Source organism: Eptesicus fuscus, chromosome 14 (genome assembly GCF_027574615.1).
Source record: "Eptesicus fuscus isolate TK198812 chromosome 14, DD_ASM_mEF_20220401, whole genome shotgun sequence".
Lineage (NCBI taxonomy): Eukaryota > Metazoa > Chordata > Mammalia > Chiroptera > Vespertilionidae > Eptesicus > Eptesicus fuscus.
Genome location: NC_072486.1, coordinates 66518975 through 66663153, shown reverse-complemented (window position 1 = coordinate 66663153; position 144179 = coordinate 66518975).

Sequence of the window (144179 nt, the reverse complement as noted above, 5' to 3'; positions counted from 1 at the left end):
CATGTGTTCATTTATTTAACCATGTTCATTTGTGTTGGTGAATCTCCAAAACCTGTGTACATATTATATTTGAACATTTTCAACATAGAAAAGGATATGTCACTAAACATGATTGTTTGCTAAAATGGAGACTTTGGGAAGAAACTATCCAAGTATTCAAAGCTTCATTTGGCAGTGATCATGATGGGAGGCAGATAAAAATGCAGCTGAACAGACACGTCAAAGAATACCAGTCAGGAAATGGAAATCAGTCTCCTGGGTCCTTGAGCCTTGTCCTGCTTCTTACATTTATTGAGCACTTACTGCATTCTAGGTATTCTGCTGTGAATTGAGGATGCAAAACAGCACCTCAGAGATCTTATCCTTGAGATCACAGTTTAGGGTCCTGCATTAATTTTTGATTATTGCCAGCAAGATGGCAAGTTCTAGACAGAAAGAGATGTATACAGCACAGTAGGCGTGGAGCTTTGCAGGGATCCCACATGTTGCAGCCTGCCTCTTCCTCACTAATAAGAACTGAGGGAAGGACTTCTTCGATAAGCAGAAAAGGACTGAGCACTTGTAGGCTGGCTGTTCACCTTTGCCCAAGTTTCTTATCTTCTAATCAGAGATGGGCAAGTAGGAAAGAGGTAGGTAAGGAGGTGGGAGTTTTGTTGTCAGCTTCAGTTTAAGCTCTTTAAACTAGAACAAAAGGTTTTTCTTCTATGCCACAGAGTGTTGTGAAATTACTTAGATTCTATCTGCTCTGAAGGCTGGCTTTATTGTAAAACATTTAATCACCAGGAGTAAAGGTAATACATTTATTTTATAGTTTACACATTCTATAATTTATTGCACTTTTTAATTTTTTTTTTTTTGTGTGTGTGTGTCATGATCTCACTTTGTTCTCAATCTTGTGATGACTGGGCTATTTTTATAATTCATACTGATCAGGTAAAGCCAAAAAACACGACTTACCAAAACACACATTCTGCTAGTGGCATTTCTCATTTAGAATTTGAAAGCTCCCTCTTCCAGACCACTGCCATTCTTTGAAAAATGTCTCTTGCCCACTGAAAGGTCCAAAGTGCCCACTTGAGCTGTGTGATTAGCTCACTGACCAGGGCTCAGAAGAGAAGGGTTGTTTTCACTTAAACTCAAGAGGACAGGTAGAAAAGGCTGAGTCACATACATGGAATCTAAGTAACAAAATAAACTGATGCACGGAGTGGATCCAGAGACATAGAAGCATGGAACAGAGTGGGGAATCTCAGAGGGAAGGTGGGGGAGGGTGGGTGGGTGGGAGGTAACCAATCAAAGACCTTGGATATTCTAAGCATATACACTGAGTGGCCAGATTATCGTGATCTCTGAATGCATAATAATCTGGCCACTCAGTATGTGTATATATATATTTGAGGCCCGATGCATGAATTCATGCATGGGTGGGGTCCAGCCAGCCTGGCCACGGGGAGGGGACATGGGTGGTTGGCCAGCCTGCCTGCTGGTCGAACTCCTGGTCAAGAGAACAATTTGCATATTAGCCTTTTATTATATAGAATGTACACTGAGTAGCCAGATTATTATGCACTCAGAGATCATAATAATCTGGCCACTCAGTATATGTACAAATGAATAGAAGCCCCTCTACCATTTTTATGCCCATGCTAATACAATGTACACTTTACTTTGCACCTTATTTTTTTTTTTTGCACCTTACTTTTTTTACTTATTAACTTTGTGTAGAAACCATTCCAGTTCTTTACATAAAGAACTCATCTTCAACTTTTATTTTAAACAGGTAATATAGTATTGCATTGTTTGAGTGAATCATTTATCTAACTAGGCACCTACTGTTGGGCATTTAAATGGTTTCAAATAGTTTGTCATGGTAAAAAAAAAAGCTGCAATATAAAAGCTTTGAATATAAGTCATTTTACTTATGTGAGAGTATATGTGTGGAGGATAATTAGGATAAATTCCAAGAAGTGAAACTGTTAGGAGAAAGGATACATACATTCGTAATTTTGACACACAGGGTGGGACAGTAGTAGGTTTCCAGTTGTGAGTATGTGAAACACAGTTTATTCTTGTATTATTTTTTTATTAATTACTGTATTATTTTCCATATAAGCAATTGTAAACCTATTTTTACCCCACCCGGTATATTGCCAAATTGTTCTAAGAAATCATTTCAATTTGCACTCCCACCAGCAGTTATGAAAAGGGTCTATTTCCACACAATCTTGCGAATGAAGATTTATTATACCTTTTGATATATGCCAATTTGATAGGTGAAAAATAGTATCTCATTGCAGGTTAATTCTCACTTATCATATTATGAGTGCACTAGGGCATTATGTAAAACATAGAAGAACTACTTATTTTTACTCTTCTGTGAACTGTCTGTTAATATCCCTTTCTATGTTTTTTTTTTGTGTGTTTTTTTAGTTATTGGCAACAGTTTTTATTTATTAAGAAAATTAAGGACATTCATTTTTTGTGTGATGCGCAAGACTTTTTGGTTTATGTTTCATGTTCCCTCCACTATATTCAACACGTAAACAAAACCTCATTTCTGATAAGTCTCCAGAACTTGCAAATCTTTTGCCCCATTTATCTATTTCCATGTAATAATACTCTTTTGTTTCTTTCCCAATACAGTTATTTCTTTCCTGTAATTGTTACAATGTTGATAAATTTCAACTTCCCTCTAATGTTCCTTATTTCTGAGACATCTTTAGGGCACCTTCCAAAATTCTACTGATGATAATAATCTTACTGCTAAGAGTATTCCTTCCTACCAAGAGTTATTTTCACTTTCTAAAATACTTTTTTACCCATACAGAAATGATCTCTCTTTTGAATTAAGCATTTTGTGCACCCAGATTTTTCTAGGTGTATGTGATAAGCTGTACTCCCTGAGCTCACTCCTTGTATGTGAGCCATGGCGATTGTTGTGCTCTGAACCTGCTCCTCCAGGTTGGTATGCCCCTTCCCTGTCTGCTGGTCCATGGGGTCTGTCCCAGGAGGAAATAACTGTGCCACTCTTTCCTGTGCCCTTCTTGTCCACAGATGAATTTTAGTGGATTATGGTCAGCCAAATACAAATTCTGAAAACATAAAGAACAGATTGTAATCAACAAACCCTTTGTTTTCAAGTTATTCATGTGGCTTTTCAGCAATAACACAGAGCCCTCTTTGTCTTTGACAAACAGAAAGAACCTCTTAACGCACCAAGTATTTAAATCTACTCAATGTGATGGGTGGGCTGATGCGTGAATCCTGGCCGGGTACAAAGGAATTGCTGTGAAAAACTCATTCTCAAGCCATATATGCTGCTAAATTTGCAAACAGAAATAGCACTTTGGTAAAAGACTGTGAGGAATTAGAAAATGTTCAAAGATTTACAGTGGGAATAATTCAAGGGGTTGGGAGCCAATAAAGAATGGCATAAGGACTCATGGTTATTTAGCCTGTAAAAGAGAAGTCTCCAGAGATCTTTAATAATGAGTTTCTGGCTCATAAAAGAAACATGGGAAGGATGCTGCCTAGCAGGTCTTTATCTAAGAATAAGGGAAAATGAGCATGTAAGACATGAGGGAAAATACAGGTTAGAAACAAGATAACACGTTGAATATGTTCACTTAAAAATAAGACTGTGCTCTTTTCTCTACAGATATTATAGTTTAACTAGAGGCCCGGTGCATGAAATTCGTGCATAGAGGGGGGTTGTCCCTCAGCCCAACCTGTACCCTCTCCAATATGGGACCCCTTGAGAGATGTCCGACTGCCCGTTTAGGCCCGATCCCCCGGGATCGGGCCTAAACGGGCAGTCGGACATCCCTCTCACAATCCAGGACTGCTGGCTCCCAACTGCTTGCCTGCTTGCCTTCCTGATTGCCCCTAACCGCTTCTGCCTGCCAGCCTATGACCCCCTAACCACTCTGCTGCCAGCCTGTTTGCCCCCAACTTCCCTCCTCTGCCGGCCTGGTCACCCCTAACTACCCTCTCCTGCAGGGTTGATCACCTCCAACTGCCCTCCCTTGCAGGCTTGGTCCCTCTCAACTGCCCTCCCTTGCAGGCCGGCTGCCTCCCAACTGCCCTCTCCTGCTGGCCATCTTGTGGTGGTCATCTTGTGTCCACATGGGGGCAGGATCTTTGACCACATGGGGGCAGCAATATTGTGTGTTGCAGTGATGATCAATCTGCATATTACTCTTTTATTAGATAGGATAGAGGCCTGGTACAGGGGTGGGGGCCAGCTGGTTTGCCCTGAAGGGCATCCCGGATCAGGTGGGGGTTCCCTTGGGGTGTGGGGCAGCCTGAGCGAGGGGCCTGTGGTGGTTTGCAGGCCGGCCACACCCCCTGGCAACCCAAGCGAAGGCCCTGGTATCTGGGATTTATTTTCCTTCTACAATTAAAACTTTGTAGCCTGGAGCGGAGCCAAGCCTGGGGCTCCCTCCGAGGCAGGCAGCCATTTATGTTGGGGTTATAATTGAAACTTTGTTGCCTTAAGCAGGTGGGCCCGGCCAGGGTGTGCGGAAAGCTTTGCTTCCCCTGTTGCCGGAGGCAACCCTGGCCTGCTCTCTCAAGCTCCATTCTGCTGCCATTTGTTTGAATTTGTTTACCTTCTATAATTGAAACTTTGTAGCTTGAGTGGAGGCTTAGGCCTGGCAAGGGCAGGCGGAAAGCTTGGCTTCCTCTGTTACCTAGGAAACCTTGCTCTCTGTGGCTGTAGCCATCTTGGTTTGGATTAATTTGCATGCTCGCTCTGATTGGATGGTGGGCGTGGCTTGTGGGTGTGTCGGAGGTATGGTCAATTTGCATATTTGTCTATTATTAGATAGGATTTTAAAAAAACATACAGATTGATTCTCATCTGTGTGTGATGGCTTTGGAATGGGCAGAGAGTGAGAAGTGGTGTGGCTTCTGCCATCAGAGTGCTTGGACTACATCCTAGCTCCATGGCTTCCTGTTTGAGTGACCCGAGCAAACCTCTCAGATCCTTGGTTTTCCTAGCTTCATTTCTCACTTCTAAACTAGGGATAATAATAGTATCCACCAACTAGTGTTGTTATGAGAATTAGATAACACATGTGCCCTACTTATGATTTGGTTTTGGTTTGAAAGGCTGAACATCCAGACACCAATGGTCTAAACAGGAGGCACATAGTTTTCCTCTCATGAATAATTCCCAGTAGATGTCTGGGACCCGAGTAGTACTGGTCTCCAGGCCCGAGCTCACCTGATTGCTCCACTCTGTATGCCTTCCATTCCTAAAAATATGCCTATGCTAGCCATCTAGTCTGTGCTCTAGCCAAACAACAAAGATAAGGAAAAGGCTCTTTCTTGAGAACACTTTCTGGAAGTTGCACGTCTATTCCCAGCCCATTGGTTACTAGACCTTAGTTGCATGGTAATATATAGCCTCACGGGAGGTTGGGAAACATAATTCCAGTAACTGCATCTTCAGAGACAAAAGAAAAAAAAAAAAGTCAGCTGGTGTTGAAGTTGGTATTTTTTTAATTCATGCATATTTTAACTTATTCAGGTTCTTCCCCCTCATTACCCCCCAAGCAGGTATAGCCAAAGCTACTAATTCTACTTAAGTGGCCACTAAATTATTTCCTTTCTGAATGATGACCAACCCTTTCTTTGAGAATAAAGTCTTTCATTCTTTGATTTCTCATTCTTTGTTTTTATACAGTACATTGTGGTTATTATTATTATTGAGAAGCCAGGTCTATCAATAATCAAACAACCTTATTGTACATACTGTGTCCAAATGTGCTAGATTACAGATATATCATTTCATTTGATCCACTCAACAGTGGTTCTCAATAGGGACAATTTTGCCCCACAAGGGATGTTTGACAATGTCTGGAAAGAATTTTTATTTTTCAACCAGGGGTGTACCAGTTTCTAGTGAGTAGAGGACAGGGATGCTGATAAATATCCTACAGCGCACAGGACAACTTCCTACAATAAAGAATTATCTGATATAACATGTCAGCAATCCTGAGGTTGAGAAACCCTGCTACAAAGTTCTATGACATCTGTATTACAGATGAAGAAAGCTCAGAGTGGTTCAGTAACTTGACCAAGTTTACAGCCTATCCATGACAGAACCAGGCCTGGAACCTTGCTAGATCTAGCTCAAAGTTCAAGTTTCCCCCCTAGAGAGGCAAGGAGAATTCCAGTTTAGAGAAGGTGAAAATCCTACCTAATAATAGAGTAATATGCAAATTGACAGTACTTTCGCTACACCCACCAGCCACACCCACCAGGAAACCGTCGCAGGGACGCTGGGTGCAGCCGAGCCCAAGGCCACCGCCCGGGGCCAAGCCCCGACCCTGAAAGAAGGCAGAAGGCGGTGGCCACAGCCAAGGCCTGGGTCCCCGGTGCTGGCAGAAAACTGGTGCAGGCAGCCAGGTGAATGAAGGTCTATTGCACGAATCTTCATGCAAACGGGCTGCTAGTTAGTATATATAGACCAAACCCTAAAATCATTTTAAGGGATAAGTGAAGAAAATATATCAGTGTCAAAGAGAGAATCTAGCAAATTTTCTGATCTTGCTGTGATACCTGAAATTAATGTCTAGAGTACTTGATAAAGAGAAACAAAACTGTAATCATGTCAGAAAAAGGGGAATTGTTTTTTGTTCTTTCATTTAATCACTTTATTTTTTGTTTCTGAAAATGTTGTCAATGCATGCTAAAGCTTGAAAAAAGATATAGGCAATCAGGAAAAATATTTCAGGTTTCCAGGAAAAGCGATAATTGAAAAATGATCTATTATGGATAGACACATTATAATGGAACCAAAATTGATACCAAGAAGGACTTGATATTATAGTGGTAAACCGCTTGAAATGCTAAGCAATCTTTCAAATGAGTTCATTGCAGTTTAGGAATTAGAAATGGAGCATTTGGCTTATTAAGAAGCAGGACCACCTGCTCACTAGACTTATTTGAAAGGAACCACTTTGCACTTTATTTGCTTTTTAGCTAATATAATGTACTGGGGGATATATTTATAATCTTATATATATTCTCATGCAAGCATTTTACAGGAACTGAACCTAAGTATTTTAGACTTTTGTTCATGAAAAGGAAGTAATACTTCCTCTGAACGATGTCCATAGTATTTGCATAATAGAAAGTGGCAGAATATGGCAGTGAGCAGGGTACATTAGATGTTACCCCTATGTTTTGGAACTTGGAAATAAGATTGAATGCTGATTATTTCTAACTTTGGGTTGGGGTATAGCTTTTTGTTGCTGTTAATCCTCACCTGAGGATATTTTTCCACTGATTTTTAGGGGGAGTAGAAGACAGAGAGGAACATCGATGTGAGAGAAACATAGATTGGTTGCCTCCAGCACGTGCCCCGACCAGGGCCTGGACTGGAGAGAAGCCTGCAGCCACGGTATGTGCCCTTGACCAGAATGAATCTGGGACCATTTGGTCCGCAGGCCGATGCTCTATCCACTGAGCCAAACCGGTGAGGGCTGGGGTACAGCTTTGAAGATGATGTATTTAAACCAAGATGACTTCAAGTGGAATTTCTTGATCCACCTAAATCAGTTTATGGTGCCTCTACCAAACATTTCTAGATTGCTTGATAGCTCATTTTTCAGGGCATTCACCAATTTCATTATTTTTGTTTATTATCTCTTTCCTCTAGAATATAAGCTTTGTGAAGACAGGATTTGTGTCTAACTTTTGTGGTATTAGATATTGCCTTTATGGATTCCTGAATGTCTATTTTTCTTTTCAGATATAGGTAATTTAATTCAAGAAGGACTGCACATAACACAGAAATACACCTAGATGGGAGAGGAAGTGGATGGTAAGTAATTTGTGTACGCAGAGAAACAGAAATTGGAAAAAAACAGAAGATTATACAAAAATTTTAATTGGAATTCTGGTAGTATATTAAAAAATTACTTCAAAATAGGATAGGAGCATAGTTACAAAATAAAGTGGTACAGAAGAGTTTCCTACCACCTGATATCATCTTCTAGAAGTTAACACGCTTATAACTTCAGTTTTTAATCATTCTGGCGGTTAGCTTCATGTGTCCAAATAAATCACAGATAGTGCTATTTCTTGATTGATCAAATCTCAATACTTTCTAGTGAGGGCTTGCTGTGAGTGACGAGGGTTCCCCTCACACTGCTCTCACACCTGTCATCACTCATGTAACTTCCTAAGAAAGAGAGTATGGAGGTAAATTTGTCAGAATGAAAAATTCTTTGTTTTTCCCTTCTACTTGATTAATGGTTTGTCTGGGTAGAGAATTCTAAGTTGAAAAAAGCTTCCCTCAGAACCTCAAAGGCATTGCTCTACTATTTGGTGTTGATAATAAAACAAACAAAAAACCCCACAATCAATGCTTCTGATTCTACTTTCTGTGTATGCAATCTTCTTTTGTCAGCCCTCTCTGGAACCTTTGAATCTCTATTAGTCTTTGGAGTTCTGGAAGTTCACAGTTACTGTGCCCAGGGGTGGTTCCTTTTAAATTCACCCCGTGGGAAGCAGGTAAACCCTTCCATGTTGGAGACATCTGTCTCCTTTAATCTCTGGAGAATTTTCTTGTTTTAATTCTTTCACAATCCCCTCTCTTTTCCTAGAATTCCTAATAATTGAACTTCCTATGCTGATTCTCAGTTTTGATGATCTTTTCTTTCATATTTTCCTGTTTGTGTTCTTTTTTTTTTTTTTTTTTAACCTCTTAGAGCATGCCTGTGCTTTATCTTTAAGCTTTCAAAAATTTTTTACTTGGGAAATTATTTAAATACTTTTCAAAAACACACTTTCTCTCCTTTTTTGTTTGTTTTTTTAATCCTCACCCAAAGGATATATTTTTTTCTTTTTAAATTAATAAATCTTTATTGTTCAGATTATTACAATTGTTCCTCGTTTTTCCCCCATAGGTCCCCTCTACCCGGTTCCCACCCCACCCTCTGCCCTTAACCCTCCCCCCACACTGTCCTCATCCATAGGTGTACGATTTTTGTCCAGTCTCTTCCCGCACTCCCCACACCCCTTTACCTCAGAGAATTGTCAGTCCACTCCCTTTCTATGCCCCTGATTCTATTATATTCTCCAGTTTATTCTGTTCATCAGAATTTTTTATTCACTTGATTTTTAGATTCACTTGTTGATAGATATATATTTGTTGTTCATAATTTTTATTTTTACCTTTTTCTTCTTCTTCCTCTTCATAAAGAATACCTTTCAGCATTTCATATAATACTGGTTTGGCGGTGATGAACTCCTTTAGCTTTTTCTTATCTGTGAAGCTCTTTATCTGACCTTTAATTCTGAATGATAACTTTGCTGGGTAGAGTAATCTTGGTTGTAGGTTCTTGCTATTCATCACTTTGAATATTTCTTGCCACTCCCTTCTGGCCTGAATAGTTTCTGTTGAGAAATCAGCTGACAGTTGTATGGGTGCTCCCTTGTAGGTAACTAACTGTTTTTCTTTTGCTGCTTTTAATATTCTCTCTTTGTCTTTTGCTCTTGGCATTTTAATTATGATGTGTCTTGGTGTGGTCCTCTTTGGATTCCTCTTGTTTGGGGTTCTCTGTGCTTCCTGGACTTGTAAGTCTATTTCTTTCACCAGGTGGGGGAAGTTTTTGGTCATTATTTCTTCAAATAGGTTTTCAGTTTCTTGCTCTCTCTCTTCTTCTGGCACCACCATAATTCTGATGTTGGTATGCTTGAAGTTGTCCCAGAGGCTCCTTATACTATCTTCATATTTTTGGATTCTTTTTTTCTTTTCCGGTTGGGTGTTTTTTGCTTCTTTGTATTTCAAATCTTTGACTTGATTCTTGCGATCCTCTAGTCTGCTGTTAGATCTCTGTATAATATTTTTTATTTCAGTCAGTGTATGCTGAATTTCTAGTTGGTCCTTTTTCATATCCTCGAGGGTCTCACTAAATTTATTGGCCTTTTCTAGAAAATTCTTGAAAAACCTTACAACAGTGGTTTTGAACTCTATATCTAGTCATTTGCTTTCCTCCATTTCTTTCATTTGTGATCTGTTTCTTTGTCTCCACATTTTGGCTGTTTCCCTGAGTTGATAGAGTGGCTTTGTGTGCTAGGTGTCCTATAAGGCCCAGTGGCTCAGCCTCCCCAGTTACTGAGATGGACACTCTTGATGCACCCCTTTGTGGGCTGTGTGCACAGTCTTGTTGTTGTTAAGCCTTGATTGTTGTTGGTATCACTGGGAGGAATTGACCTCCAGACCAATTGGCTGTGAGGATCAGCTGTGTCTACAATGGGGGAACTTCTGTGCTGGAGACACCCTTATGAGACAAGACTTGCAAAAGCCTCTGTGCTCAGCTTGGATGGGGCAGAGTCTCAGGGCAGAGCAGACAGCATTGGTTTCCTGTCAGCCCTGCCCTAATAGGCCCCTGTGTCTTAGTGTCCCATGGTAATCACTGTAAGCACTTCTGAGAGAAAGCTGCCCTCGAGTTCTGCCCGCTGCCAGACAGTCCAGTTTCTCCCCGAATGAGTCTGAGTCCCCAGAGTCTCACCCAGAACTGGAGTTCAGTGTAGTTGGGAGCTTTTGTCTCCCTCCCACTTGAGAAAGCCAGCCGCGTACTCAGTTGCCTGCCCTGTCCGCGCATGCACCTCGGTACCTCTGCCTTCTGCAGTTCCTCTGAGTTTCAGTGTGCTTTTCTCTTTCCTGACAGTCCAGTTTCACACCGTATGAGTCTGGGTCCCCAGAGTCTCACCCAGAACTGGAGTTCAGTGCAGTCGGGAGCTTTTGTCTTCCTCCTGCTTGAGAAAGCCAGCCACTCACTCAGTTGCCCGTCCTTTCCATGCACACATCTCAGTACCTCTGCCTCCTGCAGCTCCTCTGAGTCTCAGTGTGCTTTTCTCTTTCCTTCTAGTTGTAGAATTTCCACTCAGCCAGCTTTCCTATGGTTCTGGATGATGTCCGTTTTGTCTTTTAGTTGTAGTTTTGAAATTGTTGTGCGAGGCAGCAGTTTAGGTGTTTACCTATGCCGCCATCTTGGTTTCTCAAGGATATTTTTTTATATAGATTTTCAGAGAGATCAATTGGTTGCCACCCGCATGCACCCCAACCGAGGTAGGGATCGAACCTGCAACCCAGGTACATGCCCTTGGCCTCGAATTGAACCCTGAACCCTTCGGTGTGCAGACTGTTAACCACTGAGTAACACCAGTCAGGGGAAGCACACTCTTATTTTCTGATGGTTATTTTTTTCAAAACATTATGTTCTTGGTCTTTGGATACAATATTTTCTACTTAAGGACACAAAAAGCTCTCTTCTGCTTCCTGAATAGCCTCTCTTTGTGTGGGGGACAATTTTCTATTTATCTTGGTCTCTATGTTATACTGCTGGCTGCACTAAGTTCCCCAGTGATCATGTATTTCCCATTTATCCTTAAGACAGAGGGAATTATACAGCTGATGGTGTGCCATGCACGTGAAAGAGATCTGCTGCTCAAAATTTTACCCGAGAGTGAGAAGGAGGTGAACCAGCTGTCTTTTCTTCTGACAATATTAGAAGAAGGAGGGCTTTCCTTTCAGACACCGGTGTGAATGCCTGCCTGCAGGTTATCCTGCATGACAAGATGGTGTTTGTTTCCTACACTGGTCTTCAACCCCCTTTTCCAGCTCTCTCTTCTGCTCTTTCTTCTACCTGCAGCCTCCAATCTGAAGCATCTCTAGACTTCTGCTGGGCAAGCTGCTTCCCATACCCCTCTTGTTTGGGCTACAGCTCTAGCAGATGGCATTCTTTCTCACTGTCCATATTCCAGAGAGGTGTTGAAATACTTGTTTCTGGGTTGTCTTTACTCGTGTCCTTTTCATTATTGTGCTTTTATCATTTTAGATATACTTTTATTATAATCTTACTAGTGGCCTGGTGCACAGATTTGTGCACCTTGAAAGGAAATTAATTAGAAGAAATATTTTACACTATTCGCCCTTTCTTTAGAATAGAAGTGTCACCAAATTCATGATCAACAATGACAGATCGAACCACATACGTGCAATTGGTGCCAGCGAGAGCTTTATATGTATCTTGCATGCGTGAGTCAACGTTTATCTTTAAATTGCCAGTGCAGGTCACATGTACTGGCCAGTTGGTTGGTCGGACTGTTGGATGTACGTACCGTCGGTCACTTAGCCTTTTATATATATTGATTGGGGTCCACAGAGGAAGAGGAGATAAATAAATAGGCCGAATTTGTCATTTTGTACTGAAATCTAACAAACGATGTTTGGTTGCAGTTGGTGAAGAAAAGTTAGTCAAAAATTGTTTATGATTCTATTTATTTCCCACCTATTTCAATGGTCTTAGATCACTGTCTCTTGGGTTTTATTGGGAAAAGAGTAGCCCGGATATGGAGCCATTAAAATAGATAGGTGATCCTTATTTTTTAGTCTTGCTATTTCCCTCACTTCCAACCGAATCAGAACTTTTTGAAAACATCTGGGAATAAAAAATTTCCTTGAATCTGATTCTTTTGCTTTTTATAAAGTATATTATTATTGATTTCATAGAGGAAAAGAGAGGGAGATAGAAACATCAATGATGAGAGAATCATTGATCAAGTGCCTCCTCACACCTCCCACTGGAAATTGAGTCTGGGTTGTGGGAAACAAACTGTGACTTCTTGGTTCATAGGTTGATGCTCAACCACTGAGATATACTGGCTGCTTTGTAAAAATAGCATATTACTATACTATTTTCCACACTCTCCCACTAATGAAATTGAGTTTTAAAAATATTTATCTTTGGGATCAGGACGAGAATAAGACCATCCTGAAATAACTCCAGTCTGAGGATAACACAGCCAGGATCCCCTTCTCCATGCCGAACACATTCCGGTTGACAGACTTCTTTTCTCACTTAAGTCAGAATGAATCATTGAGTTGTTGGTATCACCTTTGGGCCATTTTGCTAGTGTGGAACCATGCAAGTCAGAGCTGTTTACATTCTCTTCCCCCATTTCTTTTGGAGATATGAGCAAGCTGGCTTGGGCTGGGGAATCTGTAGTCAGAGATTCTCTGGTGAAATGAAGTACCTTGTTCTAGGATCACTTCTTGTCTTTACTGCTATTGAGATTTTAATAGTGGATCCACTTGGCCAGGTACTTGTGGTTAATAAATACCATTGAAACTGTTGTAATTAGCTAGTTACCAGATGTACAGGTTAATAATGTGGATTTTTTTCAATAGATGGAGTTACACATATGTTGTTATATATGTGATTTGAAATGTATGATATTTTGTTGTATTGACAACAAGCTTCGAAACTTCATATGTCAAATTTTCTGAAGGTGTTAACATCATAGATATTTTCACACTTAAAAATGTCGGATTTATTGCCAAAAAAGATCATTTGTGGGAAGTTTTAATTCATTACGTTATTTTGAAGAAAAGTGCTGCTGAAAAGTTATCGTATACTTCGGAAAACTTATGGTGAACATGCTCCATCTCAAGATACTTGTGAACGCTGGTTTAAATGCTTTAAAAGTGATGATTTTGATATGAAAGACAAAGAACGTCCAGGTCAACCAAAAAAGTTTGAAGACCAACAATTATAAGCATTATTGGATGAAGATGCATGTCAAACTCAAAAACAACTTGCAGAAAGATTAAATGTTGCTCAGCAAACAATTTCTGATTGTTTACAAGCAATGAGAAAGATTTTAAAGGAACGAAAATAGGTACCACATCAACTGAATGAAAGACAAATGGAAAACCGAAACGTCATCAGTAAAATGTTGCTTCAACAGCACGAAACAAAGTCTTTTTTGCATTGAATTGTGACTGGTGATGAAAAGTGGATTCATTTTGAGAATCCCAAATGCACAAAATCATGGGTTGATCCAGGTCAACCATCAACATCAACTGCAAGGCCAAATCGCTTCAGAAAGAAGACAATGCTCTGCATTTGTGGGATCAGGAAGGTGTGGTGTATTATGAGGTTCTAAAACCAGGTGAAACCATTAATACTGATCGCCACCAACAACAAATAATCAATTTGAACCATGCTTTGATCATGAAATGACCAGAATCTTCCAGAAGACACGGCAAAGTAATTTTGCTTCATGATGATGCACCATCACAAACTTCAAAACCAGTTAAAGACACCTTAAAAGATCTTGCCTGGGAAGTATTAACCCACCCGCTGTATTTACCAGACCTTGCTCCTTCAGGTTACCACTTGTTCAGATCGATGATGGCACACGCACTTTCTGAGCAGCACTTCCAAACATACAAAGAAGTGGAAAATTGGGTCTCTGAATGATTTGCCTCAAAACAAGAAAAGTTCTATTGGGACGGTATCCACAAATTACCTGAAAGACAGGGGAAATGTGTAGCTAGCAATGGACATTATTTTGAATAAAGCACTTTTGATGTTTCTCTTGAAATTATCATGTTTTCTTTGATTACAAAATCCACATTATTAGTCGGTACACTTGGTATTAATAATAGGAAAGGAACAAGGGGAAGGTCAGATGTTAAAGGCTTGTCATTTGGGCACCTTCACCAGGAAGCTGCAATTTCACATTCCCCAGGGAACACCAGCCTATTCCCTGCAAAACACTGGGGGAAGGGATCCAACAAAGAGAAGATAGATGCATGCCCAGTAAAGTTGGGGTGACTAGCGAAGGTGCCTGTCAATCACACCTGGGTACAGAGATGGTTGGCCTGAATGGATGTGGCCACTGCAAGCCCTTGAGACATTGGAAATACATAATCCCCTAAACAAAGGAATTCTCTCTTGTTGCTCCTGTGGCTCTTGTTCTCGGCATGCTTGGCCTTGACTCTTGTGGCTCTTGGCTCTCTCGATTTCACCCTTATAGCCCATGGCCATGTGGCCCCCACACACAATGGACATGGACTGCAGTGGGAAAACACAAACAAAGCTAGCTTGATGCGAGACTGGACCTGGCTCCAATATGGAAAGGAAACTCTGGACACTGGCTCTGGTCTTAGCTCTACTGAAGCCCCAGCTAAACACATGTCTTCTATGCCTGCACTAAGGGAAATGGGACTTTGGAAACGCTGGGGTTTAATTTCATGAAAATAAAACTTATTGCCATATCTCATCCTCCTGTTGGGGTCTCCAGAAATTCTTATCCCAGCAGTACCCTGGGAACCCTACTTCCACTAGTAATCGGGGGAGATGAGCCCCTCTCCTATCCCTATAATAGATGATAATTCCTTCTGTCAGGTGATGCAGGCCCTGGAGAGCTATGTGTAAGACAATTCAGTTTCCGATGTGGAAAGAATGGTAGTTTATTGACATATCAAAGCTCTCAGTGTTCTTCAGTTCTTTTCCTGTTTTGCCTGGTGAGGTTCTTGCCATCATTTGTGTTGCATCTTCAGGACACATAAAAGTGGGGATGAGGGAGTGGGGATGGGAAAGATGTTGTAATGATACAAGGCAACACTTTCTTCTCTATCTGAATCTTAATGTGGTAGGATTGGAGGATCTTACAGATTGGTTGGTGGAAGAGTTTTCAAATACCAAATACCAAGGTCACAACTCAGGTCTTTCAAATGATAAAGCACTGTTTTCTAGATGATTTACTTATTTTTTGGGTAGAGGAGAGGACATTATTGCTAATAATAACCTCCTTCTCACTTGCTTTCATTTTATTATAATTTCTTTTTTAAAGAAAGTATATTTTTATTGATTTCAGAGAGGAAGGGAGAGGGAGGGAGAGAGAGAAACATCAATGATGAGAGAGAGCCATTGCTTGGCTGCCTCCTGCACGTCCCCTACAGGGGATCGAGTCCACAACTGGGCATGTGCCCTTGACTGGCATAGAACCCGGAACCTTTCAGTCCTCAGGCGACCTTCTATCCACTGAGCCAAACCAGGTAGGGTTTGAGTGGAGAAGAAAGGAATGTAGTTACAGTCGGTATGCTGGAATTTCCCATGGTCTTGTCTTAGCCACACCTAAACCCTAATTCACTTATTGTTACATCACTGCCTCAGATGTCCTTCACTCCTCCGGTGGATGAACAGGGGCCACATACTAAACCTGACAAGCTCAGGGGAGGCCTTATTAAACAAAACAAAACAAAATGAAAACAACAAAAAGGCATACTCTTCCTCTTTCTGGAGCTCCGCCTTCTTTCCCCCAGGCACATTCTCTCTGCCTTTTTTTTTCCTAAGCTCCAAAGGCCCTTCATTTTTTTTTTTTAATTAAAAATTTTTAATGTTGACATAATTGCAGGTATCCCTCTTTTCCCCACCCTTTCCCCACCTCCACACCCCCTGCCTCCCCTCCCTTGGCCTTCACTAAACTATTGTCCTCCACGTCCCTGTGATATGCATATCTGTTCTTTAGCTAATCCCTTCATCTTCTTTATCCAGTCACCCCCACGCCCTCCCCTGGGGCACCAGCCAGTCTGTCTCATGTAGCCATGCTTCGGGTTCCATTTGACTCTTCAGTTTATTTTGTTCATTAGATTCCACATATTAGTGAGCTCATATGGTATTTGTCTCTCTCTGACGGGCTCCTTTCACTTCTGCCGCTGTAACTTGTTTCCTGGACCCATGCTGCCCAGCTGGCCCACTTCTTCCACAGCTCACTTCCTGTACCTCTGTGACTTTCTGAATAAACTTGCACTTGCATTAAAAATAAATAAATAAAACAATTTGTTTTACGAAGACGAATAGACAGTAAAGAGCCAAGCAAGGTTTGACAGGAGTAAAATCCTTCTTATATTACCGGCGACTTTCTTAAGCAGGAAATGTTGATCTTACTTACAGAGGAAAAATATAACAGATGCTTCTTGTTGCAGCAGTGATCCATCAGCCAGCCAGATAGGTTTCTGCCAGAAGAGGAAGAAGCTGTCTCTTCTGCTTCCTTCCCCCCTCCTCAAGAAGAGAGATGCTGTGTTTAACCTTTAACTCTGACCAGCCTGGATGAATCTCTCTCTGTTCAAACTCAAGTGCTTTTAACTTTCACACTCATCTGGTGTTTCTCAGCTTTAGGAATTAGGTCAGCATTTAACTATAGAGCAACTCATTATTTAAAAAGTTGAGAGGCTTTGGAGCCATGTCAAGCCTCATTCCCATGAAGCATTCTGACTAGCTCTTACTAGAACCATTGTTGTGGCAGAATGCACGGGAGAACGATCAGCCAGCACTCTGAGGGAGGAAAGTTTAACCTTTATTTCGCAGATCTGCTAGTCCAGGGGAATTCCGGATCCAAAGCCTGGACTGAACCTGGTGGGGAGGCTCTGACCTATCTATCTCCTCCTGTGGCGGGCCTCAGGGTCCCCGCAGCTCCGCACAAGTCAGTCTTGGCGAGGCCCTGGGGTTAGGCTCTGCAGCTCCGCCCAGGTCAGTCAGAGTGGGGAAGTAAGACTACAGTTTTAACCAGACACTGAACTAGGTTGCAACCCGCCCCCCCCACCCCATTTTCCTTTTCACTATTAGACTAATATTATTTGAAATGTCCTCTGCACTTCTATATTCTGTTTGCACCATTTCAAATGTCTGCTCAGATGTTATCTTGGAGCTATATTTTAGTGTTTGTTGTTGTTTTTTTCCAGGTATGTTTCTTTGCCCACTCAGCTCATCATTTCCATGAAGAATTTGGAGTCTTTCCAAATAGATGAATGAATAAGGGCAACTTACTCACCTTTCCTAAACCTTTATCTCCTCATCTCTCCAATGGGAATACTATTACCTTCTTCACAGAATTGTTATGAAGATTGTATGTTCCCAGCACGCTTGGCACATGGCAAGCAGCTAACACATATTGATTTCTTTTCTTATCTCCCTCATTTCCTCTCTATTTCCCTTAATACATCCATTGCCAAGTCACCCCTGGTAGTTGATTCTTGTTACATTATCATTGAGTGAATAGGCATTACCACAGGCAGATTAAATGGGGACTTATTTTGCTTGGTAACATTGAAAACTGTGTGTGCAACCTAGGATGAGTTATTCTTTATGGTTCAGCTGACTAGGTATAGTATGCAGTGCTCTCAAACAATACAATGAATTATTAATCCAAATGAGAGAGTGGTAGACTGGAGCCCTGGATTCATGCCCAGAGAATGGCTGTGCCACGACGTTACAGGCATATGGCCACCTGTCTGGAACAGTGACTTTTTGTACGTGTGCCAAGTGAAACTTTTCAGTGTCTGTTAACATTCTGGTCCTTCCTTTGTTTCCTGTGAATGACCCACGTCCCGGGTGGTTCAGGGTTTGGGCTCTGGAAGAGTGGCCGCATGCAAATGAAAGAGACGAGACAAGAAATAATAACTTGGAAATATAGGGAGACCAGGGGGGAGCCCAACTCAAGAGGAAGGACTCCACTTGGGTTCAGGCCTTGCCATCCTTTTATTCAATTTGGGATACACCTATAGCCCTTAGGCAGGCAATTTCCAGTAATAGACAGACTGACTATCTTATCAGTAAGGATTTACATGGCTGTCTGGTGGGGAAGTTGCTTCAGCTACCATTGTTTTGACTAAACAGTGGGTGTACAGCCCTGACCTTTGCCAGGGCTCAAGAGTCACCAGCATTCAGGGCTCTTTGTCCACACCTCTCTGCTAGTGAAGACAATAGGTGGTTTTCCCACAGTTTCCCTATGATTGGATGACTTTGCTGTTCTAGGTGTGTGTGTGTGTGTGTGTGTGTGTGTGTGTGTGTGTGTGTGTGTGTTTTATCCTTACACCCAATAAAACACACTGAGAAGATGAGCAAGATGAAAGAGAGGCATATTGTGTTTGATGGTTTTATTAAGTGTTAAAGCTGAAGCCCTCTACGGCCTATCCTGAACAGAAGTTTACAACCGTTTACTGATAGTTTTTATCTCTATTCATGTTTACAGAATAAGAAATATCTAGCAAGGCAGAGCTGTGCATGTATGGAGTATGTATGATCTCAGGTATTCAGGAAGACTGTCCTCCCACACAATAAATATCTTACACACATCTGGTATAACATTTCTGGTGCTGAAATCCTTAGTAGATTGGCAATGATAGGTCATTTGTGTCTCTAGGGCTGCCTGGCTTCAAGACATGGCTAGTAATCTAATTTCTGAATGAAAAATTAGAAAACCCCATTAATCTTTTCAAATATCCTCAGATACTTATATTTTGTTGGTTAGAATCAATACCACTATCTCAAAAATATATTTTTTGCTTCATAAAGTAGATAAACATGATCTAAATGGTAAGAACACACATTTTGACTATTGAAGTTAATTCAGTTATTTTCAGACTAAATGGAAAAATAAAGAGTCTGTAAACGTTTTATTTTTTTCAAATTAACCCTCATGCCAGTTCCTTCTGTTAGAGAGTGGAAATTTTTGAGCATGCTTCCCCCTAAATAACTTGGCCATTAAATCCCAGCTGCAACTAACAAAATGGCCTTGCAGGATAGATAATTGTTAGTTTTCTTGTGAACAGGATATCAGTAAGCCTTACAAGACAGGCCACCTGTTAACTTTCCTGATAACGGGATGCAGTTAATTACTCCACCAGGCACCAGGACCCTGAAAATGACACGTTGACTTTACCTAAGGAATACTACTTTGCTTTAAATTGTTTCAAATTGTTTGCTCTGTAAAAAAAACAAAACAAAACAGGAGGTAGTGAATGGGTATAAATATGGTCGGAAACAAAGGGTCGGAGCTGCTCTTGGGGCTGGGTGAAGAGAGCAGACAGCTGGCCAGTTAATTAAAAAAGGGTTCCCTAAATTTTAATTTGGTCTGGACTCCTGTGGTCATTTACTCGCGTTCGCTCCACAACACTTCCTGTGCGGTTCAGTGTGGACAAGCAGAAGACTACCCTATGCAGGCCACCCGGAAACCACACGCATCTGGGAGAACTCTTCAGGTCTCTGCCTGAGCACATTTGTCTGGTTAGTGGCGTAAACTTGTGAGCTGCCACTTTGGACTTTTTTTGGGATCAGGTAAAAGGATGGTGAGCTTATGTGGTGAAGGAGTGAGTAGGAGCATGGCAGGGAGGGGCCTAGGGGAGAGTCTGGGAGAGACAATTAAAAGGCAGGAGAGAGAGTAGGTGGCTTTGCTCAGGCTCGGTTACACCGTGGCCTGGGCCCGCAGCAGAGGAGCTGCAGCTGCAGGGAACTGGCATAAGGGTGCACACTCGCAGAGTGAGGACACTTACCTGGGAGGCCAGAGTTATGGCTTGATTTGGGCTCTGCATTAATCAGCTGTGTGATTTTTGTATAATCTACTGTTCCGTGTTTAGTGTTTTTTTTTAAATTAATTTCAGAGAGGAAGGGAGAGGGAGAGAGAGATAGAAATATCAATGATAAGAGAGAATCATCGATCTGCTGCCTCCTGCACACCCCCTACTGGGGATAGAGCCCACAACCTGGGCATGTGCTCTTGACCAGAATCGGACCCAGGACCCTTCAGTCCAAAAGCCAAGCTTTATCCACTGAGCCAAACCAGCTAGGGCTATAATATACTATTTTGGATAAAGCCTCTGTTTCCTTAGTTATAAAATAATAAAGTTAGACCACTTAGGCCATCTGTTCTACTGGTAACATTTTATGGTTCTAAGATTAACTAATCCCTATACTGCACTCTCTATTTAATGAGAACACTGCTCAAATACTTCAGGTAGAGCTGAGGAAATATTCATTGTTGCCTTCTGAAGAATGGTCAAATTTACTTTTAACTTCTGATTTTGTATTTCCCAGGTGACTAGTACCTCTATATCAATTTGACTTATAGCTACTTCTTCATTGATGAGACATAATCTGAGGGTATTAATCACGATTTGTAAATATTTTCAGAAACATACTGCATAGTAACTTTAAAGCCTCATTACATGATAATTAGAAAATATATATCAGATACTATTAATTATAAATTCTGAGACCTCAATGTTTTTTTACAAAGAGCTTGCTAAGTCATTGTTACTGTGTATTATATTATGCTTTCTTTTAACTTTATATGTCTTGTTTTCACCAAGAGTATTAATAGAATAATAAGTGGCATGATGTTATACCAGATAATTTCAACACACTCTTTTTTCTATCTAATGGTTATTAAATTGTGTGTTCCCTATATTGCTTTGTTTTATTAAACAAATATTACTCATTACTCATATGAAGAATTTATTTGCAATTCTCTGGCTACTCATATGATATGATTCCATATAAAAATATTCCTGAATTGAACAAGAAAATTCAGAATACAAATAATACCGTAGAGATTAAATATATTGGTTCATTATTGAGTCAAAAGAGATCTGAAATAGATATAGAAATCTACATGAAGTGAACATATGGAAGATGTTAGAGGAAAATACTACAGGTTCTTAGACTAGAAGGAAAATCAGCAACTGGTTATGCTATTGGCATAGATGGAAAGAGATGACATATTTTTCTCATAGATTAAAATATTCAAAGGCATAGAAAATTCCAGTAGGTTAAGGAAATTTATAACCCATTATCTAAATCTGGTTAGGAATTATGACAGAGCTTTGAAAGAGGAAATTCAAAAGGAAGAGGTCATGGAGAGTTACAGAACCATTGAGCCAAATGTCCAGGACACTGACTACAGTACTGAACAGAAATGAGGTATGAGGATTTCAACTGAAATTGAGCTCTACCAAGGGAATGCGAGTGAGAGCAGGGCAGGGTTTTCAGGAGTTCAGTTCTCCTCTCTCTGTGGAATTAAGAAAAGAGAGATGGCAAGTGACCTGAAATTCAATGAGACAATGTGCCTGTTTCAGTGAAAAAGTTCCTGTGGTTCACAAAGGAAAAGAACTGAAATGGGATTTTTGCTGAAACAAGCAGCATTTATAACCACACAGGATATTTAAAAAGAGTAAAAAGAACAGCATTCAAAATAATTATTAAAAAAAAAAACCACCCACACACAAAATATAGCCAGAAAATCATGGCAATTCTTTGTATCCACCTCCCTCCCCCTACGGATCGGGAAGCTGTATTACAGCGATAAAGGAAGTGACCAAGAAGGACTGTTGAAAAGTGGAGGGCAGAACCGCTAAGTCTCTGCTTCCTTTCCCACCCAGGGTTTTGCAGCCTGAAAGGCACATGGAAAAGGAGAGAGAACCAGCTAGGTCAGCTGACATGTGTGTTTAGAAACAGAAATAATAAGAAAACAGGATTCTTTTGAACCACTTCCATTCCAGACTCCACCCAGGTCAGAGATGAGAGTTTTAGGCAGCAGAAAAGATAGTTCCAAAGTGTTTTGGAATCTTTAATTACAACCTGAGAGAGTTAAAAAAAAAGCAACAAGTTCCAACAGTCTATTTAACCTAAGGACATTATATGCAGAACCAGTTTTAAAATAATGTTTTAGTGTAACTCAAGTGTTAGCCATAGGAAGTAGAGGAACTGGGATTTAAACCAGGTAGTTTGGCTCCAAGGGCCATTCTTATTACACTGCCTATAACTGACCATCCCTTAAACATCAGTATTAAACAGGGGTCTGTGTCCTCTTCTCACTCTTTCTGAGCAAACCCATACTGCCCAGCACTCCAGGGACCACCTGCTGATCACCTTCAAATCGATCTCTCTCAGCTCTATTTCATGTTCAAATCTATAGAGATGTAAATATCCAGCTACATACCTCACAGTTCCTCTTGGATGTCTCATAGGCAACTCAAACTTCACATATAATAACTCATCATTTAACCCTTACAACCCCTTCACTAAATGTATAACTCCTTCCATACTGCTGTGTGTGGGAACCCTGATTATGGGTGTTTTATTTCCTTTCTCATCTTATAGCTTCTTTTCCACTGTATGCTTGTCCAATTCTTATGCCTTTACACTTTTTCATTGTTTGTATATTTTGGAAGCTACTTTAAATCTATTATGAAACAATAACAAACAAATTAACGAACAGAATAAAAATAACAGCTAAATGCTGCTTGTGGCAGTGAGGGAGGACATGGCCACAGCTTGGCATGATCTCTCCAGGAGATGGCGCTCACAGTGTATTTTTGCTTTTAGGTTTGTTTTAGGTTGAGAAAAATTTTAGTTTCCTTATATAGATAATTAATTCAAAGCAATATATATCATGTTTTATAATTTTTCAAGTGGTGCTCTGGGCTACTGAAACTTTACCTAATGAGTTTTTGTTCTTATTTTATAGATTAAGGTAAGGTTTGGATGTGAATTTGTTAGAAAAAAGAAAATTTTTAATGGTGGAGAATTTGTTATATAAGGTGAGAGGAAGAGCACACCTCAAAACCCTTAATAGTAAAATTCAAATAAATATAAAGTAATAATATTGTCAGAGTGTGGGAGACCTCCAAGCTAGAAAACAGAAGGGAAGATAGAGATCTGGGAAGAAAAAGTTAACAACCAAACACATTTCTAGGGTTATCTGGAAAAGTAAAGGAATAAAAAACCATATTGTAGAGACAGTAACAGTATAGTCCTGGCACTTGTTAATGTGTGATCAGGGGTGGGTCTTTTCTCTCTCTGGACTTTAGATGACTTCTCTTTATAATCACAACATTGAGCTAGATAATCTCTATGAATACTACAGTTTCTAACATTCTATGTTTCCCAAACAACTACAGAGTAAAGAGGGAAAAGTAATTGCAAGTTCTACTCAGAGAAATATAGGCTGAAAGAGCTTTCATGGCCATAGAAAAGTTAACTTACAGGTGTTGACACAGAACTAGTTTGTTGAAGGATGCAAACTCTGGGTCTCTATTTTCAACCTTGGCTGAATATCAGGTCCACTGGGAGAATTTTAAGTTCTAGCCATGGCTGGGCCCCACTCATACCAACTCAAACAGAATCTCTGGATGTAGGCCCAGGTAGTAATAGTTGGTAAAATTCTAACAAGATTCTAACAAGATTAAGAATCACTGATCTAGGTAATCAGAAAGACTGTTAAAGCTAAAAATCTTTACTGGGGAGAAACAATGTTCTTAGTGAAAGGTGGAGGCATAAGCCTAGAGGGGAAAAAGACACAAATGGAAAAATAAGTAAGTAAAGAAGATAGAGTAGAAGATATAGAGCATACATCCTATAAGAAGGTTACAGAAGAATGGAGGATCACATGGCAGGGATATAGCCAAACCCAAGCTGTCATTGCATTGGGAGACTTTGATCAAATGAAGACAATTGCTCTGTTAATAAAGAAGGTGGAAGGGGAGAAGAAAAGGAGGAGGAGCAAGGGAAGGAGGAGGAGGAGGAGGAGGAGGAAGAAGAAGAAGAAACATCTTCACCCTCCATTCCCTATCTTTGAACCCATTGTCACTGTTGGAAAATGAAAATTCTAATGTGGGCAATTTTGGGAGTAAGATTATAAATAACACAATCATGTTTTTATAACTTATTAGAGGCCCGGTGCATGGATTCGTGCACTGGTGGGGGTCCCTTGGCCTGGCCTGTGGGGAACAGGCTGAAACTGACTCTCTGACATCCCCCTAGGGGTCCTGGATTGAGAGACCCTTCTTGCAGGCCCAGCCCCCAGGACCTGGACACCCACCGGCTTCCTCCTTCCTGTCTGGGTCTGGGATGTGGGTAAAGAAGATTCGGGGCCAACAGTGCCCCAGCAGCAACCTATACCATGGCTGATTCTGGGAGGAGTCAGGCTCCCTCCTCTACTGGTTGGAGCATCTGCCCCCTGGTGGTCATTGCATGTCATAGCTACCAGGTGAATGGTCAAACAGTTGGACGGTCACTTAGGCTTTTATATATAGGCAGTCCTTGGGTTACGTCCGACTCGATGTACATGGTTTTGTGGTTATGTCGCCATCTCCCATTTTTTTGTTGCCAGAAGCCAATTCCAGCATGTCATAATTATGAGTTTCATCAAAAGGTTGATGAAACTTGGAAGCTCAACAAGGGCTGAGTCACATATGTAATTACCTGTTGGAGTGGCTAGAGGGCACTTCCCCCAAACCTGAATAGGATGATTGTTTACTGCCAGACAGCTCAGGGCATCTTAATCTACATGTTATTGCCTCCTGTTGGCCAAACACCTGAACAGCTGTAGGCTATTCCCCAATCTGACAATGCTTCTGTACCCTACCCTTTGAAGTGCATTATCTCCACCTTGCCTTAAGACAAATTGTGTTAATAAAAAGCAGGGGTCCTGAGACAAGGAAAACTAAGAACGAAGAACTTGGAACTTTAGCTCCTTTAGCTGAAGCTCCTCTGACCCCCCAATGCCTTTCAAAATTATCTTTCATCTCTGGACTCTTACTTAATCTACACACAGCCTTTCTCCAGATTGCTGAACCCTTCTTAATGCTGGGACAAGAGCACCGGCAATTTATAAAAAAAAAAAAAGTTCTGTCATTTCAACGTATGTACATATGTGCTTTATGTTTTTTATTATTTATTTACCACAAGTAAAGGTCAGGAATTGTTATCTTTCTTTAAATTTTTTTTTTTACTGTTTCACTTCATTACTGCTGTGTATGTGCTCCATGTGAGTGACGTAGTTGCTTATGTAGGTGACAGCAAAAATCATGTTACATCGTGCAGTAGGAACGGATCTCTGACGTAAACCGAGGACCTACTGTATATAGATATCATATTATCTGAATCTTCTCCTTCTCGATGGAAAAAATCTAAGTTTCAGACATTTCTTTGCAGACAGAGTGCTCTATCTATGATCTTTTCCTCATTGAGCTCTTTGCTGAAGTACATTGCATGTGACTTTTGTAGTTTGCTACTTGATTTTGGTGTTTTGCTTTCAAATAATTCTGCAAATTTTTGAGTAAAAGTACAGTTTTATATAGTCTTCTATCATATTGCTTGGCTCAATTCTGGGTGGAACGAGACAATTTGCTGCTTGGTTCATTGGATTTGGAAGCATTTTTAAAAATCATCATATTGTGTGTTTCTTTTTAAACATGTAAGATTGCTATAGATGAGGAATCACGCACTCTAGAAAATTTATCCTTGAATGAGAATACAGAAGGAAAGTATAATGATCTATCAGAGAAAACAAGATTAAAAAAAATTCAATTTAAGCTACACTTACACACACACACACACACGCACACATACACAGTTTTGTGTATAATTCTAAGGGATTTATTATGGTCTTGGATCCCACTCATGGATTTCTAGTGGGTTCTGGGTCTCAAGATATATCTGAGAAAGATCTAGATTGAACATGTGTACAAGTTTAGTTGCTGTCTTTGAATTGTCAAATGAATATATACTTAAATGGTTTTGTGTGTAAGAGTAAATGTCTCTTAAAAGATACAGAAGTAGATTTAGACTAAAAAACCCACAACACTTTGTTTTTGTGTAGGGTAACTCAATATCGTAAATGATTTGGGTTGTATTATTGAGCAGGGTGATTTCTTTCCCAGGTCCTTGTCCAGATGGATTCGAAGAATGAAGCCATGGACAAAAAGTGGTAGGTGAAAAATACAGAAACTTTACTGATAGCAAATACTACCTCTAAAACTTTAATTCTAAATTCTAAACCTAAAACTCTGCTCCCCTTGGCATAGGGGGGCAGAGAGGCCACTTAAGAAAGGTGTCAGCTGCTTTCTTTGTCTGAAGCATTATATATTCTGGAGACCCTACTTTTCTACCACAGGACCTTAGCCCTGTAATCAGCTCCCACAACCCTCACATCTGAATTTTTCCTCATTTGGTCATCTTATCTGTTTAGGTTGGAGTCACTTTTGATTTTATCTTATAGCTTTCTCCCAATTGTGCTGGCCTGGGGATGTTTTAACTTATAGCTTTCCCAGCAGCTCAGGTCAGGTCTACTTTTAACATAACTTTAATTGCTCAGGCCAGAAATGTTTCCATCTGCCTGAACCCTTCCATCCTAAGGCATTTCTCATCCTCTGTACAAGTAAGATAAGCACCCTGGTGTCTTCAAGTCCCCATCTACGTATTCCTTTCCCATGGACCCTCTTTATTTCCTAATCCTTCCTAATGAAGCTAGCTAGCTACCCTTATCATAACGTTGTCAGTTCTCCCTAAGTTAATGTATAATTTTAATGCAATTCAATTAAAATACCAGAAAACATTTTTAAATGAAGCTAGACAAGTCAATTCTAAAGTTCATATAAAAATGTAAGAATAGCCATGAAAACACTGAAAAGATAAAATTATGAAGAGGGACTAGTCCTTTCAGATTTTAAAACACAACACAAGGCAATGATAGTTAAATTGGTGTGGTACTGGCTCATAAATAGACATGCAGACTAGGGAAATAGAACAGAAAAAAAATATCCAAAGATAGACACAGCACATATGAAAATTTGGTATAAAAATTGTATCTCAAGTTACTAAATGGAAAATGGACTTTATAGTAAATGGTACTGGCAACTGGGTACCAATTTAGAGAAAAAAAATAAAATTAGATATATGCCTTATAGTATACACAAGAATAAACTCCTATAATAACCTAAACATACTATACAGAAGAAGATATGAAACAGGGATATCATCATAAAAAAAAAAAAGGAAGAAATCAAGTATTTTCTTCTTTAACCTCAGTGTATGGAAGGCTTTAAAACTATATTCAAATTCTAGAGGCAATAAATAAATCAATACATTTGATTACATAAAAGTAAAATGCAAAGAATCCATTAACAAATTGAAAGACAATTGAAGGTTGTGCATAAAAGAAACTTGGAAGCTGCTACTTCATCCTAACAAGTAGAAAATTGTGAACAGACCGAAAAATCAACTCTTCTTAAAACCTTAAGAGAAGTGAGAATACAGGGCAAATTGCTACTCCCAAAATTGGAGAGACGGGTGAGTACCTGGAGTCACAGCTTACAGGAACAGAGCCTCATAAGGCTCAGTTTTCTTATCCAGGCCTGCTCTCAGAAGAAGCTAGTTAACTCTGGAGGCTAGCCAGCTGAGGTATTACTAGAGACTAACCAACCTGGGGAGGGGAAATACCCAATTCCAGTCCACTCTAGCCATCCTCTCCTCCCTAAGGTGGAGAAAAGAAACTGGAGAGAGGCTTGTGAAGTTCACAGCCGTAGGCACAGACTCACTAAAAGACTGAGACGTAATCATAGAACTATTAAACGCCTTCTCCTTCCCCCACACTTTACCACCAATAGTAATTGCCTTTATCTGGTACATCATGTCCATCTATCAAGAAAAAATTACAAGGCATTCCAAAAGGCAAAAACTACAATTTGGAGAGACAGAGCAAGCATCAAAACCAGTCATGGCAGGGATATTGGAGTTGTCAGATGGGAATATAAATAACTATGATTAGTATGCTAAGGTCCCTCATGGATAAAGATGGACAATGTAAGGAAAGAGTTGGAAATCCTAAGAAACAACCAAAAGAAATGTTAGAATTAAAAGCACTGTAAGAGAAATAAAGAATGACTTTGATGGGCTTATTAGTAGACTAGACATGGCTGAGGGAAGAATCCCTGAGCTTGATGATATCTCCATAGTCATTTCCAGAAAGTCAAAGCAAAGGAAACAAAGACTAAAAGAAAAAAAATAGAACTGAATATTCAAGAACTGTGGGACAACAACAACAACAAAATGTAACGTTTGTATAATGAGAATACCAGAGGAGATGGAAGAGAAATAGAAGAAATATTTGAAATAATAATGACTGAGAATTTCTCCATATTAATGTCAACATCAAACCAGATCCAGGAAGCTTGAAAAAAAACAAGCCAGATAAATGCAATAAAACTACAGTGAGGCACATCATATTTAAATTACAGAAAATAAAAGATAAATTAAAAATCCTCAAAGAAGCCAGAGGAAAAATACCTTATCTATAGAGGAACCAAGATTAGAATTACATCTGACTTGTCAGAAACAATTCGAGCAAGAAAAGAGAAATATTAAAATATATATAGAAAAAAAACTCACCTAGAATTCTGTACCCTGTAAAATTATCCTTCAACCATGAAGGAAAAATAGAGCCTTTCTTGGAAGAACACAAATTGAGAGAATTTATTGTCAGTAGACTTGTCTTGCAAGAGATTTTAATAGCTCTTTATAGAGAAGTAAAATGGTATAGGTCAAAAATTTGTATCTATAAAAAGAACGAAAGAGCATCAAAGAAGAAATAAGTGAGAGTAAAATAAAAACTTTTTATCCTTATTGACCAAACAAGTAACCACTTTAAAAGAGTAATAATAGCAACAATGCATTCAGTTATGTATGCTTATGTATATATCATATATGTGCTTGTATATGCTTACATATAAGTGATACGAATAACAGCAATGATCCAGGGATGAGAGGGAGAAATTAACATATTTTATTGTTATAAGGTATTCACACTGCCCGTGAAGCAACATAGTGTTATTTGATATAAAATGCTCAATTAAAACCACAAAAGGCAAAAAAAGGAATGGAAGACAAAAATAGGAACAAAGAACAAGAGCAACAAATAAAAAACAGTAATAAATATGGTAGATACTAGAGGCCCGGTGCCCGAAATTCGTGCACGGGCTGGGGGGGGGATGTCTCTCAGCCCAACCCTCACCCTCTCCAATCTGGGACCCCTTGGAGGATGTCCAACTGCCTGTTTAGGCCCAGCCACTGGCTGGGTGATCATGCAGTGGGGGTGCCCGGCCCTGCAGGCATGAGACCCCAGCCCAGGCAGCCGCCATGGCCAGGGGATCATGCAGCTTGGGTGCCAGGCCCTGCAGGTCTGAGACCCCAGCCCAAGCCGCCGCCGCTGGTGCCTCCCAGCCAGATACTCTGGACTGCCGCTGCTGGGCAGACTCCGCTGGAGTTAAGAGGACTGGGCGCCGCCATCTTGTGGCCATGGGCACCTCCATTTTGTTGTGGAGTGATGGTTAATTTGCATATTACTCTTTTATTAGATAGGATTACTTTTACTCTATTAGTAAGCACTTTGAAAGTCAGTGGCATAAATGCACCAATTAAAAGACAGATTATGAAGGTGAATCAAAAACAAAATCCACTTCAAATATAAAGACACATATAGATTAAAAGTAAGTGAATTAAGCTTCAGCCTGTTTTGCTCAGTGGATAGAGCATCAGCCCGTGGACTGAAAGGTCCCAGGTTCAATTCCAGTCAAGGGCACGTACCTCGGTTGTTGGCTTGATCCCGGGTCCCTATCAGGGCATATGCAGGAAGTAACCAATCAATGTGTCTCTCCCCCTCCCTTCACTCTCTCTAAAATTCAATGTAAAAATACCCTTGGGTGAGGATGAACAAAAACAAAGTAAATGGATTAAGTAACATTAAAGAGATTATAAGAAAAATATATTCCAAATTTTGTTAGTTGTACAATGGTTATGTTTAAAATATTAACACCTAAGAAATTGAGTGAAAGGTATATATAATATGCTGTAGAATTTTATAGGTTTTTTTTTACATGTATGAAATTATTTCAAATTGAAAAATTAGAAAATAAAAAATTAATAAAATATTAATTGAAATGTATATGCATTACATAAAAAACTCTTAGTTGCTTCTAGCAAAATTTATTAAATTGTGCTAAAATTTACAAGGGTTTAATTTTAAAATATCTTAATTCTAAATGATATAACAGAAAATATATAATAGTGCAGTTATAAGCACTTATCTGAAAATAAAAATTTAAAGAAGTGAATTTAAAGAAGGGATTAGCCAAAGACAATATATGCACAACCCACAGACACAGACAACAGTATGGTGATGGCCAGAGAGAAGTGGGGGGCAGGGGCTGGGTAGAGGGGGCAAAAGAGGGAAAATGGGGACATCCTATATAATAAGGATAATCCTATCTTATAATAGAGAAACATGCAAATTGACCGCACCTCCGCTACGCCCATGATTGGGCTGGCGGGAGGCTGGGGGCGGGACTCCAGGTGGCCTATCTGGCCGTTGAGAAGATCAAGATGGCGGCGCCCAGTCCTCTTAGTTCCAGGGGTCGCTGGGAAGATCGCTGCCCCGGGGAGGCAAGACCTGGCTGCCCAGCAACTCCAGGGGGTCCCTGGGGAGATCGGCAACAGGGGGGGTTGGCGTGGCTGGGCCGGCCCAGCCTCTCCCGGGGGTCCCTGGGGAGATCAGCAACACAGGGGCCATGGCTGGGCCCATCCAGCCTCTCCCGGGGGTCCCTGGGGAGATCGGAAACCCGGGGTGCGTGGCCGGGCCACCCAGCCGCTCCCGGGGGTCCCTGGGGAGATCGGCAACCAGGGGGGCGTGGCGGGACTCGCCCAGCCGCTCCCAGGGTCCCTGGGAACATTGCAGGCATGTGGTTGCTGAGACCCAGACCAGGCCTCTGGCCACAGATTCATAGCTTTGCGGAGACCTAGGGCAGGAATCTGCCTCATCTGCAGAGATACAGAGGTTCTGCAGTGCCCCCAAGACGTGGGTGGGCCCAGCCAGGGATCAAGGGGCATGGAAGGACTCCTGGCAGAGGGGCAAGGACCCTCACCTCTGAGACGGGGGTTGAAGGGTGGAGCCACCTCAGTGGAGGGGTGCTGCACTGCAGGGTACTAGACTGACTGATGTGATTCAGAGAAGCTCCCAGTGCTAACGGGCCTCGCTCAGGTGGCCTTCACACTTCAGAGGCAGTGACTCCTGCTCCTGCCTTGACCCAAAAGCAAGCTCTCGACACCCTGCCCCATGGCAGAGCATGCCTAGGCAGTGAGTGGGAAGCCTTCCACCTGCTTCGGAGAAGGGGGGGGGGCAGTAAAGAATGGGGGGAGAGGAAAGAATGTGGAGGATCCGCAATGAAGAGGTGCTTGAGAAAGAGGCTCAGAAGCCTGACTGGAAGGTTTGTTCTGTTTGCTGGGCCGCTGCCCCTTAGGAAGCTCAAAGAGCATGGCTCTGAGGGCTTCCTGTGTGCTGAGTCAAGTTCCACAGCCAACTGGAATTGGCCTCAGTTTCCTGGTCTGTAAAATGGATGAAGCGTGTCCCAGTGCCTTCACTGAGCTTTGATGGCCAATTGAGATATTATATAAAGAAAATGAGGGAAGAAGTGAGAAAGAAAAGGAAGGACTAGCAACACAAAAGAAAGACTGAAAGAAACCTGTAAACCTATTGTCACTTAAATAGGGAATATAGTCAATAGTGTTGTAATGATGGTATGATGCCAGGTGGGTACTAGAAATATCGGGGAACACTTTGTAAAGTATATGATTGTCTAACCACTATTCTGTAACTAATATAAAACCTGAAACCAATACAAAATAATGTTGAATGTAAAGAAATGAAAATTGGAGTGAAATTTTTATAAATTTCAAACTTTAAATAAAAGCTGTAAAGGAAGGAAGGGGAGAATAAAAAGTGTTTTTCATTTTACCACTTCATTAAAAAGACAGTTGTCTTTATATGGTGCTTTTATACTTTTCTAAGTCATTATCTCATTTTAATTTCCGGGCAACTTAAAGACAAGATAAGAGTTCCCTCCACTATTCAAAGAAAGGAAATCTTGGTGTCTGGTCCTAATGATTCAATCGTCAAGCCCTTATTGTAAAGCAGGGTTAGTAAAATTTTCTGTGCAGGGTCATATCTATACTAATAAAAGCCTTGGGGATGATCAGGCCAGCAGGGGAGGGTATTTGGGGGCAATCAGGCCAGCAAGGGAGCAGTTAGGGGGCAATCAGGCAGGTAGGTGAGTGGTTAGGAGCCAGTGGTCCCGGATTGTGAGAGGGATGTCCAACTTCAGGTTTAGGCCTGATTCCACAGGGATCGGGCCTAATCCTGCAGTTGGACATCCCCCGAGGGGTCCCATATTAGAAAGGGTGCAAGCTGGGCTGAGGGACACCCTCCCCAGTGCACGAATTTCGTGCACCGGGCCTCTAGTAATAATAATAACAGGCTAATATGCAAATTGACCGAACAGGAGAAAGACCGGTCGCTATGATGCACACTGGCCACCAGGGAGAAGACGCTAAATGCAGGTGCTGCCCCCTGGTAGTCAGTGAACTTCCACAGGGGGAGTGCCACTCAGTCAGAAGCCAGTTCATGGCTGGCCAGCACAGCAGTGGTGGCGGGAACCTCTCCCACCTCCGCGGCAGTGCTAAGAATGTCCAACTAACGGTTTAGGCCTGCTCCCTTGGGGGCCTAAGCCATTAGTTGGACATCCCCCGAGGGCTCCCGGGCTGTCAGAGGGATGTCTGACTGCCAGCTTAGGCCCAATCCCTGGGGTTCTGGACTGGGAGAGGGTGCAGGCTGGGCTGAGGGAGACCCCGCCCCTGCCTGAGTGCACAAATTTTCATGTGGGCCTCTAGTCTGTAGTGTCAACAAAAATAAAGAGAAAAAAGGAAGAAAAGAAAAAGTAACATATACTTGTTGAACAAATAAAGAACAAAGAATAATATAAATATTCAGAAAAAAACAAACTAAGAAAATAGCTATATTTTGGGAAAATATTTTGTTTTCTAAAAATGTCCAGGTAATACATATGAATTATGTGGTATAAATAATTGTTTAAAAAGCAGGGGTTTTCTTTTGGACACAAAATAACGTTTTATACAACGTTTAAGTGACAGTTTGGACAACTCTATTTAGGCTGTTTCAAAGGCTGTTTTCAAATGAACATAGTTGCTCAAATAGTCCCCATTCAAAGAAATTGCAGCTCTGATGAATATGGTTTTCAACCCTGGACATGTGTTTAAGTTGTTGATGTTAACGGGAGATTGCCAAATTGATGCAATTAGTGGTCATTCTGTAAAGTACTCATAAAAAACAATGTAGGTACATTTGCTGAGAGAACATCTTTGAAAAAGCTACCAAACAAAGGATTTTCATTTTCATCTGGTCTGACATGACATTTGGGTGCCATAGTATGCAGTGTTTGGGGAATCTTTTGGATTATTGGGTATATGGTTGTTCTGAATGGCTTTCCCTATAACTAGAATTTATAAGCTCCGTCTTATAAATAAATCAGCACAGATTTATTTGCAGACACGGTACACTATATTTAGCAGCCAACAGTTGGCTTCCTCTTTCTCTTGCTTCTTTCTTTAACAGCAGAAATGGTTATAATTACAGGTAAACATTGGAAACGTAACAAATAGTGGTTTTATTTATCCTAGGTGCATACTTGGCCCACCATATACATGTAGTAGTCCTAAAGAGAAGTATCCCCTGTTATTTTTCTTTCTATCCTTCTCTGTGCCTCAGTTGCTTATGCCTTAACTATTTCATGTTTGGGTTTTGGACTTTAAAGACTGTCTTTAACTTATGACCTTACTTTCTCCTGACCTTTGTACCAGGCATTTCCACTTGCATTTTGTCTTTGCTCCTCAGTTCCATGTCAAGGACTTTGGCTTGGATTCATTTTATCAGCCATGTTAGAATGTCTTCAGATTGCCTACCTGCAGTACTAAACTGGCTCCTTGCAATCAAAGTTGGTTCCCCTTAGCCAAGATGCAGGAAAGATTCTGACAAGTGGGATGATTATGGAAACACCCCGGTAGGACTTTCTAGAGCATGGATATAAGAAGATTTTATTCAAGACTATTGCAATAGGTGAGAGAGATGGGACGGATACAATACAAACTCACTACCATAGGGACAAGGGTAGGATGAGGGAATGAATGGGAAATCACTAATAGGGGCTTGGTTAGGTGTCATGGGTGAGTGGGAAGAACTTGATTAGATATTAAGGGCAGAGGACAAGGAGCTTGAATGGATACCAAAGGGTGGGGACTCTGGATAAACTGGTTGAGCAGGATTCTTTGCTAAAACTGAACTCTGCCAGGGACAGGTGGAAAGGAAGGAGGAGGAGGAGTCTGACCAGGTTTTGGTTAGAGTCCTTACCAACCACAGTAGTGCATTAGCTAGAGGAAGAGTTCAGAGGTTAGAATGGGAAAGCCATGCATATAAAATTGTGTTTGAGGTTATTTGGACAGAAATTTGGTCAGTTTATACATTCTGATTGCTAATGAGAGTCTTTGGAAAAGTCTTGGGCCTCATTTCCTCAGTGGTCTGGCCCTGATTAAATCACTCATATTCATAAGAAACCCTAACATATTAATATACATTCTGATATGCATGAAAGAGGTAAAAAATGTGGAAAACTTTAAATTTTTTATTGCATAGTTTAGTATTTATTTCTTTTATATAGGTACAACCCCATTATCTAGATTTTGTGAGTCTCTCTCATTTTCTATTCTACCTTAATCCTAGCCAACATTTAAAAAAAATCCTCACCCAAGCACATGTCCAGAAAGAGTGTGAGAGAGAGAGAGAGAGAGAGAGAGAGAGAGAGAGAGAGAGAGAAGAGAGAGAGAGAGAGAGAAAGAGAGAGACATCGATTAGTTGCCTTCTGTATGTGCCCTAACTGGGGATGGAACCCATAACCCAGGTATGTGCCCTGGCTGGGAATCGAACCTTTCATTGCACAGGAGGAGGCTCAACCAACTGAGCCACTCTGGCCTGTCCTGTCCAACTTGATCCTTTCCTTTTTATGCCGTCATTTCCAAACTAGAAAAAACAGGAGACTTACTCTTGGTTTTTTTTTAATACCTAGAATCCTATCTTCAATTTTATTTCACTTTTTATCATAATTTTCTAGGTTTTTAAAATGTTAACTTAGTTGCTTTGTTTCCTTAAAACACACATGCTAGAGCAAGAGATAAACATACTCAGCTCTTGTAGGACATCTGCAACTTTAAATTGTCTGTGAAAGCCAGATGAGTTCTGGAGACATTGGTATGCATGAACATGAACTTCAGACTATTTGGTTTCCAAGGGTCCTTCAGAGCACCCAGTCCTGAAACAACAAACATCCTTTTGCTCCTGAAACTGGTTCAGAACAGAACAGAAAAAGCAGGCCTGCGGGGGGAAGCTTTGGAGGTAAGCCGACCATTCACTTCACAAAGCAAGGCTTCACTCTACCTCTCCCAGGCGCTTTCATCTGGAAACTGGGTTTGGAGCCCAGCAGAAACAAGCTCTCTCCGGTGGGATTCCTTCCTTCCTGGCTTCAGACAGTACAAAGGATGGACTCTTTTGTGTTTTCCTGCTATTTACATTTTTAGTCAGATCCTAAACTAGAGGCCTGCCCAAATAATGATGGTTGGTACACATTTCCTTGTCTCCAACTGGGGATTCAGATCCTTATTTTCCCAGAGCCAGGTGAGACTGCTTTTGAACTTAGCTCGGTGAAAGCCCACGCAAAATAGTCTGAAAGGAACAGTTCTTCATAATGAGAAAAATAATGAGAAACGTACAGTCTTTGCTGCCGCCTCTAAATGCCCTTTAATTTTTTTTTATTTTTGGCTCTTAAAAGCGATGGGTTTCTTTTCTGAGAGTAAGGAGGGAGGCACTTTAGCTGCACAGATACCGTTAAAAGTTGGGTAATTTGGTCTAACGTGTCTTTCAAAAAGCTATTTGTCCCCCACATCCCCGTTTGTGTGTCATTAATGAGGTTATTGAATGAATCGATTCACATCCGTACACACACACTAGGAGTTTGAAGGCACTGCTAACCATCAGGAGTTTCACCTCTGTTGCTATATCGGTGGAAGCAGAGTCCTCAGGGTGCCTGGAGGAAAAGAATTTCCTGAAGCCAACAAGGGAGGATGGGGTTTCGTGGAAAGCTTTATTGATGATGTAAAACAAAGGGGATCCCCCTCCAAAGCCCCATCTCTGTCCATCTCGCCATGGAAGAAGACCAGTCTTGTCTTCAACGGGGCCGGAATGAAGGCCACGGCCAAGAATTTCTGCTCTAAATTCAAGTCCAGTCCAGTCCAGCATCCTGCGTGGGGAGTCCCACACGGCCAGGAGCCAGGATGCTTAAGGCCACCTGGCTATGGAGAGCACAGGTGAGCAAACGGGCAAGAGCAGGTCATGGAGCAAAACAGCAAGAAGCGAACAAGGGAGGAATAAGAGAGAGGGAACTGGGTTTTAACCTGAAGCTTTTTTTGTGTTCTTCTGATGGGACCCACCCCCTAGCCCATCCACTGTTCCCTGGGCTAGATTGACAGGCAAGAACCTTCCCTGAGTTACTCTGACTTCATTGCGCATGTGCCTACCACCCTCTTCTCCCCACAACAATCCATTCCTTGATGGGGGAAGGGAAGGGTGTTAATCCCCCGGCAGGAACAATGCTGTGTGAAGCTGTAGCTTCCTGGTGAAGCTGCCCAGAGGACCATGCTTATAATGTCTGGCCTCCCCTTTGCTCTCTTTTCCTATTATTAATATTAATAAACTAGCTAAATCCGGTCATAACATTAGCTTTTAAGAATTGTCAGTCTCGCCCTGGCCGGTTTGGCTCAGTGGATAGAGCGTCAGCCTGCAGACTGAAGGGTCCCAGGTTTGATTCTGGTCAGGGCACATGCCAGGGTTGTGGGCTCGATCTCCAGTAGGGGGTGTGCAGGAGGCAGCCGATCAATGATTCTCTCTCATTATTGATGTTTCTATCTCTCTCTCCCTTCCTCTCTAAAATAATATATATACACACATACACATATATATATATATATATATATATGTATATATATATATATACACACACACACGTATATATATACACATATATATACATATATGTGTGTGTGTGTATATATATATACATATATATATATATATATATATATATATAGCCAGTCTCTTTTGAAATGGAAATAAAAAATAAAATAAAACCTAAAACCAAAACTAAACCACAGGAAAGTACTGTTTCTGCCTCCAAATATCCATCACTGTAAAAACTCCATGTATTGAGCTGACCCACCATTTCGACAAATCCTGGCTGTCACCACCACAGATGCACATTGTTCTAGTTCAAGGATGAGTCTGGGCAGCTCCCCCTTCCTCAGCTTTCTGGTCCAGGGGGGAGATGTCTGCGGGTAAGAAACTAACACATGGAACCACTAAGGTTTGGGGCCAGCCCATGGCAGAACACTCGGAAGACCATCCCACTTTATTTCCTTTGTAAGGTAAGGGTGCATAGGAGCGGGGTTTCTTCAGGTTTGAAAGGTCATTACTTAGGAGACAATAATTGAAGGAAAGGAGGTACCACCAATATGGCAAGTGGGTATTCACTTCTTTCTTATCACAGCCTACTAGAAATAAAAACCTGAAGATTGGATCTAAAGCAGGAAACAAGCAAAACAAAAGAGTGAAAATGATGAAGTCCTGACTGATAGGTGGGTAGAAGTCCAACGATTTAGTAAATAAGCATTTTATTAAAGGCTGTGATAATAGTAACTCAGTAAAAGACATTTTCTGTCTCTGAGGACCTCTTGCATTCTAGTTGTTAGGCACATTCTTGCACTCCATTATGCCCTGCTGGGGGCTCCTGCCCTTCCCGGCCGTTTTCCTGTTATTCTCATTGTATGTTTCACGATGAACGGCCATCGGTTTCCAGTAAACCGCCTATACCTGGCCCCCACCTGCACCTGGTCCCACCGGTTATTCTGACTGAACTTTACACGAGACATAAATATCCCGCTCCCCCTACTCTGCCCTGCTGATGCCCTTTTGGCCTCAGCCCTTCTGCTAGCAGATGTAATAATCCTACCTAATAATAGACAAATATGCAAATTGACCATACCTCCGACACACCCACAAACCACGCCCACCATCCAATCAGAGCGAGCGTGCAAATTAACCCAAACCAAGATGGCTACAGCCACAGAGAGCAAGGTTTCCTAGGTAACAGAGGAAGCCAAGCTTTCCACCTGCCCTTGCCAGGCCTAAGCCTCCACTCAAGCTACAAAGTTTCAATTACAGAAGGTAAACAAATTCAAACAAATGGCAGCAGAATGGAGCTTGAGAGAGCAGGCCAGGGTTGCCTCCGGCAACAGGGGAAGCAAAGCTTTCCACACACCCTGGCCGGGCCCACCCGCTTAAGGCAACAAAGTGTCAATTATAACCCCAACACAAATGGCTGCCAGCCGCGGAGGGAGCCCCAGGCTTGGCTCCGCTCCAGGCTACAAAGTTTCAATTGTAGAAGGAAAATAAATTCCAGATACCAGGGCCTCCGCTTGGGTTGCCAGGAGGCGTGGCCAGCCTTCAAACCACCACAGGCCCCTCGCTCAGGCCACCCCATGCCCCAAGGGAACCCCCACCTGATCCGGGACGCCCTTCAGGGCAAACCAGCTTGCCCCCACCCCTGTACCAGGCCTCTATCCTATCTAATAAGAGAGTAATGTGCAGATTGATCATCACTGCAACACACAATATAGCTGCCCCCATGTGGTCAAAGATCCTGCCCCCATGTGGACACAAGATGGCCACCACAAGATGGCCAGCAAGGGGAGGGCAGTTGGGAGGCACCCGGCCTGAAAGGGAGGGCAGTTGAGAAGGACCAGGCCTGCAAGGGAGGGAAGTTGGAGGTGATCAACCCTTTAGGAGAGGGCAGTTAGGGGTGACCAGGCCAGCAGAGGAGGGAAGTTGGGGGCAAACAGGCTGGCAGCAGAGTGGTTAGGGATTGATCAGGCTGGCAGGCAGAAGCGGTTAGGGGCAATCAGGAAGGAAGGCAGGCAAGCAGTTGGGAGCCAGCAATCCTGGACTGTGAGAGGGATGTCCGACTGCCGGTTTAGGTCCGATCCCAGATCGGGCGTAAACGGGCAGTTGGACATCCCTTGAGGGGTCCCATATTGGTGAGGGTACAGGCTGGGCTGAGGAACAACCCCCCTCCGTGCACGAATTTCATGCACCGGGCCTCCAGTTTTATTATAAAAGTGGTACATGCACAGAGTTAAAAATTGTTAGACCAAAGATCCTTAAAGTAAAAATTAAAAGTTATCTCCCTTCACCTACCCCCACACTCCCAATTTCCACTCATCAGAAAGGCAAATTTTGTTACCAGTTCCTTACATCTCCTTTAAAATGATTTAGATGTCTTTTATTTATTGCACCATTTCCCTCTTAGCCTTTACTTTTCCATTACAATCACCTCATTCCATTACTCATCTATGCATTCTGAGGTAAGTGGACTAGAAATCACACAGGGAAATTGGCTCCCTTTATCAGAGAAAATATGTTCATTTGGGGAAAGAATTCACAAAACAAGACTCCCTCTGAAGCACTAAACTAAACCATGTGGCCACTAGGGTTTTAATAATGATGCTCAGTGATGGTGTGTGTATGTGCATTTTGTGAGTGCCTCACTGTCTTCTCACCCAAATATTCTTTTTTAAAATATATTTTATTGATTTTTTTTTTTTTTTTACAGAGAGGAGGGGAGAGGGATAGAGAGTTAGAAACATCGACGAGAGAGAAACATGGATCAGCTACCTCCTGCACACTCTCCACTGGGGATGTGCCCACAACCAAGGTACATGCCCTTGACTGGACTCGAACCTGGGACTCTTCAGTCTGCAGGCCAATGCTCTCCACTGAGCCAAACCGGTTCAGGCCCATATATCCTTTGACATTGGTAACTGTGGCAGTGAGAAGATGTGCTGGTCAGTCACAGACTTTGTAACCAGTCTGCCATCTTCAGTGACAAGTAATATTTTACATTTTGTTTTAGGATAAAGAGTTTAAAAGATATCTTTTTACTGAGACATATAGAGCAAGATTTAAAAATATATATGTATTTGTATTGATAGAGATAGAAACATCAACGATGAAATAAAATAATTGATCAGCTGCCTCCTTCATGCCTCCCACTGGGGATCGAGCCCACAATCCAGGCATGTGCCTGACCGGGAATCAAACCGTGATCTCCTAGTTCACAGGTCCAAGCTCAACCACTGAGCCACTGGGCAAGATATCATGAATATATATTCCAGAAGGCTGTGGGAGAAAAAAATGACAAGCTAATGCATTTAAAGCTTGCTATAATATAATCCTTTACAAATACTATATGCTTTAAGGTGTAATTATTTTGGATTTATTCTTATTCTATCATCATTCCAAAAGATGATATTTCCAAAGAATAATAAGGATCTTATTAAATAGAGGTTATCCTGAGCAATGTTATAATGTCTTTTATGTCTCTCTAGCCTAATTTCCCACACAATTCTCCCTTCCCCCCGGAGAATATTTTATCTAGCCTTCCAGGAGCTCTCAGACTGTCTCTCCTTCCCACTACTCCAAAGGTACTAGCATTTATTTACATTTTAAGTCATTCTGTTCGGTGCTATTTCATCGCTAACGCCAAGTAGACAAGTTGTCTTTCACCCCAATTAAAGGTGTATACATCATTCTTGAATGCGTTAGGAGTTTCTGAGCCTCCTAAATATTACTTCATAGGCTGAGAAGAGAAGTGATATCATTTCAAAGACAATCTCACAGGTAGCATTTTAGTGAACTTTCTGATTGATTTACAGGCAGAAGAAATTTTGGATATATTAAGTAACTTGGTAAAGAACACCAAGGAAAAATATTTTAATTTTTTAAAAAACTATTTTTTTATTGATTTCAGAGAGAAAGGGAGAGGGAGAGAGAGAAACATCAATAAGAGAGAATCATTGATTGGCTGCCTCCTGTATGTCCCCTACTGGGGATCAAGCCCACAATCTGGGCATGTGCCCTTGACCAGAATCGAACCTGGGACCCTTCAGTCTGCAGGCCAATGCTCTATCCACTGAGCCAAATCGGCTAGGGCTAATTTTTTCTTAATGGCAGGATAGACTTTGGTTTTGAAGATTGCCTCATACTCAAGTCTCACTGTTGTTGATTGGTTAATTTTCTGTTTTCTACTTTGAAAAGATGATATCTCCTCTGCCATGATTTGAACCCTAGGTTGATAAATGTGCTATGTTGGTGGCCTGGTGGTAAAACCACATAAAAAAATGGCAATGCAGCCCTAGCTGGTTTGGCTCAGTGGATGGAGTGTCAGCCTGCAGACTGAAGAGTCCAGGGTTTGATTCCAGTCAAGGGCACATGCCCGGGGTTTCGGGCTTTATCCCCAGTAGGGAGTGGGCAGGAGGCAGCTAATCAATGATTCTCTCTCATCATCATTGATGTTTCTAACTCTCTCTCCCTCTCCCTTCCCCTGTGAAATCAATAAAAATATATTTTAAAAAAATGGTAATGCATAGCACTGTGATCACTTCCAATACTGATATCCTGATCTGGCCTGGTTGCAATGGTTTTAATTTAAAAATAAGGGGCAGTGGAAAATACTGTTGTTAAATTCAGCTCTTCCAAGGAGAAGTTCGCTGCTATCATATATCTATTCTGGGCTTGAGATAAGGTAGGTATTTCTTTAGGATCTGTGATTTCATTAATGACATTTATGATCCTCTCAAGAAGAAAGAATCATGTTTATCTTTTTTATGTACTTAAACTGTTTGGTAGTCTGACTTGTGGGAACTATTTTCTTGTTATCTATCCCAAGTCTGCCTGATGATCTTTCAATATGTACCTTCTTGACTGTTTTTTTTTTTTTTTGAGAATATAAATTGCTGTTTCATAACTCTTATTATTATATATAATCATTCAATTGAATGTTGGAAAGATTTAAAAGGAGAGCTGGCGATATAAAAAGGAAGTTGGACAGCTGAATGACCGCACTAACTTGTAACATTTGATTGAAGATAATACCCCAGTGTGAAAGTGTGCTTTGCCAGTATTAATAGTTTTCTGTATGAGAGAAGCTCCTTATCTAGCAAAGCATACACTGAGATTCTAGACACAAGCAGTCTGGATTCACTATTCTTTTAAGAGATAAAAATGCCATTGAGAAATCTGTTTATATCCTAGCCCATTCTTATACCCCTTTATTCAGAAGCTTCCTTTACTTTTAGAATAATCACTCAGTTGTGAAACCACATTCATTGCCATTGAAGACAACTTAAGTATGTCTTTCATTATTAAAATCTGTGTGTGTGTGTGTGTGTGTGTGTGTGTGTGTGTGTGTGTGTGAAGGTAATAAAGTGGTTAAAAGAATGATTTATTAAAAAAAGGAAAGAGTGAAAGACTCTTCCAATGTAAACTCTACCCGAGTCTCCCCTTCCCACCCCCTTTATCTTTTAACACTACCTTAAGTCAAGGAGGGTTTGATGGGGATGATTAAAAATCTAAAACTTTTACCAGGCCTAAATGCAAAGAGTGAAGCTGTTCCTTACAGGAAGTGGAAAGGAAAAAGTAATTAAGTTTCTTTCTGGCCCTAGCTGGTTTGGCTCAGCGTAGAGAGTGTCAGCCTGCGGATGAAGGGTCCTGGGTTCAATTCCAGTCAAGGGCATATGCCTGGGTTGCAGGCTTGATCCCAGTAGGGGGCGTGCAGGAGGCAGCCTATCAATGATTCTCTCTCATCATTGATGTTTCTATCTCTCCCTCTCCTTTCTTCTCTGAAATAAAAAAATATATATATTTAAAAAAAATGTATCTTTCTGTTTCTCTCTCTTACACACACTCACACACTCACACACAGTCCCACACGTCCTTCCTCTTGGTTAGCTACTTATGCCTAATTCCCAGGATAAGTAGGGTAAAGGCCTGAGCCAGAGAGACAGGGGGTAGGAGCAGGCAGGGCTCACAAGGAGGGAATTCTCTATCTCTAGTTTGGCTTTGAACTACTTTCAAGCTTCATTTTTAGAGTCACCTTCAGAGACTGTACCAGACACACAAGAGAAATAATTTTCTTTTTTTTCTGTGTTCTCCCTCCCCACCCTCTGCCCTTTCCTATTTCATTCAATTCATTTCCTCTTCCTCTTTCCTTCCTCTGCCCTTTAACAACAAACAGCCTGAGAAGTGCCAAAGATAGTGAGGACAGGCTGGAGGGCTGGAGGAGGGTAGGGGGCCAGCCTGCGCCTGCAAGTCTGACTCACGCGCATGGGGAGGCAGCCTCATTGTTGATTTCTATGTAGCAGGACCTTGGAAATGGGCAAATGCTACTTTTAACCAACTCTGCTTTATTATTGCTGGGGACAACATAACCACCCAATTTCTAAACTTGGCCGATGGAGGTGTCTAAGAGAACTACTTAAAGTTATTAGTCAAAGTACACAATAAAATAAATACCTCCTGCCTATTTGAAATATATGCTAACCCAAATTAATAATATGACTTTTTGACTGAGTACTGTTAGTCAATTATAAGAATTCAAATCATTAGGGGCGAACAAAAGGCTGCCTGTAGTCTGAAGGATCAAACCATCTGTGTGTATACCCACTGTTTGATACTCTTGTTAAAAATTTTTTTCCTCATTTAAAAAAATATATATTTTATTGATTTTTTACAAAGAGGACAGGAGAGGGATAGAGAGTTAGAAACATCGATTCAGCTGCCTCTTGTACACTCCCTACTGGGGATGTGCCCGCAACCAAGGTACATGCCTTTGACTGGAATCGAACCTGGGACCCTTGAATCCGCAGGCCGACACTCTATCCACTGAGCCAAACCGGTTAGGGCTCACTTTTTTTTTAAATAATCACACTCTATGCTTATTGGCCTGGGCCAGAATCAACCTCAAAAGTCCAAGCTTGTAGGTAAGAAGTGCTTCCAAAAGCAGAATTTACCAGAAGGTCAGGAATCGGCAGACATGTTTACATGTATTTGTGTCTTTGCTCCTGAATGGCCAAGTCCGCAGATTTAAGGCCCTACAACTTTCTAGCCCATGCCTCCCTTTTCAGAACTATTTTTCCATTTTTGTTCAACTCCATCCAAATGCGCGTTCTATTGTCTTGCTGTCATTCATGTTTATATGTCCAATTAAGAGCATCAGGGCGGGAAGGGAAACTTAAGGGTAGGGATTACTTAAGGGGGTGTGCACCCTTATAGCACCCCTCTCCAATACAGTCAAGGCTGAAGTTGGAACCCAGTCAAAATCTCTTTGCTTAAGCTCTGAGCCCTAGGCTTGACTTTCTCTCCTCATTCCAGACTCTCTGATCAGTCCTGCACCTGGTTCTGTTTCTCTGCCCGAGTGATTTCAGTGGGACACTCCAAGGCTCCACCCATGTTGTCATTCACTTTCCTATCACCGTGTTGTAGCTAAATCCCCTACCTACTGCTTGGTGACCATGCACCCGACTCACTCACCAAGCGCTGCACTCTTCTGGATCACCTTGCTTGGGTATGATGAGTTTGGGTCTGAAGCTGACAGAATGTTGCCCCCCCCCCCCTTTTTTTTTTGGCAAATACACATTTCCTCTCTCGTTTTATTTTCATTTTTTTAAAAAAATATATATTTTTATTGTTTTCAGAGAAGGGAGGGGGAAAGAAACATCAATGATGAGAGAGAATCATTGATTGGCTGCCTCCTGCAAGCCCCCTACTGGGGACTGAGCCTGCAACCCGGGCATGTGCCCTTGACAGGAATTGAACCTGGGACCCTTCAGTCCACAGGCTGACGCTCTTCCACTGAGCCACATGGCTAGGCCTCATTTTTTGTTTTTGTTTATGCTTTTGCCTTTTACTTACCCATTATCTAGTGTTCAATTTGTATTGGAAAGAAATTATCCTATTTTATCTGATTTAGGTTCACATGCTTGAATGTAGAGGCTAATGGCACATATGCAACAGAAAGAAATGTGTGTTAAATGTATCGACCTTCTGAAAGTATTTCTCCTAGAAAATGTCCTATGGAATCCAATGACATCAAATAAATACTTGATTTGACTTCTCACTGGAATTAAACATCATGGTGCCTCTTTCACCTCATAGCTTGACAATTTATTATTTAATGATATAAAGAAGCTCATATGCCAATTTATTATATATTCTTATCATGGTAACTAATAAGGATCCGATTTACACTGAGTTTCATGCTATGTTGACTTACGTGATAATGAGACTGCCATACTTTATTTATTCTATCAAGTGTTTATAAGATTTATATTTATATATTAGCACTTATGTCACAGGAATCTAGTATGCAAACTCTAGTATGCTAGTATGCAAACTCTAAAGGACAAACTTATTTTTTTGGCAACTTATTTTAAAAGTAAGGGTGTATACTAATTAATAGATGATGCTATATGCTGCTTTGTAAGCAGAAACCAGAGAAAACTTGCATCCTTTTTGCTATTTGCTATTATCCATGTAGAATGCAAAGTCAGCTTCAGTGTCTCAAATTTATTAAGTTACTTAAGAAAAACAGCCTTATGATCTTGCCAAAGAAACTGAAACAAGTTTCTTCCTGGAAGGGGCTGGATTACAGTAAATAAAGTTTATTATGTCTGCCCATGGCCAGATCATTCACAACATGGAGTCTCCAGTGATTTGAACTTTTCTATGGCCAGAATGCAAATTGCTTCTTTAAAACACTAGAGGGTGATATATGTAAAGCCATTTAGGATTCTGGCAGGTGCTGATTTGAATTTATTCTGTGAGATTATTTATTCCAATTATCTTTGAATGAGGACAATGCAAATAAATGTTTTACCTGCTTATGAGATTAAGGCCTATAAATTGTAATATAAGTCTGATTAGTCTGACTTATAAAAAAGTGAACCTACCGGTATGAATTTAGTACTTTACAAGGGGACAGGAATAAATCGCTTTATTCAAATTATTTACAAAAAGAATTAAATTTTAGGCTAAGAGTAAATGATATTCCAAGTTGGTATAGGAAAGTATTCAATGTGATTTCTTAATTGTTTCAACATACCAGAGGAGACTAAAGAAGGACCAGGAAAATAGCGAGGTGTCTGACATTCCTGTTCTTCACATGCTAAATGAATGAGTTGGGCTAGTAGATGACTCTGGAGGCCTTACCAGATGTCATTTTAACTCAGGGCTTTGCAAAGACCCTGAGGGCATCTAAAGTCAGCTTCTATTAGTGGATTCTAAGAAGGACTGCACAGAATCTTAATCAAAGAAGTCTGGCTTTGAAGGCCTTAGTCTAGAAACAAAAATTGCTTTTTTATTCTTGTGATTGACAATTTGATGAAATGAACTTTGGCTTATAGCAAGGCAAGCTTGTTCTTCGCTAGAGAACTTTGGAAACATCTGCTTCCTTAGTGTTTTTACAATATAGCAGCATGAGTATCATCCAAATTATTAAGTAAATGAAAGCAGTTTTAAAGCTGCCGTCTACTTTGTCTACTAATTCCAGAGGCACTGAACATGTAAAATGACATATTGAATAACACCAGGGGAAATGAATCAAGAAATTGCTGATCATAGAGTTCAGACCATTGACTTCATATTCAATACACTGAAATATATTTAAAGTTCTTTGCTTTACATGTTTACAAATGATTTTAAAAGTATTGACTAAATAAAACAAAGGTTTTTGTTTTGCTAGACAAACTATGGATTTCAGATATTTGAGCACATAAAAAATAATGTAAATCCTATTTTTGGCCGTAGTTTTTTCTTCCCTGGCTTCCTGAGCCTTCTTTCAGGTTAGAGAACAGTTACCACTCAATATCTTGGGTAGCTTTAGAGGGCTGCCACGGAAAGAAGTACAAAATGACTCTGAAACACGTAGTTTATAAATATGTATGCTTTCCAAGGCTAAGTGAAAAATCTATAGCAGAAAACAACAATACTAATTGTACTCCAGTGGTTGGCACATTATTTTAATAATTTAATGAAATTGTAACACCTAAGTAAACAGATTATTACTCATCATATAAGTTGATGGTCAGATGATAGCTGTAATAGTAGATTATTTATAAATTCATGAATTATTCTTCTGCTTATATTTTAATTCCTGAAACTTAATGCTTAAGTCATGCTTTAGCCTCTCATTCTTGGTGTTATAAGAACTCTTTCTTCAGGCCTAAAAATGTAAGTGCAATATTTGTGCAATGCAAACACATTTTTCATTATTAATGACTATAACCAGCCAGTGATGAAGGGACAATTTGCTATTTAAATACTCAATTAAATGTGCATAATTTGTCATTTGGGTTGGAGAGTTATATGATAATGTGAGGGAATTATTGGATTGTAGTCCTATCAAGTATGTCTTTCTTGGAAATAGGTTTTTCTACATTTGTCTTATAGGCTTGTTTTACATAGTGATCCCATATGGTATACAGTGATTTAAAGCCATTTATACATATGGCATATATAAGTCATGGACCCTGTGGTATCCATTTAGTAGATGTTTGCTCAGCTGCCCTAATTGTTACTAAATGAAGTCTGAGTTCCTTGTTTGAACTCTGAATGTGCAGAACACATCTTATGGGTGAGAGAAAACTCCTTCGTTTGTTTTTACCTTAGAGGAGAGGAATTATTTTGACATTCTACTTTAACCCCATCTTTTCTAAATCTACTGAAGGTTATTATAACCTGAACTTAAATTTGCTTATTGAATCATTGTGATTTTAGAGAGGAAAGGAGAGGGAGACATATTGAAACATCAGTGATGAGAGAGAATCATTGATCGGCTTGCTTCCTACTGGGGATTGAGCCCACAACCCGGGCATGTGCCCTGACCGGAAATTGAACCATGACCTCCTGGTTCAGAGGTCGACACTCAACCACTGAGCCATGCCAGCAGGGCAGATCATTGTGCTTCTTGATAAAATGGAATCTAATTTTAAGAGGCTACTTCTACACACATGATAGGAAATTGCTGGAATATGGCTGCTAAAAAGTAGGCTAGTAAGCCCAAACTAAGTTAACACTAATCTTTTTGAGTAAGTAAAATTTAATAATAAATAGAAAAATGATGTTTTTGGAAAACAATAAAGAGGTAAATGCCTCTGTTAGAGAAATAAAATCAAATCCTTACTACTTACTTTTTTAGGTGACCTTGGGAAAATTACTTAACATGGTGTCTATATTTCATTGTTCTAACTGGACACATCGGTGTAATAGTGATGCCTCCTTCATGAAGTTGTGAGGAATAACTGAGATTATCCTGTGACGAACTTGGAAGAGTGCCAGAGCTCACAGACATCCCTCAATGTCGGTTAATAACAGTACTCATGTGGCACCTCACACAGTGACTAGCAATGAGTGGGTTTTGATAATTGTGTAGAAGGTACATTTAAGAAGCGTGATGGTTGGGCTGTAATCATTATGAAAAGTTATTTTATCTCTGATTGTCCCTTTACAATTTACCAAAAGTAACTTTTTTCTTGTCACTAGATGAAACTAAGTAGGTCCATAACCTTTATGATCATTCTTAATAAGGAAAAGAAAAAGTAAATACAGAATTATTGTTATTTTAAGGTACTTAACACTCTGTCAAATCATAAATCTAGTATTCTGTTTAAGATTTGCACTAACATTTCACTCTTCCATCTAAGTTACAGTTTCATCTCTTCTCCCCGTTCCTCTAGGGTCTTCAGTGGATTTTGAAAAGGTGTGTGAGACATCCTGCAATCTTTTCACTTCCTTCTCTGCTGTGCCAGACCACACCAGGGAGGGATCAGGGAGGAAGGAGAGAACAGGGTACAGATCAGTCAAGTTCTTGCTCGACTGACGACTGAATGTGGCATAAACTAGCCTCTTCTCTGGCTCCAGCAGATGTTTAAAGCTGGCCCTTCTCTGTGGCCTTCCCTTTGGTGGGTCACTACTCCCTCAGCCAGACTCTCTGGGCCACGTGCTTAACATGCCTTCTCCATGTTGAACTCCTCATCACCCTCCCAGCAGAATTTTAAATGGGTCACACTTTCTCTTTCTTTTAGCCCACGTTTGGTTCACAAAGAACCTCATTCCTTCATTGTCCCCAAGTTCAGTGAAAGTCTAGTTATTTCCCAAATGTTCTTCTCTATCTGCCCCCTCCAGTTCACATGTCAGCTGGATGCCAGGTATCACAGAGTCTCCCAATTCTAGGCAACAAATTCAAGTGGTTCCATAGAGAGGTACTCTCTTTAGGATGAAGGGAAAGAAGAAACAGTGGTCCTTGCTCTCTCTTTTGTCTCTCACAACACAGCATGTTGCCTCCTTGGAGTCCCACACAGGGGAGCTGCTCCCTCCAGGAAATCTCCTCACAAATCCCTCTCAATCCTTTTATATTTTTAAAATGAATAAAAAGGGATTAAAAAGCTATAGGGTTATTTTTATGTTATCTACTTTGGAGTTTCTGCTAACAGTAGAATAGCTGTATATTATTATAGAAGTAATAAAACAACCATAATAATCAATCACATTTATTGAATGATTCCCTTAAAAAGAATATCCTGCTGTAAAGTAGGTCTTAATCTCTATTTTTTAAAATAAGGATATGGGAGCATAGAGAACTTTAGCTACACATTTCAAGGCCATACATGTAGTTAAGGGCCTGGCATTCAAAAAATATTTAATTAATTTTAGGGAGGGAGGGAGAGAGAGAGAGAGAAAGAGAGAGAGAGAGAGAGAGAGAGAGAGAGAGAGAGAGAGAGAAACATTGATGTGAGAGAGAAACATCAATCAATTGCCTCCCACACATACCCAGACCGAGGATGGAACCCGAAACTTGGGTATGTACCCTGACCAGGAATTGAACCAGCCACCTTTTGGTGCACAGGACGATGCCCAACCAACTGAGCCACACCAGCCAGGGCATGGCATTCAAATTTTAAGAGACACACTTAACCACATTGCAAACTGCTTATTGAGTATTATTAAATGAATCAGTGATTATATTAGTCTCATTTTCCATTATCCCTGGGGATTTTACACAGTTCTTGACAGAATAGAGGCTTCCAATCTTTATTGATGAGTGAAAATAACAAGTGACAAAAGTCTAAAGATTCCATAAAATAGATTAGTAGCCCTGCGCACGAATCCGTGCACCAGTAGCTCTCTGCAGGGCCTGGCTGCTCTGGGCCTGCTGCCCAGAGGCTCTCCGTGGCCCAGAGGCTCATCTGCGGCTGGGCGTGGAACACTTGCCTCGTTGCCATGGCGATGAAGCAAGCATTCCGCTAGGCTGCTCACTCTCAGCGGCAGTCCCCCCCCCTCCCCCCCGGGACTGGGGGACTCCGTCAGGGATGAGAGGACTGGGTGCTGCCATCTTATGGCTATGGGCGCCTCCATCTTTGTGACAGAGTGATGGTTAATTTGCATATTACCCTCTTATTAGGTAGGATTATAGTCTTTCTTAAAGGCAAAACTTTTTTTTCCACAACTGAGTCAACATAGGAAATTTGGGGAGGACACAATTTGACCCATAACACATGGTAATAACTGTAACAATTCTACAACACGGGTTGACAATCTCTTTTTATAATATCCTCCCAGCTTTATGTTTTCAACTAATCTGAGTAAATGGTGGTGGTATTTTTCAATGCAAATTTTTTTTTTTTTACTACAATTCAGTTTACCTGGCAGAAACACATGCTTCCAATTGATCCACCTTATTTTATAAACAGATTTTTGTTGTTGAATCTGCACTCCTTCTAATGTTTGGGTGACTAACAACACACATGTAAGGACACAAGATCATAGTCTTTACATATTCTGATCTTCCTGGACAAAAGCTTCCCTAGGAACCAGAATAAGTAGGACATCTCAGCAGGAGCAACAGTGCACAGGGCTCCCCACAGAACTGAGAAAGGAGACTTGGAATCTGGCTCATTAGTTTGTTACTTTGCAGATTCCTTATTCATTTAAAAAGAGGTAAGAGTCTGAACCTCATTTTTTGGTTCCACCAAAGCTTACTCTTTTCTACAGAAATCTTTAATTTCTAAGTTTTTAGCATTTTCTTGGCTAGAGCTGCTCTTAACATTCTGTTTGTTGTTGTTTTTTTTTTTTAAATCTTTTTTGTTGAAAGTATTAAATATGTCCCCCTTCCCCGCAAGTGACCGCTCCCAGCCCAGGCATTCATCCCCGCTATTGTCTATGTCCATTGGTTATGCTTACATGCATGCAAGTTCATTGGTTGATCTCTACCTGCGCCCCCACTCCGTCCTCCTCCCTGCCTTCCCTTAACAGTCTGCTTGATGCTTCTGTGTCTTTGGATCTATTTCTGTATATTGGTTTATTTTATTCATTATATTCCAAAAATGTGTGAGATCATGTGATACTTATCTTTCTCTGATTGGAATCAGTGGACCTGGGTGGGTGGTGATTCCAAACGGGCAGTGATGGCTCCTGGCAGTGGTGGCTTCCCTGGGCAGTCAATACCATCATCTTGTTTGTGTTGTTCCTCACCATATTGTGGGGCTTATTATAGAAACACGATACATTTTTATTGACTGTCTCAAAGAGTTGAAAGGGTGTTCTTGCAAAGGAAAACAGGGAAAGGAGAAAAAGTAACTTCGTTAAGGCAAGATTGGAAGTCAAGTACACATTGAAATACCTAGTGGCCATGGGAGTGTATTATTATCAAACATTCAAAATAAATATACCACACACTCTCCCTTTCTGTCATATAAAAAGAGCACAATGACAGTATAGTGACCTCTGCCTCCCATCTTTTTATCAAAAAGATGTGAAACAGATGATCTTGTGCAAGTGGAATATCATAACAAAGGAGAGGGTCTGGCTATTGCTGCTTTTTCAAAGCCTTCACAGATTCACAGAAATCTTCAACAGTCTTTCCTGTGGTGCCCCACACTATTCTCCAGGGCAAGAGATAAAATTAAGGGCATCAAATGTCAGACACCTTTTTTCTAAAGTGGCATCTAATCTCCTTTGTCTCTCTTTTATTTATCCTGTTTATACTGGCTCTACCCTCTGGCCTCTGAGCAAAAGAAATGCATCTCCTGGAAGAAACCTTTGCTTTTTATCTTTAAACTCACATATAAATGGCCATATTTTATGGTCAAATAATTGTATACATAGTGTTATTTGCTGAGCTATTTATATGAACATCACTACATCAAAAAGTCCATGTGGCCTACAGCAGTTCCCCACTCCACACCACCTCGGCACTCACTATCCCTTATCCTGCTTTGTTTTTCTCCTTAGCATTTTTTTTTTACCAACTGACTTTTATTTCTTTCTTTATTTGTTTACTATCTCTTAGTTTAGTGTTATATCCCCAGGCCGTAGAATAGCACCGAGAAAATAGGCACTCAATAGATATTGATTGAATGAATGAATAAGTGAATGAATAAAACGTTCTAGAAAGATATAAAACTTGAGCCAATCATGACATGGTTGGTGAAGACAATGAACTTTGGAAGCACAGGGACCTGGTTTTAAATCCTGATATAATCACTTACAACTCAGCTTTATTAATTTTTATTTTCTTACTTAAAAATGAGACTAGGGGTCCCTTGGTGGGGTATAGCAGTGGTAGGTTTTGTGTTTGGGATGCTTGAGCTGATGTGGCTTAAATTTAGGCGGGGGCAGCAGAAGCCACTGACGGCAGCCTCTTCTACTTGCAGAGATTCCAAGATGATGGTGGATTAAGTGGAAGCTATACTGCTACTCTCCCCAGACCAAACTGGAATTACAACTAAAATATAGAAAAATCATCACAAAGAATCAATTGAAGACTAGCTGGAGAGAAACCTTATAACCAAGGATGTAAAGTGGACATTGCACAGAGTCTGATAGGAAATGCAGAGGCACAAGAGGGCTGGCTGAGCTCCCACGGGTAGCAACTGCAGTTCAGGAGGGATGTCTCAGCTGTGAGGGGTCCCTACTGAGTAGTCTGGGTCTGAACCACAAGCTGGGTTCCCCAGCCCAGAGCACCAGAACAGAGAACATTAGCCACATAACATCTGGCTGTGAAAAGCAGTGGCGTTTCTGTCTGCCAGATAGAGGTGGCTGGAAATGCAGGCACAGTCTTAAAGAGCCAATGCACAATATTTCATGTGCAGCCACTCACCTTGGGCTCTGGCAGAGGAAGGGCAGAGTGGACTAGAGCTGTGTGAGGAGAATCAGGGGTTGCTGGCTCTGGGGATAGAGCTTGGAGAGCAGCTGCTGAGTCATTCCCCCATACTGCAGAGGACTCAGTCAGACATTTACCACCCAGGGAGATTTTGCCTGGGGGGAAAGCAAAGCAATTGCCCCATCCACTGGAAAACCTGTCATGCCACCCACCCGTGGAGTTTACCTATTGCTGTGGTCTATAGCCTGAGGCTCATTAAGTGATTGAGAGTAATAATCAGCCTGTAGGCAGAGGCAGATCTCTGGGTGTTAGGAGTATTTACCCAATCTGCTAATCTGCTTCTGGACCCAGAGCTAGGAAAAGCAGACTTTGGTGTGCATCTTGGTCCTTTCCAAAGGCACCCAGCCCCAGCACAGGGAGCCACAAGCTGTGGATCACTGATAGCTCCAAATAGTTCAGGGCCATTCACAAACAGCATCTGACATTGGCATGCACCAGAGACCCTCTTAAAAGATTGGGAGTCATAAAAAATATGCCTAATCCATAGAAACAAGCCCAAACAGGCAGTCAAAATTAGGAGACAAAAAAAAAGTACCAAATGAAAGAACAAGAAAATTTTCCCGAAGAAGGGCTAAATGAAATGGAGATAAGCAGTTTATCAGATATAGAGGTCAGAGTAATTATTATAACGATACTCAACAGCATGAAAAAAGATACAGAAACCATGAAAAATTGTCAGTCAGAAATAAAGAATGCTATAGAAGAAATAAATAATACACTGGAAGGACTACACAGGAGATTAGAGGAAGCTGAGGATCGAATCAGCAAAGTAGAAGGCAGGGTAGAAAAAAAATCACTCAATCAGAGACATCCCCCCCCCCCCAAAAAAAAACAACAACCAAAACACAAAAAACACAAACCAATTAAAAGACATGAGGACAATTTAAAGGAGCAGTGGGATAACATGAAATATAACAATATCCATGTCAGAAGGAGAAGAAAGTGAGGAAGGAATAAAGAACATCTGTGAAGAAATAAAGGCAGAAAACTTCCCTACCCTGGTGAAGGAAAAAGTCACACAAGTTTCAGGAAGCACAGAGAGTACCAACCAAGAAGAAACAAAAGATGCCTATACCCAGACACATTATAATCAAAATGCCAAAAATTAAAGGCAAAGAAAGAATCTAAAAGGCAGCAAGAGAAAAGCAATTTGTTAACTACAAAGGAGGTACCATAAGGCTATCAACTGATTTCTCAATAGAAACTCTACAGGCCAGAAAGGAATGGCATGAAATATTCAAGTTATTGAAAAGCAAGGATCTGAAACCAAGACTATGCTATCCAGCAAGGCTATCATTCAAAATAGATGGTGAAATGAGCTTTCCAGAAAAAAAAGGCTCCAATTAAAATACATAGGGTAGCTGAATGGATAAGAAAATATGACCCATATATATGCTGTCTACAAAAGACCCAACTCAGAACAAAAGATTCACATAGGATGAGAGTGAAGAGATGGAAAACATTTTTCTATGCAAATAGAAATGAAAGAAAAGCTGGGGTAGCAATACTCATATCTGACAAAATAGACTTCAAAATGAAAGCCTTAACAAAAGATAATGAGGTCACTACATAATACTAAAGGGATTGATACAACAAGAGGTTATAACCCTGCCGAAACCGGTTTGGCTCAGTGGATAGAGCGTCGGCCTGTGGATTTAAGGGTCCCAGGTTCGATTCCGGTCAAGGGCATGTACCTTGGTTGCGGGGACATCCCCAGTAGGGGGTGTACAAGAGGCAGCTGATTGATGTTTCTCTCTCATCAATGTTTCTAACTCTCTATCCCTCTCTCTTCCTCTCTGTAAAAAATCAATAAAATATATTAAAAAAAAAAAGAGGTTATAACCCTGATAAACATATATGCACCCAATATAGGAACACCCAAGTATATAAAAACTGGAGGAGGAGTTTAAGGGAGAGATAGATAGCAATACAATTATAGTAGGGGAATTTAATTTCCCACTGACATCACAAGATAAATCTTCTAGACAAAAAATCAGCAAGGAAACAGCAATCCTAATGACACACTAGATCAGATGGAATTAATTGACATTTACAGAACATTTCATCCCAAAGCTACAGAATATACATTCTTCTCAAGTGCACATGGTCATTCTCAAACATAGACCACATATTAGGACACAAATTCAGTCTCTACAAGTTCAAGAAGATTGAAATCACATCAAGCATCTTCTCAGATGACAATGGGATGAATCTAGAAATTACTACATTGAAAACACTCGAAAAAATTCAAACACATGGAAGCTAAATAGCATGTTACTAAACAATGAATGGGTTACCAATGATATCATGGAAGGAATCAGAAATTTCTTGGAAACAAATGAAAATGAAGACACAGCAACCTAAAATCTATGGGACACAGCAAAAGCAGTCCTGAGAGAGAAGTTCATAGCATTATAGGCCTACCTCAAAAAAACAAGAACAATTTCTAATAAAAAAATCTAACCATACAACTTAAGGAATTAGAAAGAAAACAACAATGAAAGCACTGAGTAAGTAGAAAAAAGGAAATAATAAAGCTCAGAGTAAAAATCAATGAAATAGAGATGAAAAAAAAATAATACAAAAGATCAATGAAACTAAGAGTTGGTTCTTTGAAAAGATAAACAAGATTGATGAACCTTTAGCCAGACTCATCAAGAAACAGAGAAAGGACCCAAATAAATAAAATCAGAAACAAAAAAGGTGAAGTAACACCTGATACCACAGAAATACAAAGGATTGAAAGAAAATACTATGAACAACTGTATGCCAATAAGCTGGACAACGTGGATGAAATGGACAAATTCTAGAAAAATACAATCTTCCAAAACTGAATCAGGAAGAATCAGAAAACCTGAATAGAATAATAACAACTGAAATTGAAGGAGAAACACACACACACACACAACACACACACACACACACACACACACACACACACAAAACCCCCAAACTCTCAGCAAATAAAAGCCCTGGTCCAGACAGCTTCACAGGGGAGTTTTACCAAACACTCAAAGAAGAACTAATACCTATCCTCCTCAAACTATTCCAAAATATCCAAGAGGAAGGAACACTTAGAAGCTCTTTCTGTGAGCTTACCCTAATTCCAAAACCAGATAAAGACATTACAAAGAAAGAAAAATTATCCCTGATGAACATATGTGCTAAAATCCTTAACACAATATTAGCAAATGGATCCAGCAATATATTAAAAAGATCATACACCATGACCAAGTGGGATTTATTCCATGGATGCAAGGATGGTACAATATTTGCAAATCAATAAATGTAATTTAAATCACATATACAAATTGAAAGACAAAAATCACATGATCATATCAATAGAAACAGAAAAAGCTTTCGACAAAATCCAACACCTTTTTTTGATAAACTCTCAGCAAAGTGGGAATAGAGGAATCAAATCTCAACATAATAAAGGCCATGTATGACAAACCTACAGCCAATATCATACTCAATGGATAAAAACTAAAACCATTTCCCCTAAGAACAGAAACAAGACAGGGATGTCTACTTTTACCACTCTTATTCAACATAGTTCTAGAAGTCTTAGCCACAGTGATCAGACAAGAAGAATAAATAAAAGGCATCCAAATTGGAAAGGAGGAAGTAAAACTCTCATTATTCACAGATGACTTGATATTGTACATAGAAAACCCCAAAGACTCCACCAAAAAACTACTAGTTGTAATAAATGAATTCCATAATGTAGCAGGATACAAAATTAACACTCAGAAATCAATGGCATTTTTATACACCAACTAGAGGCCTGGTGCACCAGTGGGGTCCCTCAGCCTGGCCTGCGGGATCAGGCTGAAACTGTCTCTCTGACATCCCCTGAGGGGTCTCGGATTGCGAGAGGGTGCAGGCCAGGCTGAGGGACCCCACTGGTTCACGATCATGGCTGGGGAGAGATGCGGGAGATTGGCCAGCTGGGGAGGGACCGTGGGAGGGCTCCAGGGCATGTCTGGCCTGTCTTGCTTAGTCCCAATCTGCCGGACCCCAGCAGCAAGCTAACCTACTGGTTGGAGCATCTGCCCCCTGGTGGTCAGTGCACATCATAACGAGCTGTTGAGCAGCCTTAGCATATCATTAGCATATTACACTTTGATTGGTTGAACGGCCGACAGGTTGACCGGACACTTAGCATATTAGGCTTGTATTACATAGGACTACAGGCCTGGTGCACAAAAATTTGTGCACTCGGGGGGGAGGGGGGCCCCTCAGCCCAGCCTGCACCCTCTCACAGTCTGGGACCACTCGGGGGATGTCCGAATGTGGCTTAGGCCAGCTCCTCGGGGGATCCGGCCTAAGCTGGTAGTCAGACATCCCTCTGGCAGCCCAGGAGCCCTCAGGGGATGTCTGCACTCCTGCCACCGCAGCTGTCAATTCAGAGTACTTAAAAGTAGTCGCAACACAGCAATATTGATATGTCCTAAAATATGTCCTAAAATATTATGTCCTAAAATATTGATATGTCCTAAAATATTGATATGTCCTAAAATATTGCTTTAAAATTGTACATTGCATATGTGATAGAGACTTGATAGAAGATTCCTCAAATTTGACAATAATCTTAAAAATGTACTTGATAAGAGTTGTAAAGCTAAACCATTAGTAATAAATGATAAATAAGTTTCCATCAAATATGCTAGAGGAAAATCTGAATTATCTTCCTATTCTCTCTATTAAAAACAATTTTACAAAATTGATATATATGAAGAGGTAATCAAAGAGCATGTATCCCCAAATGCAACCTAGAAGTAAGACAGTCTATTAATAAAAATGTTACATTATTTTTCTAGATTTTGTGACATTTGTGTTGTTTGTCAACTTCAAAAAAATTGTAATTTTTAATATCTTCTTCTAAATACAGTATATTCAAGACTCAATTTTGTATTGTTTTTCTTTAAAAAGCATCCCCAAATTGTATGTGATTAAAGTTACACAAAACCTGGATTTCTCCCCATTAGTAAAATCCTTAGGGATCCAGATAAAGAGAGTTAAAAAAAAAAGGGCATAGAAGAGATACTGGACATTCCACCACCTCATCCCTTGGAGTAGTGTTATTAGATAAGGGTATATACATAGTTAAACATGTATAAGATTATCTATTGGGCGATAGAAAGGAAATATTCCAACTTCTGTATATATATGTTTAAAAAACCTTTTATTTCTCTATATACCCATGATTTTACATAGACAATGGTATAATATTTTTTTTTGCAGTTGTTTTTACCTTCTGCCACTTTCCTATAAATGGGAGTTGTATCAGTTAGAGTTCCATCAGGGAAGCAGAATGGCCCCAAGTGACATGAAAAAAAGGGATTTATTATAGAAGTTAGACCCAATGCGTTTGTAAAAAGCTGGTGAATAAGTCAATGGATGTCTGTTACTCTGTAGATGGTGAGTCTAAATTGAGTGGGTCAGAGGGCCAGCAGTTAGGAAGAAATTCTGGAAATGAAGCAGGGGAGAGTAAGGAAACATTGGAAACTGTGAAGACTTCTCTAATCAGTGAAGTCAAACTGGAACCCACATCTGCTTCTCACTGCTTTTCACCTTGGCTATGCGTTTGACTAGAAGAAAAAAGGCTGGTGACCTTCAGCATGGAGTTGTCCAGTACCCATCTCAGGCACCAGAGAAGCTCAAGAAGACTCCATGGGAGTTGAAATAGATGTGGGTCTGGTGGTTGCCTCAGGCCTAGGAGGTAAGCCTGCAGGTCAGCAACACCATGTGCAAGTGGCAATGGTATCTGGCCACCCGTGGAGACCTCCAGGATGTAGTAAGTACTACTTCATCTTTGACTTTCAAATCTTGGGCAAATTTGTCCCTGATGTGCAACCATTCAGGAAAGGAAATTCTGGAAATGACTTTCTGGCTTATGTAAATTGATATAGTTCTCCATTGACTAGAGAATTTTGAGTGTATTTTCATGACTGCTAACTATTTAGATATGCTCCATAGGCATTAGCATATTTTTCTTTTCCTTTCCTTCCCACTAAGAATAATGGATCATTAAGCATTCTCAACACGTGTCCTTATGGACTGATAAGTTTTATTTCTGTAGGATAGAGTCCCATGAATGGGCTGGCCAAATTGTAAGCACATTTTTAGTTTTGATAGATGTTAAAAGATTGTTTTTTAGAAAAAGCTGTGTAACTTAATATTTCTAACAAGATGTGTTTCTTTTTACTTATTTACTTTATAGTATACCAATTTAGCATGCTAACAGAGAAATAGCTTTTTAAAATTTATACAAAGCCAATGGGTGAATGTGTTATCTCATTTTTATTTGTATTTCACCCTTTACTAGACATTTCGAGTTTATTTTCATAATTTCTGGCTATTCAGATTTGCTCTCCTGTTAATTGCCAATCCATAGTTTTGCTAATTTTTCTCCTTTTTTTTGTCATTCTGCCTATTTGTGCCATATTATTTTCACTTGTGTTGGGACTTATAATTGCAGTATTGTTTGTGGAAGTAATGGAAGGTCTATTACATGATGTTTTCTCTCCCCAGAGCTGCTTTATGTCTGCTTCTTCCTGGTATCTGGTGGCTCTATGCAAATGCAGAATCCCTTCAACTCTATTTCAAGAATTATAATGATTCAAATCTCAGCTACAATCTATGCAAGAGACTAACTACTTCTGACTTACACTCACTCTAAGGGTGACATTTTTTGGTCCCTCCCTTCAATTCTTAAAGCTTTTGACACTAGTTTTTATACCTTTATCTTGGGAAGGCCTCCGGCCTCAGCCTCGCTTACATTTCTTTTGGAATCTGCAAGGGAAAAGGAACTTTAAACCTCTGAGCTCATCTTCTTAAGCCTCCGGGTAATGCTTTGCTGTTTTAACTCTTCAAACCTTTTGAGGAGATTTAAAACACACACACATAACATGATAATGAACTGTTCTACTCAGAGTTAGAGCCAAATTACTCAACCCACCATTCCCAGAGCCTGATGTCTGGACCTGACCCATCCAGGGCACTCATGCTTAGAATGAGAGCACGATTGGTGGCACTGGGGTTTCTGAGGGGGTCTTCAGCAAATGGCATCCCTCTCCCCCATTTGGGATGAACAAGAACTTGAGAAATAAGATAGAGTGAAAACTCCTCTATTAACAGCAGAGTCAAAGTGACAGTCAACTTGGCTTGTTCACTGAAACCCGGAATAGGGCAGCTGTAGCCAGCCCAGAGTGTGTGTGCTATTTTCTGTGCAAAGAAGTCTTTTCCTGTAGCTGCCCGGCCATGCTGAACAGGAGGCGACCTGAGTTTCCACCTGCAGGCCGGCTTTCTAGTCTGGAATCTGTCACCTGCTGCAGAGCCAGCAAGGGAAGGAAGAGGCGCGATGATGCTTAGAGAAAACCCTCCTCATGGTCCCAGAAACAGAGAACAGGCATTCCTTATACAACAGTAATTGCAAGAATTTAATTTCCTTAATTGAAAAAGACCCTGAAGAAGACTAATATTTCATATTGCTATATGGCTTAGTATAGGCTTTTGAAGTATTGAATATTCTTAAATATTGAACATACCAATACTCAGTTCTTTGACTTTTAAAATAAAATTGGGTGACTTTGGACAAATCACTTAACTTATTTGAGCCAATGTTTCTTCATTTGTACAAAGGAGATCATAACCTCTTTTTAGCTAATGTTTTAAAGCTCAAATGAGATATGTTTAAAGTACTATACACACATAAGGAAAAGCTCTTAGCACTTCTCTCTCTCTCTCTCTCTCTCTCTCTCTCTCTCTCTCTCTCTCTCTCTCTCTCTCTCCTTCCATCTGGTGTGTGTGTGTTTGCTATTTTAAGCACTGAGTGCAGTCTTCTGGGTGCTTCTCCTTGTTAGGATGTTTGTCTGCCCTCCACCAGCCTCTGGCCGGGGCTTGAGGGGCCTCCTGCATCTCTTCCTTGCCAGCGGCGCATCCTCATTTCCATGATTTCCATGCAGCTCAGGCTTCATACCTTTATTACCCAACTTTTTATTTTTTCCCTAAGCACAGATGAATGGCAGGTGTTACAGATCATTTGTAACTTAATATTATGTTTCTGGTGAAAAACACTTTTGCTTTTGAAAACTTCTCCCAAACCCTGAAGGTTATTTCCTTCTATCAAAAAATATTCTTTAGTTCTGGGACATGCTAGCTTATTAAATCACAGCTCAGCTCTAGGTGCTCCAGTGGAGAAAACTGCTAGCATTCATTTCCTCCAGTGTATGCCTTATGCTCTCATCGAAATACAAACAGAGAAGTGTCTGCATATAATATAATATAATATAATATAATATAATATAATATAATATAAAAAATTTTGTGCTACTCCCTACTACCCCAACCAAACAAACCCTACATTTTCTTGTCATGCTTCTATGAATGCCACAGCAAATTTTGAAATGTTGAGATTCCTACTGGGTTAAATGAAAGAGAGGTTTTCTATTTATCAGGAAATTATTTTGCCATTACAATCTAATACTTTAATGGAAAGCTTTTGTATGTTAGCCCTCTTTGCTTACAAACTATGGAGAGCAAAAATTGAAAATGCCAGTACACATTTTAAAAAGTTCTATTGCTTTAAGTTAAAATGCTTTCTCCTAGAATCCTAATGCTAGACTCAGTTCCATTATTACCCTTGGCTCATAGATATTTTTGCACAGCTGATTTCTGTAATGGATAGGCAAAGCCTGTAATTTTTCCTTTAAGTCTACTATGTATGCTCTAAAAGTCACCTCATTTTTGGCAAAATTCTGTCACTCAACCCATCCCCAGTTTTATACCCTCTTTCTTCAGTGGCTGCCTGAGGTTTCAGACCCTTTTACTTCAGAAATGCCTCCTGCCTCTTTCTGGGATGGTGGCGATTCTTCCACTGTCTTCCAACACCAGCACCTACATCCACACAGCAGCCGATAATGCTTCCCCATCCTACCCACTGCCTCCTTCTAACTAGGAGAGGTTCGCCTCCCAGAATTCTCTAATTTCCTATTAACAACACAAACTCTGACCTTGGGTTTGGGAAACGTTCCCCATGTATAATTATTCTTCCGAAATGAATAAGTCTGTTGGAAGTCTCTTAGATGTGAGTTGCGCAGGTAATACCCTGCTGGCCAGCAGAAAATTCTCTGCTGAATGTATGAAAGTTTCCCTTAATTTGACTTTCTGAACCATTTGTTTCTCTTAGCCAGAGGCTGCCTGGTGTCAAAGTATCCGGGTTCTCCATTGAGCAAATGTTGCTTGGACAAATGGATATGGCCCTTTAGTTTCAATCAAACAGAAACAAACATCAGCACCTGTGTCCCTGAGAGGCCTGGCATCAGGAAAGAGCATTCCTTTAATGTCTGTATTTCTTTCTGGGCAGCACAGGGACGGATTTTCCCCCTTTAGCCTCTGCTCATTGCCCTGGCTTTTCACACTTGATATGCCATGTGAGACTGTCCATCTGTCAGAAGAGAGTAAAAATGAAGTAATAGGGAAAAACCCCAGTGCCAGTACTCTGCTCTATTATAAGAAAACATATGAGGATTTGGGGCATGCTTTATTTATTTTTTTTAAATATATTTTTATTGATTTCAGAGAGGAAAGGAGAGGGAGAGAGATAGAAACATCAATGATGTGAGAGAATCATTGATCGGTTGCCTTCTACACGCCTCTTACTGGGTGTCAAGTCCTCAACCCAGGCATGTGCCCTTGACTAGAATAGAACCTGGGACCCTTCAGTCCACAAACCAGTGCTCTATCCACTGAGCCAAACCAGCGAGGGCTGGGGCTATGCTTTATACGTTAGGGTTACCCTTCCCTGGACTTAATGAATTCTATTTAGAAAAAAATCTTGATTTTCATACATGTCCTCGCAGGGTCCCTCGGGGCTTTCAGATTTAAAGCTGGCTGTCCTATGATAATGCATTTTATTTTTGTCTGTTTGTTTCACATTTCTCAAGTATTAATCCTTTCTTTGAAAGGCTTAGTGCAGCAACTTTCAACCGGTGTACTACTGCAAGAGGCGCATGGGTGTGTCACAAGAGTTTTGAAACATGAAGTACCTGATTATTTAGTCAGGGACACTGACCTCTTGTCCCTTAGGTTGTAAAACACACACACACACACAACACACAACAACAACAACAACAACAGCCAACGCAACAATTGTTATCGGGTGTGAATGAATCAAAACTAGACCTATTTTTTTTTGTCAGATCAGCAAAAATTATAATACATTCTTTTTTTGGTGTGCCACAGAATTTTAGTAATTATTTATGTGTGCTATGAGATAAAAATGGTTAAAAATTGCCGGTGTAGAGTATATTCACTGTTAAATGCCAGGCCTCATATGAAAACTGTGGAAGCTTAAGGAAAATTATTTCATTAATCCACAAATTTAACATTTTGGTAAGTAGTAAGAAATATGGGTGTCTCCAGAGCTTCAGATAACAAGCTCAAAATGAAAAACAACCACAAGTAAACTCATCTCTTCATTGTAATACAGGGAAGGATATAAATCTACCACATGCAAATTTTAATTTAGCCAATTACCTTTAAAAATATATATATATATATAAATATATATATTTATTGGTTTCAGAGAAGAAGGGAGAGGGAGAGAGATAGAAACATCACTGATGAGTGAGAATTATTGATTGGCTGCCTCCTGCATGCCCCACACTGGGGATGAAGCTCATAACCTGGGCATGTGCACTTACCAGGAATCAAACCGTGACCTTCTGGTTCACACGTCAATACTCAGCCACTGAACCACGCCGGCCAGGCAGCCAATTACCTTTTAAAAAAGTCTGCTCAGTAATAAGATACTAGTTAGCAATAGTCTCTACTCTCAATTGCACAGGTATTGCTAACATGATCAGATATGCTGGAAATTATGGAGTTTTAGTTTTAAAAAAGTACAGACTAAAAGTTATAGTCTATATAAACATAGACAAATGTAGAATTTTATAATGTCTATTTTTTTGTATGTCTGAATCAACATGAACATTTATGTTGGACTTTTAGTCTAGATCAACAATTTCAAACTGTGATTCAGGAGAAAAATTTTAATATATGGACTCTCAAAAAAGTTTCTATTGTCAAACATTAAAAAAAAAAAGAAAAATATTGAGAATTCTGAGTGAAAAAACAAAACAAAATTGTAGGTTTCTTTATGGAACAATTTTTCCAAACTTTGCTTTGATAATAAACATGCATTGTGTATCCCCCCAAAAGGAGTGAGAGTACTTAGTGTTTCTAAAAATCCATATAATCAAGAACTTCCTTTATTCAATTAAATACAGAGTGGGGCAAAAGTAGGCATATAGTTGTGAGTATGCAAAACAGAGTTTATTCTTGTATTACTATTTATTAATTACTAGAGTTCTGGTGCATGGATAGGGTCCCTAGGCCTGGCTGGCAACCAGGGCTGATCGGGCCTTCAGGCTGCTGGCCAGGGCCTTCCTTCGTTCCACGCCCCCCCCTGGTGGTCAGTGCACATCATAGCGTGCGATCGAACTCACGGTCTCACAGTTGAACTCGTGAGGGGACACTTTGCATATTAGCTTTTTATATATATACTAGAGGCCCAATGCACAAAGATTCATGCAAGAATGGGCCTTCCTTACCCTGGCTGCCAGCACTGCCTTCGCTCTGCCCAGAGCTGCCTTTTCGCTCTGTCCCGGAGCCGCCTTTCCACCTTCCCACGCTGCTCAGAGGCCCAGAGCAGCTGGGGCAGTGCAGAATGCCTGCATCATCACCATGGCAACGACACAAGCGTCCTGCCCTGGCCCCTGCCACTTGGCACCTGTGTATGCAAATTAACCCACCCGCCATCTTTGTTGGGTTAATTTGCATACTCACTCCTGATTGGCTAGTGGGTGTCGCGAAGGTATGGCCAATTTGCATCTTACTCTTTTATTAGTGTAGATGTAGATTGTATTCTTTTCCATACAAACAACCGTAAACCTATTTTGCCCCAGCTTATCTGTGATAATACCTGGGGGTATCTAATGTGCTTTCAAGCATTCTGAAAGACTTTCAACCCAGTTCCAGGTCTGTGTGTTGATGATATTTGTATTTTTATCCCAGGCTCTGATTCTCACTTGAGGTCCAGAATCACATAACTAGCTATCTTCACATCCCTATTTGGATATCTAATAGGTACCTTAAACATAATGCAATGAAACAGACTCTATCCATCTCACATATTCACACACGTATCCTATTTTACTCAAAGGAATTATCATCTCAGTAAATTGTACCACCATCCACACCATAGTTCAAGCCACATTTGAACTAGCTATCATCTTATAGTTATCTCCTTCTGTCACAGGTGGGCTTCTCTGGAAGCATATCCTGAGATGAAGTTTGGCATTTAAGATGTTTATTAAAGATCACACCTGTTCAAGGAGATGGGTAGAGACCAGAATGGATGGAGGGGAGGTAAAAATGTTCAGTGGAATTCCCACAGCACTTCAGGTGAGCTGGGGGTTGCTCTGGGGTGAATAATGCCCATCAGAGTGGTACCAGGTTTGGACTCCTGACTCACTCATATCACTCACCATGTAGGCTACCCGTGGAAAGGCATGGCCAGCTTTGGGAGGCTGCCTCACAAGCATGTGCTGACCAGTACTCTGCTGAATTCTTGAAGCGGGCCCTCTGCAGATCTGTGCATCTCTCTCTCCAGGCAGATTTCTGTCTTGTAGCCTCATCTGCCCTGGTCTCTGGGACATTCAGCTGTCTCCCCAACTCAGGTTATCTGTGAGGAGCTGCCTGGGTTCCCTTTTCTTCACCCAGGACTTGGAATCTCTTTCAAGCTATAACCTGAGGCAATTGTAGCATTTACTTAATCTATTCCCTCCCCCCCCCTTTTTTTTTCACCCCAGAGAGCATTGTCCTTTGTTTTCTGATGTTTTTAGTGTTTTGTTTCCTTTGTTTCTAGTGTTTTGAAAATAGTGGTTTCGGATATTTTGCTTTTGTGGGTTGTTTCAAGGAGCAAGGCCAGAAGCCTGGAGTTCATCTTTTAAGCCCTTCTTTGTATAATTTGTTTACTTTGACAAGAAAGTATTTCTCTAGGAGCTCCTATTATGCCTTGCATCACCCCTCCATCCAAAAGGAAGCCAGTGGTAACTGCCCCCATTATCGTTTGAAAGACTCTTTTGCTTGTTCTTTCTCTTCTTCCCTTCCTTTTATCCCTCCTCTCTTCAAGACAGAGAATCCCCCTGCCCAAATACACACACCACTTATTTTCACTTTGGTATTGCTATAGATTTTTAAAAATCGAAAGTAAGAATATATCTTACTTTTTACCCTGTACAAAATAGTTTAGAGCTCTGTCCGGTTGAACTTCTGTGAGAACAGAAATTTCTATATCTGTACAGTTCAAGGCAGTAACCAGTAGTTACATGTGGCCATGGAGCACTTGAAATGCACCTAGAGCAACTGATCAACCAAAGTGTTCATTTTATTTCATTTTAATTGACATTTAAATTGAGGTAGCTACATATGGCTAGTGGCTATAGTATTGGGCAGTTTAGGCATAGAGTGTGTATTTAAAATATATTTTTATTGATTTCAGAGAGGAAGGGAGAGGGAGAGAGATAGAACATCAATGATGAGAGAGAATCACTGATTGGCCGCCTCCTGCATGACCCACCCTGGGGATTGAGCCTGCAACCCAGGTATGTGCCCTTGGCCGGAATCAAACCTGGGACCCTTCAGTCCAAAGGCCGACACTCTACTCACTGAGCCAAACCAGCTAGTGCTAGAGTTTATATATATATGTGTGTGTGTGTGTGTGTGTGTGTGTGTGTGTGTATATATATATATATATATATATATATATATATATATATATATATATATTTTTTTTTTTTTTGCCAGAGGTAAATAGCAGTTTAGGATGTTGTAGTTCCTATTTGCTTTCTCTACCAATTTTTTAAAGCAATCCATCCTAAAGACAGGTTAAGTTGCTGTGGTTCAGGGTTAAAAGCATGGATCGCTCTCTTGACTTCCAACTGCTCATACTTTACTCTATGTGTGATAACATTTAGCCTCTTTTAATTTCAATTTTCCAGACTCATGAGGCTAATGACACCAACAAATAAGATGTTGTAAAGTTTATGTAGGATAAAATGTGGTACATAGTCATTGCTCAGTAAATATTATTACCTTTTTCTCTGATGTATCTCTCTCCTTTTAAAATTATTTCTGAAGGCCAAAGAATATTAAACCACTAACACCTTAGTCTTATTATATAGTTAATAACAAATACCTTCCCTCTGGTTTTATTGTGCACAGGGAAAATACGCTCAAAGACAGAAGGAGGGAAGGAATTAGGCTATTTTAGAGTAAGTAGGATTCACTGAAGACAAGGTGTGTCAACTTGAAATGTCAACAGAGCAGGCCAGCAAGAGAAAACCAAAAATAACTCAGCCTTCACAAGAGAGCCAGTGCCCCTCAGGTTACGTGGGCATCCCCGTGGTTACTGAAAGGCAACAGAGTTCCTTTCAACCTGTGGTTCCTGAGAGGTCTCCATCCACAGCAACGGTTTACCTCCAACACTGCACGTTCAGCTGGATGGGAGCTGGATTAATGAACAGGCATGGCAGCTTGTAGCCAAGAGCCCCCCAGATAACATTCAGATTGGCAACAACCACAAGGACAACACGTATTTAACTTGTCTTTGAAAAATAACATCTCAGGCACACCAGAGACGCAATGTCATTGCTCTCTGCTGTGTTCACCTACAGGCCCACTCAGCTCACCGGGAGTGAATGGCAAGCTTCTCTGTTCACAGGTGACCATTCTGCAGGTATGTGTCTTTGTTAAATGTAGAACCATGGGGAAGCTTTCAGTGGCAGTCATAAATGTCTGTCACATGCCAGCCCAGGACTGTCTGCAAAGTGCTGAGATAATTTGGGTGGCATGATACCCGGTGGTAGAGAAGCAGGAATTTATGCTTTCTCTTGTTGTATTCTCACCTGCTCTGTGAGTGACACAGGGGAAGCTATATCAGGTTCCTTAGCTTTAGATTACCCATTTGCTGAAAAGGAAAGGAGGAAGGGAGGAAGTGAGGAAGAGAGGGAGGGAGAGAGGAATGAATTGCTCAAATGGAAATCACAGTGCTGTTCAGTTTTGTTCTGTGGATAAATGAGATCAAGAAAAGCAAAAGGGAAATCTTAATGGGATATGCAGTTCTCATTGTAGAGCTATGGCATTCATTTAAGCTGAATTCCAAGAATCTTAGATGCTTTTGACTGTCTATACATGCTTGCTTTAATTATTAAAGTATTTTTTTAAAAAAACAATTTTAAAACTTTAATAAAAATGGACACTTTCTAAAATTGGTTACGTACCAATTTCCACACCTCAGAAACCACCAGTGCATCAGCTTGTACTATAGAGCTAACTAGTTTTGGGGCAGATCTAAGGACACAGAAGGCTTTTCCTGCCAGCACTTATTATGAAGGCTGTAACTGAATCGAAGTCTTAGAGTCCAGCCTCCACATAGCTGAGGAGCTACGTTTGCATTAGCAGGTGCCCAGTAGAGCGCATAGGCACGGGACTTACTACAATGCCCAGCAAGGCTCACGGGCGCCCACCAGCCAGTGCCCACCTTCTGCTCTTAGGGCTCCACTGCGGGCGGTAAGCAAAGTGCAGAAACTCCCCCCATGTCACTAGGAGGCATGAACAGATAATGGCATTTATTTGTACTTGAGGTTCAACTTAGATAGCAAAGAACACATAGAAGCGAGGGGCATAGAAGATGGTTCTACAGCCTTCCTTCCATCAGGGGGTGCAGAAGAGGATGAAGGTCACTTATCTCTTCCATCTACCTTGTTGGATTTTAGGAAGCAGTGACATCAAATTCAGTCCAATTGCCAGAATAAGAGGGGATTTGATATACACCAGACACCACGTTTCGTGCTGTGAGCAATCAGAAAGTGGAAGCACGGTCCCTCCCTCTTGGGGGTGTTGCAGGATGGCAAGGGAGATGGCACACTCACAAGAAACACTCATTCACATCCCACCGAAGTCAGATCCAAATAAAGATGCAAGCAGGTAGCAGCCTGGGGACAGAATAATGAATACTTTTTTTTAAGGAAAAGCCTCATGAAGTAGGTGAGAGTGTAAACAGCAACCAGAACACAGCAGACACCGAGGAGGGGGATGGTCTTCAGACTGAGGAAGGAGCTTAAGCAGAAGAGGCAGGGAGCTGGGTAAGGCCGCTTGCGTTTGCCGGAAGAGGTGAGCTCTCTTACTACGCGGGTGAGCCTGCGGGGAAGGTGAGGCCAGGTTGTGCAGATCCCGCCCGTGTCAGGCTAAGAAGGTTGATTTGATGCTGTATTTGGTGGGGAAACATTGACAGCTGTTAGAGAAGAGACTGATGAGAGCACAATGCTGCTTAAGGCAGCTGAATCTAGGTATTGTGTACGATGCATTAGAGAAAGCAGAGGCTGGAGATAGGGAATGTTGCAGGTACTCTCCCAAGCGTCGCTAGCCTTTATGCAAACGTTCCAAGCAGAGGAACTGTCTTTGTCCTGAACTATCTTTTCAAGGCTGTTTTTACAGTGAGTAGCCTTGGAAGGTAGAAATCGCAAAACACAATCAGGCCGACGGCCACAAAAGACTCAGCTTCTCTAAGCTCAGAGGCTCCTCTCCTTCAGTGCAGCCCTGCCTGTGCAGGAATGCACCTGGGTTCACCCTCAGAACACTTGGAAGTCAGGGGAACTGACGGAGATATGTGGCCGGTGCTGCTTGTTGTGCTGTGAGAAATCAGGTGCTTTGGAAGAGATGAGAAACAGTCTCATCTCTGCCATAATCCATGAAACCAGGGCAGGCTAACCTGTCACCTGCAAGTAGTGTCCACATCTCAGGTTCTTCATAGTTTTAGATGGAAGAGATGCTTTGAAGAAGCTATTTTAGTCATCTGAATAGGAAAAGCTTGTTTTAAGGCAGGGATAGAATTTTGTATTGTTTATTTTTGTACCAAGGTACTGGGCATTTACATATCACTGATTTTACAATGTGCAGAAAATACCTTTTTTTTAAATTTTTATAAAGGTAATGTGGGGCAGTCTGACCCAACCCCTTCCATGATCATCAATTTGTCCCTCACCTTTGTTCTCAGTCACACACACTAGCATCTCAGAGGGGAAGTTTGACTCCGGGAGAGGGTTGGTATAGGGGTTCCCATCATGTGTAAAATACTTTTCATACTAGGAGTTCGCTCTTTCAGTGCCTAAACGAAGCCAAAATAGCTGTCTCAAATGTCATCTTTATTGTAACTATTCAGGTAGTTAGCCAGTAGCCTAGTACATAGTAATTAGTAAATATTCAGCCCCTGAAAGAACATGAGAAATAAAATCATTGAGATAAAAAAAATATATAACTCGGTGGGAAATTCTTTTCTTTAATTACCTACTCCAATTCCAGTATAGACTTGTATTGAAATTTGTTTAATTAATTGTCTATTTACAGTATGACCAACGCTGGATATTTTTATTTATTTATTTTTTTAAATATATTTTTATTGATTTCAGAGAGGAAGGGAGAGATAGAGAGAGAGATAGAAACATCAATGATGAGAGAGAATCATTGATTGGCTGCCTCCTGCACACCCTACACTGGGGACCGAGCCAGCAACTGAGGCATGTGCCCTGACCGGGAATCAAACTGTGACCTTCTGGTTTGCAGATCGATGCTCAACCACTGAGCTCAACCACTCTGCCACTTACTATTTTTGTGACCTTGAACCTCAGAATGCTTACCGTAAAGTGAGAGGATTGGACTTAGTTATCTTTAGGGTCCTTTTCAGCACTGGATTCTAAGAAACCCAGTTTATGAAGCTGAGTAATAATGCTATTTCCAACTTCCCTTTCCCTTTGAAAGCATAGCCAGAAAAGTTACTTCAGTGGAAAAAAAAGATGAGCAATTTGAGTATGTGAATATATCAAATAATCTTAGTTTCTTTTGCTGTTAATAGCTTTCTGGCCCCTTGCTTTATTTGTAAGCAAAACATAAATGAAAAGTGTAGCTATTCTTCAACTTTTGAGTATATTTATAGTATTTCTCATCTCTTCCAAAGGTGAGAAAGAATGGGCTTTGATAAGGATTCTTTCACATGGGCATATAAGTGGTGATATTCTCACCGAACTGTAGAAATACAGTTCCAGTACTGAGACTTTAGTTGGCATATTTATCATTTGCAGCTAGTAATTAGCTTTTATTGTTTGCTAGAAGTGTGAAAAACCATATGGCCTATTAATTGTAATTGCACAAGAACAAAGACATCTCTTGGTGCTGTTTCTCCTGCCAAGTGTAAAGACGGATACATGGCTGGGTGAGAGCAGTTGGTTGGATCATTGTGTTAAAAAGGCCGAGGTTATGGGTTGAAGTCCAATACGGTCAAGTCCACTCTGCTGTCTTCTGCCCTGCCAACCATTTGCAAGCAGGAACCTAACTGAAGTCATACTCTATTGATGGCATGTCAATTGTGACCTCAGACATGATGAATAGCAAAAAGAAGGTCACCAAGTCTAATCTCCTCTGAGTTCATGATTTCATTATATGCCAATGCAATTTAATTTGACAAAAATTAATGTTCCAAGCAAGAGGTTTGGCCTGATAATATAATACATATTCTTAAGAAATTTATAGTCTTGAATAGAAAAAGAAACTCAGACAAAACAGTGAATCAAATCAAATAGAATAAAGATAAACTAGAAATAGGATGGAGGCATATATGGCTAAATCCCTGGATCAGTAGTTTATACTCACATTTTCTTGAAATAATCTTATTCAAACTATTCATATGCATGTTCAGCATCAGTGACTCATAATTTGTAGAATATTATTAAAGTCGAGTAATATTTACCTAGGACAAATCATTTTTAATTCCAACTAAGTTGCTTATGATATTAACCTAAAAGTAGAATCTATGTATGATTTGTTCCTAGAAATGTTATTCTGAACATGAGGGTTCCATAATTGAGCATTAGGGCAATATTCTACCCTTTGTCTTTCACCCTATATGTATATATTTTTAAAAATTTATAATGCAATGGCTTACTGTATTATTTATAAAAATGATCTTTAGAAGGCAAGTTTTTTAGTAATATTCAATGCTTGAAACTGGGAAATTTCCCTCAGGAAAAATGATCAAGTCTATCTTTCTCTCTTTTATAAAAACATTTATTCGTTACTCTTTTATATTTACTGGCGCTTGCCTGACTTGCTTAAATTTTCTCCCCACTCCTTTACTTCTCCCCTCACATCTGAATTCTCTATTTTCCTGGCTAAATCCAAAGAATTTTCGAAGATCTAACTTGGACTTGTACACATTCTTTCCTTGACAACTTGATCTTCTTCCTGAAAACCCTGCTACTAAGTGGAAAGCTGTTAAATTGAAAAAGATCTTTACTTTGAGTGAGAAAGATCGTGATATATTCCATCTCAACATAATATATCTAAAACAATTTCCATAATTAAAAACATTTAGCAATAAAACAATAAAAGCAAGCTTATGTAAGCAAAATGTAAGCTTGCAGGTAAAGAAATGTACTGGGTCTATAAAATGAAACGTACTGAGAACTGATTGTATGTACTAAATGAGGAAGAGGAGACTAAAGGTGACTTTTGGGGATGGGAGGGTATGAGACAATCACTTTTTGATTGTAGATTCTTTTTTTCTGCACTGCTTTCCTCATAAGATTTTCAAAGTTAATGAGCCTCATGGTTATCTTGCACTCAAACTACATTTAAAAGCAAAGTGGTAGCACAGAAAATCACTTTTAGGGTAAAATAAAGTCAACTCACAAGAGTGCTTTGAAGCACATGGAAAAAGTGCATATGCACATTTTTCATGAAAAGTCTTAGACAGTCTGAACTTCTTATCCCACTCACTAGACTTGCATACCCAAAGGAAAATGTTTCCAGTTATTCTAAACTTGCACACAAATTAAATTTGTTTCATATGATGGTCTTTGACTACAGAATTTATGTTGAGTAAACATATGTGTCTTTGCCTGAAACTAGTAATTTTAAACTATTACTTCATAGAGCATAATTATTTAGTGTATTTTTGGATGGAAAAAAAAACAAAACACCCATCATGAATCATCTGAAAAGGGGTATAACTTTTTAAGAGTTGTCATTATGAAAACTTACTAACTGGTAAGTAATTGTGTGGCATGGATCTCTGGTTCCAGAGGCTATCTTTGCATGTCCAGCTAGGTGAGGTGTTTCTGCCTTTTGTTCTTTTTGTGTGTAGATCTTTCCATCTCTTCAAACATTGCTCTCATTGATCTCGGTATATTTCCCCTAGGGAAGAACCATAATCTTTGAGAGAAGAAGGACCATGATCTTTTTGTCCCTAACACTTAACCTTGTACCTGGCCCATAGCTCTTGAATGAATCATTGCATGCCTAAGTCTCCACATTCACTTTAACAACCTGCCTCCAGATGAAGGCGGGTTTCTGAGTTACCAATTCAATAGACTACTAGAAATGCTCGACTGCCTTTAGTTACCCCAGATCAACCGAGCATTGCATGTCAGAGGACATGGATCCCAACCAAAATTATGTCTGATAACTTGGTTGGAACATTACTCGCGTGATCCAGGAGTTATTTTTCTTTGAATTTTCCTAGGCTTCTGTTGGAATAAAATACTGGGTTTCTCTCTTAGTGAGCTGAGACTATTTGCTCTGAGTACCAGATGGTTTTCTCTCTCACTTGAAAATGGAAACATCTGACAGACTTTGTCAGGGCATGTGTCAGTAATGTTATTCATGGAGAAAGTCTTCCAAGTGACATGCTTGTCTCTGAGGACATTTATCTGGAGCATGTGCGATGCCTTTAGATGCTTCAAAGTTCACACATTAAGGATGTCAGTTCAGTTGTAAATTGTTGCAGGTCTATAGGCTTCATGCCTGGAAGAAATCAGACCCTGAGAAAATGAACATTTTCCTCTTCGTTTTCTTTTTAGGGTTGTAAATATATTTAGAAGCTGTAATGGAGAACAAAATTATGTTTTCTTTCTTAAAAACTATTTACCTTGTACTTGTTGCTTCACCTACTGACAGTCAATCAGATTTTCTCGGAGACTCTGGCATTTGCTGGGAAACTGTGCCCCGGAGCCCATACGGACTCTCTTCTTCCAGGCCTGCCCTGTGCTCATAACCCAACCCCTCCAACATCAGCTCGTGCTGTGATGATGTGTCAATGTCTAGCATAGAGACGTCACTGCTGACAGTGCCATTCAATATTTTGAATAATGAAGATAGGTTATAGTTAAGTCGCCTCCCGCTCTTCCACACTGTATGACAGCCGGCAGCCAGTGGGAAGATGTTTCTGGATGTAGAAATTGTGATCCTGCAACTGTTTGTCCTTTTTACAATTGTGATAACACAACCTTGGCTTCATTAGCACTGCGTCCATCCTTCAGGGAAATGATCATTTGACAGATAATAATTTTAGTGTCTAACTCCAAAAAAGAAAAAGGAGGGGGAGGAAGAGGTGGGACTTCTCCTGATAGACATAAAGATTTATTACTATAGCACTAGTATGGAACAAAGATAGTATGGAATTAGTGAAGGGGCCAAGAAACTGACCAGCTTTTAAGAAAACAAAACCATATGTATATATGAAACCATATGTATATATGAAATTTTGATATACAATAGAAGTGGAAAGGTAAATCACTGGGGAAAGGAGAGACTGTTCAATAAATAGAACAGAAAACTTGGTTATCCCTGTGGGGAAAAAATAAATTTGGTTCTTGTTTTGATTTATTCTATATCCTAACACAAAATATAGCAAAAACTTAAGTATCAAAAGCAAGACTTGAAAGCTTTTGAAGAAAGTTTGTCAATAAAGATAAATTTAAAGAAATGACTATCTTTATAACCTAGGTATGGTGGAAATACTTTAGAAAATAATACACAAAATCTCTAGTCAAAATATAAAAGATAAGAAATAACAAGTGTTGGGAAGATGTGTAGAAAAGAATCTTTTGTGCCTTGTTGGTAGTAAAGTAAATGGTATAGCTTCTGTGGAAAACAGTATGGCAGTTGCTCAAAAAATAAAAATAGAATTACCATATTATCCAGAAATTTCTCTTCTGAGAGTATACCCAAAAGAATTGAAAGCAGGGTTTTGAGGAGATATTTGTACACTCATGTTTATAAGCAACATTATTCACAATAGCTAAAACATGAAAACAACCCAAGTCTTCATCAATGGATGAATGGATAAGTACAACGTGGTATACACTTAAAATGAAATGTTATTCAGTCTAAAAAGGCAGTTCTCGCTTTTGTTACAACATGGTTGAACAATGAGAAAATTTGCTAGGTGAAATAAACCAGTCACAAAAAGACAAATAGATGATCCACTTATGTGAGCTACTTACAATAGTCAAACTCATAGGGATAGAATGCTGGATGCCAGGGATAGAGGAGAGGGAGGAATGAGGAGTCGTTTATTGTCTGATGGGCTTAGAATTTCAGTTTTATATGACAAAAAAGTACTGGACATAGATGGTGATGTTGTTTGCACAACATTATGAATGTATTTAATACCATTGAACTGTACACTTAAAAATGGTTACGGTAGTACATTTTATGTCTTTTGCTACAATCACACAAATTAGGAAAATATGAAGGAATATATTTGGACCAAGAAGCCTAAAAAGACTAACTATAGAAGAGGGTCTTGGTTTCACTTTGGGAAACTGGATGGCAGCATTTAAAGGCCTCTTTGCACATTTCTAAGCTACATTAGGACAATGAACCAGGGTGTGACTGACAGCTGCCTGTTTTCTATCTCCTCTATCCCACTCCAAATCCCCCAATCCTAATGTCTCTGAGAATGATATATATATTTTTTTTCAGGAGTAACTAAACTGGGCAATAGTTTTAGATCTAAAGATGATTTCCTAAGAAATATACATGCCCTGGTCCCTCCCTGGCTTTCTCTGGAGAGCCCTGCTGTCCTCAAAGGCTCTGGGAAGGCTATGGCTTCTAGGTTTCCCATTAGACATCAGTGCGGTGAATATCGTGAATAAAAACACGCTGGAATATTATTTCCAGCCGATTGAGGTCTAGCATTTACACTGGTCTTACAAACTGTGTTTAATGAAAACTACCCTCATTCCAGGTAAAAATAAAGTCAAGTGAGTAAGAAAAAAATATTGTAATCAAACTACATCTTTAACATTCTAGTCAAATTCACATTCTTGTATAATTTAGTCTAGCTATTCACATTGATGCTTTGACAAAATTGACGTAAAGGCAAAGATCTTGTGTAATATTTGAAGGCTGTTTGTCATCAGTATAGACTATACTCTCAATAACTTTTTAGGATGAAACTTATGCCAAAGAAATTCTGAAATTGTAAGCTGCAACCTCAGCTTTACAAGGCGTATTTTATGTCTCAATTGCTTCTCTGAGAATTCAGTCCTCAAGGCAGAGAGGAGTCTAGCTTTGATTCTGTGACTTCTCCATCAGTGTCAGCACTGTATAAATAATTTATTAATATTAATAACCACCATCACCAGCTTCTCTTAGTCTCTCGCCCCTGAACATAACCACCGCTTCTCGGATAAACTGCAGGGAACTGGTTTATTATTGGTTGCTGTGACGAATAGAAGTGACAAACCTGCCCAGGGCTGCAGAAAAATTTCAATAGTAATTGGGTAGATGGTTTCTATGCCACATGCAAACGAGGTGATTTGCAACTTAAATATTTTTCAGTGGCTTGAAAAATATGATTAGATATTTTGAGTTTTAGGCTCTATAAAGTGACATGAATTTAAACTTTGAGCTTTCCTAAATCAGCAAATATTTATTTGTTAAATTTTCCTCCATGTGAAGTGACTGAGCAACCTGTTCAAAAGGATTGCCTCCCCCCCCCCCCCCGCCCCCGCTCTCTCCCCTCCCAGGAACTCTCCCAAACTCCAGTGAGAGTAATTCTTCATCTTTATATTTGACTAGAGGCCCAGTGCACAAAATTTGTGCACGGGGGAGTGGGGGGTCCCTCAGCCCAGCCTGCACCTTCTCTAATCCGGGATCCCTCTCACAATCCAGGATGTTGGCTCCTAACCACTTCCCTGCCTACCGGCTTCATCACCGCCTAACCGCTCCCCTGCTGGCCTGATGGCCCCCAACTGCCCTCCCCAGTAGGCCTGATGGCCCCCAACTGCCCTCCCCAGCCGGCCTCATGGCCTCCAACTGCCCTCCCTTGCTGGCCTGATTGGCTCTAACCACCTCTGCCTCGGCCCCACCACCGTGGCTTTGTCTGGAAGGAAGGAAGACGGTAGGAAGATGTCTGGTCTCCTGGTGTAATTAGCATATTACCCTTTTATTAGTATAGACTAGAGGCCCAATGAACGAAATTCATGCATGGGTGAGTGTGTGTGTGTGTATGTGTCCCTCAGCCCAGCCTGTACCCTCTCCAATCTGGGACCCCTCAAGGGATGTCCAACTGCCTTTTTAGGCCCGATCCCACCAGTGGGATTGGACCTAAATGGGCAGTCGCACATCCCTCTCACAATCCAGGACTGCTGGCTCCCAACTGCTCACCTGTCAGCCTGCCTGATTGCCCCTAACCACTTCTGCCTGCTAGCCTGATCACCTCCTAACCACTCCCCTGCCAGCTTCATCGACGCCTAACTGTTCCCCTGCCAGCCCGATTGCCCCTAACTGCTCTCCCCTGCTGGCCTGGTCACCCCTAACTGCCCTCCTCTGCAGGCCTGGTTACCCCTAACTGCCCTCCCTTGCCAGCTAGTCACCCCCAACTGCCCTCCCCTGCTGGCCTGGTCTCCCCCAACTGCCCCTTCCCCCCGCAGGTCTTGTTACCCTCAACTGTCCTCCCCTGCAGGCCTGGTTGCCCCTAACTGCCCTCTCCTGCAGGCCTGGTCTCCCCCAACTGCCCCCCCCCTGCAGGTCTTGTTACCCCCAACTGTCCTCCCCTGCAGGCCTGGTTGCCCCTAACTGCCCTCTCCTGCAAGCCTGGTCACCCCCAACTGCCCTCCTCTGCCAGCCCAGTCACCCCTAACTGCCTCCCCTGCAGGCCTGGTCACCCCTATCTGCCCTCCCCCGCAGGCTTGGTCGCCCAACTGCCCTCCCCTGCAGGCCTGGTCCCTCCCAACTGCCCTCCTCTGCAGGACTGGTCACCCCTAACTGCCCTCCCTTGCCAGCCAGTCACCCCCAACTGCCCTCCCCTGCTGGCCTGGTCTCCCCCAACTGCCCCCTCCCCCCGCAGGTCTTGTTACCCCCAACTGTCCTCCCCTGCAGGCCTGGTCACCCCCAACTGCCCTTCTCTGCCAACCCAGTCACCCCTAACTGCCCTCCCCTGCAGCCTGATCACCCCCAACTGCCCTGCCTTTCAGGCCTGGTTCCTCCCATCTGCCCTCCCCTTCTGGCCTGATTGCCCACAACTGCCCTCCCCTGTTTGGCCATCTTGTGTCCACATGGGGGCGGCCATCTTTGACCACATGGGGGTGGCCTACTTGTGTGTTGGAGTGATGGTCAATTTGCATATCACCTCTTTATTATATAGGATAAAAGAGAAAAACCTAGCATTGTTAGATATAGGTGGATGGGAAATAGACAATGGATTTTTTTTTTTTAACTCTCATGGGGATCTTGGCTTTGAATCCTCTTTCTTCAAATGTATATATATTTATAAAACTTCAAATATATATAACTATATGTGCATACAAAAATACAGTAATTTTGATTATTGTGGACCTTATTGGGCTTTGGATTTTACAGACAAAATTTCCAGTCCATATGTCATGTGTGAAAATTAACATAACTGTTAATTTTAAAATGCTTTTAACCATGATTTGCCTATAATTAAATTACCAAGTTATATTTTGGTATTAGTTCACTGCTATTTTTAACAAGTTTATTAAATGGGCCATAAGTTGGGAAAAAACACTGTAGTAATTTCGCTGACAGAAATAACTATTACATATCTACAACCATAGTCTACATATTTAAATCCAAGAGTCACCGCTTGTAAACACTGTTCAGCAAATGATTAGTACATGATCACACTGCATCGCACGTGGTAATTGGTTCTGTTCTTGTGTGGCGTGACTGCTGCGTTGCCAAGGACTACTGGCCCATGTTCCTACGTGCACTAAGCTTTGCCCCAGCTGTGTGCATTTGTTTACTTGCTGTGACTGGTGAATGCATGCATTTACTAGTACTAGATCTATTCAGTATTAATTTAAAATTACAGTAATACATATAGCAAACATTTCTGTGAAATTAAACTTTTCATACATACTTAATTTTAATTGCACAAACGTGTCTACGTAAGTAAAAACAGGTGAACTAACTAATTGGTCAATATTTTAACATATGCATTTGGAAAACCTACTTTAGTATATAAAACCTACTTTAGTATATATGGACTTTCAGATTTAACCGACACCCCCTTGCCTGAATTATTTAATTATATTGAGGTTTCACTGTGTATACATATGTTTACCAATATCTAATGAAATAATAAACACCCAAAAATAGTGAAAATAGAAAATTTACCAGCAATGACAAAACAGGGTTAAGAGTATTATCCACATGCCTTGAACCTTAAGAGATAGTAATGAGGACAGAGTCCAGGGATCCAAAGGATATTTCTAGCCCCAATTCCACTAACACCTGCTAGAAGCACTTTGGGTGAGTTGGCAGCTTCCTGAAAATGTTCACAAGTAGTCTGATATTTGTAGAAAAGTCACTACAGTGATTTTTGTCATTGTTTCCCCATTTCACATGAGGGAGAGCAGAAATACCTGGCAGAGAGACATAAATAAAGCAGTTATGGCTAAAGGCCACTCACAAAAGATTTTATAGTTCTTTAGGGGGAGTATTTGAACTCCAAGTGTACCCTAAACATTTTGTTCACTCCAGAGAGAAGAGAGCCTGGTTTTATCATTGGAAGTATTACATCGCTCTGAAGAGCGTTTTCTTCTTCCCCATTCATCACTCTCACTTCCAAGAACTTTATTTATTTATTTAAAATATATTTGTTATTGATTTTTACAGAGAGTAAGGGAGAGGGATAGAGAGTTAGAAACATCGATGAGAAAGAAACATCCATCAGCTGCCTTCAGCATACCGTCTACGGGGATTGAGCCTGCAACCAAGGTACACGCCCTTGACCAGAATCAAACCTTGGACCCTTTGGTCTGCAGGACAACACTCTTATCCACTGAACCAAACCAGCTAAGGCTCTTCCCAGAACTTTAAGATGCAATATTCCAGTGATATATAACCTAGTGGGCAATGATAGAGAATCTATCTATATCAGAACAAACAAAATTTGACAAAGAATCCCATTTATTATTGAGCAAGTCCAAGGTAAAAATAAGTGGTATGACAAGTTTGGAAAATATATGATAACAAACTAATCTATATACTAAAGAAGGATGTAGAACTTTCTGTATGTAAAATAACCCAAGGAATATGTTTTTATTTTTTCAACATTATTGACGTATAATTGACATATAAAATTGTATAAATATAAGGTATACAACATGACAATTTGCTGCATGTATATATTGCTAAGTAAATGATGCATGTATATATATTACTATAATGAGGCTACCTCCATCACCTTACATTTTTTCTTTTTGTATGTGGTAAGAACGTTTAAGATCTACTCTCTTAAAAAACAACAACTATTCTCTTGACAACTTTCAAGTATATAATACAGAACTGTTAACTATAGCCATCATGCTGCATATTAGATCCCTATAATTTATTCATCTTATACTGGAAGTCTGTACCCTTTGACCGCCAGCTCCTCATTTCCTTCACCCCTCAACCCTGGATAATCACCATGCTACTCTTTATTTCTATGAGTTAAGTTTTTTGTAGATCCCACATATAAGTGAGACCACATAGTATTTGTCTTTTTCTGTCTGACTTATTTCATATTTCCCTTAGCATAATGCCCTCAAGGCTCATCCATGTTGTTGTAAATGGCAGGATTTTCTTCTTTCTCATGGCTGAATAATGATATATTGTGGGCAAGTATGGGACTTGGTTGGAATGTCTGTAAGAAGGATTCTCTGAAAGGTCGGGGGCCTCTGAGGGGATCTTGCCGAAGGTGGCCATCCCTACCTTGACTTTTCCAAACAAGTCTGAGCCCCCAAGTATTCTGCTAGAATCTCTATGTTTAGTCTTTAAAGACCTGACCTTGTAGAAGCATGTGCTTTCTCAAGGATACTTACCCTACTGATTGTATCTAGAGGTTAATTTTAGTTCAAGCTGTTGTTCCCATAAAAGCCTAAGGAAGCAGGTGAATAGGGTTTTTTGCTCCTAAAGCAAAACAGCCCCTTAGCCTCTCTTTCACAAAAACATGTGTCAGAGTAATCTATTCATCCATCGCTCAGGGTCTGCTGGTCATCCCCGGTAATATATATGTTATATACATAACATTTTCTTTAGTAATTAATTCATAGATAGAAACCTTGGCTTGTGAATAATGCTGTATTGAAATGGGAGTGCAGATATGTCTTTGAGATAGTGATTTCATATCCTTGGCATATATATTTACAGAACTGAAATTTTTGAATCATATGGTGTTCTAGTTTTAATTTGTTGTGGAAATACTATTTTCCATAGTGGTTTCACCAATTAACATCCCCACTACCAATGCACAAGGGTTCTCTGTGCACTACACAACAAGCAAATGATTTACTGTTCACTCACTAAAAATGGAAAAGGATAACTGAAGAAAATATGACATTTCTATTGCTGAGCATCAAAGTTGATCTGCTTAATAAAAACAATGTAAATAAAAGTTATTTTGTTCAATTTGCTTCAGTCATGAGCTGTAGGCATACATTATGATCAAAACGCTAGGATAAAAATACTAAATGATGTTGATTGAATAAAAATTGAATGAGTAAAGTCAATTCTGTATTATTATAAGAGATGATTCAGATAGCAACTTAGCCAACATAGTCATTTGTTTAACAGATGTTTATTGAGTCCTTTCTCTTTAGCAGATATACTGAGGGTATAGCATTGATGAATAAGAGAACACCTTTGCTGCATGGACCTTACCTTCCAGCAGGAGAGAAACCCAAACTATTTAATTGTGCTGTTTAAGATAACTGAAAACACAAATGGAATTGAAATTATTGATGTTTGAATGTAACCAAAGATTACATGGCAGGAGAGACCTAAGGAAAAGCAGATATAAAACCAAACCCAAATTACATTACAACACAAGACACATATAGAATAGAGAGTAAAACAAGCAATAACAACAAAACATTTAATTTGCATGAGTATTGTGTTAAAATGCTTTATTTCTGAGTGTTTTTTTTTAATCTATTTTATTGATTTTTTACAGAGAGGAAGGGAGAGGGATAGAAAACCAGAAACATCGACCAGCTGCCTCCTGCACACCCCCCACCGGGGATGTGCCCGCAACCAATGTACATGACCTTGACCAGAATCGAACCTGGGACCCTTCAGTCTGCAGACCAATGCTCTATCCACTGAGCCAAACCAGTTTTGGCCTGAGTGTTTTCTTTGAATGGTCCAGCTATAGATATCTTAAAGATGGTGTCATTATAAGGACTTATATAATAACTAGAGGCCCAGTGCACAAAATCGTGCATGGCTAGGGTCCCTAGGCCTGGCCTGCGATCAGGGCTGGCCGGGGCCTTCCTTCCCCTGGCTGCTGGCTGCCCTTCCTTTGTTCTGAGCCACCCCTGGTGGTCAGTGCACGTCATAGCAAGTGGTCGAACTCCTGGTTCGTTGAACTCCTGAAGGGACAATTTGCATATTAGCCTTTTATTATATAGGATTAGTTCTTGAACCATTTCTATTCCTAGAAATTTGGAGGTCTATCTTAAAACAACTAAAGATTCTAACTTGGTGATCATTTAACTACAAAAATATCTTAAGGAAGTAAAGATCCTTGCCAGCTAAATCTATTCCATATTTTATTTCCATAGATGTTGTCAGGAAAATTTGTCAGACTTAGAAATGGCCAAAAGAGATTCCTAGGTGTCCTTTCTGTGGACTGCTGGGTCCTATCTAGTGGATTTCTGAGGAATTATCTGATTCTGGATGTCCATTTCTGGTTGTCTTTCTATTGACTAGAGTGATTTACAACTCTGCAGAGGTAAAATACTAAGTTGTAGGAAACTGAGAGTAATGCAAATTATTTTTGTCCAGGATAATTTATATCTTTTAGAAAAAATAACTTCAAACTTTACATTTTATTATCTATAGCATATTAAACTGCTTTGCATTTATTAGCAAATATATTTCAGCATTTATAATTGCCTATATATGTCTAATCCTCTAATTCTTTTTAAACTGGTTTTAACATCTTACTGATTTCCTCACTGATTAATAAATTAAATAAAATCTTTGACGAATGCTCATTTTTATATTTGTATGAGAGTCATGACTTACTATTTTGAAAATTGTGTTTAAGAAACATAAATATTGACCTAAGTAATAATTACATTTTGGAAGAAAGAGATTATTTATTTATTTGAGTAACAAACAAAAAAATAAATAAAGGTATATTTCAGAAAAGTTTGCTTTTATGTACTAAATTTAAAACTTGCCTTATTATAAGGATTTATTTTATGGGTTTTTACATTTAAATTTGTCTGAATCACTCAATTTTTTCTCTATTTGAGAGATAAATCAGTGAGATATTTTGACTATAAAAGGAACACATAAAAATAGGCAACAAATGATTAATAGAACCTTGATAATATAAAATATGGTACATTCTTTATGGTCGACTGAAATAAACTAATCACATTTGAATGAAAGTATTGGCACTAAAATAAAATTTATAATTTCTTATCATTGTTATACAGTTTTAAAAATACTACCATGTTATTATTTTGTTTATAATCTTAACACCATAAGAGGCAAATAAGAATAGTGTATTACATCTATATTTTTTTAAAAAACCCCAAGGAGCTAAGTGACTTGCATTTCCATATTAAACAGTGAAAAGCTTGCAACACTATGAACAGATCTCCGGGCTTTCTTTATCTGATCAGATTGTGCAGGTCTTTTTTTTTTTTTACTATAAAAGATACTGAAATTGTGGATGAAATATCACTCCCCGTCTTTTTTGGTTTTGCTCAATGAGTGTGAGTTACTTGGCTCATGCTGGTGAGAGGATTCTTTTTCACTAAATAATGCAAGAGCTGCTGGTGACACAGAAAACAAGGAGCTTTTGTTTTACCAGCATAGTTTATGCAGAATTCGGCTCTTTTGTAATTTAAACACATTTGAAAATTGTAGTTTTGATTTCAATATGTTCCTCTTTTTTGTGCACTTGGGATCTTTCTGAATCAAATTTAATTTTTAACCTTTTTGAATTAAAGAAGGAAGCAAAAACTGGGGCATTTCCAACAGTTTTGGGAAGAGAAACTTTGTGTTTTATTTTCATTCAACAAAGCCTTGAGATCTTGGGGTTAGGGGCACAGGTGAAAATTAATAAATAATAAAATCAAATAGTTTCCCCCCCTCTGAGAATCAGAGGGAACTTCAAAGAAAAGCACATTTATTATTATTATTATTATTATTATTATTATTATTTTAAATATATTTTATTGATTTTTTTACAGAGAGGAAGGGAGAGGGATAGAAAGAAACATCAATGAGAGAGAAACATCGATCAGCTGCCTCCTGCACACCTCCTACTGGGGATGTGCCCACAACCAAGGTACATGCCCTTGACCAGAATCGAACCTGGGACCTTTCAGTCTGCAGGCCAATGCTCTGAGCCACACCAGTTAAGGCCACATTTATTATTTTATTAACTCAATATATATATATTTTTTGAATGCCTTCTGTGTCAGCCATTGTGATAGGTGATGTTGTTGGGAGTCAAGTATGGAATAAGATTGGCTTATTGAATGTAAGGGAATTCCAGCAAAGGAAACAGAGAACAAACAGCAAACAGGAAAGGAGAGACAGTAGTGAGAAGTGCCACAACTGGGGACCATACAGGTGATATGGAGAGCAACAGTAGAGACCCAACCCAGGTGCTGGTGGGCCAGAAAGATGATAGCTAAGAGGCACAGATTTGAAATAAATGACTTCACTTCATTTAACCTCACTTCCCTCGATTTAAATTGTCATCTAGTATAGTTCCCCACGAATCTGTTCTGCAAACAAAAAAAAATTATGTACAGTACTAAACACATTGAAGTACCTAATAAATGATTACCATCACTATTACTGTTATTATGACTAATGATGAAATGGAGTTTGAAGAATGAATAAAAATGTCCTCTAGTCCAGCTGGTGTGTGGCTCAGTGGTTGAGTGTCTACCTCTGAACCAGAAGGTCACAGGTTGGATTCCTGGTCAGGGCACATGCCCAGGTTGCAGGCTCGATCTCCAGTTTGGGACTTGTAGGAGGCAGTTGATCAATGATTCTCTCTCATCATTGATGTTTCTATCTCTTTCTTCCTCTCTGAAATCAATCAATTTAAAAAATATGTCCTCTAGAAAAAGAAAAGGGACAAAAGAGATTTCATATACAAAGGCCTAGAAGCCAGAAAAACTTATTGAAAATTCTCCAACATGACTGGATGTAGAGTGGATGAAAGAGGTGCCAGATATGAGCTAAAAGATCAGGATGAATCCAGGTCAGATAGGGCCTTAAATGTAAGGGAATTACAAACTTTATCCTAAAATTCATGAGGTGACATTGGAGAATTTCAAGCAGGGTTGTGACATGTCCTGGTTTCCATCTTACAAAAATCAGTTTTGACTACAGTTTAGAGAACCTGTTGGAATGGGACAAGTTTGAAATATATACGGAGACAATTACAGAAATATATATGAAAGATGATCCTGTCTAGAACTGGCCTGCAGACATTGAAAATGGCAAGAAAACGGATAGATTTGGAAGTTATTTGGCAGATGGAATCTGTTATTTGGAGACTGGAAGTGAAAGACAAGAGGGTGGGGAGGATTCAAAGAGGATCTCTGTATCTTTCTGAGGAAAACAGGCGACTAGTAGCGTAACTCACTGGCTTCGTGATGCAGGAAAGGAAGAGGAAAAAAATGGGGAGGAGGAGAGGTTTTAGGGAGATTGGGTTCTGAAGCATCAGATGAAGGGTCTTTATAGGTGGCTGCATCTATAGTTTGGAGCTTAGAAGAGATATCAAGGTTGGAAATACAGATTTGATAGCTCTCACTACATCCTATATAATAAAGATGTAATATGCAAATGGTCGTTATGCTGTGAAGCGTAATGACTGACCACGTAAAGACCGGATCACGGATCAGCAGGAGGGTGGGGCAGCGAGCTACAAGTGGGTGGTGGAGAGCTACAGGAGGGTCAGGGCAGCAAGATATGAGGGGGGGCAGGGGGAAGGGGAATGGGGGGAGCTACAGGAGGGCAGGGAAGAGGGCGGAGACCTACTGGAGGGTGGCAGCAAGCTATTGGTGAGCTACTGGTGCACGGATTTGTGCGCAGGGCTACTAGTATATTATATAAGTCCATGGACCATGTTACATATTCCTGGGAAGATGTCTCATTTGGAAAAACATAATCCAACCAGGAACTCCAATTTGTAGTTATGTCTATTTCGTGATTCAAATGGGTCCCTCCCAAAAAAGTACTCAATAATGTCTATTAAAATCTTTTGACTTGGTTTGCTCCCTAGAAAATCTCGATAGTCACTTACACTCTTACTCCACAAAAGGCTACCTAGCCTTTAACGGTTTCAACTAGACTGTGCCACCCTCTTTGCCCTTTCTGTATGCCATACTTTGGACTTGTCACATCCCTCTAACCACATGTTGCTTCCTTAGAAATGCAGGTATTCCTTTCTCACTGCTTGTCTCATGAACATTATGGACATGTAACAGGCACAGTTTTGAGTTCTACTCATATATCCCAGTCGACTGGTCAGGGACCTTTTTACTATATATACATGACTTTAGGCAATAAGCTTTTTTAAAAAAAAATCTTTATTGTTGAAAGTACTACACACCTCCCCTTTTCCCTCCCACTGACCCCTTCTACCCTACCTCCTCCTACCATCACAGGCCTTCACCACCCTATTGTCTGTGTCCATGGGTTATGCATATGTGCATGCAAGTTCTTTGGTTGATCTCTTCCCACCTACTCACCCACCCCTGCCTTCCCTCCAAAATTCAACAGTGTGTTCCATGTTTTTATGTCTCTGGGTCTGTTTTTGTTCATCAGTTTATTTTGTTCATTAGATTCAACATATGAGTGAGATCATGTGATACTTATCTTTCTCTGACTGGCTTATTTCACTTAGCACAATACTCTCTAGGTCCTTCCATGCTGTCTCACAGGGTAAGAGATCCTTCTTTTTCACTACTGCATAGTATTCCATAATGTATCCATAAATGTATCACAGTTTTTTTCTCCACTCATGTACTGAGGGGACCAGGGCTGTTTCCACATCTTAGCTATTATAAATTGCTCTGCTGTGAACATAGAGGTGCATACATTCTTTCTGATTGGTGTTTCCAGTTTCTTAGGATATGTTCCTAAAAGTGGGATTACTGGGTCAAATGACAGTTCCATTTTTAATTTTTGGAGGAAACTCCATACTATTTTCCATAGTGGCTGCACCAGTCTGCATTCCCACCAGCAGTGTACTAGGGTTTCCTTTTTTCCACATTCTTGCCAGAACTTGTCATTTGTTGATTTGTTGATGGTAGCCATTCTGACAGGTGTGAGGTGATATCTCATCATCATTTTAATTTGCATCTCTCAGATGACTAGAGACTTTGAGCATTTTTTCATATGTCTCTTTGACATCTGTGGGTCCACTTTGGAGAAGTGTCTTTTTAGGTCCTTTGCTCATTTTTTAAAATATATTTTTAAGTTGATTTCAGAGAGGAAAGGAGAGGGAGAGAGAGATAGAAACATCAATGATGAGAGAGAATCACTGATTGGGTGTCTCCTGCACACCTCCTACTGTGTACCGAGCCAGCAATCCAGGCATGGGCCCTTGACTGAAATCAAACCCAGGACCCTTCAATCTGCAGGCTGACTCTCTGTCCACTGAGCCAAACTGGCTAGGGCCAGCCCTGGTTACTTTTATCTTTGTCAAGTGGAAAGAAGGAGCCACAATGAAGAATATTGTCCTTATAAAGCCATTAGCCTTAAGCTTTTGTCATCTGTCCAACCTAGTCTATGTAAATTCCCCCCTGATGGCATGCTGGGATTATGGACTACAATATCTGATTTTCCACTGTGAAATGTATGTATGGGGATAAATTCTGGCATGGTCACAAACTGTTTTTTAGACTTTTGAATACCACTGTCGTTACAGATCATAACAGCCCGAAGGTCAAAGACAAGCATGGATAAAGTTCAAAACTCTGGGTAAAAAAAAGCTCTGGATTTATCTGTAATTTTTATCTTTTTGGGTTCTGGTCATCAAGCAGTTTTTAAATGTTTGAGTACATTTTATTCAGTATGAGAAATTTCATTCATTCATTCATTCTTATTAATCCATTCATTTTTTGTGGACTATAGTCTTAGGTGTTTAGCTGCTATAAGTTAAACTAGTGTTCCATTATTTTTCCAGGGGGAAATTTGTAGTAGCTTTTATTCTTTCTTAAACTTAACCATCAAGATTCATTTGCTGCAAGCCTTGATAATTTTTGATCTTCAATAATTCATAAAGCACCCAAAAATAATTAGTTTGTAAGAGAAATAGAAGATTAACATTTTCATGGAACATTCCAATTTTACATTAAAAAACTTAATTTTTAAATTTTTTAGTTTTTAGAATTTTCTGCAATTCAAATAGTGTCTCAAAATCTCTCCTATGTATTTTTATAAGTAATAAAAATAAAAATTACTTCACCTGAGAGACCAATTGTCTGTTGGTGTAGTCAGAATTATCAGGAAATGGACAACCACATGTCTAGCTTTGCTACTTCATGAACCTCACTTCCATTCACTACATTATGCAAGATATTCTATCCATTAGACTACTCTTAGGAATTTGATAGTCTGGAATAAAAAAAAAATCACTAAGGAAGAAAAATAACCACCAAGAAAGAAATACTTGTCTTTTATCTTGAAAATGTCATTTTCTCTGTATGAGGTTTGCTTCCTTGTGGAGCTCAGAGAATCCTATGTAGCAATGAGACTCTCTTTAAATTTCTTTCTTTTAATTTGCCTTATCCCTATAAGGTAATTCGTCTTCTTACCCTAGCTTCTAGAAATGAGACAAAGATTGTTCAACTAGCAAGTAAAACTATTTTCTTTCCCAGCTCAGTTCAGCTAAATATCTTCTCTGGCAGTATGTTGAGAATCTGACCTGATTCTTTCCGAATCAAAATAATCATCCTCTGAATACATGATTCCTGATCTTCAATGAGAACCTAAGCAAGATAGAACAGTGGGAAGTTATTGGTATTTAATTTGTGTTTCATACTCTGGAACTTTCTGCAGCACAGGCTCTTGTGCGTGAGATATGTAAATATGCATCTTCAGATGATGAAATGGTACGTGGGCTTTTCTCACGGTGCCTTCAGATGCTAAAGACATGCCCTTCCTGGCGGGATTAAGTAAAGTCCATTAAGACATCCAACACAGTTTATCTTTGCAATTAAAATTCCATCAAGAGAGAGTCTGTGGTATTATCTCTCACTGGTAGGAAAGCCCTGACTGAATTGGTTCTACTTTATACAGAATGTCTGTATGGCAAGTAAGTAATGGAAATAAGACCACAAGATCTTTACTCCTAACAGAACAGATGATTTTCAACTACTTTTGAGGTAATCACTTATAAACGCTTCAAAAATTAATGCCACATTACTAATGAGAACAAAATCCTCACCAAGCTAATAGCCTAGGAACTACTTTTAGGAAACAGAATTTCTAGAATTTTTTCATGCCCTTTCCTTTCAGCTCTGCTGTCTTCCAAATAAAAAATACCTACAAATGACATGCAGTTCAAGTTAGTCACACGCATCCCTGGTCATCCATCAAAGAATATTGTGCATTTCACCACCTAAATACTGAAAACATGATTAAAGACCAAAAATGGTAAGTTAATTCAGCTTGATAACATTATATAGAGAGTGTTACACTTCACCTGTTAGCATCTTTTTTTCATTTGGAATAGGGTGGAACTTCATTTAGTAGCCCCCTAATTGTTGGTTTTATTAAGATAGTGCAAAATGGAATGCTTTAAACTATTAAACTAAGGCAGTGTTTATTTTCTCTACCATCAAAGCACAGACAGATGGAGGATGGCCTAGAAAGCTAAACCTTTGTATGATTTTATAACATTACAGATTTAATTATGCAATGGAGTAGTGTGACACAAGTCACCAGCACTCGACAGATGAGCTGTACGGTCATTTAAAAAGCAAACAAACATATATTTCCTACCATGTTAGCAGTGGAAAGGCTACTATCCACAGGGCATAAAGACATCAGCAGAGTTCTCCAGCACTGGCAATCTGCTTTCTGAGTAGTTTTGTTCTCTTTGATATTTGGTTTTGTTATTAATTCTATTTTGTGACACTGATAAAAACATTGAAATTGCACTTGTGAAGAAAATCAACTGTGACCCCCCTAAAAGCGGCATTGCACATGCTTGTCAATATTTATTAAGACAGTGTAACTAAATTCTTTATGAAAAAAGCAACTCAGACATCAAGTTGAGGTCCCTGCATTGGTTTTCACTGTGGAAGGAAGTTATACAGTTTTATCATGACTACTGGTGCTTCTTCCTCCAAATCATCTTCTGTGAATGCTCCCCTTGCCTTCCCAGTAGAGAGTACAGTACTGACCGCTCACTGACAACTCCAGTCTTGGATGCAAACTTTAAGAATCCCTTTTCTGCCCTAGCTGGTTTGGCTGAGTAAGTAGAGCGTTGGCCTGCGGACTGAAGGGTCCTGGGTTCAATTCTGGTCAGGGGCACATGCCCGGGTTACAGGCTCGATCCCCAGGTTCGGGCATGCAGGAGGTAGCCAATCAATGATTCTCTCTCATCATTGATGTTTCTATCTCTCCTTTCCTCTCCCTTCCTCTCTGAAATCAATAAAAATATATTAAAAAAAAAAAAGAATCCCTCTTCTTATTTGAAGATTATATTGTTCACAAAACATGTTCTTTAAATCCAGCCATCTCTGCCCCAATACTGGTTTGGTGATGATTCTTGTAGTTGGTCTAATATGGCTCACTTTGGGGTCAAGGGCATGCCTTAATCATAAGGTTGGTGAGAATTAGGAGTATAGATTAATGTGTTCACTGCCCTTCTTTGTTCCAAAATTCATACAACTTATAGAGATCCAATATAGAACACCATGAAAACATAAAGTCAAAATTTAGTGGAGTCTGAGACTCCACTAAAGTGGAAATGAGGATAGATAATGAAAATGAAGCCAGTTTAATCACCCCCACCCCCGCCTTCCTTCTGAAATTTGTCATTGTGTTGTATGTTTCAATGTAACATATAAACAGACAATAGTGCGGTGAAGGCCTGGGGAGGGGTTGCAGTCGGGAGGAGAGGGTCAATGGGGGAAAAAGGAGACATCTGTAATACTTTCAACAATAAAGATAAATGAAAAATAAAAGAAAGAAAATGAAGCCAGGAACAAGATTTACACCACGTTTCAGTGTGACATCCCACACTCTTCTTGATTCTCAGTTTTCTAGCACCCACAAAGTGGAGGAAAACACAAAAATTACATAATATACAATGTCTGTGATCTAAATAAACCAGGTAATCAAGAAAAGCACAACTGCATTAAGAATAGAGATAAAGTTCTTCCCATGGGACACACACAGTACCATCCTACCTAATAAAAGAGTAATATGCAAATTGACCGCACCTTTGCTATGCCCAAGCCATGCCCACCAGCCAATCAGGGCGAGAATGCAAATTAACCCAACCAAGATGGCAGTTAATTTGCATACATGCCTGGGTCCGGGGAACCTCCTCGGCACCCAGGTCACTCCCAGCCGGCCATCGGGCAGAGGCTTTAGGCGAGGGAAGCTGGTGCTGGCAGCCGGGGCAAGGAAGACCTATCCTTGCACAAATTTCGTGCACCAGGCCTCTAGAGAATTAATAAACTGGAATCAGTAACCGTAGTCCCTGGTTGCCTCCACTTCTTAATTCACTTAGGCTCCTCTGTGCCACCATGAACAGGAGAGGAGGCAATAAGGAAGTTAGGAATGCCACTGAAAGTGACTTGACTGTGTCCTAGCTTCTCATTGAGAAATGCTTGACTATATCAGGATGGCAGCCATGGGATGGGAAGATATTTTACTGAGTCAGGAAAAGTTCATGAAAATCCATGCAGGATGGGCCAAACTATGTTTCAGAATTTTTTCTAGAATGAAGCTGTGATGAGAATCTTTGTGACAAAGGAATCAGGTACCAAATACATTTATGTCTTAGAAGTTTGAACAAGGAATAAAGCACAAAACCCACAATTGACTTAAATTTTGATTTGCTGGAGAGAACTTGAAATGCCCTTCTATGTCTAATGCCCTATCACCAAGAACCATTTTAACCTTAACCTCTGAGGAATTTGGATTTATTACATGAACAATTTTTTCATGAAGACTTACAAAATACATCATTATCATGGAATGCAGCTGGGTGAAAGTGTAAGACCCATGTTTTCCTTTCACATTGTTTATTATCCTCCAGAGGAGACATGTGGATCAGAAGTATCCTATATAATAAAAGCCTAATATGCAAATTGACTGAACGGTGGAACAACAGGCAGAACGACTGGTCACTATGACATGCACTGACCACCAGGGGGCAGACATTCAAGGCAGGAGCCGCCCCCAGCCTGCAGGCCCCAGCCCAGCCAAGGCAGATGCCAGTGGGAGCCCCCTGATTGCCCCACCTGTTGCCCCACAGATCAGCCCTGATCGCTGGCCAGGCCTAGGGACCCTACCCGTGCACGAATTTCGTGCACCAGGTCTCTAGTAAGTAATAATAATGAAAGAAAGATGTGAGATGCTGATAATGGCTGGTTATACAAATAACCACCTTCAGGGTTTCAGACTGAGACTGTTACACTTGAGTGTGGACCACTTTTAACTCCTATTCCAGCAGCATGTTTGATGGTAGATTTCTATCTGGGTCTAGAGGCAGGAGACAGGTAAACTGAAGGAAAGAAAAAATGGGAAACAATATGGAAGAATGTTCTTGAGAACTTTTACCTGCTTAGAGGAGGTGGTAGAAAGATCTCACACACACACACACACACACACACACACACACACACACACATGCAATCTGTACCTTCTTTCTCTTCCTATTTGAAATGCTGCATTGGTTACTGTTGCAGAATTCTGTCCCCAGTACTACTCCCATTACTTTTTATCTGGCAAGGATGGAGTGGGACTGGGGGGTAGTTCCACTCTGGCCCAAATGATTCAAAATGCATTCACTCTTTACATCACCCATAAAACAATAGAGGAGACAAGACTGGGCATTTGTATAATGGAAGAGGTTTTTCAGTTTTCTCAGCTTGGAAAAATGTAGAGACAGCTCTACCTGAACATGTATGAAAGCTAGAAAATTAGGTCTATAGGAAGCCTAATTTGCATGAAGATCAAGGTACCAGGAGAGGACTAAACTAGGGTATTTCTGGAATGCTTTTTTATTTTGGCATAAGTCACTCCTTAAGCAAGATGCGTATGCTGCGTACTTGTGAGGAGTTGCTGAATGATGATTGAATGGATATGTGTAGCTTGAATGTCTCATATTTCTACACTGCCTAATTTGTATCTCAGATCCTTTGTCTACTGGTATACTAGAGCCCTGCATACTAACTAAACTCTTTGCTATAGATAATTAATTCTTTACTGATATCCTTTTTTTTTTTTTTTTACCTGTAACATTCCAACTTTTCCATCTCATTCACCTCCTGCTAATGTTTCCACTGCTTATCCTTCAAGAAACAGGCCAGCTTTCTTTCCAAGCAAACTTCACAACCTCAGGAGCCTGGATGAGCTACACCCTAGCAATCTGAAACATCTTTCATGTCCATTGCTAAATTGTTTTATGGTAGTTTCTGTACCTTCAATGAACTGTGAACTCCTTGAGAGTTTCTTGTTTTCATAAGTGTATGCTCAATGTCTAATTCAATTCCCTAAAAAAATAAATGAATGAGTGTTAGATTAGAGAAAAGTAGAAGGCAGTCTCCAGGGTGGACAATTTTAGTGGTAATTCAACATGTCTGTATTAGGTCCCTATGGCTGTTATAACAAATTACCACAAACTAGTGGTTTAAAACAACACACACTTATTACCTTACAATTCTGGAGATTCTGCATTTCTTATAGATTCTCAAGGGAAGAATCTGTAGCTTTGCCTCTTTCACATTCTAGGCTGCCTGCATTCGTGGTTGTGGAACCTTCTTCCATCTTCAAAGCCAGCAGTGTAGTGGTAAATCTCTCTGATTCTGTAAATCTCTCTGATTCTGGCCTCCTTCTACCACTCATAAAGACCTTTGTGATTATACCAGGGCTACCTAGATAATCTCCCCATTTCAAAATCCCCAACTTAATCACATCTTCAATCTCCCCCTTGCTATGTAAGTTAATACATCTGCAGGTTCTGGGGATTAAGACATGGACATCTTTGATGGGGGCCTTATTCTGCCTATCACAATGTCTAATTAGGATGTCCATTAGCAAATGTGACCTAGTGAAAGGTACCCTGGTTAAGCCTGGAAGGAGGGGGCTCATGACCTGACAAGGGAACGCTGAATCTTAATCTTGCCCCTTCATCTTTGAAAGTTTGCCTTCTACATAGGGCAGTGGTCGGCAAACATGCGGCTCTTTGGCCCCTTGAGTTTTTAGCAAAGGCCAGCTTAGGAGTACCCCAATTAAGTTAATAACAATGTACCTACCTATATAGTTTAAGTTTAAAAAATTTGGCTCTCAAAAGAAATTTCAATCGTTGTACTGTTGATACTTGGCTTTGTTGACTAATGAGTTTGCCGACCATCTCCAAACGTTGATATAGGAGATAAACATGATTCTTCATAGATATATTAAAAGAATTCATGACATAATGACCCTTGCCCTCATAGTGAGGAACTTTTCTTCCAATACACTAAATATGATGTTCTAGCTAATGATAACAACAGCAACAGCAATGTACATTGTTACTTCTCTCTTTGAGAGGAAGCATCGTTGCTGTGCCCAGTAACCTGTCTGTCCTAGAAGGATGGCTCTTACACTGCACATTTATATCACTGAGGAAGCTTTCTAAGAGAATATCTTGGATCCCTCCACCCTAAAGATGCTGATTCAAATTGTCTGGGGTGGGTGCCGACATCACTATTTAAAAATCTATCCAGGTGATTTTAATATTCCAGAGGTTTTCATTGACAGGCCCATATCATAAGTGATGCATTATACCTTACTAAGCTGGTAGTGACTCTGGTGTCAAATTGAAAGGACTAAGCACTTTATAAGATCAGCATGCCTAGGCTATACTAAATTCTCCTAGACAACTTTCTCATATTTCAGAAAGTAGCCATAGTTAGAAATTTGAGATGATATGCATTTACCTGTAGGTTCATGAATCTCACTTTACTTGTGATACAGGCACCGGAGATATATCTCAGGAAGAATATTTAAATGTATTCAGGGTGTAGTGGGGCCGGAGGACATATAAGGCAAGGAGAAAATGAGCAGTGACCTTAGTTTGTTTGGAAAATGAATAAAGGAGCAGGGAGGATTCTTGTTAATTGCTTCAGAATAGTTTTGTTTGTAAAAGAGTGTAAGGCAGCAAGGACTGGTGGGCTTGGAATGCACCTGAGCAAACCAAGGTGATTATAAATAAGTAGAGAAAGGATCAGACCACTTCTGTGTAAGAAAAATGACAAGACTTCCCAATCCATCACTGCTTTGTTACATGTGGATGTAATTATATTGTTCTTTAAAAAGCGCACTGCAAGACGCATTACTTGTCAGAATGGTGGCTACTTTACTTCTTAAATCACAATCACTAACAATTTATTATGCGAGGAGGTACTATCTTTTAAACTAATAGTTATAAAGTCAATTTATAACTATTGCAAGAAGTTGCAAAATATGTCTTATCCTCAGCCTATGCACCCAATTCACTAGAATCTAAATATAATACCTACAGATTTGATTATGTATCAGTATGACTCAACTTTTTTTGTGTGTAATGATGTTTTAAAGTTTTAATCCCTGGTTGGACAGTTGAACATAATCGAGAAAATTCAAGCAATATTCTAGCTCTGAGTACTGAAATTCCTGCTGAGTGTGGCTGCTTTGAGAACTTGGATTTCTTTCTTGTCCGGGTGTTGTCAGTTCAGGTAGTAACTCTTGGCACGCTTTTTAAAAAATGGCAGAGAACTTCCCAGAAACTCACAGTGCTGTGACATCATTATCTTCTGCAGGTCATCATTTCTAATACACTTCAACGTATCCCCCTAAATGTTTCATTTAAGTGCCTGCTATACTGTCCATGACTTAAGAACAGAAGAGTCATGGCAATAATTTGAAATAACAGAACCTTAACAAATACAGTGTCTTTGATTCATTAGAAATAGAATGCTCTGTGCTACAGGAACCATCTTTTTGAAATTCAGCATCTCTAAAAAATATATTTGATTAGGTTCTTGTCTATTTGGGTAAGTCAGTTGATTAAGGGTTATACAAAGCATCTATGCTAATCAGAGTTTTGACATTTAACATACACAGTAACTCTGTGGGGTTTCCTATAAATGAAGGAACAGGTAGATATCAGACAAGTGCTATTTTCCATATTTAGTTCTGCACTGACATTCAAGAGATCTTTCTCTCTTAAGAATCTGATATATTTTAAATGATGCTCCATTTCTTTTCCACTTTCTATTTAAAAACATCGCTGGGGCATTATTTCTCCCATCCCTTCCCCCACCACCCCACCCCACCCCCCGGCAGCAAAGCAGATCATAGTTATTACCTTGAATGTAGTTAAGTGAAAAATACGAAGGGTCAGACACAAAGGGCCCACCCTCCAGATCAGATCCTTCCTGTGTGCTCTCCCTGTTTCCAGTTCATCAGACTTTGGCCTATATCAAAACAGAAGAAATGTTTTTATTTTCTCACAATACAGCCACACTACAGGGCTGAAGAGGAAAATGGAATTTGTCTCGAGGCTGCTTTTATTTCTGTGCTTAATTGCAGGCCATAGTAAAGATGAAAGCACAACTGGGGGTGAGGGACATTTTCCAATTCTCTCAGGCACAATTGCGAGATGCTGACGATCGCCACTGTGGCCTCAGTGCCTTTATTGGGAAGGAGGGAAGAGCATTCTAATGGTGTCTCCAGGCTCGAGAGGAAAGCTTGTCAAAAAGACAATGCTCTGCCTTCCAAATGAGAATTGAGGCTTTTTAACCCATTTGTGGGGTATTTATAATTCTTTAGGAACACATGGTTATTTATGTGTGCCCTTTTACTATAAAATGTTGGCCACCAATAGCTAACTCAATTAAAGGCCGGAGGCTACCTCCTTTAACCAACAAAGGCAGGCAAACAGAAAAATGGGACTTCCCTAAGTTGGGGGAAAATGAAACATGTGGGGGAGCACCCCCCCTCCAACACCAGTGTAGGATTTACATTGTCTTCAATCTTTACAATTTCTCTCTTTTTCTTTTTTTTTAAAAAATATATTTTTATTGATTTCAGAGAGGAAGGATGAGGGAGAGAGAGATAGAAACATCAATGATGAGAGAGAATCATTGATAGGCTGCCTCCTGCACGCCCCCTATTGGGGATCGAGCCTGCAACCCAGGCATGTGCCCTTGACCGAAATCAAACCCGGGATCCTTCAGTCTGCAGGCCGACGCATATCCGCTGAGCCCAACCAGCTCGGGCCACAATTTTTTATGGTTCCACATTTTCTGCCTTATATTTTCCCCTGTGAGCCTTATCACAAATTCTCATGTTGGATAGTTAATGACTGAAAGTATTCTTTTATAACTTGGCTGCTGTGCACACTGAGACAAATCAAACTGTGATCATAAATATCAAGTTATGATGCCTGTGTATTTATAGAACCACAACTTTTAAGAATTGCCACAGTCCCTGAATATAATCTAGTTCTGGTCCATTATTTTATAACTGAAACATAAAAAAAAAAAAAAAAAAGGAGAGCCTCTAGTGAGAATTTCTCAGTCATGCTCATAACTTCAGAGTGTGTTTTTGGAACCATAAACTGAGCAAGGGGATGGCCTGAGTGGCTCCCAGGGGCTCTCTTGGCAGGACTGGCCTTCTTTATAAGCAGAAGTGCCCATGCGCGGCCTGGGTCTAAAGCATAAAGACTGGAACGCGCACGTGTTGATTGAATGAACAAAACAGAAGTGATCCCTGACGGACTGCCTGAAACAGCTACCAGTGGGGAGATTCTGCTGTGAGGTGAGGCCTTGTATTTCCAAGCACGTCTCTCTGAGAAGCAACACAGAACATTAGCAGGTGATGTGGGGGAGCGTTGTTCTGGGCTTGCTACTGATATATCAGAATCCACATGGCTTAGCGTGGTGCTGCCCTAACACCGGCTAAAGAGTGGTGCCAATTCACAACAGTTTTTAAAATTTTTATCAGCCCAAAGGCTAAATAAAAATTTAATAAAATTAGAAAAAAGTGAAATAATTTTAAAATATTTAAAATTCTCTCACTTTAAAATATAGTCCTTTTCTGCCCTGGACAGGTGGCTCAGTTGGTTGGAGCTTCATCCCATGCACCAAAAAGGTTGTGGGTTCGATTCCCATCAGGGCACATATCTAGGTTGTGGGTTCCATCCTGGTTGGGCGTGTATGAGAGGCAACCGATCAATGCTTCTCTCTCACATTGATGTTTCTCTCTCCCAAATCAATAAAAACATATCCTTGGGTGAGGATGGATATATATATATATATATATATATATATATATATATATATGTATACATATATATATATATATATATATATATATATATACATATATATATGTATATATATATGTATATATATATATATATATTCATTTTCTTTCTGAGATAAAGTTCTCTTTATTTTCTGTATTACGATATCTGTTTTTTTATGAAATAATCATGCTACTCTATGGTAGGTCTTTTTTCTGTCATCTTTATTTGAAAAAGAAAGTTGACAGCACTATATTTAATTGATCCACGAAGCCAAAAGTGCTTTAGTTCTTGACTTCCACACACTGAGTGGCTTTTGACGTGTGAAAGGCAGGGTCTGGTGGGTGGGTAGGGAGGCCCTGCAGCCTGTCTCCTGGGCTTGACCACGAGGGCACTTTCACTGTAGAGAAAACAGGGAGCCACTAAACTGCCACCGTCACAACAAAACTGCGGCCCTTTGATGGCCCCTAGCACACCCAGTTCTCAGATGTGCCTCTTCTGCCCTATCAGATGGAGCATTCTTTATCCTCCATGCTCTTCGTTCCATTCCGGGTGGTGTAAGTCATGTCCAAGGGAGAGGGCACTTACTGTTTCATGCGGCCTGCCTGCCTGAGACAGCCTCTATCTGAGCTTCTAATTCCAGCTTCGCTACTCAGTGTTCGTTGTGAAATTACATGAAACTCACTTAGCTTCTTTAAATCTCAGTTGCTTTTAATGTAAATGGAAATAATATTAATAACCAACTTATAGGATTTTGGAGAAGATTGAATAACATTATATACTAGGAGCCCAGCACGTGATTCGGAATCACACGGTGCTGCCCACCCTTGAGTCACCTCGGGATATTTTCCCATTGATTTTTAGAGAGCATGGCAGAGAGAGGGAGAGACAAAGAGAAACATCGATGTGAGAGGGAAACATCAATTGGTTGCCTCCTGCATGAGCCCTGACCTGGGCCCACAGTGCAGCAGCCCCTGCGGCTGCTGCCAGTCCCGCCCTGCCTCGCTCCCCGGGGCCCCACAGCCTGCCGGTCCTGCCCTGCCTCGCTCCCCGGGGCCCCACAGCCTGCCGGTCCTGCCCTGCCTTGCTCCCCGGGCCCCACAGCAGCCATGGCCACTGCTGGTCCGGCCCTCCCCCAGCGCAGGTACTGGGAGGCCCCTGCCGCCCCACCCCCTACACTGCGCGCGCAACCTCCTCCTCTCCGGCCAACCTGTTATGGCGTCCTGGCTTAATTTGCATATTACCGCTTTTTATATAGATAGATAGATAGATAGATAGATAGATATATAGATAGATAGATGTGGAACATAGTCACCCCTTAATAAATAGTAACTTTCTATATAAGTTTATATATATGACATTATATGTGTATAATGTCAAATATGACACTAGACATGAATCATATGTGTATATGTCATATACAGAAGTCATATATACATACTACATAAATGCTATATACTGTATACATGTACTCTGTATAGATATATACAGTACATATTATATTCCATATGTATATGCGTGTATGTTTATATGGAATATATACATATGTATGTGTGCATATAAAATATACACACATATTAAATGATAATATGATAAAACTAAATAAGTTGTATAGGTTTAAATGAGGGAGAGATAATGCCACAGAAGTATAGGTATTTAGAAAAAGCTTCATTGATTGCTAAACCTTGAAGGATGGAAATAGGAGAGCGGAATGAAGCAGAGGCAGATGGGATATTGTAGAATGACCAGGGGATCTGAAGATAGAGGTCTTACCCTTAAAAAAATAAAATGATCGGCATTTATTCTTATGCTAAAAAATTGGTAGAACATGAATAACTAACAATGTTTTAAAAATTCAGCTCTTCTCAATCATATTATTGAAAAGTTTAAAAAGATAAATTGCCATTATGCCATGGAGTTTTTTTCTGTACCAAACAATAAAGTCCATAGACATTAAAATGAATCCAAAATGCATGCTTTGAACCTGTTTTATTAAAAAGAAAACCATGCCATATTCATTGAAGAACTGTGGTAGTTAGTGATATACATATGCAGCTGATTTGCATTTCATTTACAGCATCAAAGGCACTTCTGCAGGATTTTCTTATTTTTACTTTCAGCTTTTGAGATATTAAAAAGCATTTAGAAATGAGCCTTTAGTTTTAGAATGCTTTCCGCTGAAGTGGGAGCATATATTTAAGATATTTCTTTGGAGATTTACTAGACTTTGGCTGTTGCTAATTCCAACCCCCTTTTAAGAGTCATGACTATTAAACTTGGTTTTGACTTGATGGTGTGGTGGTGGATCTTCTTGAATGTTTTCTTACTAATTGCATCCCTATGGATTCTGAGGGCCCACCTCTTCCCTGGTATTTTTAAAGGGATAGAAATCAGGAAATGCATCTCCACTCAACTCTGGCCACTCACATGTCTGCTTTAAATACTCATCACTTTGAGAGTCTACCCCTTTGCATAGGACTACCTACTAGTGGTAATTTGAGGTTAGGAACCAATGGCAGGGTCCGTTTACAGAACTTGATGTTTCAGTTGTCCCTTTCAAAATGAAGAGCTCCTCTCTTATCTCTCACTTACTTTCATGGAGTAAGCTATAGCTTCTCACCTGGGCATAAAGTTTCCAAATATGAATCTCCAGATATGACATCCTATTTCTACCCTTAATTGTACTTCTTATTACTGTCTTCTGGGCTTTTTTTATTCCTCATTCTATCATCATTCTAATGTTTATTTGTCTAAAACAGAATGTGTATGTTCCCCTTTCCAAAAAAACAGCAAAACACAACACAATAAAACAAGCAAAAAAACCTCACAAAGAAACAACCCTAACCCTCCATCTTCATTATTCACGTTGTCCATTGAAATGTCTTATTTCACAAGCCAGAAATTACATATTCCTCTTTTCGGTTTCCCTCTCCTATACTGTAGAAGCCTTTGAAGGGTCTTTCAGACTTAGCAGACCTGTCTACCAGCTCTAAGCCTCTCCCACCTTCAATCCATTAGGAGATGGAGTAGATCTTTGAAGGCACCCTCGTCAGGCTGTTTTGCCTAAGTGTTTAATGCTTCTGTCTGATTTTCTAGTTTGTCTATTCCTTGTTTCCACCCTATCTATCAACTCCATTTACTCCCAGCCCCAGGCCGCCCTTCTCACACACATGACCGCACACCTGTCCAAGTCGAGTCATCCTACTCCCGTCTCTTCCATGCCTCACTCAGCTTTCCCTCCAGTCACCTAGTCACACTGCAGACAGCCCGAAGAGGCCCTCCTTTCCACGTCGTGTGCTGTATCAACATCATGACTCAGGCTGGGCCCTTTCAAATATCAGGCCAGTTCTATGTCTTTCATGCAGCTTCCCTGAGCAAAGTTCATCTTGATTTCTTCCTTCTTTGAAATTGGGTTGTAAGTAAAGACAGAAACTCACATACTGTTTACTTAATTGTTCTCTGATTGTTTCATGTATATTACTGACTTCTGGGACCTATTTCTTAACAAGGAGTGGTAAGTACTTACTTTTTCACATAGTAAATACTACGATTTTGGAGCAGTTTATTGATAATGACTCTTGTTCAAACCTGAACTATCATATCCAGTTTTGTTTTTTTTTTTTTTTGCCACTGTAGTCTCACTCGCTCTTAAATAATTTGCATAAAGATGGTTCTTTAAAAATAATTTTAAGAATAAGTCATTTCTTTGAGAAGCAGAGGTAGTTTTCTGCCTGGGTCTAAAAATGATCACATCTTTAAAAAGTTATACATGAGAAATTCTGAAGAGAGTGCTTTAAAGGCTATGTAATAAAAGTCACATGTACACTTTCATATTTATTCCAATACATCTGTGCTGAAGAGATAAGACCATAAATAGGAAGAAGCCCTTAAGGCAGCAGCTGCAGGTCCTGAACAAAGAACAAAGGGAAAACAATGTAAGAAAGGGCCTGTGGGACCACATGCCAAACCTTTGAATCATATTTTCAGTTACAGGAGAGCAATTCATGCCACAGATACTTATGGGACACTTATATGACGAGAACTCACCGTTCAGGTACCATGGATTGTGGAAAATAGATTGAGATAGAATGCAACAATAGTGACAAGTGTGTGTGTGTGTGTGTGTGTGTGTGTGTGTGTACTTTCAATCAATTCCAATTATTCGATCAAACAATAGCTACTATTTCTTAGCCATTCCACCAAATTCTCTTATCATTTCTAATAGTTTTTTTCCCCATTGGTTCTTTTAAGTTCTCTAGTAAAACAATTTTACTTTCTTCTTTACAACTTCTATTTCTTTAAATACTTTAGCTTCTCTGAATGTGCTATTACTTCTAAGAAGATATTAAATAACAGTGGAGATAATGGTCATGGTTTTTGTTTTCTGTTTTTAATGGATTTGTTTTGAGTGTCTGACCATTAAGTTTGATACCAGCTTTGAAGTAGAGTTATATATTTTTATTATAATTAAAATATTTCTCATTAGGACCTGCTGGCGGTTAAAGTGCATAGTTTTAGGGTGGGAGAGAGGAGAGTAATCTGGGTCATCGCACAGCTTCTTCTCAGAACACACACATGAATTCTGCTATTTCTTTTGCTGGGTGTGGATCGCTTTTTCTTCAGTTTTTGGCATTCAAGAATTGTAGGTTGCACCCAAACTTTTAAAATCACAATATCTCCCTTCCTGTCTCCCTCACTGCTTCTTATTCCACAGTCTCTTTGTTAGAGGGGGTCTCTGCGCCCCAGTTCTTGTTTTGCTGGTAGAAAGGAATTAAAACAAGAGACAGTACCAAATAGCAACAAAGCATGCAAGAATTTATTTGCCAGAAAAGGAAACATACCCAGATATAGTCCGAGCAGGCAGCTTAGCTGGTGAAACCAAATTAAGTGTCCTGCTTGTTTGGTCATTTGAAATTTTATACCCTGGAGTTGGATTGTGTAAAAAAAAAAAAAAAATACCTCCTCATGTGTCAAGGCTGCCCCACCTGGATGCTAAGCTATCTGTTACACCATAGCCTGGAGGCGGTTTCAAGTCTCCCCCTTCCTCACCCTTGGGTCTGCTAACTCTTGATTACTTCTTGCTTGTCATGTCTCCCACGTCGTCTTCCCCTTCATCTTAGCCATCTATCCGGCTCATGTCTATCTAGCTTCCTACTTGAACTCCTTCACCAGGGAACTGGGTTATAGATCGGAATGGCATGCGATAATGAGTTTTGCTTCAGTCTCACCTTCTCTGATGCTCTGTACTATCACACTGGAATCTTCAGTGACACTTATGTTGGTTCACAACTTCACATCCAAACATTGACTTAATGACTAGCTAGAGCTTTGTTTAAAGTCTAAGTTGCACATGTTGGTTTTCAGGTTTCAGCTTCATCTTCTTAACTAGATCTGCTTTTCAGCCTGAGGTTTGGGGTTGTGATCTCATTCATATATGGAATCTAATTAACAAAATAAACTGATGAATGGAGCGGATCCAGAGACATGGAAGCATGGAACAGAATACGGAATCTCGCCCTAACCGATTTGGCTCAGTGGATAGAGCGTCGGCCTGTGGACTGAAAGGTCCCAGGTTCAGTTCCAGTCAAGGGCATGTACCTTGGTTGCAGGCACATCCCCTGTGGGAGGTGTGCAGGAGGCAGCTGATCGATGTTTCTGACTCTCTATCCCTCTCCCTTTCTCTCTGTAGAAAATCAATAAAATATATTTAAAAAAAAAGAGAATTAAAAAAAAAAAGGAATACGGAATCTCAGAGGGAAGGCGGAGGAGGCTGGGTAGGTGGGAGGTAATCAACCAAAGACCTTGTATACATAAACGAATAACCCATGGACACAGACAATAGGATGCTGAAGGCCTGGGGTGGGGGCGGGGGCGGGCTGGAGGGTGTCAATGGGGGGAAGAAAGGTGACATATGTCATTCTTTCAACAATAAAGATTTAAATGATGTTGCCTGATTTACAGCCTACCTGGTTTTGTTTTACTTGATTGAATATATTTTATAAAGTGGGATTTAGGAGTACTAGATTGGAAACTTTACATTTGGATACCTGAAAGAAATATCCTGATTGGCTAAAAGTATTTTCTAGCTCCTGGTTTTAGAAAATTTACATTGCATATAGTTCAGTGGTTGGCAAGACTTAATGCATAAACATTTAAGTTGATAATTTTAAAACTTTGAAAAACAGCGCCCTTCTTCCCTAATTAAACATTATATCATAGCCTAATACATTTAGAAGGTAAAAGAGGAACTGTTCTAGTTAAGGCAGGGGAAAGGGACCCAGAGCCCTGCCCACTTACCTTCCTCATTTAAACTTCCCCCTAAGCACACAATCACTGCATATACAGAACACACACACATTCAGACACACACACCCTCATTAGATATCTGCAGAACACCATTGAAAAATGGCCAATTAGCACTAAGTAAACAACTCAAGATAATTTGTGATTAACTTTCAAAATGAATGATATCATTCAAGGATGAAGGAGATTAATATCCACTAAGAATACTTTATGGAGTGTGTGAAAGTTATCTATGACTATATAACAAATCACCCCAAAGCTTAGAGGCTTAAAACAACAGTTATTATCTTCCAGTTTATATGGGTCAGGAATGTGAGCAAAAATTAATTGGGTCTCCTGGCCTAAGGTCTAGGTCTCTGATAAGCCTCAAGCTATAGGCTAGGAGGCACTAGGCCTACAGTTCTAGTGCAGACTCTGCTTACAGGTTTTCTCAATGATTTTTTTTTTTTTAATTTCTTTATTGATTAAGGTGTCACATATTTGTCCTCATCCCCCCATTCCCATCCCACCCCTCTCCCCACGCATGCCCCAATCCCCTGTTGAACTTAACCGTTGGATAGGCTTATATGCATGCATACAGGTCCTTTGGTTGAACTCTCCCCCTCCCCCCACCCTCCCCCTACCCTCCCCTATCCTCCCTCTGAGGCCCGATAGTCCGATCGATGCCTCCTTGCTTCTGGTTCTGTTCTTGTTCCTCAGTCTATGTTGTTCATCATTTCCCCTAGATGAGCGAGATCATATGTCACTAGATATATACTAATAAGAACTGAATGTGAGACGAGCAATAATAGTTATGCTGACAGGCAAATGAATCAATCTGTAGCGAGCTTCCCCCTGGACCAACAGTTCTTTTGAGACCCAATTTCAATGTCCAGTAGTTCCTTATGTGTACATGTCAGCACTGACCCCTCAGCTCTGGATGGTGGACAAATGGTGGTAATGGAGGTACGACTCCCTCTGGTTTGGTCTCGGCCGAACCCAGGGGCACGGCGTCACCCGGACTAAGGGGCACGTGGCCTCACCCATACCCAAGGGGCGCGTGGTCTCACCCGGGCCTGGGACCCAGCCTCACCCGGATGGATCCAGGGGCGCACGGCCTCACCCGGACCCAGGATCTGGCTTCACCCATACCCAGGGACGCTTGGCCTCTCCCAGACCCAGGGGCACGTGGCTTCACCCGGGCTTAGTTGCACAAGGCCTCACCTGGATCCAGGGACGCATGGTCTCACCCGGACCCAGGGACGCTTAGCCTCTCCCAGACCCAGGGGCACGTGGCCTCACCCGGGCCTAGGTGCACGAGGCCTCATCCGGATCCAGGGACACATGGTCTCACCCGGACCCAGGGACGCTTGGCCTCTCCCAGACCCAGGGCCACTTGGGCTCACCCGGGCCTAGGTGCACGAGGCCTCACCCGGATCCAGGGACGCATGGTCTCACCCGGACCCAGGGACGCTTGGCCTCTCCCAGACCCAGGGCCACTTGGGCTCACCCGGGCCTAGGTGCACGAGGCCTCACCCGGATCCAGGGACACATGGTCTCACCCGGACCCAGGGACGCTTGGCCTCTCCCAGACCCAGGGCCACTTGGGCTCACCCGGGCCTAGGTGCACGAGGCCTCACCCGGATCCTGGGACACATGGTCTCACCCGGACCCAGGGACGCTTGGCCTCTCCCAGACCCAGGGCCACTTGGGCTCACCCAGGCCTAGGTGCACGAGGCTCATCCGGATCCAGGGACGCATGGTCTCACCCGGACCCAGGGACGCTTGGCCTCTCCCAGACCCAGGGGCACGTGGCCTCACCCGGGCCTAGGTGCACGAGGCCTCACCCGGATCCAGGGACACATGGTCTCACCCGGACCCAGGGACGCTTGGCCTCTTCCAGACCCAGGGCCACTTGGGCTCACCCGGGCCTAGGTGCACGAGGCCTCACCCGGATCCAGGGACACATGGTCTCACCCGGACCCAGGGACGCTTGGCCTCTCTCAGACCCAGGGGCACGTGGCCTCACCCGGGCCTAGGTGCACGAGGCCTCATCCGGCTCCAGGGACACATGGTCGCACCCGGACCCAGGGACGCTTGGCCTCTCCCAGACCCAGGGCCACTTGGGCTCACCCGGGTCTAGGCGCACGCGGCCTCACCCGGATCCAGGGACACATGGTCTCACCCGGACCCAGGGACGCTTGGCCTCTCAGACCCCGGGGCACGTTACCTCACCCAGGCCTAGGTGCACGAGGTCTCACCCGGATCCAGGGACACATGGTCTCGCCTGGACCCAGGGGTGTGTGGGCTCTCCCAGACCCAGGGGCGCTTGGCCTCGCCCGGGCACGGGATCCAGCGTCATCCGGGTCCAGGGGCACATGGCCTCACCCGGACCCAGAGTCCGGCCTCACCTGGACCCAGGGGCATGTGGCCTCACCTAGACCCAGGGACGTGAGGCCTCACTTATACCCAGAGGCGTGTGACCACACCCTAGCCCAGAGGCGCGCAACCCCGCCCGCACCCGGGTCTCAGCAGGGCCCCGTCTTCCCGATCCCAATTCCTGCCGGTCAATCCCCCCTCAGCAATTCCCCTGGCCATCCTTCCAGAGCTCCAGTATGGCTGCTGCAGAACTCGTCGGGCGGCGGCTCGGCGAAGCTCCGGTGCGCCCGGTGCATGGCGGTGGGCCGGTCTGGCGTCGCTGCGTCGGCCCTTGGGTCTGCATCGGTGGCCGGTTGCCGAGCATGCGCACCTGGCCGCTTCCGGGGCGTTGAGATTCTTGACGGACTCGGAGGTCAGCAAGCGCGGAGTCTCCCACCCCATGTCTCATAGGGGCTTGTCTGTCCGTGCTTGGCTGCCAGTGGAGCCGTCCCCTCAGCCGGAGACCGCCGGGGGAACTGCGCCGAGCACGTTCCAGGCCGCTGTTGTATCGCCTGAGACATAGTTCTTTTGTGTCGCCTGAGCCGTAGTTCTTAAAGTGTGGTCTTTGGGTCACCGGCATCAGCATCATCCCACATACCCCTCTTTTATTCTAGTTGTAGAGCATCTACTCAGCCAGCCCTATGGTGGTCTTGGATGGTGTCTGCTCTGCTCTCTTGTCGTAGTCTCAAAGTTGTTGTGGTAGGCAACAATCAGGCTTCCGCCCTATGCCTCCATCTTGGTCCTCCTTTGTATAGTTAAGTCTTGATTGCTGTTGGTGTCACTGGGGGGGCTCTCTTTGTCTATAAAGGAAGAGTTGCTGTGCAGGAGACACGTCTATGGGCCGGGTCTTGGCGCAGCAAAGCTTTGGCGCTCACTGAATATTCCTGTTGAATGTGTCCCTTATGCACGTGGTTGAAATTTGGTGTCATCTCCCACAGACCACTAGATGCCCTCGTTTCTGGGTCTCCAATGGGGTGTAGATCAGCTACTGCCTTAGGCACTCAGCAAGGATTACAGCAAAAACTGTAGTTTCTTCCTCCTGTCTGAGTGGCCCTGGAGCAGTCCGACTAGAACAGCAGTTCATCTGGTCCGCTGCCAGAGGGCAGGCCACCCACATGCATAAGCCGTTGCTTGGGGCGCAGGTGTGCCTGCAAGACTTGCGGGGCAGGTCTTCAAAACGTGCGGGGCGGGTCCCAGGGCGGGGCGGGGTCTCAGGGCGCCAACAGGCCATGGTGCGGCGAGCCGCGATGGCTGTGAGTCTGGTCCTTCTGCCTTCCACGTATCTAAGTCCCCTCGTTCCGCACTCCAGCGCAGCAAACACTGATTGCTGGGCGCACCTCTGCAAGAGTCCCGCCTCTCCCCGCAGGCATCTGGGTCTCCCGCGGTTCGCCAGAAGATGGATTTCAGGGTGATGGAGAGCTAATCTCCCCTAGGTTTAGAACAAAAGCCCCTTTCCCCCGCCACCAGCCAGACCCACGCGCCTCCACACCTCATCCCCTCCGATTTCGCTGGGTGCGAGGCAACAGAACAGCCTTTAACCTCCGCCGCCATCTTTTTCAAACTTCCCAATTTGTACTTCTTAATCCCTTCATTTCAGTCAACTCTACTGAAGTCTAGCGCCGCCGGGAGGTGCACGGAAAGGGCGCCCGGGCCTCCGTCCGGTGCGCGGTGCGCGCGTCCCGCGGAACCAGGCGCGCGAGGGCCGCGCGGCGGGGACGGGCGCTGGGCGGCCGCCGAGCTCCAGGCTCCGCCATCGCCACGTTCCGGGCGTCGCCGCCGCGGCGTCCCCCCAATTTGTACTTCTTAATCCCTTGAATTCAGTCAACTCTACTGAAGTCTAGCGCCGCCGGGAGGTGCACGGAGAGGGCGCCCGGGCCTCCGTCCGGTGTGCGGGGCGCGCGGCCCGCGGCACCAGGCGCGCGGGGGCTGCGCGGCGGGGACGGGTGCTGGGAGGCCGCCGGGCTCCGGGCGAGGCCGCCGGGCTCCGGGCGCCCCCCCTCTGCGGGGGCGGCGGAGTTGCGAAAGTGAGTGAGTTTCCCAGGGTTTCGCCCAGAATGGGGTTCAGTGCAATCGGAGCCGGCGCTCAGCGCACTCCGGAGCCTTTATCTCCTTCCTGCCAGTGAACGCCGGCCAGGTCATCAGCCGCCCCTTCCTCTCCGGTTCCATCCTCCCCGCAGGCGCGTGTGCTCGTGTCTCCGCCCGTTTCTCCATACCTTAGGCTTTTACGGCTTCCCCGACTGTCCCCGTGGCCTTCTCCTTCCCCTCAGCTGTGGGCATTTCAGTCCACCAACTTTCCTGTGGTTCTGGACGATGTCCGTTCTGACCTCTAGTTGTATTTTTGAAATTGTTGTGCCCGGCTGCAGGTTAAGTGTTTAACCTATGGCGCCATCTTGGTTCCTCCTCAATGATTTTTGATAGAATGCAGTTTATCGCAGGCTTGGACAAAGGACTTTAATTCTTCCCTTGCTGTGGGCTAGAGGTCACTCTCAGTTGTTCACCACGTGGGCCCTTTGGGCAGCTCAGAACACAGCAGTTGACTTCATCAGAACAAGTCAGGAGCTAACTTGTTTATCTTTACATGGCAAAGGAGTAAGAAGAAGATGGAAGTCACAGTCTCAAAGGCCATAAAAAGATCTATACAGTTATAATCAATATTATTTAGCTCTTAAACCTGAGAAATGTTTTGCTAGTTAGACTGAATCAGGTGCTTGATTTATTTATTTATTTATTTATTTATTTATTTATTTATTTATTATTTAAAATATATTTTTATTGATTGCAGAGAGGGAGAGGGAGAGAGAGAGAGAAACATCAATGATGAGAGAGAATCATTACTTGGCTGCATCCTGCATGCCCCCTACTGGGAATTGAGCCCCAAACCCAGGCATGTGCCCTTGACCAGAATCGGGACCTTTCAGTCCACAGGCCGACACTCTATCCACTGAGCCAAACCAGCAAAGGCCTGAATTAGGTGTTTTATGCTCTTTAAAAATCTTTTAGAACATTTCTTAATCTTTTTCTACAGAAACCTAATGAGCATTAGCATTTATTTTTTTGATGCTGCATTTCCCATATCTAAGTTTCGTGGGATATTTCATGAGCTCAAGCGTGTGTTTTGGGGAGGAGAAACAGGGAGCTAATTGGAGATGTAATGATGTCTCCAGACAAATCTCAACAAATCTTGATGTGTTTAAGATTAATCACATTTCTGTGTGAGGTATAATGCATGCCTTTACTCCTGCCACAATATTGAGTCCCATCATCATAGAGTAATGGAGATTCAGAACCATTGTTATTCTGAAAACAGCAAAGCCAAAGAGCATGAATTACATGATGGTGTGGCGTTTAGATAATGTGGAATGAACAGCTGTGGGTAATAGGATAACTGATATATAACTTATGAAGTCTACACGAACATCGTACAAACAAGGCACATTTTGAAAAGTGAGCTTTCTCTTGCACATCTTGCTGAATTCCACCCCGAGGAGTCTAAATGCAAGGCGATGGAATGCTTTCAGAAATACTTCAGTAATCATGCCTCATTTTCTCTGGGAGAAGTAGACAACAACAAACACAGAAAGCTGTCTTTTCCTAAAATGAAGCCTTGGGTAAATGAACGTTTTGCTGCCTCTTATCTAATACTGCCATAGAAACATCTGGAATCCCAGGGCTGAAAGGTAGTGCTGGGCTTTAAAAGAGTTTTGCCTCTCAGAGAAGGAGCATTTTTAAGAACAGAAAATATTAAAGTTGGAGAAGAACCATAGCACAGGACTCTTTGGGCTGCCTCTCCTCCCCCAGAGCTCTGCATGTTGCATGGGACCATCCCATAAATTTCATAACACTTCTCCACTCCACTTTTGTCTGAGTTTATACACTGTGTGGCCAGATTATTATGATTTCTGAACGCATAATAATCTGACCACTCAGTGTAAATCCTATATAATAAAAGGCTAATATGCAAATTGTCCCCTCGACCAGGAGTTTGACCAGCAGGCAGGCCGGCCAACCGCCCATGTCCACTACCCCTGGCCAGGCTGGCCGAACCCCACCCATGCATGAATTCATGCACCGGGCCTCTAATGTATATATATGTGTACACACACACACACACACACACACACATACTGAGTGGCCAGATTATTATGCGTTCAGAGATCATAATAATCTGGCCACTCATTGTATATTTTCTCTAATTTAGGTTCTTACAACCCATACCTTACACTATAATTATCTAAATTCTCTAGAAGAAGAGTCCACATTTAAGTTTCTATAACCATGCTTCTTACCTTCCTCTGAGTCCTACAGTGACATTATTTGTATGATTAATTTCTAGGGGATTAGATCACTCAGGCATACTCTCTAAGCCTCAATGCCTCTCTTTTATCTTAAAGAATAAGCCCATAGGGTTAAGCACTATATTGGATGGTTCAGACAGTTTAAAAATGTTGGGAGATAAAGTGCTAAAGTGAAAAGAGGAATTTGAGAAGGGAGAGTTCAACATGAGCTGTAGCTAATAGGAAAACGTTATGGTCAAGGTAAGCGTTGAGATATGCCTCAAAGGGAGAGAAGCTGAATGAGAATAGCATAGGGACAGGCAGGAGCGATGGATACATATATACATCTATATAATTCGGGTACCCAATTATAGGCTAAAAATACCGATCCTTCCTCCTTGCAATAAAAGATTCTTTTTGTGGTTTTCCTTAGAAAATTAATGGCTTTTTGATTATGCAGTTTGTTTAGACTATTTAGTAAAAAACTTCAGAGTAAGAGAAGATAAACAAGTTAGTTCATGACTCAAGATACTAATTTAAAAGAAAATTCCATCCTTTTGTACAATGCTTATCGTAGTGGTATTTCAAAGTTCCTTCCAAAGAGTTAAAAAAAAAGTTTAGAAGGAAAGACAATTGATGATTTTAGCCATTTTTTTTCACTTGTAGATACATGTAATTTATGACACTATTATTAGTTTGGGTTTTCCAGGGAAGCAGAACCAACAGGATGTGTAATATATTAAATCTCTCAGGTAAGGAGAGATTTATTTTAAAGAATAGGATCACTCTATTATGGAGGCCAGCAAGCCCAAAATATGGGCTGGCGGGCTGTAGGCCCAAGGATGAACCCATGTTGCATTTCAAGTCTAAAGACCATCTCCTGCAGAATTAACTCTTCCTTCAAGCCTTCAACTGATTGGATAAGGCCCACCCACATTAGGGAGGGCAATTGCTTTTCTCAAAATCCACTGATTTAAATATTAATCTTATCTGAAAACACCCTCACAGAACATCCAAAAGAATGTTTGATCACATATCTGGGTATGAATGGCTCAGCCAAGTTGACAGAAAATTAACCATCAGGCACCCTGTGTTTTTCCCTATAATCCTAGTGATAGTGGATAAATCACTCATTCTTTCCAGCCCTCGGTGTTCTCTTAAGTAAAATAAGAAGAGATTATTTCTAAGTTCCCATCTATTTCAACTTCACAGTAACCCTTCCCCTAATATCCCCTTCTCATTTTTCTATTGTTCTTTCCTACGAATATATTTTTATAGATATACAACTATACAGCAGAAACAATTGATGATTAATTGATCTAATTATAAGAGGCTATGATACCGATAATTGGCTCTTTTTTCCTATATGAACATATTATTCCTATATATTGTTAGAAGATGGTTTGAACTTTGTTGGCTTTTTGCTAGTGCTGATAGGTTTGAGCTTTGTCTTCCTCATTTTCTCAACTGGTTTGCCTTCAGGCTAAAGGAACACATTATAGGAAAACTCACTATTATATCTCTGTAGAGAGACTATGCCCTTAGAACAAAGATCACTGGCTCCTAGGGGGCTTAATGGCCTTACTCACATTAGAAATGTGTTCTCAAGTCAACTGAACCAAGTAGGCTAATGATCTAAGGTTTTGGTCTGCATAGCTAACATGACAAAATGTCTTGCTAGTTAAAATACCAGACTCAGATGGCAAAATGATGTTAAACAGACTCTTAATTTAAGGCATGATCACTCTCTCCAAAATTGCTGGGAATGCTTGGCTTCCTTGAATTAAGAATGAAAAAGTAGGGTGTTAGGAAGTAGAGGACTATTCAAAGTTTACCATTATTGATACACTAGTGGCCTGGTGCACAAAATTCATGCACAGGGGTGTGTGTGTGTGTCCCTCAGCCCAGCCTGCACCCTCTCCAATCTGGGACCCCTCAGGGGATGTCCAACTGCTGATTTAGGCCCTGTGGGATCGGGCCTAAACCGGCAGTCAGACATCCCTCTCGCAATTCGGGACCTCTGGCTCCTAACTGCTCACCTGCCTGCCTGCCTGATTGCCCCAAACTGCTCTGCCTGCTGGCCTGCTTACCCCCAACTTCCCCCCCAACCAGCCTTCTTGACCCCAACTACCCCCCACGGCTGGCCTGCTCACCCCCAACTGGCCCCCCATGCTGGCCTGCTTGCCTCCAACTGCCCCTCCCCACCAGCCTGATCACCCCCAACTGCCCTCCCCTCCTGGCCTGATCACCTGTAACCTCTGCCTCGGCCCTGCCACCATGGCTTTGTCTGGCAGGATGTCCAGAAGGTCTCCTGGTCTAATTAGCATATTACCCTTTTATTAGTATAGAATAGAGGCCTGGTGCATGGGTGGGGGCCAGCTGGTCTGTCCTGAAGGGGGTCCCAGATCAGGGTGGGGTCCCCACTGGGGGCAGTGCCGGCTTGGGAGAGGGGCTGGGGTGATTTTCAGGTCAGCCATGCCCTCATTGGGGTGGGAGTCCCTGCTGGGGGTGTGGCCTGCCTGGGTGAGGGGCTGAGGGCTGTTTTCAGGCTGGCCACACCCCCATCAGGGTGAGGGTCCCTGCTGCGGTGGGGTGGGCCTGGACAAGGGGCTGATGGCTGTTTGCAGGCTGTCCATATCCCCATCGGGGTGAGAGTCCCCGCTGGGGGCGAGGTGGGCCTGGGCGAGGGGCTAAGGGCCCTTTGGGGGTGGTTTGCAGGCTGGCCAAGCCCCTGGCTTTGTCCAGAAGGACGTCCGGAAGGTCTCTGGAAGGTCTCCTGGTCTAATTAGCATATTACTCTTTTATTAGTATAGATGTTCTACCCTTCTAGTATATGCAAATAAGCTACCGTCATTAAGCAGAAATAGTCATAATCAGAATTTTTTAAAAATATATATTTTATTGAATTTTTATAGAGAGGAAGGGAGAGGGATAGAGAGTTAGAAACATCGATGAGAATGAAACATCGATTAGCTGCCTCCTGCACACCCACTACTGGAGATGTGCCTGCAACCAAGGTACATGCCCTTGACCAGAATAGAACCTGGGATCCTTCAGTCTGCAGGCCGATGCTCTATCCACTGAGCCAAACTGGCTACGGTGATAATCAGAATTTTAAAAAATAAAGTGAAGCCCTCTCCCCGCAGTGCAGTGGCCAGTGTGGCACAAGTCCTGGGTTCTGGAGATTTCCCTCAGACTCAGCCATGTGTGGACATCCTGGGGTTCACTGCCCTCAGAAAAAGCTTAATTGCCCTGGTGCTACATGTGAAGTAACTGGAATGAGATCATTTCTAAAAACAGGTTATTGATGGTGGCAGGTAAATCAGATATTACCAAGAAGACTGATGTGGCTGCATCAACATTTCCTTAAGAAAATTATTATGACATGGACAGTGTCTAGTAGAAAATCATTTAAAAATAGATATATTTTAGTTTCATAAGTAAGGAAATCCAGGCTGAAGTCATTATCCAGGGGTGGGAACGTCAGGTCCTCCGGCTGTATAAGGCCCATGAAATCATTTAGTCTGGCCCTGCCAAGGCATTAGGGGTGAGCTAATTAAAAGTGTGACCTAATATAGCAGGCTAATTTTTAAGTTGATAATTTTGTATGACTCGTGAATGATGTTTTAAATATCCAAATGGCCCTTGGCATATAAAAGGTTCTCCACTCCTGCCTTATACAATTAATTTAGATAACTGTAACCAAGTGGTCTATATGATATTTTTGAAAGATTTGTGGAAAGAATCTTTTTTATGTTGAGGCCATGTATCACAGAGCATTAGAACCTTCTAAAAGTGCACCTAAAATAGACTTAGCAACACTCAGGAGGCTTAGATAAAATTGATTAAAGAATAAATAAATGTGTTAAGAATATCTCATGTGTTTTATACCCTTGGAGAATAAATCTTCACAATGCAGTGTGGGCTTTGTTATGTATTCATTTTGTAAAAAATAAAAATACAGATATACATAGTATGTTGCAAAAACACTCTTTAGTACAAGCAGCAATATCAAATATATCGTGTCTGAGTTGTCAAAATCTGCCCTTGTTTAACCTAATATTGTTTTGGAGTCTGAAAATGTTTTTAATGTGTCATATTGATGTTAAGCATTTCATAGTCCATAGGCAAAATGAATATTCTGTTAGCTGGTGTATAAAATATGTCAGTTATATAGATCTGATCCAATTAAATGAATACTCAAATATTTGTGTATCTAAATTTTGTTTCTTTGGAAAGTTATGTCTATAAGAGCATCAAAAATTATTGTTAAAACCAATCAAATGAGCATTTTTCAATTATTTTCCTTCACTAACATTTTGCAGATAATTTGTCATGTAGATTTTTTTTAATTCATTCTCACCAGAGGATATTTTTCCATTGATTTTTAGAGAGAGTAGAAGGGAAGGGGAGAGACATAGAGAGAGAAACATTGATGTGAGAGAGACACATCAATTGGTTGCCTCCCACATGTGCCCCACCAGGGCCAGGGATGGAGCCTGCACTGGAGGTATGTGCCCTTGACCAGAACTGAACCTGGGACCCTTCAGCCTGCAGGCTGACACTCTATCCCCTGAGCCAAACCAGCTAGGGCTTGACATGTAATTTTTGCTTTTATTAGCAAAATGGTATAATTTTCTAAATCTGATTTGTAATCATTTTGCTTAATGAGAGGATTCTTAATGGGTTAATAGTGTATTCCCATTTTGGGTTTCTCTTCATGCTTGCATCTGTTCACAAAACCAGTAATTATCTATTGAGTACCAACTCTATACCAACTACTATGTTTGGTGCTGGGAAGACAATGGTGGTCAAATTACCCATTAAACATTTAGTTCTAGTACCAATAAGTGCTACGAGGAGAGGTACATGCTGCAAGTGCATTTAATGGGGTGTCTGATGTAGTTGGGAACTGGGAGGTCAGGGAAGGTATATTTTGAGCAAGGCTTTGAAAAATGAGAAGAAATTAACTAAGTAAACAACCAAAAATTTTGGCATATGCAAAGACCATACTTGTAAATGTGACTTTTGGATGGGAACAGCAATTGAAACATCATTAAAAATTAAAATTCTAATCATACTCTTGAAATAATTACAGTTAAGGAACAGAGAGAGGGAGGGAGGGAGAGAGAGAGAGAGAGAAAGAGAGAGAGAGAGAGAACGAGCTATTAAAGAAACCAAAGGAACAGGAAGTTTTTTCCTACTCAGATTTTAGCAGAATATCTATAAATTATGAAAGAAAGAGCCTAGAATGAAAAAGTCTTATTATTCAAGGATCAATTCAAATGTCCCAAAATTTGAGATACTTTCTGTGGTCTCTTTAAATAATTCCATGGGGATATCAAATTGAGCTTGATATGTTACAATCATTTCTTACCTGTTGAAAATAGACTCCCCGTGAACCCGAAAGCACGTACCACACAGTTTTCATAGACATGTCTCTCCGAATTACTTTTTACATGTATGTAGATGTGTGTTATGCTTAAAAAATGCAAGTACTTTAAAACATTACTTCTTTCTAACAACTATGCCATTCACTTCCCTGAGTTATGTCACTGATCCCTAGGCCACCCCTCTCTTGTACTTAGTACCAGGTTCATTGGCATGCTTCCCAAGTTTATCTGTCAGAATCCTTAATGGAAATCAGGTCCAAATAGAGCATCCTGCTAATATCTTGATCTCTTGTTTGCTTAACCTACTTTTCCCCATTGAGCATGTCCCTCCACCTAATACTGCAATCTATTCCTTATCTCTATCAATAACCAAGTCTTAATTATTTCAAACTCTCAGATACTTCTATGTTGGAAAGAGCTCCATAAATAGACTATGCTCTTTTGGAATATTTTAAGAATGAAGAAATATATACATTTAAATTACAGTGACTTATGACTTACATGACATCCTCTCCTGCATTACCTTATATCTGTCACTAGACATCTCTCATCCAGTCCCTTTGGCAATCCTGATACTGATGCAGTTGAGGTTTTAGTTAATATTGCTGGATTATAATCAGATTAGATGGCCTTTAAGGTCATTGAAACCTTACCCATATATCAAAATTTAGGAAATAATTATTTCTGTATACTCTATATGAGCCACAATAACCCACATTTTGCAAGAAAATCATGCAAAAATTGGACTTCTGCCTATTTAAGCACTGAGGTAAACAAAAGGAAGTATAGGTGAAAGAGGGTCTTAAAAGTTAAAAGGTTGTCAAAGACCTTGTATGCATATATGCATAACCTATGGACACAGACAATAATAAGATGGTGAAGGCCTGGGATGCGGGGTGGTTCACAGGAATGTGGGGTGAATGGCACACCCCAAAGCCAGTCACTGACACACCCCAGAATCTGCTCAGACTTTTATGCCCTGGCCTATGCCACTGACTCCTCAGCAGGGCTTAGGATGTAGGGTGGGGTGAGCTGGGTTCCCCAGGCTGATGATGCTCCAAGGGGATTGACTCACCCAAGATGGCTAGTGAGGTTTTGGAGGCCAACCCAGCACGGGGATCCTGGCAGCTACTATTCCACATCTCATCCCCAATCCACAAACCCCAGACTTCCTAGGTGACTTCAGTCTGCACTGCCCTCCTTCTACTGGAGTCCAAGGTCAGTGGTTGCAAACAAAACTTTGCACATTGGCCCTCCAAGAGGGTGCCTTTGTCTCCAGTGGGCACCACCTCTCCTTGGTGGATGGAAATCCCGCCTCTCTTCACAGCTCTGTGGGCACCTGCTCCTGGCTCTGGTGCTCCAGTGTGGGGGATCCTCCCACAGCTGAGCTATCCCTCCACAACCTTGGCTGCTGCCCATTGAAGTGGGGCCCATTGGTTCTGGGAAGAGGTGAGAGCAAGACTCAGCTACTCCTGAAACTCCTCTCGCTCCTGACTTTTATTCCTATCAATGGCAGATTCTCTTTTCTTTCTCACTCAGGATGGAACCACCTTGTGCTCAAAGGGAACAAAATGGTTCACTTTCATGGTGGTTAATTTTCATTCTTTCAGGAGTCAATCTAGCTTATAGCCTTGTTAACTCACCGCTGAATTACTGCAGTGGCTTCCAGACTGTGGGACACAATTTCTCTCTTTAAGTATCCGAAGAGCTGTGGAGTAGCAGCTGCAGGCTGTGTTGCTTCAGATGGCAATGGGAAGGCTGAACATCCAAGCTACTCAGTAGAACACTGAGCTCAACATCAGGCAGCATCATGAAAAAGCGATTCTCTAGTTCTTCCTTCCAAGCAGAGTCCAGATGACATTGTCAGGGAGGAAGAAGAGATTTCTGCATCAGAAATGTAGTTGGGAGGCATAGAGAACTTCCTATTGCTACTATTTATCAAATTTCTCAACAGATTGGTAGAAAATTCAGAGTAAAATTGAATACATAACAGAAAAGTATGTAAACATGTTCAATTATATTTTTGAATAACATTTGACTCAAAGCATCTTATTAATTAAGGATGTCTATCTGCTTTATAATATTCTGATAATAATACTCAGTGTTTATATCAATTTTAATTTAGTTAATCCCCATATTCCCATTTAACAGATGCAGAACAATGGCATATGAATGATGACAATTATTGTATGATATTTTGCAGATACATTTTTATTGAGACTTCATGAAAATCAGTAGAAACTTTGACTATCAAGATTGCTTAAGAATTCTCACAGCATTCTGAACTGATAGATAATTCTAAAGGTCAGGTGAAATGTTATGCTAAGGGAATCCAAAATAGATTAAGAAGAGGGTTGTTGTCAGTAATTTAATATTCATCTGCACAGGGGTTGTGTAAAAATAAACAGAAAAAAGTTCTGACTCCCTCTTTATCAAAGAATAACCCTTAATGCTTTTTAAGATTTTAAACTGTTTAAATTGTATAAATGCAGTGCATAGATTTTTGTTGTGGGAAAACTTCATGTCTAGTTTATGCCTACCATATGCCAGGGTACACCAAGTAGATAGGGAATTAATTGTTTTGTATGTGAATTCCTGCAAAAACCTTGTGGACTCTTTTCCTGCCTCCAGCAAATGCTTCTTATCCACGCTCCACATCACCACAGTTATTCTTTGGAAACACCAATCAGATTACATCACTGTCCTAGCCAAGCCTTTGAATGGCTCCCATTGGCAATTGAATGAGACTCAAACAACTTTTGCATCATTGTCTTGCACTTCCAGCCTTATGTACTAACATTCCCCTTTGTGTTCTATCCAGCCATCATAAATTACTTCCTAGAGACTTAGTCACAATTATTCTTCCAGGCCTTCACACATATTTCCTCATGTACTTTCCTCCTTGTGTTCTTGGCAGCAGAATGTATATTAACTCACTTCACATTGACTTCATTTTTATTTCCCCCTAAAAGTATCTTTTTAAAAGAATAAATACATAGCCTAGCCAGTGTGGCTCAGTGGTTGAGCATCGACCTATGAACCAAGAGCTCAGGGCACATGCCGGGCTTGCAGGCTCGATCCTGAGTAGAGGAAGTGCTGGAGGCAGCCGATCAATGATTCTCATCATTGATGTTTCTATCTCTCTCTCCCTCTATGTCTGAAATCAATAAAAATATGTTAACAAAATGAAAGAAGAAATCCATTGCTCTGTAGTATCCTGCTTTTGATAACTCAGTTTGTGTTCATTCTACCTTTCACTGTTTATGGATACTCTGATGAGGGTAGCCAAGGGTAAGAAGATATGATCAATGGGTATGAGAAGAGAAAGAATGTGGAAGGAAGTCTTTATGAAGAGGATTCAATTGAGGAAGCTAACAGAGCACCAGGGAAGTCCTAGGATGCTTCCAACTTTCACTGCCAGGACTGACTGATTCCACAACTCCTCTTTAAGTTGAGACCTTATAATATACATTTCTACCTTTTTTAGTCTTCTTCAGCATCTTTACCATTGGGGGTCATGAATAATTGTCTAGTATTATAATTAGAGTCTTATATTTTTTGCCCCGTTAGTCTGGCTTTCTTAAGAATAACTAGCTTATAGCAGGCTCTTGCTGTACTTTATTGAATGAATTAGAAGCCTGGTGCATAAAATTTGTGCACTGGGGGGGAAGGAGAGGGTCCCTCAGCCCGGCCTGCACCCTCTTGCAGTCCAGGACCCTTGGGGGATGTCCGACTGCTGGCTTAGGCCCGATTCCCAGGGGAACGGGCCTAAGCCAGCAGTCGGGACATCCCTCTTGCAGTCCAGGGCTCTCGCAGTCTGGGACTCCTCGCTCCTTACCACCCGCCGGCAGTGGAGGCGGGAGAGGCTCCCGCCACCTCCACCTTGGCTGCATGAGCCCGGCTTCTGGCGAGTGATGCTTCCCCTGTGGGAGTGCACTGACCACCAGGGGGCAGCTCCTGCATTGAGCATCTGCCCCCTGGTCATCATTGTGCATCATAGCGACCGGTTGTTCCACTGTTTGGTCGATTTTCATATTAGGGTTTTATTATATAGGATAGCAGACTTTGCTTCCACAGAAACCAATGAAAGAAAATAATAATGTGCTCCTCTGTGCCAGGCATTGCAAAAGGCACTGGACTGTGAGGGAGAACAAAACAGTGAAGATCCTTTCCTTCAGGGTGCTTAGAGTCAAGTATATGCGTGTGAGGGGTTAAGCAGACTATTTTAAACATGAAGGGCCACTGATTAAAGTATTACTTGTAATCATAATAATATGATGATTGCCATTATGAAGTTACTAGGTGTACCGGTTAATAATGGCGGATTTTGTAATCTGAGAAAACATGATAATTTCAAGAAAACATCAAAAGTGCTTTATTCAAAGTAATGTCCATCGCTTGCTACATTTCTCCCATCTTTCAGGTAATTTGTGGATACCGTCCCAATAGAACTTTTCTTGTTTTGAGGCAAACCATTCAGAGACCCAATTTTCCACCTCTTTGTACGTTTTGAAGTGCTGCTCAGAAAGTGCGTGTGCCATCGATCGGAACAAGTGGTAATCTGAAGGAGCAAGGTCTAGTGAATACAGTGGGTGGGTTAATACTTCCCAGGCAAGATCTTTTAATGTGTCTTGAGCTGGTTTTGAAGTGTGTGATGGTGTGTCATCATGAAGCAAAATTACTTTGCTGTGTCTTCTGGAAGATTCTGTTCGTTTCATGATCAAAGCGTGGTCCAAATTGATTATTTGTTGTCAGTATCGATCAGTATTAATGGTTTTACCTGGTTTTAGAAGTTCATAATACACCACACCTTCCTGATCCCACCAAACACAGAGCATTGTCTTCTTTCTGAAGCGATTTGGCCTTACAGTCGATGTTGATGGTTGACCTGGATCAACCCATGATTTTGTGCGTTTGGGATTCTCAGAATAAATCAATTTTTCATTGCCAGTCACAATTCAATTCAAAAAAAGACTTTCTTTCGTGTCGTTGAGGCAACATTTTACTGATGACTTTTCGGTTTTCCATTTGTCTTCGTTCAGTTGATGTGGCACCCATTTTCCTTCCTCTAAAATATTTCCCATTGCTTGTAAATGACCAGCAATTGTTTGCTGAGCAACGTTTAATCTTTCTGCAAGTTGTTTTTGAGTTTGACATGCATCTTCATCCAATAATGCTTGTAATTGTTGGTCTTCAAACTTTTTCAGTTGACCTGGACGTTCTTTGTCTTTCACATCGAAATCATCACTTTTAAAGCATTTAAACCAGCGCTCACAAGTATCTTGAGATGGAGCATGTTCACCATAAGCTTCCTGAAGTACTTAGCAGCACTTTTCTTCAAAACAAAGTAATGAATTAAAATTTCCCATAAATGCTCTTTTTTTTGGCATGAAATTCAACATTTTTAAGCATAAAAATATCTATGATGTTAATACCTTCAGCAAATTTGACATATGAAGTTTTGAAGCTTGCTGTCAATACAACAAAATAGCATGCATATCAAATCGCATATATATAAACATATGCGTAACTCCATCTATTGAAAAAAAAATCCGCCTTATTAACTGGTACATCTGGTATATACAAGTGCTATGCATACAATAAATTATCCTTAAGGAGTAACTAGGTGGATAAAAAGTGATAAAAGCAATATAACCTATGGGAAAACATGTATGAAAATATGGAGATGTAAACATGTATGTGCCTTCTGAGCACGATACAAATTCCCTGTAGCTAGAGAGAGATCAACATGGGGGACATGGTACTTATGTAATGGTGTCTCCAATCCAGAATCATGGTGTTAGGTACAAATATCCCCACATACAGTAAAGTTTGAAAACCCAACGAAGCTCTGAAAGACTGTAAGCTCCATGAGAGAGGAGACTGTGTCGTTGACTTTGGTACCCTATGTCTGGCAGCAGACTCAGGCGCCCTGGTCTAGATTAATTTCCATTCTCTCTCACCTGTCTGTGAGAGCCAGCCCTTCTGTGATGAGCAAGGACATTCCACTGGTAGTGTTCTGCAATTAACCATATCCTGTATGTCTGAGAACACTCTTAATGTGCATTTACATTCTGGGCATTTGGAGGGAGGAAGTGAGCTTTGTCTTTTTCCTTCACCTGCCGTTGATTGCTACAGAAATAATGAGAGAAATTAGTCAGGGGTCCGTTCTCACATACTAAAAATCCATATTTTTCAGGAAGTTGGATGTTAGATAATGCCAAGAGTTCAAGGCTAGAGAGATAATCTTTTCTACAAAATATATAAATTTCAAATAACAGAGTTCTTTTTCCCTTGGGGCAGAAAAAATTATCTTGTTTAAGTAAAGCAACTTGATCTTTTCAAGAAACTGAAAATGTTTCCTTTTTATTATTTTTGATTTAACATTATCATACTAAAAAACAACTTCTCAATATAAATATAGGTTATACTCAAGTCATCTTGTATATCTATATTCATTGTAAATAGTTGTTTAAATATTAACAAGTGTGCTTTTTAGAATTCTGACATTTTGCACACTGGCTTTATTATTTTCTTCTCATATATTTTCATTAGTTAAGAGAAATCATATGTACTAGTATGCTTATATAATATATCATGTAATATATAGGTAGATATATAATTTAAAAATATATATTTTTATTGATTTCAGAGACAAGGGAGAGGGAGAAAGATATAGAAACATCAATGATGAAAGAGAATCATTGATCAACTGCCTCCTGCATGCCCCCCACTGGGGACTGAGCCCACAAGCCAGGCATGTGCCCTGATCGGGAATTGAACCACTCAGCTATGCTCAACCACTCAGCTATGACGGCCAAGCTATAATTTTTTGTTAATTCTTTAAAAAATATATTTTATTGATTTAAAAATATATTTTATTGGAGAGGGATAGAGAGTTAGAAACATCAATGAGAGAGAAACATTGATCAGCTGCCTTCTGCAACCCCTCCCCCCTCCACTGGGGATGAGCCCGCACCAAGGTACTTGCCCTTGACTGGAATCGAACCTGGGACCCTTCAGTCTGCAGGCCGATGCTCTATCCACTGAGCCAAACTGGTTAGGGCGTTTTGTTAATTCTTACCCGAGGATTTTCCATTGCTTTTTAGAGAGAGTGGAAGGGAGGGACGGAAGGAGGGGGGAAAGTGAGAAACATTGATGTGAGAGAGACACATCATTGGTTGCCTCCTGCATATGTCCCGATCAGGCTTGGCGATCAAACTTGCAACACAGGTAAGTGCCCTTGACCGGGAATGGAGCCCTCAACCCCTTCGTGCACAGGCCGATGTTCTAACCACTGAGTGACATTGGCCAGGGAGACAAAATATTTCTTTAAAAGTATAATGAAGTATCAATCAATCATGCAAATAAACTGTGTGAAAACCAATGAAAAATTAATCGTAAAACCAAGTATTTGAGAAAAACTATACCTGTGGGACACTGGGTTCTCATGTATCCTTTTATCAGTCCTGTGACTATCATGTGCACTCAAGTCCTCAAGACCTAAGTGATTTTTGTTTTCTCATAATGTATAAGAGAATGAAGCATAATAATAATCCCTCCTTTGGAAAAACTGCTGTTTTAGAATTATGCTATTTTTGCTAGTCCCTCTGTTATTTTTAGACTGTAAAATAACTTTGTTTTTTGCTTGAATAGAAAAGATAAACTTAATTGTCTGACCTTGCAAGCTAGCCATCTAACATAAGGGACTGATACGCTGATATTGATTCCAGGTGCCTTTATAGATATAATACTCAAGGTTACAGGTGTCTGTATAGATATGATATGATACTCAAAGTTATAGGTATCTGTATAGATAAGACAGGTGTTTGCTAGATGTGATATGTACTCAAGGTTACAAGCTGTCTACAAAAATAACTTACACAAAGAACTAGGAGGATATAAAAAGGAAATACTCCCTCCTGTGTTTGTTCAGATTTGACAGAGGTAATCTGCTCTGAACCTGCGCACAATAAAGATGACTCCTAACTAATTGGCTCATTAAGGCATCTTGTCCAGCTCGCTGATTTGCGATACAACAAGACAAATAATCTATATTTCAAGTCAACATTATTCCCCTATAAAATATTTTCCCATCTAATCCATATAGTTGCATGTAGATTGCTATACTCACTCTATTTAGAACCAAGGTAAATGTAGAATATCCTCAGGAAAGCTTTACTAAGTCTCTTGGACATTAAGGTAAACAGCACTCCAAAGGCAAAAATTCCCTCCCCAGATGTAAGCAACTTTTGAATATAAACGGGCATGACTGGGAAAAATAAAACATGTCTTGTTAACATTACTAGGACATGGAGTGCATTGCCCTTCTGGAATGAGGAACATTAAAGTAATTTTTTAAAAGCAAGTCCCGCTTATAATGAGATTAAGAGAAGTCGGTGAGTTGTTATGTGGGTTTTGCTGCACAGATTGGGCATCATCATAAATTCTAATTGCAAGAGGCTGGAAGAGCGTTGTAATTGCAGAAGGGGGAGCGCCACCAAATGTCATGCTCTCGGGAGGGAAACGAAGATTTATCACCTCAGCGGTGAGGCAGGTGGAAGATGGATAGGGTGGCTGGTGTAGTGTCACTCAGTGAATTTCTTGATGAAGGGACAGACACAGCCTTGGGCGGGGGTGGAGGGAGCAGTGTATTGACACAAAGCTAGGATTTGGGAACTAAAATATATGTTGTAATACAAGGGATTTCAGGAGTCTTACTGCAGCATCATGGATGAGTTCCAGGAATAGTGTGGCTACTCCTGAAAAGAATTAAACTCAGAATTACCATATGCTTTAAATGAAACCTTTCTAAGCACATGAATGCACATTATCACCGTGAACTTCCACATAGAATGTATCTGTGGTCCTTCCAATGGCAGGTTTAGGCCTATGCGCTCTACGAAGGTGAAGATCTAATTATACATTCAGCTTGTCTTTCTGCCAATAGATATATTTGCTAAAGAACAGGTTAACAAAATGAAATTTGTTGTGTCTTTCTTCCTGAGACCATGTACCTCTACCTCTAGTTAATTATGCGATGACTGTTAGGAGGCAGCCAAGCTGAAGAGAAAAAGCCCACGGGAAGACTAAGAATAAGGGGCCTCCTGGTTTTGGTGCCTCCTTTCCTTTTCCCCAGTATTTAAAAACCACAGGTTTGTAAGGGGAGCCAGGGGAATTAACAACAGATGAACTTCAGGATCCTTCATGTTCTAGTATTTCATAAAAAAGAAAGGGGTGATGACTATATTTCGTGCTAACACTATAAGCTGATTCCAGACTCTTCAATGAAAAATAAAACCAAATATCCTATATAATAAAAGCCTAACATGCAAATTGTCCCCTCGGGCGGTCGTTCGACCAGGAGTTCGGCCAGGAGTTTGACCTGTCACTATGACATGTGCTGACCACCAGGGGGCTGTGCGGAACATGACGGGTGTTGGCGATGTGGCGCCTGGGCAGGGGGCTGTTACCGCTTGCTGGCTACCTGGTGGCGGGGGTGATGGGGACAGAGGTGCGGTGAGAATACTGGGTGTCCATCAAGCTCACTCTCACCACCACCCCCAGCTACCTTCCCCCAGGATGCCAGGGCTTGTGCACCAGGGAAGCCCCTGGGCTCAGGTACCGGGTGCCCACGAGGAGCCTGCCCCACACCTGCACAGCCTCTTCTGGGTGAGCCAGGCTACAGCTGCTGGGACAGGGGCCGGTCGGGCTCCCCGTGGGTTCGCATAGGAGCTGGCCGGGAGAGAGAGTGCTGTCCGCCCATCTTCCATGTGGCGCTGCTGGGTGGCCCAGAGGCCCATGCTGAATCCTGGCCCGCAGCGCTCACTGCATCTCCACGTGGGGACTCAAGAGCCATGACTGAGGCAAAGGAGGGCACATGGGGGCCCAGGGGCCAAGGTGCTGCCCAGGGCCCAGAGGTCAGCTGGGACCTGCCCTTCCACGCCAGATGCTTGCTCTTTGATCACCGGCCAGGTCTAGGGGCCACACTCATGCAAGAACTTTGTGCACCAGGCCTCTAGTGTAAAATAACAGCAGCAACCTAATACCAAATCATAAGACTATCAAAATTTAGCATGTAATATATACAAAGTAACAAGTAGATTTACTGATCTTTGTTAAATTTGTTTAGGTGTCATTATGTGAATATATCCCATATCTACATGCCTGAGATAAAAGTTACACTGTCTCTGCCTATATTAAAAATTTTTTATTATTCACCCACTAAGATGCCTAGTAAAAAAAAAAAAAAAAAGAAAATAACAAGTGTTTCTGAGGATGTGGAGAAATTGGAACCCTTGTGCATTCTTGTTGGAAATGTAAATTGGTGTAGCCACTGTATAAAATAGTACAGCTATTCCTAAAAAGAATTAAACTTAGAATTACCATATGCTCTAGCAATTCCATTTCTGGGTATAGACCAAAAGAAATGCAAGCGGGACTTAAACTGGGACTTGTACACCCACGTTCCTAGCAGGATTATTCACAATAACCAAAGGTGGAGAAAACCCAGGTGTCCATAGACAGATGAATGGATAAGCAAAATGTGGTGTGTGCATGCAATTCAGCCTTAAAAAAGAAGGGAATTTAGCACATGCTACAACATGGATGAACTTTAAAGATATTCTACTCAGTGAAATAAGGAATAACAAAAGGACAAATACTGTGTGATTCCACTTATATGAGATACCTAGAGTAATAAAATTTATAGAAACAAAACAGAATGGTGGTTGCTGGGGAGGAGGAGAAAATGGGGAGTGGTATTTAATAGATACAGAGTTTTAGTTGGGAAAGCTGAAAAATTCTGGAGATAGATGATGGAGATGACGGTTGCACAACAGTGTGAATGTACAAATGCCAATGAACTGTACACTTAAACATGGTTAAAATGGTACTTTAAAAAACATTGATATTGAGAGAGAGAGAGAGAGAGAGATGATTTGCCTCTAGCACATGCCCCCATTGGGGATTGAACCCACCACCTTTTGGTGTATGGGACCACACTCCAACCAACTGGCCAGGGCTAAAAAGCTACTTTTTATGTTACATATATTTTACCACAATGTTTTATTAACACAAAAAAATAACTAACATAGGAGCTACTCTTCTCCTTTGGTAACTGAAACGTTACAATTGGCTTCCTGTTCTGACCAGAGTTTGAGGCAATTTGTGTTTCTTTTTTTATTATTATTACTAGAGGCCCGGTGCACGAAATTCGTGCACATAGGGGGGTTGTCCCTCAGCCCAGCCTGTACCCTCTCCAATCTGGGACCCCTCAAGGGATGTCCGACTGCCCGTTTAGGCCCGATCCCTGGGATCGGGCCTAAACGGGCAGTCGGACATCCCTCTCACAATCCAGGACTGCTGGCTCCCAACTGCTTGCCTGCCTGCCTTCCTGATTGCCCCTAACCGCTTCTGCCTGCCAGCCTGATCACCCCCTAACCACTCTGCTGCCAGCCTGTTTGCCCCCAACTTCCCTCCTCTGCCGGCCTGGTTACCCCTAACTGCCCTCTCCTGCAGGGTTGATCACCTCCAACTTCCCTCCCTTGCAGGCCTGGTCCTTCTCAACTGCCCTCCCTTGCTGGCCGGGTGCCTCCCAACTTCCCTCTCCTGCTGGCCATCTTGTGGTGGCCATCTTGTGTCCACATGGGGGCAGGATCTTTGACCACGTGGGGGCAGCTATATTGTGTGTTGCAGTGATGATCAATCTGCATAGTACTCTTTTATTAGATAGGATAGAGGCCTGGTACAGGGGTGGGGGCCAGCTGGTTTGCCCTGAAGGGTGTCCCTGATCAGGGTGGGGTTCCCTTGGGGTGTGGAGCAGCCTGAGCAAGGGGCCTGTGGTGGTTTGCAGGCGGGCCACGCCCCCTGGCAACGCAAGCGGAGGCCCTGGTATCTGGAATTTATTTTCCTTCTACAATTGCAACTTTGTAGCCTGGAGCAGAGCCAAGCCTGGGGCTCCCTCCGAGGCCCTGAAGCCATTTATTTTGGGGTTATAATTGAAACTTTGTTGCCTTAAGCGGGTGGGCCCTGCCAGGGTGTGCGGAAAGCTTTGCTTCCCCTATTGCCAGCGGCAACCCTGGCCTGCTCTCTCAAGCTCCATTCTGCCGCCATTTGTTTGAATTTGTTTACCTTCTATAATTGAAACTTTGTAGCTTGAGTGGAGGCTTAGGCCTGCAACGGCTGGCAGAAAGCTTGGCTTCCTCTGTTACCTAGGAAACCTTGCTCTCTGTGGCTGTAGCCATCTTGGTTTGGGTTAATTTGCATACTCGCTCTGATTGGATGGTGGGCGTGGCTTATGGGCGTGACTTGTGGGTATGTCGGAGGTATGGTCAATTTGCATATTTGTCTTTTATTAGATAGGGAAATTATTACCAGAAAATAGGGGGAATAGATACTGGGTAAGCAAAAGTAGTAAACGCTGTCTATACTAGGACTCCAAAGCAGGATGCAGTGTAGAAGTAGCTGGAAAAGCTAAAAACACGTCAGGAAACTGGAGTTCAGTCAACCACAGGCAGGGGCCATGGAGTGCAGAGGAATATCCAGAGGACTTTGGGAAATAATGGGATTTAGTTTTGTAACATCTTTCTCCATCCATTGAATGACTGACTAAATAAGTTATTATCTTTTCAAATCATCTTCTATCATCACACACTTTTTTGCTTCTATTAATTAGTTTCATACATTTTTCTTTTCTCACTGGATAGAAGAAGATCCATTAGAATATAATTAATGCTGTATTTATTCCTAGATTCCTTATGATTCATAATAGGCACTTTCTTAATAATGAATGAATGAAAGAATGAATGAATGAAGGTGATCTAAGTAATGTAGTGTCTGTCCTATCAGAATTTATAGTGGAAAGAAATATTGACTTGTTTATCAACCAAACAATTGGGATATATCTTAATTGATTAGATGATTATGTTTTCCTATTCAGAAAAACATAAAAGATTTTGTTAATCTACAAGTGTAGAATAAAATATAAATTGAAGCTGTCACAAGTAACAGAATGCATCGAGAATGAAAAATTAAGATAATAAAAACTAATAATAGTTAACATTTATTTAGTATTTACTAAATGCTAGACTATGCATTAAGCACGTTTGATGAATTCTTTTCTTTAATCTTCACAAAAATCTGAAGGTGTTTATTTTCATTTTACAGTTCTAAGAATCTAATGATACAAGATTAAATACTTTTTTCAAGGCCACATAAAAATAAGTATTAGATTAATTATTGAAACCCAGATAATCAAATTCAAATCCTACAGGGTTTTCAGACAAATGTGTTTCCTGACTAGTGATGTGATAAACAGCAAACCAGGAGCACTTTGCACGAGCTCAGCCCACCCAGCAAACATGACTTCTTAAGTCAAAGGTTGGTGCTAACTATACAGTGACTGTTGGGGAGACCCAGTGATTTTTACTAGTGGTACAGATAATTACAGAGCTTTTAAAAAACAATTTTAAAAGAATGATCATTTTAGTTTGTTTTGAGTAGTGAATAGTCATTTCAGTTTTGTCAGGGAGTGTCTACAAGCCTGAGGCTTTTTGTGGCGTGCGATGCAAATAGATGCATATCTATAACGCAAGGGACATGCTTATTCCTGTAAAAGAGGAACTAACATATTTTCTTAAGGAAAATATCAGGTGTTTAAAAGAGATAGTTTAAAACTTAATAAAATAAAATGATGTAACCATTTAAAAATATTTAGTTACTAATGTCCAAGAATTAAGTATCCATGAGATTCCATTTTTAGTGTTCATTTGAAGGTATTTCTCCTGGCCATGCATGGCTGTATGGAGTGGGGTGTTCAGCCTTATCTGTGGCTTTTCTGTATGCTAGACACACATGACCTGTATAGAGCTGCTAATCAGATGCACAGTCATTGGTAATTACAATCTAACCTGGTTTACCCCTTTGGCTTCAGAGTGCTACGAAGACCTAGCCCATAGTTTCATTCCTTCGAAGAAAATATAGTTGCATAGAGCTATTCTTCTCACCTTTAAACCCTTCTAACTCTTGATCAAATGTGTCCTGTTGCATTGGGCAAGAGGCTTTCTATTGTGGAAACAAACAAAAACGAAATAGTACAAGGAAGGTCCACCACCCATTCTCACCAGGCAACTCAAAAATCCATGCCCTAGCTTATCAGTAACAGTTTTACTTTACTTATACATTTTTGATAAAACCACTCATTTAATCATTGTATTCTGTTTTTAAAGTGTTTTACTGAAGAATAACAGACATTCAGAAAAGAAAATATACAATGATTATACATAATCAAGAGAATGTTCCCATTTAATCACTCCCAAGATAAGCATGATTTTAATTTCTAAGCCTGTAGTTTAACCCAGTGTTTGGTTGTTATGAATAAATGTATACTCACATTCTTGTTGGTATATACCAAAGATGGAGATTGCTGCACAAGGGTAGACTTATGTTTAATTTTAAAACATTAACACCAAGCCATTTTCCAAAATTGGCTGTTTTATTTTACACTCCTACTAGCAGTGTATGAGAATTCCCATGACCCACACCCTTGCTAACCGTCTTATAAGCAACATGGGGCTGAGTTTTATTCTTTTACCTGCTTGGTGTTTTCTTTTCTTTCTGAAAAGAACGTTTTCTTTTCATTGGAGCACTTCACACATTCATATCTAATCTAGTTACTGATATTTGGAGACAGACATCGATGATCTCACTCTGCTCACTGTGTGTTCCACCAGCTCTTCCTCCAGTTCCTGTGCCTGTAAATGCTCTGCTCTGCTTCCTTGCCTTTTCAGTCTCCATTTCACTGCCATCAGGGACCCTGGGGCAAAAACAGCCCTGATTATAATTTCATAAGCATTCGACTATCTATGTTCATATATTTAGAGGCTTTTATGTCTAGGCATTTTACATACCTTATCTCATTTTCTCTTGAAAAAATTTGAGAGAGAGAGAGAGAGAGAGAGAAGAGAGAGAGAGAGAGAAGAGGGGAGGGGATTAATGGGAGGGGAAAGGGTAGAGAGAAGAGGGAAGAAGAGTTAAGTAAACTGGAAAGGGCCTAGGATAAAGTTTGTTCTGAGTTCAAAATCAAGCCTTTTCAAGCATCACAGTGCCTTTTTTGATACTAGACTGCTGAAATCCACTTTTTAATATAAAAAGTATACACAAAGCTAATAGATTTTATAATTCCACTTAACAAATGACAATTTCTCTAATAATATTGATTATAATTTTACAAAATTTTCCAATCAGGAAACCTATGTGTCTGTACACACACACACACACACACACACGCACACACACACACATGCACACACACACACTTGTTTATATACCTACTAGAGGCCCGGTGCACGAAGATCATGCACAGGGGGTGGGGGGGATGGGCGGTCCCTCAGCCCCGCCTGCACTCTCTCACAATCCAGGAACCCCTCGGGGGATATCTGACTGCCCGGTTTAGGCCCAATCCTGCACTCTCAGCCTGGCCTGCACCCTCTCACAATCTGACCCCTGTGGGATCGGGCCTAAACCAGCAATCAGACATCCTCTTACAATCTGGGATTGCTGGCTCCTAACCGCTCACCTGCCTGCCTGCCTGATTGCCCCTAACCCCTCTGCCTGCCTGCCTGATCATCCCTAACCCCTCTGTCTGCCTGCCTGATCACCCCTAACTGCTCGCTTGCCTGCCAGATTGTCCCCAACCCCTCTGCCTGCCTGCCTGATCGCCCCTAACTGCTTCTGCCTTGGCCCCCCGCAGCCACAGCTTCGTCCAGAAGGGTGTCCAGAATGACATCCAGAAGGTCGTTCACCTCTCCAGTCTATTTAGCATATTATGCTTTTATTATTATAGATATATACACATCATTTGGAATGAGTTCTTTCCCTTTTCATTCTATATATTGGTATATATGTATATTTTTATATAAATACACATAAAATTTAGAGCATATTTTCTTTCATCTCTCTCTTTTAAAAATTATAATTGAACAAGTTAACAAATACCTATTTTAAATTCCTCCTTAGATAAAGTATTTATAGTATAAAGCTAAGGATTCTTAATATAAAACTAAGGAGATTTCAGGAAAACCAAAACCTTTTTAATAAATAACATTGACTTTAATTCTTAAAGTATTTAAGTTTCTACTTTATGTAAATGTTAACAAAAACTTAAAAGATTTTCATGAGTTGGGATATGTACTGTTGTTAAAGTCCAATATTTGAAAATTGTCAACATTAACCAGACTAACATGAAATATTTTTAAACTTTAAAATAGCCAGTTAATACTGATACTTCATTTTTTAAAATTAGAATTACTAGTGTACCTTCACATATTCACCTTTTCTGAGTGCTTAAAATAATCATAAAAACAACCAATTAATCCCAACATTACTGTTTGTTGCCTGTGTTGAAAACCTTAGCATTGTCAAGATTTAATGTTACACTTGGCAGTGAAATACTAACCATGATGAACTTGATGTGAAAAGTTTCAGATTTTGCTTTTTATTAGAAGTTAACAGGGTATTCTTAGAGAATCATGTCTGTCTGAGGCCCAGGAAAGTAGCACAGAAATACAGGGCAAAGAGATGCATCAACATCAACGTCAGAAAGGCACAGGAGTCCTGAGCCTGGCTCCTGTGAGGGTTGCATTGAGAGACTCCCCCCACCTGTGTACTGCCTGGCACACCGGTGTGCCCAGCGTCCTCCGGTTCTTTCCCTCAGGGTCCCCCTTGCAACAAGAATTGTTACTCTTGTTTGTAATTAACATCCAGTAGCACTGGGCTGTGCTTTATCACTTCAGAGGATTTTCAGGTTAATGCTTCTCCTGTGATTAAAAAATGCAATCTTAATTTTACTGTGATGTTTAATGAACCTGTGATAACTATTTAAAAAACTCCACATCCAAATTTAAGGTAGCACTGGTTTCTCATTTTAAGATTGAGACAGTAGTTTAGCTTGTCTGTGGAAAGGAAGTTAGGCACAGGTGAAACAATACAGACAGGGAAAAAAATAATTCCTTTGAGTCTGTTCCATGCTACCTACTTTACATACATTATCTCATTTAACACAAAAACTCTCAAGGCAGTTATTAGCACCTCTATTTTACAGACGCGTGAGTGGGTATAAAGAGAGCAAGTGTCACTTTACAGCTGTGGTTGTCTGTTCATATACAGACCAATAATAGAATAAGTCTCTGAGAGCAATTTTTTCTAACCTGTTTGTCTCTATGCATGGGAAACAGGGTGGTATGATGGTGGGTAAGAGTGCAATTTTGGATGTCAGGCATGCATAGCTTCCAGTCTTGACATTAATACCTATTAATTACTTTGCCTCCAATCCCTAGTAGAGTATTAAACGAAAGTAGCCTCTGTAAGATTCTGTTTTCTCATGTGTAACATGGAAATAATAGCAGCACCTAAATCATAAGGTTAAGTTATAAATGAGATCATGAAAATTAAGTGTTTAACAGTGCAGAGCTTACAGAGTGCAAAAACATTAGCTGAAAGTATTACTATCTATCAACTGTGTGAACTTTAACACATTTGAAAACTGTTTAAGAAGAATCTATTAAGAGCAAAAAATAAAGTCAGTCATGATTTATCACTGTGCTGGATCTAAAAAGCATAACTGTGATTGGGGGAAATTACTAATAAAGGAATTTATCATCATTGAAAAATAAGTAATCCTTAAGTTGGGAATAAAGTGTCAATACAAACACAATTGTACTTGTTTTCCATTAATGACCTTTAGACTGACAAAGAAACTGAAAACTTAAAATGCCCATTTCCTTCTATGTTTGCTTTAATACTCCTGCGCATCTTCTAAGGGTTACAAACTATGGAAATTAGTTGAGAAATTATGCTTAATAAAATCCAGGTGCTTATGTAAGACTTTGAACACCTTGTAATTGGTTGGTCTGGAGCCTTCTGTACACCAGTGATGTAGGAGGAACCCTACAACACAACAGCTATTGAAGGGAATTATAAATAAACAATCAGATATAAGGGACAAAGGGATTCATCAAGCCTAGCATTTTATTTCAGCTCAACAGTGATACAATTTCAAACTGGTGTCACTGACTCAGATTGAGTTTATAGGTTATTATGACCCCAGTTTCAAGCACTGGAGTGGTGTTCAGCCCACTCAGCAAGGGTACTTTCCTTATCATTAATTTTAATTTTTTTTCTGTATCTCTTTCTTTTCTCTCTGGCCTACTTTGCATAGTGACCTATAGAATGTGTCACCTCAATCCCACCGAGATCACAAACTGGGGCAGGGAGCAGACATATTACAGTCTGTAGATAAAAAAGATTTCTAAGACTTTGCAAGAGATGAGAAGCCTGGTGGATTCAATTTCCCTCCACAATAAAAATTTATCATTTTACCTTCAATTAAGTAAAATAAATTATACATGAATGCTTAATATTTTCCCTCTCCTCGGGTGAATACAAATTTTGTGGAAATATTTTTTTACAGTGTAACAAATATTTTTTGATTTTTTATCAGAAATGTCTTACATAGTAATTTTATATCTAGTTGGCATTTGGCATTTCTCCACAGAAGAACCCTGTGACTTAGGGAAGGTGTTAACATGTCCTACGTTGTTCCCATGAGGTACAATGCATTACAAATGAGTGTCCCTGTGTTCCAAAAAAAAATTATTTATGGACACTGAAATTTGAATATCATGTAATTTGCATGTGCCATGAAATATTCTTTTTTAATTTTTTTCAAGCATTTAAAAATTTTAAAAACCTCATAACTCATCTTCTGTACAAAAACAATTGTGGGCTGGATTTGGCTCATGGGTTGGCTGCAATATGCTGACTTCTGCACCAGATGATTGAATGGAAAGCATGAACAAACTGTGCTGTTGATTTACAGATTGACTTGTGCAAAGATATTCTGGTCATTCATGCAAAGAGCATTCCCAAACTCTTTTACTAAAACTAACAGTGTAATATGCCAATGCCTACTTAGAGAAGCCATTCCTTCAGTCTATTTTATTCATTAGATTCCACATATAAGCATGATCATGTGATATTTGTCTTTCTCTGTCTTATTTCACTTAGCATAGTAATCTTGAAGTCCCTCCATGCTGTCTCTAAGGGTAAGATATCTTTCTTTTTTACTGCTGTATAGTATTACATGGCATAAAGGTACTACATCTTTATTATCCACTCATCTACTGATGGGCACTTAGGCTATTGCAAATAACGCTGCTATGAACATAGGGGTGCATACATTTTTTATGATTGGTATTTCAGGATTCTTAGGATATATTCCTAGAAGGGGATCACTGTTTTCCATAGTGGCTGCACCAGTCTGCATTCCCACCATCAGTGTACCAGGGTTCCTTTTTCTTCACATCCTCGCCAACACTTGTTGTTTGTTGATTCATTGATGTTAGCCATTCTGGCAGGTGTGAGGTGATGATACCTGATTGTAATTTTAATTTGGATCTCTCTGATGATTACTGACATTGAACATTTTTTCATATGTCTCTTGGCCATCTGTATGTCCTCTTTGGAGAAGTATCTATTTAGGTCCTTTGCCTGTTTTTAAGTTGGGTTGTTTGTCTTCCTTTTATTAAGTTGCATAATTTCTTTATATATTTTGGGAATTAATGCTTTAACCTATGTATCACTGGCAAATATATTCTCCCATACAGTGGAACCGGTTCCCTCCTCATTTTGAGGATGGTTCCTTTTGCTGTGCAGACGCTTTTTAGTTTGATGTAGTCCCATTTGTTTATTTTTTCCTTTGTGTCTCTTGCCCTAGGAGAGGTGTTAAACAAAACAGATCCAGAGGCATGGAAGCATGGAACAGAGTGATGAATCTCAGAGGGAAGGAAGAGTGGAGCAGAAAGAGATTAATCAAAGAACTTATAAGCATGTATGCATTGCCCATGGATCCAGACAATAATGTGGTGAAGGCCTGGGGTGAGGTGGAGCTGGGTGGAGGGGGGCAATGAGGGAAATATAGGGGGGGGGGAAGCTCTGTAATAGTCTCAGCAATAAAGAAAAAAAAGACAAAAAAAAAAGTAATTCATAGACAACATATAGTTAAATAATTTTTGTAAGTTACACAGGTGTAATTTGATAGGAAGGTATCTACATTTATGGTTTATATTTTCTAAGGTTATTAATGCATAAGTTATTTTGATTTACAATGACAAATTAATATTCTTGTGTCACTAATAATATTGAGTAATTCATTCATTAGTCCAAATCAAACCACCATACTTATGTATCAAATAACTATAAGAATAGATTTGCCTGATAGCAGAAAACAAATACAGGGGTGGGCAAAAGTAGGTTTACAGTTGTGAGTATACAAAACACAGAGTTTATTCTTGTAATATTATTTTAATTGTATTATTTGTATTACAACAGTAAACCTACTTTTGCCCACCCCTATATTATTGCAGGATGTTTGAATGTTCATTAGAGGTAAATACCTCCTTTAATTACTGAGGTGTCAAGGAAACTCACTTTTGAAAACAACCAGGTGATAATCTATGTATTAGTATATAAAAGCCTAAGCGACTGTCAGACCATTTGCCTGGTAGCTAATACGTGCAATGACCACCAGGGGGCAGACGCTCCAACCAGTAGAGGAGAGCCTGATTCCTCACACAATTTGCCATGGGTTAGGTTGCTGCTGGGACACTGTCGTCCCCGAATCTGCTTCACCTGTACCCTGGACCCAGAGAGGAGGAAGCCCGATTCCAGGGTGCATCACCTGAGAACCGCCCTCTTGCAATCCTGGACCCCTCTGGGGATGTCGGAGCGCAGGTTTCGACTGATCTCCGCAGGCCAGGCTGAGGGACCCCATTGGTGCACAAATCTGTGCACTGGGCCTCTAGTGTTTTATAAAGTCAGTAATAGTAGCAATAAAGCATAATGGGAACACTAACCTCATTTTTCAATCTCTTTGGGCCTCAGTATTTGCAACAATAAAAATACAAAAAATGTATCCTTTCATGATTTTATATAAGTTCTTTGTAAATGGTGACTTGCTATGAAAGATTATTACTTAAATAAGGTGCCTATTTTAAAGTAAAAAATTGTGAGTATATATATGTGTGTGTGTGTGTGTGTGTGTGTGTGTGTAATTTTTAAGTGAAACATACACAAGTGGTTACTAAATTTATTCAAAATGTGCAATTAGATATTGGAACTAGAAACTTCTTTGCGTGTGTGTGTGTTTGTGCTTGTATGGCTCCCAGGGGCTCTCTTGGCAGGACTGGCCTTCTTATAAGCAGAAGTGCCCATGCGCGGCCTGGGTCTAAAGCATAAAGACTGAAACGCGCACGTGTTGATTGAACGAATAAAACAGAAGTGATCCCTGACGGACTGCCTGAAACAGCTACCAGTGGGGAGATTCTGCTGTGAGGTGAGGCCTTGTATTTCCAAGCACGTCTCTGTGAGAAGCAACACAGAACATTAGCAGGTGATGTGGGGGAGCGTTGTTCTGGGCTTGCTACTGATATATCAGAATCCACATGGCTTAGCGTGGTGCTGCCCTAACACCGGCTAAAGAGTGGTGTCAATTCACAACAGTTTTTAAAATTTTTATCAGCCCAAAGGCTAAATAAAAATTTAATAAAATAGAGAAAAGTGAAATAATTTTAGAATATTTAGAATTCTCTCACTTTAAAACACAGTCCTTTTCTGCCCTGGACAGGTGGCTCAGTTGGTTGGAGCATCATCCCATGCACCAAAAAGGTTGTGGTTTCGATTCTCATTAGGACACATATCTAGGTTGTGGGTTCCATCCTGGTTGGGTGTGTATGAGAGGCAACCGATCAATGTTTCTCTCTCACATCGATGTTTCTCTTTCTTTCTCTCTCTCTCATATCAATAAACACACACACACACACACACACACACACACACACACACACACACAATAAAAGGGTAATATGCTAATGAGACCAGACATCCTTCTGGATGACCTTCCAGATGAAGCTAGGGGTGTGAGGGAAGCCCGGGTCCTGGGTGCTAGAGGGAAGCCGGTGCCAGCTGCCAGGGGAAGGAAGGTCTACATTTGCAAGAATTTCATGCATCGGTCCTCTAGTATGTATATACGCATGTGTATATATATGATCATTTTCTTTCTGAAATGAAGTTATCTTCATTTTCTGTATTAAAATATCTATTGTTTTATGAAATAATCATGCTACTCTATGGTAGGTCTTTTTCTGTTATCTTTATTTGAAAAAGAAAGTTGACAGCACTATATTTAATTGATCCATGAAGCCAAAAGTGCTTTAGTTCTTGACTTCCACACACTGAGTGGCTTTTGACGTGTGAAAGGCAGGGTCTGGTGGGTGGGTAGGGAGGCCCTGCAGCCTGTCTCCTGGGCTTGACCACGAGGGCACTTTCACTGTAGAGAAAACAGGGAGCCACTAAACTGCCACCGTCACAACAACACTGCGGCCCTTTGATGGCCCCTAGCACACCCAGTTCTCAGATGTGCCTCTTCTGCCCTATCAGATGGAGCATTCTTTATCCTCCATGCTCTTCGTTCCATTCCGGGTGGTGTAAGTCATGTCCAAGGGAGAGGGCACTTACTGTTTATGCGCCTGCCTGCCTGAGACAGCCTCTATCTGAGTTTCTAATTCCAGCTTCACTACTCAGTGTTAGTTGTGAAATTACATGAAACTCAGCTTCTTCTAAAAAAATATTTTTATTGGTTTCAAAGAGGAAGGGGGAGGGAGAGAGAGATATAAACATCAATGATGAGAGAGGATCATTGATCAGCTGCCTCCCACATGCTCCCCACTGGGGATCAAGCCCGCAAACCAGGCATGTGCCCTTGGCTGGAATCAAACCCGGAACTCTTCAGTCGGCAGGCCAACGCTCTATCCACTGAGCCAAACCAGCTAGAGCCTAACTTAGCTTCTTTAAATTTCAGTTGCCTCTAATGTAAGTAGAAATAATATTAATAACCAGTTTATAGAATTACAGAGAAGATTGAATAGCATTTTATATGTGTTAGTACCTGGAATGCCCTTAATAAATGGTAACTTTCTATATAAGTTTATGTATATCACTTTATATATGTGTGAAATGTCAAATACATGTGTGTATATGACACTAAATATGTATCATATATGTATATATGTCACATATACTATATATACATGTACTGTGTACATATATACAGTATATACAGCACATTTTATATTCCTTATGAATATGTGTGTATGTTTATATGCAAATATATACATATGTATGTGTGCATGTAATATATACACACATATATGACATAGTAAATGACATCGATGTGCAAGAGACAAGGATGGACAAAAGTAGGTTTATAGTTGTGAGTATACAAAACACAGAGTTGCATGTTGCAATTGGTCGCTTCCTGCATGTGCCCTAACTGGGGCCAGGGGGATTGAACCTGCACCCCAGGCATGTGCCTTTGACCTGGAATTGAATCCACAACGCTTTGATGCACGGGCTGAGGCTCTAACCACTTAGCAACACTAGCCAGGGCTGATTCCCTATTTTAAAAAGCTGAAGGCATTTACCAACCTCAAGTTCCCTATTGGTATTAACTTAGGAACAAACCTAAGGCTTACTTTAATCATCAAAGTTTATGAAATTTTAGCAAAAAATTTTACCAGCATTTTAGGTTTACTACTTAAAAATATAACCATTATTTTGAAGACAATAAAACACAGGCATTATGAATGTTCCCTTATGCATGTTGGTGGCTCCACCAGCAATTCCTTACAAAAAAATACACTTATGGATGTGTGTATATATGCATCTTTCAGGAAAGTCATTCTTGCATACACATGGACTCTTACAATTTAGTGTATACTAAAGCTATCAGGAGTGGTGTTCATTAAAATAAATCCTGTGCTTTCAATGTTAAATATTCAAGTCGGTTGATAAAACAACTGTAAAAACCTAAAAGAGGATTGTTCCTCTTTGTTTTCTTTCAAGGGAAGGGTGGGAAGTGAGGTGGTGTGAGGTGTGAAGTTCAGAGCTAAGTCGCTTGGTTCCATAGTGAAAGGTCTTAGAAGCACCAGTTGATGTAATCTTTATAGTGTGTATCATTGCCATCATTTAGAGCACGCCACGAGGTGTTTCTTTCTGTCCGGGTCTGTTAACGTGCTCGCTCAGCCTGCCATCTGAGAAGGAATTCTTCCCGGCGGCCATGACCTAATCTCAGGGTTTGGCAGACAGACACAGGCATCTGCCAGCCCAGGTTTTCCTATGTAGCATATGAATCGCCTACATTTCAGCAGGCAGCCACGAGAAGAGAAAGCCTGTGAAGGATTTGCCAGCGCCTCTGAAATCAGGCTGGTTGCGCCCTCTAGACCTCAATTTTCTGCGCATGATTTCTTTTTTGCAGGCATTTCTGAGCTCCCAAAGCCTCTGTCTGGTGTTCGACATGAACATATGCTTTGTATAATGGGAAGTGATTGACGATGCCAGAGGTTAAAGCAGGTTGCCTAAGCAGGACTCTTCATCGGTGACCTTCCCCCTTCTCCTTTTACAGTTGTTTCTGCAATCCAAGGAAGGACATTTCTTTCTTCTCAGAGCAGAAGTAAATGCTTAGCAAGGCCAAATGAGCCTCTGCACCATTCTATGTACTGATCATGTGCATTCTTAGTAACAGAATCAGAGAAATCAGATTGGCTTAGCATTCAAAAGCTTATTAATTATGCTGGGGGGTGGGGTGGAAGTCAGTGTTTGAAAATTTTATAGAATATATTATATGGAAAAATCTTTAGGCTTGCTTGGGATATTTTCCTATTTTATTTCTTGGTAAATATTGTTAAATATTTACTTTTATTGCAATTATTGCTTATAGGAAATGAAACACTATTCTTTCTACAAGAAAATATTAATCTTAGGCTTTTTTTTTTTAACTTGCTTTGTTTGTTGGCATGATTTTTGGCCAAAATATTAGTTTCTCTTTTAGTCTTAGGCTACTAGTGGTATCCAAGAGGAAATTTAATAATAAACCTATCTGGATTTTTAATAATCAAGTTGAAAATTTCATTTCATTTTGAGAGTTCACCTAAATGTCAGCGATCAAACTGACAGAAAAGCAAAGGACACTCCTGAGAAACCCTGCATTTTTTCCTCTATATGTCTAGGGTTCATTTTTGGCTATGCATTTTTTTCTAGAGGCAATTACAGAGGAAAATAAGTGAAAGGACTCACCAACCAGGGCTGATTTAAAGAGAGAGGCAGCTGATTTAGAAGAAAGGCAGAAGAATTATCTGCTGGTAATCAAGACACTGAAATTATCTCGAGATAAGAATTAGATCAAGGATTGGGTACATGCAAGAATAGATTTCTTTTTTTTTAAATTTCTTTATTGATTAAGGTGTTGCATATGTCTCCTTATTCCCCCATTACCCACCCCCAAGAATAGATTTCTTAAAGACCACCAGCTAAGGTTTGTGATTTTTCATTCTTCCATCCACTAAGACAGACATATTTTACAATTTTATACATAAATAAAAATGACTTCCAGGCTTATTTGATCATTGACTGAATTACTCTGTCACAGGATGACAAGCCATGACAAATAGCTTCCCTGTAATGAAACAAGGCCTGTATCCTCAGTTAATGGTGTTATGAGGAACCCAGGCAGATTTCCTTTTCATTCATACTTTTACACGTGGGCTATAGTATTGTTGATCTCTATAATATCATTAGATCACCTGGAAGGTCTGACATTTGGCAGGGCAATATAAGTTTCAGGGTAATTTTTCTGACTAGGACCCAAGGCCAATGTAGCAAAATTTGAAAATCAATTAAACTACGAGAAAGGCTTGCATACCATCCATGTGTTTTGCCCACTTGTCAACACGAGTAGAGACATGCACTCATATTCTAAGCAGAGCAACGACAGAATTCCATTTGCAGACTCTAGACTTTATAACAGAGACGGTAAAAATCATCAAAATGATGAGTTTTGCTTTTTTATTTGTTTTTATAAAACTTGATAGTCTTTCTGTACATTGCAAATGTTCTAAAGCCACACTGACTGATGCGTTAACTAAATTGCCTGGGCACTCTTTCTAAAGTCAATTCATTGCTGGAGGTAGAGAAGAGAGGGTGAGGATTTCAAGGCCATCAGGTGAAGTTCTTCCAGTTCTTACTCCTGTTTCTCAATTAGAGACAGTCAGTCAACAGCTGTGTAAGTTAGTGAATATATAAAGCTGTTGAGTTAAGAAGGACCTTTTCCTAGAGAGGAAGATGAGAGACCTGAATTATTCTTGTGTACCCTACATGATAGTCATCATTAAATAGTTCAACTTGAGAAACTTGGACATGGGGGAGGGGTGAGAATGAAGAAAGAACATTTTCACATTAATAAATAGGAGATGCTATCCTATATAATAAAAGCCTAATATGCAAATTGTCCCCTCGGG